Raw genomic sequence first — 136,716 nt, 5'->3', positions numbered from 1 at the left:
GCCCTGTGACCCAGGCGAACTATTAACAGAGGAGAAGCCCATCTTCCAGGGAATCCCCCCATTGTGTGAGAAGCTGGAATAGTGCAGAGAAAACATAGCACTACGAGTGAGAGAGAAAAAATAGGCTGCAGTCAGAGATAAATTAAAACATTCTACCAACAAGTATTGGAAAATAAAAGAAAGACCTCTTCCTATCAACTTGTTGCAGAAGCCACTCCTGTAGATGTCTAGGAAGAGAAATAATAAATCAGTAATTGCCATGAATAACCAAGGCAACAAGACAGCTCAGAAAGAAAGTGAAAAGTCTCCAGAAAAGGAACTTAAAGATATGGAAATATGTGACTTAAATGACAGAGAATTCAAGATAGCAGTTCTGAAAAAACTCAACGAGATGCAAGAAAACACACAAAGGCAGTTTAATGAACTCAGAAACACAATCAAAGAACAACATGAGCATTTTACGAAAGAGATTGAAATTTTAAAAAAGAACCAAATAGAAGAATGAAATAACCAGCTTAGGTAGTAGAGTTGACCAGATGGAGGAAAGAATCAGTGACATCAAAGATAGAAACCTGGAAATTACACAGATGGAAGAAGAAAGAGACTTGAGACTTAAAAGAAATGAAAGAACTCTACAAGAACTTTCTGACTCCATCAGAAAGAGCAATATAAGAATAATGGGGAGGGTGAGGGGATTGGAGGGCAGTCGGTGACCACAGGATGGCCACGGGTTTGAAAATTAATCTGGGGAACGTAATTTGGTGGTTACCAGAGGGTAAGGGGGTTGGGGGGTGGGGGATGAGGGTGAGGGGGATCAAATGTATGGTGATGGAAGGGGAGCTGACTCTGGGTGGTGAACACACAGTGTGATTTATGGATGATGTGATACAGAATTGCACACCTGAAATCTATGTAATTTTACTAACAATTGTCACCCCAATAAATTTAAAAAATAAAATTAAAAAAAAAAAAGAATAACGGGCATAGTAGAAGGAGAAGAAAGAAAGAAGGGAACAGAGAATATATTCAAACAAATTGTCAATGAGAACTTCCCAAACTTGTGGACAGAACTGGATCCTCGAATCCAAGAAGCAAATAGAACACCTAATTACCTCAATCCTAACAGGCCTTCTCCAAGGCACATTGTATTGAAGCTGTCTAAAATCAACGACAAAGAAAGAATCCTCAAGGCAGCCAGGGAAAAGAAGACGGTAACCTACAAAGGAAAGCCCATTAGATTATCATCAGATTTTTCAGCAGAAACTCTACAAGCCAGGAGGGAGTGGAACCAAATATTCAAACTATTGAAAGAGAGAAATTATGAGCCAAGAATAATGTATCCAGCAAAGATATCCTTTAGATATGAAGGAGGAATAAAGACCTTTCCAGACATACAGAAGCTGAGGGAATTTCCTAATACACGACCTGCACTACGAGAAATACTAAAGGAGTGACGTCATAGGAATGGCGGCAGCAGGGTGCACTTTTTGAGTTCTCTCTGGATCTTATAACAAACGGGTCATATAACCCATCAAAGGACTCTGGGATCATCACGCAGAACAGCTAAGTGACTCGTACAAGGATTACTTGCAGGCGGGCAAATTGGGCGAGCAGGGGAAGAGGGAAGGGAGCGGAGGGGAGACGTAGCCTGCATCTGCGGCTGCAGGGACGCGGTCTGCCTCTGCGGCGGGGAGACATGGTCCGCACCTGTGGCTGTGGGGACCCGGCCCACACCTTCGGTTGTGGAGACGCGGCCCGCATCTTCGGCGGTGGAAACACGGCCGGCATATGCAGCTGCAGAGATGCAGGGGATCCCAGGACAGAACAGAGAGCACAGAAGCCAGGAGGTGGGCTCTTTCCCTGTGTCCCACAGCTGATCTCTCCTGCCGAGGGGGCAACATATCCAGCATTTGAGGCAATAACTTCAGCTGGGACCTCCAGTTGGACCCTAGGCCGGACAAAGGACACAAACTCCATACCTGGGCCCCTCTCCCTTCCCCCCCCTTCCGATCCTGCCCCTGCCCTTCCAGAGACTTAAACTGGCCCCTGAACTGAGGGGTAGTGTCAGATTACAGAGGAGCTATAGTGCTCAGGCTCTGGGAAGACTGACAGGCAGCCCTGACCCAGGGAAGAGGCTGGAAGAGTGTGATTTTTTGCTGGGCTAGGAGAGAAGAGACTCCTCTACCCCCAGCCACCACCTTTTCTGGCCTGTGAGAAGAGTGTGACATGACTGGGCTGGGAGAGAGAAGACCCCCTCCATCCCCAGCCCCCACCCTCTCTGCCCTGCCTAGGGTGGGGCAAATACAACTGCAGAGGCATTCCCAGGGATCAGCAGTAAGCAGCAGGCGCAGCTCCCAGCTTTCAGGAGCTCAGAAATCTCCCTCCTGCCACACACACACACACACACACACACACACACACACACACACGGAAGAAGTGCCCTAAGACTCAGGAGAACTGGACACAGGGCTGGTGGTGCTACTCTCAGTGTGCATATGTGCAGTCAAGGGCAGAAACTGCACTGCCTTTGTAAAAACTACCATCCAGACCCCTCAGCCCCACGCATCTGAATCTGCAGTCACAACGTCACTCTGGGCACCAGGTGACTTGCACTGCCTGCACAATACACAGGGGAATCTTTGCTACAGCAGAGGACAACCTGGAGATTACTCAGTGGGCTTAAGCCAAGACTGGCGCTGCTTTTTGTTTTGTTTTGTCTTTATATCTTTGATATCTTTGCCTGTGTTGAGTGGGGGTTGTCAGTTGGTTTTACATGTGAAGGTATTTGATTTTTTCTTTGTTATTGTCGTTGTTGTGCTTGGTGATTTGCTTTGTTCAGAAATTGCCCTACCAGGACCCAGTTTAAGAGGCACAAGATTCAACATATCCAGAGGCCAACTCCAGACCAAACCAGAGTACTACCAGGTGTGACCTACAAGTCACACACCCAGAGGGAATTCTCTGCAGGCACAAGAGCCCATAGAGGCCAAACCACATTTAAGCGGTCAACCCCACGCAGCAGAACACCCTGCGATGGGCAGAGCCAAGTCTCACAACAGGTCAGCCTAGGCGTTAACCCCACCTACTCACAAGTGAAAAGCAATTAAAGATCTTCTTTAACAGGACAATATACATAACGCAAGAGTCACCTTTGGAGCACACGCAGAGGAGAAGAATGAAGTAGTGCAAGTCAAATATAAGGGACACATACTACAGAAGATAACCCAGCAAGAACTAAGAACTCTAGGGGATCTACCTAATACATCAAAGCAAACACAGAGAGTCAGCCAGAATGGGAAAACAAAGAAACATGTCCCAAATAAAAGAACAGAAGAAACTTTCAGAAGTGGAACCAAATGAAACAGAGATAACCAACCTATCAGAGACAGAGTTCAGAACACTGGTGATAAGAATGTTTAAGGAACTTAGAGACAATATAAAGAGGGATCTAGAAATCATAACGAACAACCAGTTAGAACTAAAGAACACAATTACTGAAATTAAGAACTCACTTGAAGGAATTACCAGCAGGTTAGATGAAGCAGAGGATCGAATCAGCGACTTAAAAGACAAGTTATCAGAGATCACCCAAACAGAACAACAGAAAGAAAAAAGAATAAAAAACAATGAGGATGGCTTAAGAGACCTCTGGGATAACATCAAGTGCAACAACATGCGCATCATAGGAATACCAGAAGGTGAAGAGAGGGAGCAAGGGATTAAGAACATATTTGAAGTAATAATGTCCAAAAACTTCCCCAACCTGATGAAGGAAACCAACATACAAGCCCAGGAAGTGCAGAGAGTTCCAACCAGGATAAACCCAAACAGGTCCACACCAAGACACATAGTTAAAATGGCAAAGCTTAAAGACAAAGAGAGAATCCTAAAAGCAGCAAGAGAAAGACAGAGGGTTACATACAAGGGAACTCCCATAAAACTATCAAATGACTTTTCTACAGAAACATTGAAGGCCAGGAGGGAGTGGCAGGAGATACTCAAAGTGATGGAAAACAAAGGCCTACAACCTAGATTGCTTTATCCAGCAAGGCTATCATTTAAAGTTGATGGAGAGATAAAGAGCTTCCCAAAAAAAATAAGCTAAAGGAATTTATTACCACCAAGTCAGCATTGCAAGAAATACTAAAAGGACTTCTGTAAATAGAAGAAAGATCAAAACAATCTAACTACAAATTTAAAAATGGTAATAACTATGTACCTATCAATAATCACTTCAAATGTAAACGGATTAAATGCTCCAATCAAGAGACACAGGGTGGCTGAGTGGATAAGAAAGCAAGACCCTTGTATATGCTGTATACAAGAGACTCACCTCAGATCAAAAGACACACACAGGCTGAAAGTGAAGGGTTGGAGTAACATATTTCATGCAAATGGCAATGAGAAAAAAGCTGGAGTTACAATACTTATATCTGACAAAATAGATTTTAAAATGAAGAACATATTAAAAGACAAAGATGGGCACTATATATAATAAAGGGATCGATCCAACAAGAGGACATAACCCTAGTAAACATCTATGCACCCAACATAGGAGCACCTAAATATATAAAACAGGTACTGACTGACATAAAAACAGAGATCAAAAGTAATACTATCATAGTAGGGGACTTCAACACACCTCTGACCACAAGGGACAGGTCTTCCAGACAGAAAATCAATATGGAAACAACAGCCTTAAATGATACATTGGACCACTGGGATTTAATCGATATTTTCAGAGCATTTCACCCCAGTGCTGCAAAATACACGTTCTTCTCAAGCACACATGGAACATTTTCCAAGATCGACCATATGTTAGGCCACAAAACAAGTCTTGATAAATTTAAGAAAATTGAAATCATACCAATTGTCTTCTCTGACCACAGTGCTATGAAATTAGAAATGAACTACAGAAAAAAAAAAAAAACGGAAGACACACCAATTCATGGAGGCTGAATAACATGTTACTAAATAATGAAAGGGTCAAGCAGAAGATCAAGGAAGAAATCAAAAGACATCTCGAGACAAACGAAAATGAAAACACGACAACCCAAAATCTAGGGGATGCCGCAAAAGCAGTCCTAAGAGGAAAATTCATAGCATTGCAGGCCTACCTAAAGAAACAAGAAACATCACTAATCAACAGTTTATCGTCACACTTAAGGGATCTGGAAAAAGAACAGCAAAATAAGCCCAAAGGGAGCACAAGGAAGGAGATAATAAAGATCAGAGCGGAAATAAGTGAAATAGAAACCAGAAAAACAATACAAAAGATCAATGAATCCAAGAGTTGGTTCTTAGAGAAGATAAAAAAAAATTGACAAACCTTTAGCCAGACTCATTAAAAAAGAGAGAGAGAGGACCCAAATTTATAAAATCAGAAATGAAAGAGGAGAAGTGACAACAAACACCTCAGAAATACAAAAAATTTTAAGAAATTACTATGAGTAACTATATGCCAACAAATTTGACAATCTGGAAGAAATGGACAATTTTCTAGAGGCGTACAACCTTCCAAGGCTAACTCAAGAAGAAACAGAAAACCTGAATAGACTGATTACTACCAGGGAAATTGAATCAGTAATCAACAATCTCCCAACAAACAAAAGCCCTGGGCCAGATGGCTTTACAGGTGAATTTTATAAAACGTTCAAAAAAGAATTATCACCTATTCTCCTCAAGCTCTTTCAAAAAATCCAGAAGGAGGGAAGACTCCCAAACACTTTTTACAAAGCCACTATCACCCTGACCCCAAAATCAGACAGAGACACCACAAAGAAAGAAAACTACAGGCCGATATCGCTAATGAACATAGATGCAAAAATCCTTAACAAAATATTAGCGAACAGAATTCAGCAATACATTAAAAAGATCATACACCATGATCAAGTGGGATTCATCCCTGGTATGTAAGGGTGGTTCAACATCCGCAACTCAATGTGATACACCACATTAACAAAATGAAAAATAAAAATCACATGATCATATCAATAGATGCAGAAAAAACATTTGATAAAATCCAGCCGCCATTTATGACAAAAACCCTTAAGAAAGTGGGAATAGAGGGATCATATCTCAACATAATAAAGGCCATTTATGACAAACCCACAGCTAACATCATACTCAATGGGGAAAAGCTAAAACCATTCCCCCTAAGATCAGGAACAAGGCAAGGTTGCCCACTTTCTCCGCTTCTATTCAACATAGTGCTGGAAGTTCTAGCCACAGCAATCAGACAAGAAAAAGAAATAAAAGACATCCAAATTGGTAAGGAGGAAGTAAAATTGTCATTATATGCAGATGATATGATACTATATATAGAGAACCCTAAAGACTCCACCAAGAAACTATTAGAGCTGATAGATGAATTTAGTAAAGTAACAGAATACAAAATTAATATTCAGAAATCAGTTGCATTTGTATATACCAACAATAAAACACCAGAAGGAGAAATTAAAAAAGAAATCCCACTTACTATTGCTCCAAAGACTATAAAATACCTGGGAATAAATTTAACCAAAGAAGTAAAAGATCTGTACTCAGAAAATTATAAGACACTGAAGAAAGAAATGAAGGAAGATACAAATAGATGGAAACACATACCATGTTCATGGATAGGAAGAATTAATATAGTTAAAATGTCCATACTGCCTAAGGCAATACACATATTCAACGCAATTCCTATCAAACTACCAATGACGTTTTTCACAGGAATAGAACATATAATCCTAAAATTTATATGGGACCATAAAAGACCCTGGATAGCCTCAGCAATCTTGAGAAATAAGAACAAAGTGGGAGGTATAACAATACACGACATCAAATTATACTACAAGGATACAGTAATCAAAACAGCATTGTACTGTCATAAAAACAGACACATAGATCAATGGAACAGAATAGAGAGTCCAGAAATACATCCATGCCTATATGGCCATTTAATCTATAACAATGGAAGCAAGAATGTACGGTGGGGTAAAGACAGTCTATTCAATAAATGGTGCTGGGAAACCTGGACAGACACATGCAAAAAAATGAAGCTGGACCACCTCCTTACACCATATACAAAACTAAATTCAAAATGGCTTAAAGACTTAAATGTAAGATCCGAAACCATAAAATACCTAGAAGAAAATACAGGAAGAAACTTCATAGACATTACTCGGAGTAAGATTTTTACTGATATATCCCCTTGTGCGAGGGAAGTAAGACAAAAAATAAACATGTGGGATTACATCAAACTAAAAAGTTTTTTCACAGTAAAGGAAACCATCAATAAAACAAAAAGGGATCCTACTGAATGGGAAAAGATATTTGCCAATGATATATCTGATAAGGTGTTAATATCACAAATTTATAAAAAACTCACTCAACTCAACTCCAAAGAAACAAACAACCCAATTTAAAAATGGGCAGAGGATATGAAGAGACATTTTTCGAAAAAGGACATATAGATGGCAAACAGACATATGAAGAAATGTTGAACCTCACTAACCATCAGAGAAATGTAAATAAAAACCACAATGAGATACCACCTCACCCCGGTCAAAATGGCTATCATCAACAAATCAACAAACAACAAGTGCTGGCGCAGATGTGGAGAAAAGGGAACGCTTGTGCACTGTTGGTGGGATTGCAGATTGGTGCAGCCACTATGGAAAACAGTATGGAGGTATCTCAAAAATCTGAAAATGGAACTACCTTATGATCCAGCAATTCCACTCCTAGGTATCTATCCAGAGAAATCCAAAACTCCAATTCAAAAATCTTTATGCACTCCTATGTTTATTGCAGCACTATACACAATAGCCAAGACACGGAAACAACCGAAATGCCCATCGGTAGATGACTGGATTAAGAAACTGTGGTACATTTATACAATGGAGTATTATGCAGCCATAAAGAAGAAAGAAATCTTACCATTTGCAACAACATGGATGGACCTAGAGAACATTATGTTAAGTAAAATAAGTCAGACAGAGAAAGACAAATACCATACATATGATCTCACTTATATGTGGAATCTAAAGAAAAGAATAAGTGAATGAACTAATCAGAAACAATTTTGGAGACATAGAGGAAAAACTGAGGGTTGCTAGATGGGCGAGGGGGTGGGGGTAAGGGGGAAGGTGAGGAGATTAGAAAACAGTCGGTAACCACAAGATGGCCACGGGGTCTTGAAAATTAATTTGGGGAACGTAATCAATAATGTTGTAAAGATTTTGTAGGATGTCCGATGGACATATGTCCCATTTGGGAGACCACCTCAGGGATGATGTAGACGCCTGATCACTGCATTGTACACCTGAAGCTGAATAATAATGAATGCCAACTATAATTTTATATATATATGTGTATATATGTATATATACTTACAAGAAGCGGAATACAGCATTAGGAATAGAGACAGTAGAAATGTAATGGCTCTGTGTGATGTCAGAGGGATAGTGGATGGGGAGAGGGGGATTGGCACAGTGTGAGGGATGTAAATGATAGACATCTATGTATTACTTTGTCTTGTGCACCTGAAACTAATTAAATAAATAAATAAATAAATAAATAAATAATTTTTAAAAAACTAATTTTAAAAGGGAGTAACAGAAGTGATGAACAACTTTAAGATTATCGTAATTAAAAAGTTTATACAATTTAAAAAAAAGAAATACTAAAGGAGGCTATTCGACCACCATCAACAGGGACAATTTGTGGCAACCAAAACATAAAAAGGGGGAGAGTAAAGGCCTGAACCGGAATATGGGAATGGAGAAAATAAGCGTGCTGAAGAAAGTGGAATACTCTAAATATCAAACTTTCCTTTACATAAACTTAAGGGTAACCACTCAAAAAAAAAAATCCAGAACTGAAATATATACTGTACTAAAAGAAGAAACAGAGGGAAACATCATAGAACACCGCCACACAGAAATAATAGACAACAACAAAAACGCAAAGAAACAATGGAGACACAGCCTTACCAAAAAACAAAGATAGAATGACAGGAAATCCTCACATATCAATAATCACCCTAAATGTAAATGGACTGAACTCACCAATAAAAAGTCACAGAGTAGCAGATTGGATCAAAAAATTAAACCCAACCATATGCTGTCTCCAAGAGATACATCTCAGCTACAAGGACAAGCATAGACTCAAAGTGAAAGGGTGGAAGTTGACACTCCAAGCAAATGGTACCCAGAGAAAATCAGGTGTAGCCATAATGATATCAGATGAAACAGACTTCAGGGTGAAAAAGATAACAAGAGACAAAGATGGACATTTCATAATGGTAAAGGGGACTATACAACAAGACATAACAGTCATCAATATTTATGCCCCCAATCAGGGAGCACCGAAATATACCAAGCAACTACTCACAGAACTATAGGGAGAAATTGACCAAAACACAATTATACTAGGGGACTTAAATACATCATTGACAGCTATGGATAGATCATCCAAACAGAAAATAAATAACGAAATAGCAGCCCTAAATAACACATTACATGAAATGGACATAACTGACATATATAGAGCACTTCATCCTAAAACATCAGACTATACATTCTTTTCTAGTGTACATGGAACATTCTCAAGGATAGACAATATATTGGGACATAAAATCAGCCTCAGCAAATTTAAGAAGATTGAAATCATACCAAGCATGTTCTCTGATCACAAGGCTTTGAAATTGGATATCAACTGCAAAAAGAAAGCAGGAAAAAACACAAATACATGGAGATTAAACAACGTACTTTTAAAGAACGACTGGGTCAAAAAAGAAATTAGAGGAGAGATCAAAAGATACATAGAAACAAGTGACGATGAAAATACATCCTACCAAAATTTTTGGGATGCAGCGAAAACAGTTTTAAGAGGGAAATTTATATCATTACATGCCTATCTCAAGAAACAAGAAAAATCCCAAATAAATAACCTCATGTTACACCTTAAAGAACTAGAAAAAGAAGAACAAGTGAAACCAAACATCAGCAGAAGAAAGGAAATAACAAAAATCAGAGCAGAACTAAATGAAATAGAGAACAAAAAGACAATAGAAAAAATTAATGTGACAAAGAGCTGGTTCTTTGAAAAGATTAACAAAATTGACAAACCCTTGGCTAGACTCACTAAGATAGAAAGAGAGAAGACACTAATTAACAAAATCAGAATTGAAAAATTGGAAGTTATCACGGACACCACAGAAATACAAAGGATCATCCAAGAATACTCTGAAGGACTATGTGCCACCAAATTCAATAACCTAGAAGAAATGGACAAGTTCTTAGAAACATATAGCCTTCCAAGGCTGAACCATGAAGAACTGGAAAATCTAAACAGACCGATCACCAGTAACGAAATTGAATCAGTCATCCAAAACCTTCCCAAAAGCAAAAGTCCGGGACCAGATGGCTTCACTAGTGAATTCTACCAAACCTTCAAAGAGGATCTAATACCAATCCTGCTCAAACTCTTCCAAAAAATTGTAGAAGAGTCAGTACTCCCTAACTCATTTTATGAGGCCAACATTACCCTGATACCAAAACCTGGTAAGGACAACACAAAAAAAGAAAACTACAGACCAATATCTCTGATGAATACAGATGCAAAAATCCTAAACAAAATTTTAGCAAATCGAATTCAACAATGCATTAAAAAGATCATTCATTACTAACAATTGTCACCCCAATAAATATAAAAAAATAAATAAATAAATAAATAAATAAAATATATATATTACAAAAAAAAAAGATCATTCATCACGACCAAGTGGGGTTCATCCCCGGGGCACAAGGATGGTTCAACATCCGCAAATCCATCAATATGATACATCACATAAACAAAGTAAAGGACAAAAATCATATGATTATATCAATTGATGCAGAAAAAAATTGACAAGATACAACATCCATTTATAATTAAAACAATAAAATATATATAGAAGGAAAATACCTTAACATAATAAAGGCCATATATGACAAACCCTCAGCTAATCTCATAATTAATGGTGAAAAACTGAAGCCCTTTGCTCTACGTTCAGGAACACAACAGGGCTGTCCCCTATCACCTCTGCTTTTCAACATAGTGTTGGAAGTCCTTGCCAGAGCAAGCAGGCAAGAGAAAGAAATAAAAGGCACCCAAATTGGGAATGAAGAAGTTAAATTGTCACTCTTTGCAGATGACATGATGCTATATATAGAAAACCCTAAAGACTCCCCCAAAATGCTATTAGAAACAATCAACGAATACAGTTAAGTTGCTGGCTACAAAATCAACGTACAAAAGTTCATTGCATTCCTATATACTAACAATGAAACCTCAGAAAAAGAAATACAAAAAACAATTCCTTTTGCAATTGCAGCAAAAAGAATAAAATACCTAGGAATAAACTTAACCAAGGATGTGAAGGACCTATATGCTGAAAACTATAAGACATTTTTTAAAGAAATTGAAGAAGACACAAAGACATGGAAAGCATTTCCGTGCTCATGGATTGGAAGAATCAACATAGTTAAAATGGCCATATTACCCAAAGCGATATACAGATTTAATGCAATCCTCATCAAAATCCCAATGGCATTTTTTAAAGAAATAGAACAAAAAATCATCAGATTTGTTTGGAACAACAAAAGGCCCCGAATAGCCAAAGCAATCTTAAGGAAAAAGAACAATACTGGAGGTATCACACCCCCTGACTTTAGCTTGTACTACAGGGCTACAATAATCAAAACAGCATGGTATTGGCAGAAAAACAGACACATAGAACAATGGAATAGGATTGAGAACCCAGAAATAAAACCGCATAAATATGGACAGATAATTTTTGACAAAGAAGCTAAAAACACACAATGGAGGAAAGACAGCCTCTTCAATAAATGGTGCTGGGAGAATTGGATAGCCACGCACAAAGGAATGAAACTGGACTGCTATCTGTCACCATGTACCAAAATTGATTCAAAATGGATCAAAGACTGAAGCATAAGACCTGACACAATAAACTGCATAGAAGAAAACATAGGTACTAAACTTATGGACCTTGGGTTCAAAGAGAATTTATGAATTTGACTCCAAAGGCAATGGAAGTAAAAGCTAAAATAAACGAATGGGACTATATGAAACTTAAAAGCTTCTGCACAGCAAAAGAAACCATCGACAAAATAAAGAGGCAACCAACTGAATGGGAGAAGATTTTTGCTAACTGCCTCCGATAAGGGGCTAATATCCAAAATATACAAGGAACTCATGAAACTCAACAACAAAAAAACAAACAACCCAATTGAAAAATGGGCAGAGGACCTGAAGAGACATTTCTCCAAAGAGGACATACAAATGGTAAATAGACACATGAAAAAATGCTCAACATCACTAATCATCAGAGAAATGCAAATAAAAACCACAATGAGATATCACCTCACCCCAGTCAGAATGGCCATCATCAACAAGACAAACAGTAACAAGTGTTGGAGAGGCTGTGGAGAAAAAGGAATCCTCATACACTGTTGGTGGGAATGCAGACTGGTGCAGCCGTTATGGAAGGAAGTGGAGGTTCCTCAAACAATTGCGAATAGAATTACCATATAATCCAGCAATCCCTCTCCTGGGTATCTACCCAAAAAATCTGAAAACATTTATCCATAAAGACACGTATGCTCCAATGTTCATTGCAGCTTTGTTTACAGTGGCCAAGACATGGAAACAACCAAAATGTCCTTCGATAGATGAATGGATGAAGAAGTTGTGGTATATATACACAATGGAATACTATTCTGTGATAAGAAAAGATGATATAGGAACATTTGTGAAAACACGGAAGGATCTTGAGAGTATGATGCTAAGCGAAATAAGTCAGACAGAAAAAGCAGAGAACCATATGATTTCACTGATATGTGGTATATAAACCAAAAACAACCAAAGAACAAGACAAACAAATGAGAAACAAGAACTCATAGACACAGACAATAGTTTAGTGGTTACCAGAGGATAAGGGGGTGGGGGGTGGGAGATGAGGGTAAGGGGGATCAAATATATGGTGATGGAAGGAGAACTGACTCTGGGTGGTGAACACACAGTGGGATTTATAGATGATGTAATACAGAATTGTACACCTGAAATCCATGTAATTTTACTAACAATTGTCACCCCAATAAATTTTTTAAAAATCATTAAAAATTTTTTTTTTAATTAATCAATTCCTATATTTGATAAGATCTTTAAGATAGTGGAACATGCAAAGATTTCATAATTGGGACAGCAAGAACGCCACACATAAATGTCTGACCTTGCCTTTCCCCACCATCAGCATGTCTGGTGCTCCCTATGTCGGTGCAGACGTCCCTGCATTTCCCCTCACCTGCCCGACTGCCTCCGTTATTGACACATCACCTGAGCTGCCCGCCCAGTTCTCAGACATCTAACCTCAGCTCGGCCTCCTTCTTTCTTTCTGGTAGCTTAACCGACCAGCAGGGGTAGGTGGACAGAACCTGTTTGTTGAGCTTGGTGGTGGAAGCCAGATGTGTACATACAGAAATATTCATCTAGTTGAACGCTTTAGCCTTGTATATTTTACTTAATTTAAGACAGGCTTCAAAAAACAACGAGTAAACAAAAAACTTACTTGAAACAGGTTTAACAAAAAGGAATAGAGGATTCAGATATCATTTGGCGCAAGAAACTCCCACAGACACTACATAGTAAAATTGATTTGTACTTGTATGTTGTATTATTTAATAAAATTTTTATTTACAAGTAAATGTTGGGATATTTTATATAACAATCATTATGAGGTAGGCATCTTTACACCAGGAGGGAGACCTGAGCTCCTGACCCTCCTGTGTATCGATGTCTACGTTGACAGGCGAGTTTGGGAGACCAGAAACTCAGGTGTTAACCAGATAACGTCTGGGCAATGGGAGCATAAGGCCCCAAGTTCATTACCTTCCTGAGCCTGAGGATGGAGAGAGAAGAACTGGAGTGGTGGGGATGAGTGGAGCAGGACCCAAACGGAGACAGAAGGTAATTGAAATGGGAGAGGCACGGGCAGAAACAAGGGGACAGTCATTGGGGGTGTATTGCTTGTTTTTAATTTTCTTATCTTATGATGTTTTGGGAGGGAATGGAAAGAAAGAAGGAAGGGAAAGCAAGGAAGGAAGGAAGGAAGGAAGGAAGGAAGGAAGGAAGGAAGGAAGGAAGGAAGGTAATAGAAAGGAAGGAAGGAAGGAAGATAATAGAAAGGAAGGAAGGAAGGAAGGAAGATAATAGAAAGCAAGGAAGGAAGGAAGGAGGATAATAGAAAGGAAGGAAGGAAGGAAAGAAGATAATAGAAAGCAAGGAAGGAAGGAAGGAAGGAAGGAAGGGAACATAAGGACGGAAGGGAATGTAAGGAAGAAAAATCCTCTTTCAATAGCACTGACTCTCCGTGTAATCACTTGGTCACCTCCACAAATCAAAATCCCATGGGTCCGACTGAGACAAGGTGGGAGTCAAGAGTTTCCAGGGAGCAGCTGACATTGATGCCCCACGTCTGTCCCTCTCGGCTCCGTCTTGAGGAGGAGGGAGGCTCAGTCAGGACCTCGGCCTTGTTCTCTGGGGGCCTCCATACCTGCAGAGTCAACGCAGTCTCAGCGCAGAGAGCCGGCCACTTGAACTCTAATTCCAGGCAGCGAGGGACAGCTCAGGCCCATGAGGAATTCGGGCCAATCGCCAGACATCCCTGTGCAGGGACGGGTCTGCTCACCTGGTATAGTAGATCCAGGTGAGGCCATAGGTAAGGAGGAAGCTAGCTCCCATGAGGGCCCCCCTGATTAGGGTGAGGACCAGGGGCCAGGAGCCCTGTTGCTCCTCAGCCACACATTTGTAAGAACGGGGGCTTCTTGGGGAAGACAAGAGGGGGTGAAGCTGTGTCCCAGCCACACGTGCCCCCCACAGCCCCGATACCAGCAGGCTACCAGCCCCCTGCACCTGTCTTGCAACTCACTCTGCACAGAGAGGCTGAAGGAAACGTTCTGGGAGCCCAGTGGGTGCTGAGCCTGGCAGGTGAACACCCCTCCATCTGCAGCCCCTACGTGGGGCAGCTCCAGAACCCCAGGTGCTGAGCGCTGGGAGGGGCTCAGGGCTTTTCCCTCCTGGGACCAGCTCAGCGTGGCAGGGGGGTTGCTGTCAGCCTCGCAGACCAGGAGCAGGAACTGGCCCTCGAGGACAGACAGTGACATGTGGTTGCTCAGGGTCTTCAGGGCTGGGTGGGAGATGCACAGCAAAGCGGGTTAAGGGGCCATGACCCTGGTGTTGGGTCAGATTACCAGAAAGAAGGGGGTTGAGCTGAGGTAGGTCGGATAAGAGGTGGCCGGGCAGCCTCGTGGAGATGTGTTGAGAACTGAGGGAGGCCGGCAGGCAGGTGGGGGGAAGTGCACCCACGCCTGCAACTTGGCAGGAGCACCGAAGACACCGTAGTGGTGGGAGGGAAGGCAGGGTCAGAAACCTTGGGGTCTCGGAGCCAGGCTGAGGGCAGTGGGGTTTGCTCAGGGGGTTACTGGAGAGCAGTAGGGGCTGTGAGTAGGGGAGACTCAGATTCAGCGCTGAGTCTAGAAAAGCCCTGCTGGGGCCAAGTGTCTGGCTGAGAGGCCTCAGTCAGGAGGCAGGGAGGGCGGGGAGGAGGTGAGGCCCCGTCCAGGGTGGAGGCAAGACTGGAGCTGGCTCTGGAGCCACGGGCAGGAGGAGAGGGAAGTGACTGGAGAAGTGACATTTTCGAGACTCGCTGACGCATGGGCTGCAACTGGTGACAAAAAGAGTCATCTAGAGCGATGTCCAGACCCGGCCTGGGCTACATGGGGGACGTGGGGCCGCTGAGAGGTACCGGCAAGAGGCGGCTACATATGCGGGTCTGTGGCTGGAGATAAAGTGGTGGGAGGCACCAGGACTGGGTCGGGAGAGGGACAGGATTGCAGGTGGCGATGTGGGACGGGGTGGGCGTGCCAGGGACAGTGGGGACACTAAAGCGGCTCCCGGAGGAGCTAAGGGAATGGGAACAGGGACGGGCCTGGGGATGATCAGGGCGGAGATGAAGGAAGGCGCGTATCAGAGGATGTGAGGGCAGATGGGAATTCAAGAGAAGGAAGCAGAACCTGGCGCTGTCAGCGTTACAGAGGCAGAAAGTGGGCAGTGGTTGCCAGGGGCTGCGGGCGTGGGGAGGGTGAGGGGAGCTAGTGTCTGATGGGGAGGGAACTTCCGGTGTGCATGATGGAAAGCTCTCTGCACGTGGTTTCACAGCCTGTAAATGTGTCAACCCTGCTGAGCTGTCCCCTGGAAACTGGTGAAGACAGCAAATTGTACGTTATGTGTGCTTTACCACAATGAAAGATAAACTTAAATCCTAGAGAAAAGAACAGGAGCAGCCAAAGGCATTACTGGGTCCATCAATGTGAGATGTTGGTGAGAAGGAGATGGGGGCAGACCGAGATCCAGGGGGGCTGAGGAGGGAAGAAGGAGGGTCTCCCCGACCCCTGATCTGGCAGAGACCCCGCTGCCCTGACAGCCCCAGAAAAGAGAGGCTCTTCCCTACCTGTGGAGTTTCCTTTGGAAAATCTGACGGTCAACTGTGGAGCATCTGGGAATAGAAGACGTGATGAGGCCCGGGGAGCATTTTCCTCAAGCAGAAGGGAGGGGGCTGCACTTCCCCAATTTCCCCTGGGGAAGGCACCCCAGGACTGGACTTCCTCTGGCCCCTACTACCCACAGGGACCCAGCCACCCCTCCAAACTCACAGGACACATTGAGCAGGATGGTTCTCTCCACCGTATATCCTTCCTGTTTCACCTGACAGGTGAGGTTGGTGCCGTGGTCCCGGGGCCTCAGGGTGAGGTTTAGCACCGAGGAGCGAAGGGCCCGGGGGCCCAGTGAGTCAAGAGCGGCCCCCACCCAGGAGAAGGTCAGAGGTCTTCCTCCTTCGCAGGACCCTGGCAGGTTGCAGGTCAGACGTGTGGGGCGGCCAGACTCCAGAGGCTCCGGAACATGGATGTGGGGTTCCTCTGTGAGGGCTGAGGAGGAGAAGGGCGGTGCCTGGGCCCCAGGGTGTGGGGACCCAGAGTGTGACCCTGAGAGGGACCCATGCCTCGGGGCCTGAGCTCACCCCAGGTCCTGTGTCTCTTCCCACAACAACACCCCCTAGGCCCTGAGAGGGAGCGTTCCAGTGTCCTGTTCCTGTCCTAAGACAGGGGTCCCATGTCCCAGGTCCTCTTCTGGGCCCCGCCATACCTGTCACCTGCAAATGCAGCTTCTTATCTTTGTAAGTATATTTCACATAATATCCTCTCTCCACTCGGAAGAAGTAGCTTCCTGTGTCGCTCCTCCTGGCATTACTGATGCTCAAGGAACAGCTGTTGGCCCTGAGGAGGCGGAATCGGTTGGCAGTCTCAGCCCTCACTGGTTTATATGGGTTGTTTGAGGCCACAGGATAATCGTATGTTATGCTGTCCCCACTCCGGTACCAGTAGATGTGGAGTACACCAGAGGAATACTGCGGATTCCAGGGGTAGGAGAAGGAGCAGGGCACGTGGACACACAGACCCTCCTGTACTGTCACCGATTCCTTCAATCTGAGCTCGTACCCTGGCTTCTCCTGCAGGGACCCTGGGGGGACACAGAGCCTCAGCTGCAGCTGCAGCCCCTCCCCAACCTGTGCTGGCTTCCAGGACCCTGGGCCACTCACCTCCCCACAGCAGGGGCAGCAGCACCAGAGGCACCATGTCTGCATCTGACAGGGCAGAGCTGGGGTCCAGGTCCTCTGTAGGGAAGGAAATGCCTATAGTGTGGGTTGTGGCCTAGAACGCCCCAGCAGGAAGCCGAGGCTCAGAGAGCTGTGGCCACGCCTGGAAGGGAACCTGGGCTCCACAGGCCTGTGGGGTGAGCGGGGGCTGAGAAATCACCCTGTCCTACCCTCTGCCCCCACCCAACCCTGCAGGAGGATATGCCAAGGTCCCCAGAGGTTGAGAAACTTGTCCAGATGTGAATCTGGAAGTGATCACCTTGCACATCATGTTTAAGTCACGAGGGGCGTCACTGAAGGGGGCCGACACGGTTGGAAGAAACAGGGCTGGTCCTGGGGACTCAGGAGGAGCCACCTCCAGCTGAAACCACTGCATGCTCTGGAAAAGGATAATTTTAAAATTTCTGAAGATCGTTCAAGTGCTGGCAAGAAAGAAGGGAATTTAGACTCAAATCCAGTGGACGGTGGAATCCAGGGGAAAGCTGAGCAGCAAAGCCCCTTTGCGCTGCGGCTTTGGGGACGTGGGATGGGCAAGGGTTGGTCTCCATGTGTTTAAGGTCAATGGCACAGATGGAGCAAGGCCTGCCCCAAACGGGACGGGACGTGGAAAGGGAGGCACTCGCCCCGTTCAGCGGGGACTACGAAGGCCAGACCTCAGCACAGAAGCAAATTTGCTGCCTGAAAGCTCAGGAAGCTCCATCTTCAGGGTCCTTCACATGCTTGGTCCCTTTTTCAAAGCCCGACAAGGGCTCAAGTGATAGGAGGAAGTGACCTGTAATCCTACTGCTCTTTTATGAAGGAAACTTGATACACGTTTTCCCAAATGTGACAATGATCTTAAACCTTTTAGACTTCCCAGTAACAAGTTTTGGGATTGAAAGAAAGTTTCTTAAAGCATACAAGAGTAAAAGAAATTTCAATCAATCGTGCTGGAGAAAATATTGAATGCTCTTTCTATTCTCTATATTATATAAACATACTACTTATGACAATAAATAATACTTACTAATATAGTATCAATATTTATTACTATCTGGCAATTATTCTCATAAAAAGAGGCAACCAAAGAGCATCAGCCATAAATGTGGGGAACATGTGTTAGGCAGGAGTGCCAGACAGGTATGCTGTACCACTACTAAACATAGTCTGTCATTTTCTTGGATTGTCTTATATTTTGGTTTTGAGCATTTTGCTTTTCGTGACTTGATGCAATGTGTTTTACCATTTCAGAAAAATTCACATGTGTGCCACATTTTGTATTTTCTTTCTGAAGGAGTGAGCTCCACACGTGAATAAATGTCAGGCTCCACAAAACCTGGGTCTGCCCCTGCCCACGGGGTCCACGTGAACAAGAGGTAACCAGCCCTATTCCCCACCCACCCCTGACTCTGCATGTATTGCAGAGAAGATTGTCTTGTGCAAGCAAAGGACTAAAGAAAGCAGGACCCTGATGCTGTGTCCCCACAATGCACATCACTGAGTGGCCTAGCAAATGTCTAGCTGAGATTATGAAAAAGAGAAGAAACCCCAAGTGTCGGCAAGGATGTGGAGAAAGGGCCGCCCTCTTGCACTGTTGGTGGGAATGTAAACTGGTGCAGCCACTACGCTCCCATATGATCCAGCAATTCCACTTCTGGGTATTTATTTCTGGGTATTTATTCAGAAGAAATTAAAACACTAACTTGAAAAGATACATGCACCCCTCTGTTCATTGCAGTAGTATTTACAATAGCCAAAATATAGAGGCAACCGAGAGTCCATTGACAAATGAATGGATGAAGAACATATGGTACACATACAATAGCATATTTTTTTTATTGTTCAGTCATAAAAAAGGAGGAAATCCACTTGCAACAACATGGGTGGACTGTGAGCGCATTATGCTGAGTGAAATAGTCCGACAGAGAAAGACACATACTGTATGATCTCACTTATATGTGGGAACTTTAAAAAAAAATAGAACTCATACGTATGGAGAACAGATTGGTGGTTGCCAGAGACAGAGGGTAGGCGGTGGGCAAAAAGAACAATCATACAGTTATAAAATAATTATATCATGGGGATATAATGTATAGCTTGATGACTATAATTAATGATATTAGACAATGATAATATTAACTATAACAATATAGTTAATAACACTGTTGTATATTTGAAAATTGGTAAGAGAGTAAATTGCTAAGAGAGAAAACTGTTAAAAGTTCTGATCACAAGAAAAAAATGTGTAACTATCACAGTGCATATGTTATCAAATGTGTAACATATGCAGTGATGGATGTTAACTTGACATATTGTGGTGAGCAGTTCACAATATATACATACATATGTCAAATCATGATGTCGGACACCTGAAGCTAACATAGTGTTACCTGTCAACTATATCTCAACAAAATATATACATAAGAAAACTAATTTAAAACAAAAACAAAGAAAACCTCCATCTGAGCACAGAGAATAGAGTGGTGCAAGACTTCCAGGCTATTCTTCCTTTGTGCTCCATTAGTGTTCAACATCTGCATAACAAATCCCTTTTATTAAATTACCACTGCTGAAATACATGGTGTGGCTTCTATTTTCATGATGGGCCCTTGACAGATTCAATTTCAAGAGATAAAAAAAGTGAGCATTGGGTGATTTCAAATGCCTTCTTCATAAAACTCACCAAGTAGGAATAAAAGAGAATTTCCCTAACAAGATAAAGTGTGTCTTCAGCAAACGTCATACCTAATGCAGTAGCATCAGGTACTAGTCTAGAAAGGTAATAACACCAAGTAAAAGAAATAAAATTGAAAAGAAAACAAAGAGGTCTTTCTTCATAAATGATTATATATTAAAAAAATGCAAAAGTATATACAGATAACATTTGGGGGCTTACTAAGAGAGCAAGATTGCTAGAGACAAAATCGAATTACAAAATCAGACGCGTTTCTGTACCACAGTAATAAACAAAAACGGGATGTGATAAACGGTGCCATTGACAACAGCATCCAACACTGTGATGCACCTGGAACAGGTGTTGTTCTCTAGGATGCACATCACAGAAGGATACTGTGCATGTCCTCAATGGAGGGAATGACAAATCTGTACTGAAGGACAGCAAACATGTAAATAAATGGGAAAACATGCATGTCAATGGGTCTGAAAACAGTATTCTATAAATGTCAATTCTATCCTAATTAATCTGCAGAATAAAGCAAGATGTCTGTCACCCAATCTCACGATTGACTTTTCTGGAACTTGATACGCTGTTGTAAAATTTACATTGAAGTAGAAATTTCCAAGGAAAGCCACTACAATCATGAAGAAGAACACTGTGTGAGGACTGGCTCTGTAAGATATCAAGATGGATTACAACGTTACAGAGAATAAGACAGTGTTGTACTGACACAGGGATAGACCACAGGAACAGAATAGGGGCACCCAAAAATACTGTAGACCTCAACCACAGGAAACATCATGCACGATAGAGGAGGTGATACAAAGAAGTGACAAAAAGATAGACAATTCAATAATATGTGGGCTACTAGGGACCCGAATGCAGTCGGATGAAATTGCACCCCTAGCTCATAAGATGTACTAAACTCAAGGGCGGATGGACTAAAGACCTATTGCTTTCTGTGAGACAAAACAATACAGCTATTAGAAGACAATATGACAGGATAGCTCCATGAACTTAAGGTAGGGAAGGTTTCCTGAACAAGACATAAATAGCACTCTTTATAAAGAGAAACATTGAAAATACGGACTGTGTTAAAATTAAGGACTCTTCATAAAACAGGCCATGGAGAGTGCTCAATCATCTGTATTCTGGTACGAGAAGATGTTTACAACACAATAAGCATCAAAGTGTCAGCCTCCAGAACTGAAGAAGAATTTCTATAAATACATAAGAAAAAGAACATACAGAAAATGGGCTCACTTGAGCAGGCGCCGGCCTCGTAAAGGACAGCATACGACAACCAGTAAACAAGTACAAAGCTGCTCCACACCATCACAACCAGGAAAGTGCACGTGAAAACCATAGCAAGATACTGTTATACTTGCTCCAAGTTGGCAAATATTAAAATGTCTGAAAACACCCAGTGTTAGTGAAAGCGTGGGACAATGGTTGTTGGAATATAAATGTGTACAAGCACGTCAGAGAAAAATAGTGTCATCTAATAAACTGAGGCTGGGCTTATATCACGACCAGCAAAACTGCACCCCTAGACTTTTGTTCTAGAGCAGTGCTGTCCGATGTGCTGGCCAGTCTCCACAGGTGGCGGCTGACCCCTGGAAAGGTGACTATAAGGATGTGGGCTGTAAGGAGCCAGGAGACGTGCTCTGAGGGTAACACACGCCGGACTTAGAAATCTTACTACAAGACAATGATTGAACTATTTATTCTGAGATCAATTTAAATAGGAGTCAGGGGGACGTTTCTCCCACATCCCCAGTAAGCAGCAATGCTTCTCAATTCTGACACTATCTGCCTGGAGACAGTGTCAGATTCCAGGGGTTAAGGGTTCAGTTCTTACCCTGCCTCAGATGTCAGTCACGAGTCCAGGTTGCCTCCTGTGCTTCTGAACAACTGGCTATACATCAGAGGTTCCCAAGACCTCCGCCCTTCGGACTTATTAATTTCTAAGAGCGGCTCACAGAACTCACAGCACGTTTTACTTACCAGGTCACTGGTTTCACTTAAAAGCATGTAATTCGGGAACAGCCAGACAGAAGAGATACACAGGGCCAGGTAGGAAGTAAGGGGCGTGGAGCTTCCGTTGCCTCTGTGAGGTCACCACTCCCCCAGCAACTGGACGCTCTCTGAACCCTGTCGTTGTGGGTTTTATAGAGGCTTCCGTACACAGTCCTGATTAACTAACTCATGGGACGCTGGCGATTGATACAACCTCCAGCCCCTCTCTCCACTCCTGCTCCCCTCTGGCCTTCCTCCCACTGCTACTAGTGACATCTGTGAGGTTGGAGATTCCACATGTTGTTCCAAGGCACCCTCCTTCCCCCAACACCATACTCTATCCTGTCTGTTAGGAGTGAGGAACAGATGCGGCGGGTGAGAGGAGAGGAAGTTGCATCCGGAAGCCATAAGGTATAGACTGAAGGGCAGCAGAGGAAATTGCCCATAACCTGCACCAGGCAGGAGGGGCCCCGAGGGCAGAGAACAGGCCAGGCCCGCCCACCTCCGGAGCGCAGGCCCATCCTAATAAAAAGAAAGTAACCCAGACCAGTGAATTGGGGGAAAGAAGCAACCATTTTCACAGGCAAGAAGGGCTAGTGTTCATCTCATAGTAAGGAGTGTGTGGGGGTGTGTGTGTGTGTGTGTGTGTTTTCAAAACTAATAGTACAACTTTTTGTTGAGGTGAAAGTCACATGACATAAAATTACTACTAATAATTTTGCAGCCTGCCTGATTCTTGGCTCTCACCCTGACCAGCCCTCAGCCCCTGGGTCCCACCCTCATGTGTGGCCATCCACACTCTTTGGGTCTCATTTTTTCCTGTCTGTGTTGGGCTGGAGGGCAAGGACCAGATGCCCTGCCTCTTCCGTGGGTTACTCAAGCATTAGGTTAATAATTCATTCAACAAAAGTTTGTTGAGCGCCGCATCCGTGACCCATGTGTCAGGTGCTAGGACTTCCTCAATGTGCAGTGAACAAAAGACAAAAGCCCCCACCCTTTATGAAGTTCACAGTCTGGGAGAGACAGGCAATAAACAAATAAATCATGTCAAGTAGTGATTAAGGCAACAAATACAAATAAATGGGATATGGAGAGAGGGAAATAGCAAGAGCCAGTTTCCACAGGGGTCAAGGCAAGGCCTCTTTGAGGAGGTGGTGTTTGAGCAGAAACTCGAATAAAGCAAAAGGACAAATCATAAAGCCGTCTTGGGGAAGAGCTTTCCAGGAGTAGGGAACTGCCAGAGGCAGGAATGAGCTTGGCAAATCCAGGGAACAGCGAGGAACTGTGTCCAGAGCAGAGTGGACAGGAATAGCAAGAGATGAGATGAGGTGGTAGCCAAGGCGGGTCGTGCAGAGTCTGTAGAGGGAAGAACGACTTGAATTTATCCGAAGGGTGATGGTAAATCGTTGGAGGGCTTTGGAACGAAGGAGGTCAACATCCGATTTCTCTGTGGTGAGTAGAACGGACTGTAGGGGGCGCAAGATGATCAAAGTCAATTGGGATGACTCGTGTGTGCCAGGCACTGCGGGGCGCTTTTCCCATCTTAGCTCCGAGATGCTATGCCCTGGGCTGTGGTCCCCAGTTTTACAAAGGATAAACTTGTGACTCAGAGAGATGAAGTGCCTTGAAGGCCACACCGCAGCAAATCAGTGAAGGAGCTGGGGCTCTTGATCTTTGTGCTCTGCTGCCTGCTGGAAGCCAGGGACCTGGGTCCTCGTCGCAGGTCAGCCAATTCACCTTATGGCTTTAGGCAAAGGACCGCTTCTCTTCTGGTCAACCGAGTTTCTCCCTCCACACCAGGAGGGGGATGGTTGGTTAGATTTCTGCTGTGGTTTAGAGCAGCACTGTCCAATATAATGTGAGCCACGTATGTAATTTTTAATTTACTAATAGCTGCATTTTTAAAGGGGGGCAAATAGGTGACATTTTGATAGCATTTTATTTGCCCCATTATATCCCAAATATTTTAACATGCAATCAATATTTTTCAAACTTTAATGAGATATTTTACATTCTTTTGGGGGGGGTGGGAGGGGACTAAGTTTTCGAAATCTAGTGTGTGTTACACTTTCAGCCTATCTTGATTCAGCTTCAACCATGGTTCAATCATGTGACATAAGGACTCCACGTGGGAACTAGGGAAGCTGCTCTCAGCCACGGCCACAAGGGGTCGCTGTGCCCACACCTGTGCGTGGGGTGGCCATTGCTGGGAAAGCAAGGTCTCTCCTGCGCTGGGGTCTGGGAGTTCTGTTTTCTTGTTTTCTTTTCTTACCTCTTTCTTTCTTTTTTTTTGTACTTTATTTTCTTATAATTTTATTAAATGTATTGGGGTGACATTGGTTAATAAAATTACATAGGTTCCAAGTGTACAATTCTGTAATACATCGTCCATATATTGCATTATGTGTTCACCACACCAAGTCAAATCTCACGTCACCATATGTTCAACCCCCTTTATCCTTTTCTACCTCTCCCCGTTCCACTTTCCCTCTGGTAACCTCTGTACTGTTATCTATGTCTATGAGTTTTTGTTTATTTGTTGCTTCAATTTTGTATCCTACATGAGTGAAACCATATAGTTCCTGATTTCCATCTTATTTCACTTAGCGTGGCATTCCATGTTGTCACAAATGGCAGTATTTCATCTTTTCTTATCACTGACTAGTATTGCACTGGGAGTTCTGCTTTCTCCTCCCTCCTTCTCCCTGGTTGTCCTGCTGTGAGCCAGCCTCCACGGTCGAGAGACAGTCTGGCAGAAATCTTAAGGCCCCGTATGAACACTGGAAACCTCCCTTGACCCCAAGACCCCTCCCTGTGTTCATTCGTTCTACAAATATTTATTGAGCACTTAGTTTGTGACAGCAGTGAACAAAGCAAAAACTTGCCCTCATGGGAGAAGCCCAAAAAGAAAGGAGAAAAATAAAGTAGAATATATAGTGTAGCAGATGGTGATAAATCAGGGGATAGAAGCACGCCATACGTTTCAGTAAGGGTAGTGTAAATCCTGACCCTTGGGTTTTCTCATTTTTAAAATGTAAGTGCCTGCCGTAAGCTTTGATTGCTGAGTCATCCACTTCAAAGAGGGCTGTCTGGAATAAACACATGGCTAACCACAGGACTACACAAAGAGCCAGTCTGGCCCCTTGTTTTAGAGATCTTGGTTGATTTCAGTAACTGACCATTCGGCTGCTTCTTCTCTCTCTCTCTGTCTCTAGGTCTCTGTCTCGGTCTCTCCCTGTGACCTTGCTGTGTGTGGTCCATGTGCACTGTGTAATTTCTAGGGCTTATAAGTAACAAACTTCTTTTTTCAAAGTTTACTGAGGGTGTCTTGCAATCCTAAAACCCCCAAGTGCTGGTCCAGCCACATTAGTTACTGATAGGCTGAGACCAGCACAAGACAGTGGGATGGATAGGAAAGGCGTCCAGAGAAGGTGCCATTTAGCCAAACACCGATACAAGGTGAGGCCATGAGCTCTGAAGACTTGTGGGAAGGACGTTGCTGGCAGAGGAATAGCAAGTGCAAACTCTGAGGCAGGGGAGTGATGGGGGTTGGTGACTGGAGGAGAGAGGGACCAGGTAGCACAGGCTCAGCTTTGTTTCTGAGACGGGAGCCATGGAGACTTTTAAGCAGAGGAGTGATCATCCCCTCATTCACGCAACAAACATTTGCTGGTGCCTCTCAGGAGCCAGGCCCAGCCCTCAATGGGCTCCAGGGAGACGTCAGCACTGGGGCAGTGGTATGGGGTAGAATGGCCGGGGACAGATGTGAGGGCCCTTTAAGAAGCCGTCACCAAGGGTTGGAAATCCTACTGTAAGCATAAGAGTTCCCACATGAACCCACACGCAGGAGGAGTTTCTCCGAAACAGACTGAACGGAAATAAAGGTGTTTGCCACCTTGGGGGGCGGCCACGGTGAACACTGGAGATTCTTGCTTAGGGAGAAACTCACAGTCAACATGGAAGGCGGGCAGGGGTTGCGAGTCATCAGGAACCGGGGCTTTTGCTGAGGCCTTTGGCCTTGGTGAACTCAGCCCCTCGTAAACTCCAGCAATCCTTTATTCCTGCTGAATGTGACAGTGGGTCTGAAAGGACTAAGACTCATGAGGCAGAAATGCCCTTGCTCTGCGATACCATCCCCTGGAGTGGGAAACACCCTTCCTGTGGGTTTGGAGCCCCATCTCAGAAAGATGGGTACCCCTTCTTCCCCCACACACGCCCTCCCAGGGCTGGACAGCTGGAGGTTACTGCCAGCTCTGGAGAGGTAGAGGCGTAGGGTGCAGAGATTCTGGAGAGAAGGTTCCACTGTTGTCTCACTGCCCCGCCTGCTTCCGTAGAGCCCCTGCAGCATGCAGACATGCAGCAGTGAACATGATACGCAAGGTCCCCGCCCTCATGAAGCCTCGGTTCTAGTAGACAGTCGTTTCTTTGTTCCACGGACATTTACTGAGCACCTACTATGCACCAGGCCACGGAAGCGGAGGACTCGGGCAAAAGTCCTTGTCCTGTCAGAGTTGACTCCATTTGTGGGAGACAAACCACACATAAAGTAAATAAAACATGAGGGACATGAGACGATGATACGAGCCATAGAGAAAAATAACAGCAGGCAAGGAAGTGAACACATAAAGCAAGCATAGACAGGAAACCTCCCAAAGCTGCTGAGATTGAAGCTAAAGGGAAGGTCTGCTCCAGAGAAGGTGATCAGGAGCTGAGCTGTGAAGGACGACCTGGGCAGAGTGGTGGGGAGCACGTCCCGGGCACAGGGAACAGCGACAAAGGCCCTGGCGTGGGAAGGCACCTGCCACGTGGAGAAAACTGAGGGAGTCCAGGGGGCTGAGGCACAGTGCACGACGGAGTAATGAAGTTCGAGAGCCCGACATGAGCCGTACAGTGCCCTGAAGGCATTTAGATTTTATTATAATTGCAGTGGGAAATCATAGGTGGATTGTAAGCAGGTTTGAACATGATACTGTTCTATGTTTTAAGGACACGTTGGCTGCCGAATGGAGAATGGACTTGGGGAGGGGGAGCAGAGGTAGAATGTGGAAGTATCCAATTTGTAAGCTATTGCACCTGTCCAGGCAAGGGGACAAGTAAGGGAGGCTTGGATAAGGTTGAGCGATAGGAGGTAAGGGGGGGAGGTACCACCTATTTGGGACTTAGGTGACAAGAATTGTCAAAGTGGGAGGTGGGAGAGAGGGAGGGATCAAGGACCACTCCCAGCTTTCCGTGGGAGCAACGGGGGAGAGTATGTTGTCATTTAGTAACAAGGGGGAGACTCAGGGGGAAGGTACAGGAGACCGTGGAGCCAAAAGAAATAAAATAAAATAAATAAGTGAGAGATGCTAGAGGTGGAGGCAGGGGAGGCAGAGATGTTTGTTGGCTGTTGACTTGGCATCAGGGGTGCCCAGGTGTACAGACAGAGGCTGCCTGTCACGTAGCAGACACAGGTGCTGACTCACAGCCATCCGAGAGATTACCCAGAGAGAGTTGGGGTAATCAAAGAGACACATGAGCTCAGCAGCAGAGACACATGGGCTGGGGTTCGAATCCCAGCTCCACCACTAGCTCACCATGCGACATTGGGCAACTGACCTCATTTCCCTCAGTTTCCTCATCTGTAGAGCAGGAGTGATTGTGTGCGTCTTGCAGGGTGAATGGAGAAATTCAGCCCCCATCAGGGCACACAGGAGGTACTAGAAAAATTGTCCGCCAAGAGCTGCCAGAAGACAGATGAAGGTCTGTTTGCTCACCCCACAAACGCATTGCACACATTCTCACGCTGGACTGTCCCAGGGTTGGGGATTCGGCAGAGACCCCCTCGCTTTCCCTGACTTGTCATGGTGTTTAACAGCCAGAGGACCTGGACTATGCCACTCGCACAGGCGACTTCTGCTTGAGCCCCAGTTTCCTCACCTGTAATGTGGCACTAATGAGAGTCTCTAACCTCATAAAGCTGTTGTGAGGATTAAATGTGATCCTGTACGTACAGCCCTTGGCAACCTGCCTGGGCTTTACATTTTTATTTTCATTATAAGGAGATAGAGACAGGCACTCACTGACACAGGGAGGCAGGAGCCCTGGGGAGAGAGGACCCCCGGTTTGGCAGTCTTCCGACCTCCACAGGGCTGGAGACCACCTCCCCCGTCACCCATTCCCACGGTCACACCCCGGCCCCTATCTCCATCCGGAAGGGCCCCACCTCTGAAACCACAAAATCCCACATCCCACTCCCTGACCACAGCCTCCCATGCTTCCAGAGCTGTGGGTGGCTCTGCTATACCTGTTCTTCCACCTGAAAGACAGCCTGACCCTCCTCACACAGCCTCCCCACCGAGCCCCTTCTGTCTGCACTTCCTTCACCCCCACAGTCTATCCCTGTGCACCACCCCCCTCCCCACTCCCTTGTCTCAACAGCTCTCCCAGCTCCCTCATCCTCACGCAGCCCTACCCGTGCCTGCACTTTGCTGGAGAAAAAGAAAACAAAACAAAGTCAGCCAAGTGCTCAGATGGCACCGCTTGAAATCCCTGATGGCCTACTTCACCTAGGCACCTTCTCTGCCGTCGTCACCTCCCCAACCCCACCTGCCCAGGTGTCCCTTGAGATGAGCTGGCCTCTGGTCTTCCCAGAGGAAACAGAAGCCACCCTAGTGGCCTCCCTCCACTTCCTGCCACCCAACCGACACCCCACCTGCAACCACACCTGCCCTTTCCTTCTTCCTTCCTGGAACAATGGAAGAGGCGTCTGTGGGACTAATGTCTGGGGCTAATCCCACCCGTGGGGCTGTTGCACCACCTGCCCCCTTTGTTCTTGGGCCTCTGTCTCCCTGTGCTTGATCGCTCTCGGCAGGGGTTCAATTCATGGTGCCACCACTTAGGGTTGTGTAACCTTGGGCGGGCGACTTCACTTCCTCCTCTGCACATTGAGGATAATAAAAGTACCTTTCTCAAGGGGCCTTGGGAAGGGTCCAGTGAGTTAACTTACAAGATATGCATTAAAACAGCGCTGGACACACAAATCAGTGCCCAAATGCAACTGATTTGTCAAACTGCCTCCAGAGACAATAGAAGATTCAGACAGTGGAATGGAGGTTCAGATGGTTCTGGAGTTTGTACGCTTCCTCCTGCACCTACCAGATGGATGACCTTGGACAAGACACTTCCCCTCTCTCAGCTTCAGTTTCTTAGTCTATAAAATGGGTACCAGATAGCACCTCTCTCACGGAGTCCAGACTTTCCATGACTTCACTGCCCTTATTTCCTTCAGCCCCAAACTCACTGGCCTCCCTTCAGGTCCCCAGACACACTAGGCCTCCTCCCACCACAGGGCCTTTGCACTTGCTGCTCCCTCTGTCTGGGACAGTCTTCCCCCAGAGATCCCCAAGACTCACTCCCCAACCACCTCTAGATCATTGCTCAAAGGTCACCGCAGTCAGGATTTCCCTAACCCTACCCTCCTCCCTGCTTTCTTATTTTTCGTAGCAGTCATAACTTGTAATATTATGTATTGTATTTATTTAACTTTCTCTCTCTTGGTTGCCTCTGTTTCCAGAATGTAAGCATCAGTGGGCAGGGATTTCTGTGTATTTGGCTCATTGCTATACCTCCAGTGATTAGAACCATAACTGGTACATAGTAGGCGCTCAATAAATATTTGTTGAATGAAAGGAGGGAGAGTGAAGGAAGGCAGGTAGAGAGAGCAAGGAAGGGATGGAGAGAAGGAGGAAGGAAAGAAGCTAACCCACATAAAGAACTTGCAAACAGAATGGGGCATATCCATAAATTCAGCCTTCAAAGGGAAGGGAATTCTGACATGTGCTGTAACACGGATGAACCTGGCAGACATTGTGCTAAGTGAAGCCAGACACAAAGGACCACATACTGTATGATTCCATTTATGTGAGGCACCTAGAGTCGTCAAACTCATAGAGACAGGAAACAGAACAGTGCTTATCAGGAAGGAGGAGTCATGTTTCATGGGGACAGTTTCAGTATAGGGAAGATGGAAACGTGTTGGAAGGGGATGGTGTTGATGGTTGCACAACCGTGTGGACGCACTTAACGCTACCGAACTGCACACTTAAAAATGGTTAAAACAATAAATTGTATGTGATGTCTATTTTACAATAAAAAAGCAAATTAATTTCTTGTAGGTTTTCAACAGACCAGCTGTGTCCGGTTCCCATGCCACTTCCTCCTTAAGAAGCTACCGGAACTTCTGCAAACCACCCTCTCCTGGTTTCCTTCTAGCTCTTATATCACTCCTTCTCAGTCCCCTGAGCCCCCAGAGTAGCCTCTTCCCACCCCCTAAACTGGAGGCTTTCCTTGGGGTCCCAGGCCAACGCCCTTGGCCTTCTCTATACAGTCTCCTCAGGCAGGTTTCACCAGCTCTGGCTTCCAGTGCCATCTGTGCTGCTAACACCTCACTGCTGTCTCTACCCAGACAGCTCTCCTAAGCTCCAGGCCTAGGTCTCCAATGGGGACCCTAAGGGCTCTTCTCTTCCCTACTGAGGCTCACCATTGGGCCCCTGCTTCTCCTGGCCACGTCTCCCTCCAGCACTCTGACCTTGGTCACCATCCTCCTGTCCTAACGTCTCTACTCAAAGTCACTCACCTCCTTCCCTCCCACCCTCAGTATAATCCATCCAGTTCCCCTAGCGAACTCCTACTCATCCACCGGCCCCAACTTAGAGATCCGGCGCTTCAGGGACCCTTTCCCCACCCCTGGGGCTCCATCAGACCGTCAGAGCACATATCCTGCTGCCCTCTTGGCCTTTCCCACCAGACTGTGAGCTCCGTGAAGGCAAGGACTGTGGTCACATGTTCATGCATTCATTCATTTATTCATTCCTCAGATATTTACGGAACACCCATGTCATGGCAAACAACACTGTACGAAGCTGGTGGGTGGCGTGGGGAGCAGACTCCAGTCTGGTGGGAAGGGGATGAGTAAGCCGGGAGCGTCAGCGCGGGGCTTGGCGGGGGGTGGTCAGCGATGAGGCCGTGGCTGAGCCTTCCCTGTAGCTGCACCCCAGCCGTCTTCTCAGCTGCCACGGCTCGTGAGGACTTCTGTGTGAGCACAGTGCTCTTTTTAGGAAGATGGAGACGTGGTGTTTACTGAGGCCTCCCAGCTCAGTGAAGGATCCCCACTGGAGCTTTCGGTTCAAACAGAGGGGCAGGGGACTTGTGTCTACCAGGCGATTCTGTTTTGTTGTCAACTCTTTATTCTGAAGTTGTTATAGATTCAGTGGGTTCTTAGGAAGTTGCACGAGTAGGTGCACAGCGTCCCCTGTACCCGCCACCCAGCCACTCTGATGGTGACGCCTGCTTCACTGTGGTCCAGCATCAGACCCAGGAAATGGACAAGGCTACCCTGCTGGTAAATAGACTAGACCACAGGTCTTATTCGGAGTCCATTGCTTGCATACGTCTGTTTGCCTCTGTGTGTGTGTGTGTGTGTGTGTGTGTGTGTGTGTGTGTGTGTGTTTCTATGTGATTTTATCCCATGCATAGATCTGGAATCATCCCTCATCCCAGCCCCCTTGAGCCACCCAGCTCTATGTGCTCATAGAATTCTTTCTCTACAGAGGGGGTCCTGGGGCTTAGCATAGCATCTCGCCCTTCTGGGTCCCCAAGGTCTGAGACAAGGCCTTCGGCTCCCCAGCAGAGCCAGCTCACGCGAAGCAGAAAAAGCACAGGGGCCAGGTGGGCATTTGGACTCAGAGGCACAGAGTGAGTCCCCAGGTGCACACAGCCCAGGCAGACAGGGGAGGAAAGTGGTTTGGGAAGCAACCCTGGGCCAGTGAGGCAGGGAGAGTGCAGCCTCCTGAGTCACGGCGTGGTGGTCCTGGGAGGGGTGCTCAGGCCAGAGACAAATTGCAGTCATTAGGGACTTTAAGAGGCTGGGGGAGGGACTGAGGGCACAGGCACTGCCCCAAGTTAGAACGTGTCCCCCAAACCCAGCGCCCCACCTTGGACTTCCTGGCACCCTTCCCCATCTCACCGCTCTCTCTCCTGTTCTCTCTGGGCCCCTCTTCCCCTCTCAGGCTCTTGACCCCTCCCTCTCTAGGTCCCTGTCCCCCTCTCTCTGGGTATCTGTCCCCTTCTGTCTCCCGACCCCTCTGCAAATTCTGAGTTGGGGAGACCAGTTCTCCCCTGCTGGGCCCCTGCTCCCCTACCCTTCAGGACTTTGAGGACCACAAAGTGACAAAGCCTGGGAGACAGGATGCCCAGGACCAGGTGCTTCCTGCTGGTTTCCCACCCCCGGCCCCTTGCCTCTCTCTCTCTCTCTCTGCGGCTGTCACCTTCCATCTCTGCCTCTCCGTCTCTGCATTCATGTCCCCATCCCCTGGCTTTCGTTGGTCGCTCCCTTATCTCCCCACTTTCATCTGGCTTGTCCTAGTCTTCTGTCCTCCTCTCTCATCCAGTGTATCCCCCTTTCCTTCCTTCGGTCATTATTGCTATTATTCTGCTTGTGTATGTTTGGGGTAGGGGGGCACTTCTGTCCCTTTTCTCTGTCTTTTTCTTTGTGTCTGTTTCTCTTCTGTCTTTACCTCCTTCCCTGTTTTTCTGCTCTTCTCTCTGTTTTTCCATACTCATCTCTCCGTGAATTTCTCTGTCTCTGTGCCTCCCGCCCCTGTCTTGTCTTTTTCCACCTGCCTCCTCTGTCCTCCATCTCTCTGTTCTGCCTTTGACACTTCTCTCTGGGCCTGTATTTCTCTTACCCTTTCACTGTCTCTCCACCTTCATATGTTACTTCTCTCACATTTCCAGCTTCTGTCCCTCCCTCTCTCAGCCCCTCCCAGCATCTTCCCCTGAGCCCCTGCCACCCCACCCACCCTGCCCTGGGGTCCCCCTCCTTGGGTCCCTCCCAGATTATAACACCATCCATCCCTGCTGGACGGGTTCTCATTAACTACCGTGGCTGCTTCTCTGGCCAGAGAGGGGAGGGAGGAGATGGTACCGGGGAGGCTTGGAATGGGAACTCAGCAATTTAAAAAAAATGTCAGGAGAAAGGCGGGGGGCAGGGGGAGGCAGGGCCAGCTGCCCAAACCAGGGATAAAAAGCCTCCACAGAGTGACAGGAAAGTAAGACACCAACCCCACTTCCTCCACTCAGGAAGACGTCAGGCCGGAACTGAGCCTTGCTCAGCATCCTCCCTCCAGCCACCAAGGACCCCCAGGCCCTCCCTTTGGCCTCTACTCTGTCCTGTATCCATGTCTCTAAGGGTCTTCGTGTCTGTGTGAGAAGCTCTCGCTGTCTCTGTCCCGACCCCTGGGTCTCTCGCAGCCTCCTTCCTCTGTCTCACTTTCTGTCTGTCTTTGCCAGAACCCGACCCCCAGTCCCCAGAATGTTCCTCCTGCTAACAGCACTTCAGATCCTGGCTGTAGGTAAGATAGCAGTGGGGTCTGTGGTAGGAAGTCCCCTGGAGAGGCTGAGGGGAGACGGGGAAGGACCCTGGGGACTCGGGACGCTTATGGGTGGCCTGGTGAGAGGAGTGGGGGGTACTTTGGGATCATGGCCGAGGAACACGGCTGATGGAGATATTAGGAGCTTGCGAGCGTCGTATGAAACGGGGGGGGGGGGGGGGTCTCAGAGTGCTCCTCAATTGTCTTAGGAAAGAACAAATACAGGGAAAGACACCACGTTGTCGGACATGGTGGTGGGGTGATGATATGGTGGTGGCTCCTGGCAGGAGCGTGGTCGGGAAGATGGAGTGAGTGGGGGTGACACAGTGGATTCTGAGGGGACACACTGAGTGGGAAGTTTGGGAACGGGACAGGGAGCTCCTTGTAGGAGAAGAATGAATTGGGGGAAGTAAGGCATATTATGAAAAGTGAGGATGGAAAGTATTTGTGGGAGAGTGGAGTCTAGGGCAGACGACATAAGAAGACCCTGGGTCAAAATGGAGGGGGGGGTCAGTTAACTCCTTATTGTGGGGGGGGGCAGTAATGGGGGAAACGTTGGGCATATTATACTGGGTGGGGCAGAAAAGTGGTGGTTCAAGGGTTAAGTAAAGAAAAGGGGGGTTGTGGGTCCTGGACATCCTAGATTGCTGGGGGGTGGAGAGCATTTGTTCATCTGCTTCCCCACCCCACCCCACCCCTGCGTGTTCCTAGCCATGGCACAGAGCCAAAGGGAAGAGAACAAGATAATTGGTGGCTATACATGCATCCAGCACTCCCAGCCATGGCAGGTAGCCCTGCTGGCAGGTCCCATGCGTCGTTTCCTCTGTGGAGGGGCCCTGCTGTCAGACCAGTGGGTCATCACCGCTGCTCACTGCGCCCGCCTGTGAGTGACCCCCCTCCCCTTTTCTTATGCCAAGTGAATTCTAATGTGGAGTCCCATAACTCAGCTGAGAACCTGGACCCCTGTGCAGAATCCAAAGTAATAGCTGGGTCCTGGTTTGGTGTATAGATAAGAGCCTAGAACCACAGATGCAGCTCAGAATATGGAATGCAGCCATACATCTTGAACTCAGTTTACATCCTGAAAGCAGATTGACAGTTTAGAACCCATAGCCAGCTTACAGTCCCTCACTGAACCTAGAACCTAAAGGAATAATCTGGAGATCCACCCAGAAGCCAATCTCTACTAAGACTAAGATTGGGAGCCCATTTCAGATTGGTGGTTGAACTTGAGGCACAGCGTAGATGCAGAAACTCAGGACCCCTCTCAGAACACTGCCTAGAATTCAGAGTCTGGTTCAGAACCTACAGTACAGCCATAAATCCAGAACCCCACCTACAACTGGCACATACAGTTTAGTGTGTAGGACAGACTCAGGACCTGGAGCCCATTCTAGATCCAACGGGTAATTCAGAGTGTAGTCTAGAGCACCTCTTCGAGCAGCCTAGAACGCAGACATCAGCCAGTGTCACAATCTCAAAATGCAGACCATAATTTGAAGCCCCATACAGATGCCAAGATTCTAGACCTAAACCTAGAACCCAGGCTATAGGTGAGAGCTCACCCGGAGCCTATAAACCAGATCTAATGCCAAAAACTGAATTTCGATTGAGAACCTAGAGCCTGGAACTCAGCCTAGAGTCTAGATATGAAGCCCAGAATGCAATCCAGGATCTAGATATTTGGATCTAGGAGATCCATCTAGAAGCCAGAGCCCAGCCTGAGGTCAAGCTCAGATCAGAGTCTAGAACCAAGAGCCCAGACTAACCTGTAACCTATTCTGAAACAGAACCCAACCTAGAATCAGGAACTTAGACCAATATTTAGGATCCTAAGCCTAACTGGAATACAGAGCTCAAACCATTGTCTAAAACCCAGGTCACAAACCAGAACTTAAGCAAGAACCCAGAACTCAACCTAGAAACTGAAGCTCTTATCAGTGTCCAGAATCCATAGCTCAGGTTGTCATCGATTGCTCAATATAGCATCCTCGGCCTACCCGAAAATTAAAAGCTCAAATCAATATCTATAACCCAGAGTCAGGCCATAATACAGAGCTCAAAAGGGAACACTCAGCCTACCCTAAAACTGAAAGCTCAAGCCAGTATCTAGAAAGTGTGCCACAATCCAGACTCAATCTAGAATCCAGATCCTAGCTTAGAGTCCAAAGTTCAAAATGTCTAGAACCCAGAGGCCAGGCTGGCCCCAGGATAGAGTCTCCCTGGACCCAATCCAGAACATCAGTTCTGATTTAGAAGTATAGCCCAGAGTCTCAGAACACAGAGCACAGAACCCAGCCCTGGCTCAGAACTCCCAACCATCACCCGACACCCAAGCCAGAAGCCAGAGCACAGCTCAAGAGAAGAGGGGGAAGATGGTGGGACTGGGCCAAGAGAGCATGCCAGGCCATGGGAAAGGGCACAGGAGGCCAGCACCTGCTCAGCCTGCAGTTAGAGGGATGGGGCCGGAGGATGGGGAACGGTCTCCACGTCCGATGGTGAGCAGTACTACTCTTGGGGGTCCTGGGCCAGGATCCTCTGGGCAGCTCTGGGCAAGCACAACCTGAGGAGGCGGGAGGCCACCGAGCAGGTGCTGCGCGTGGCTCGCCAGGTACCGCACCCCCAGTACAACTCCCGGACCCACGATAATGACCTGATGTTGCTGAGGCTGGAGCGGCCTGCTCGGCTGGGGAGGGCAGTGAGGCCCATCACTGTGGCCCAGACTTGTGCCAGCCCAGGGACTTCTTGCCGTGTATCGGGCTGGGGCACCACATCCAGCCCCATCGGTGAGGACACCTGCATCCTGGAAAGGAAGGGGTTGAGGGCCTGGACTCCCGGGTTTGAAGGAGGAGGGGCTGGGGGCCTGGGCTCCTGGGTCTGAGGGAGGAGGGTCCAGGGGCCTGGGCTCCTGGGTCTGAGGGAGGAGGGGCCAGGGGCCTGGGCTCCTGGGTCTGAGGGAGGAGGGGCTGGGTCCCCTCATTCCTGGGTTCTGTTGGAGGGTAGACCCCAATCATGACCCCTCAGTGTCCCCCCAGCCAGGTACCCCAATTCTCTGCAATGTGTGAACATCAGCATCGCCTCTGATCAGCAATGTCAGAAGGCCTATTCTGGAGCCATCACTGACGGCATGGTCTGTGCCGGGGTCCCCCAAGGCGGGAAGGACTCTTGTCAGGTGAGGCCCAGTGTGAGAGCAGGAGGAGAGGGGTTGTTTGGGGCTGAGACTTCAGCACAAAAGAATCTCAGGAGCATAAAAGTCAGTGGGGGTCCCCCAGAGACTGAGAGAGATTGTAATAGCCAGGCTGCCTCCTATCTGTAAGCCCTTGTAATGGACCTAATTCCTCTGTGCCTCAGTTTCTTCATCTGTCAAGCGGAGGTAACACTTCTTAGAGCAGTTGGTGGAATTAGATGAGACACACACAGTTTTCTAAAGACAGAGTTAAAACAAAGAGGGGCTCAGCGAGATCCAGACGCAACAAGAACCAAGGAAGAGGGAAGGAAGTGACCCCAACCGTGGGACTCATACCTGCAGAGTCCACAGCGGGGTTTCCGCCCATGCCCCGCCCCATCTCCACCTCTCAGCTTCTCCACACCCGTGGCTTTGGCCGTCTGTCTGTGGGTGTCTCCATGTGTCTTTCCCCCTCAGGGAGACTCTGGGGGACCCCTGGTGTGCAGAGGACAGCTCCAGGGCCTTGTGTCCTGGGGGATGGAGCACTGTGCCCAGCCCGGCTACCCTGGAGTCTACACCAACCTGTGCAAGTACCACGATTGGATCCTGCAAACCATGCAGTGCAAATGATCGCCGGTGTGACAGAACATCGCCGCCCACGCGCTTCCCCAGACCTGCTCTCTCCACTCGAGACCCAGGGGGCCCGGCCCCCAGCCCCTCCTCCCTCAGGCCCAGGGGGCTCCGCCCCCAGCCCCTCCTCCCTCAGACCCAGGGGGCTCCGCCCCCAACCCCTCCTCCCTCAGACCCAGGGGGCTCCGCCCCAGCGCCTCCTCCCTCAGACCCAGGGGGCTCCGCCCCTAGCCCCTCCTCCCTCAGGCCCGAGTCCAGTTGCCAGCATCCTGATCCTGACCCCTGGCTCAGAACTCCCCTCTCCCACTGCAGTTCCTGCGGGGTTCCTCTCCCAACCGCCGCAGCATCACCGCCATTATTCAAGACCCCTTAGGCACAGAGGACAGGAGCACGAAGGCACTGAACTGGCAAACATATTCCAAAGAAGACAATTCTCAAAACTCTTTAGTGTCTCTAAAAACCAGATAAATAATAATAAAAGTTGAATCATCCTATATTCCTTTCATCTGTTCATTTAATTCACCCAACAGATATGCACACAGTGGCTCTGTCGTGCCCAGCGAAGGGCCATGCCCGACAATGGCAGAGTGGATGCATGTTCCACGGAGGGCTGCCTCCCCCACCCACTGTATCTGGTGTGGAGAAGGAGACCCCTGAGCCTTGCAGTGTGACCCTGAGCAGGACCGCGCCTTCCAGGCCTGCCGTCCAGGTCCTGTGTACAAGGACTGCTGAGGTCCAGGGCAGGGAGGGCAAAGATGTACCTTGTTTCCTGGAATACCGTATGCTAATCAGGTCTCAGGTGAGAAGAGTTGAGTTAATCACTCTGGAGTTCAAGTCCTGGCAGAGCCCTGCTCTCATTATGCTTTCTTTCCACCTGTCATCCCTGGCCTCGGTCTCCTCCCTCCCCACAGGCACTGACACAGATGGCCTCAAATGCCATCCTCCTTGGAAAAGGTGTGTTGTCACATTGTGTTGCTTCTAATTTACACTGAACCATTGTGCTATGAACCCCATTCTTTTTCTTACTTTCATTCATTAATGACTATTTTATTGGGCATCTGCTGTGCACCAGGCTTTGGCATATTTATCAGGCACCTACTAAGAGCCACGCATTGACCTGTTTATTGGGCATCCTCTATACGCCAAGCATTGTTCTATGCAGGTGCGGAAGGGGGAGCTGTGAAGCAGCCAGAGAAAACTAAACGCTTCCCCTCGCAGAGCTTACATTCTAGCAGGAGGTGACAGACAAGAAACAATGAACAGAATTTAAAAGTAGAGTCCTTATGAATAAAAAGGTCAATAAACTGGGGCTGGGCGGCAGGCCCAGGGTGTGTGGCGGAGCCAGTTCATGCCAGCTCAGAAGAGCCTACTGGCAAATTTTCAGGAATTTTGAGAGCAGGTTGCTAAACATAGCCATTATTAAGTATTACATTACATAAACTTACAATTAAACAAGATATATTAAATACAAAGTCAATGAGTACTCAAAAGTCATCAATTCCTAATTGTTTTTTTACTAATATTTATGCCTTGAAGTTATGTACGTCTTTCGCTTTATATCTGTAGTTGTGAGCTTCTGAGCATCTCTTTCCAACTCTGTGTCCAGTGGTAAGCTGATATCAGCCCATGTGGGAGTATTTACACCACAGAAATTGGCAAATGCTACAGATAAGGGTTTTTGTTTGTTTGTTTGTTTTGCTTTGTGTTTTTTTGTTTTTGTTTTTGTTTTTTTATTTGAGAGCTGTTGTTAATCCCTTACCAGCGCACTACTGGACAGGTCTGCCTGGGAACAGCCTGACGATCGTGGTGTCTATCCTATAGTTCTGTGCTTGGGTGCTGCCGAGTTCAGATAGAGTAGAATGCTGTGTGGCCTCACAAGTGTCCATTGGCCGTGTGGTGAGGGGCAGCACAAGATCAGAGAATTCTGAAGTGGCAGGTCTGGGACTTGCATGATGGCAGCAGCTCAAAATATTTCTGGGAAATGGAGGCTGCACGTTCAGTCAAGATGATACAGGCTCACGGTGGCTCTCAGATGTGGCAGCCGTACAAGCTCTGGGGGGAAAGGGAAGAAAAACAGCTGTGTACTTACGCAGCTTCAGGCCCCCAGTGAGATGAAGACACAGCCTAGGCTGTAATTCTTGGTCTGCGTCCTGCTGTAAAGCTAAGGAAAAGTAGTTTAAAGATTACTTTCATCTGATTTCCAACCCACACTCCCAGTTGTGGTGGTTGAGTACGATGTTTTACTGCTTCTCAGATGCACATTTCTCTCATATTTTTAACATTTCTGAAAGTGGGAGTCATCTTCCAACTAACTGACAGTGTCTTAGCATCATGTCATAATTTAAGCGACAGCTCCTTTTTCTTTCTTCCTGGTATACAAAATATTAGTACAAATATAATCCCCGGCATTGTGGACAAAGGGGTTCTCTGGAAAGTAACCTCACAGGGTGACCTGATCCTAAATTCCTAACGGGGGGGTCATGGTGGGTAGTCACCCCCCCAGGCCTGTAGCGTCTTTAGTGAAAGGTTTCTAAGCCAGTCCTGTCCATTGTTCCCTTGCACCTAGGTTAATACACCTTTGAAATGCCAGAGTAATACCCCTCCAGGCACGACCACCCTCAAGAAAACACATAATCTTGTTAACTGTCCTGTGTTCCTATCCCCACCTTACTTTCTCCCAGTTGCATGTCACCTTCCTTAGGTTCCCCCCTTAATTTCATATGTGTAAATGAAACTACACAACTCTTGCTGGGTGAAGCATTTGAAATCTTGCTCCCCAGGATATGTCATCAGTTTGGCTCAAATAAACTGTTATACAAAGTATTTACAGGTTTGGAAGTCTCTTACATCGACAGCGTTTTAGATTAATGAAATAGGGTACAACGGCAAGTGAGTGTGGGTGAGGAGTCAGGTTGCAGTATTAAATGGGTGACCTTATTCCGCATACACGGTGTTAAGCTACCCATTATACAGTTTGCTTATCTAGTTTATTGCTTCTAACTGCCAGAGTCTCTCAGCCTGTGCTGTCTAATGTGGAAGTCACTAGCCACATGTGGTCATTTTAAAATTAAGATTAGCTGAATTTAATACATGTTAAATCTCCGTCCCTTGGTTACACTTGCCACCTGGAACGTATTAGAAGTCAGAGTCTTGGACCCCTACTCTAGACCATCTAAACAAGAATCTGCATTGTAAGAAGATCCCCAGGGGACTCGGTGCATTTTAAAGTTTGAGAAGCACCGCTCCGTTGTATGCTTCCGCCTCCTTTAGTAATGACCCGGTTCCCCAGTGATGGACACCTCGGTTCCCTCCGCTACCCAAGCAATGATGCAATGACTATTTGGGGTCATCAACCATAAACAAAAGTCTACTAGGTATTCTGTCATCAAAATAAGTATTTATTTAGAAAAAAAATAATTGCCATCCAATATGTGTGGCCATAGCGAGCCTCCCTGAAGTTCCTGCCTGGACAAAGACGGAGGAAGTACTTTATAGACGGGGTAAAGGGAGCTAAGGGGAGGGCTGTTAAAACGGAAGAGCTACGTTGTAAACATAGAGTTGGTCCTGTAGGGCTCTCTCAACGACGTGGCGTGTGAGAGCTCCTCCCACAGGCCCTCCCTATTCCTGTCTAGGTGAAGGTCTCTGTCATAAATTTAGATAGGGGCATGTCCCTTATGTACCTATCTATAGAAGACGTCCCTAGAATATGTATAGACCAAAAGCCTACTCTTAATCAATTTCACCAAGTACCTGCAGGTTTTTGTCCAGGTAAGGATTCCTATCCCCCCACACTCCCAACAATTCCTGTAATTTATTCATTCATTCATTCAACAAATATTCATTGAATCCTATTACATGCCAGGTGCTATTCTAGGAACAAAACAGATAAACAGTTTTGCCCTTTGAAGACTCACTTCTAGAGGAGAGTCAGGCAAGAAACAAGTAAGTAAAACATAAAGCATTACAGGTGGGAGTAAGTGCCATGGAGAAAAGTACAGCAGAGTAAGGGGATAGAGGATTACAGAGAAGGTTTGCAATTTTAAGTGGGTGGTTGTGCAATGAAAGGTTAACTCAGCAGGCCTGGGCTGTCCAAGCCCTGCATACTACAAAAAAGGTTTGGCCCTTGCCTGGTTTCTGGGAGATAACAACTAAGCCCCTGGAATATCCTGTCTTTGTTTACCTGGTGGTGTTAGACTCTGCCAAATAGTCTATCCTAATAAGGTGACTTCTGGTGGAGGCCTCAGGGCATGTTGTATCAGTTTGATCTCTGGAGGGGCTGGAAAATAAGGTCAGCCAGGAAAGCAGATAGCTGTGCCTACATGACCAACACCCAATAAAATACCTAGACACCAAAGCTCAGGTGAGCTCCCCTGGTGGGCAATACTCTCTATGTGTTGTCACACATCATTACTGGGAGAATTAAGTACTATCTACATGACTGCTCTGGGAAAGGACAACAGGAAGCTTGCACCTGGTCTCTCCTGGACTCTGTCCTGTGGGCTGCTTTTCCTTTGTTCATGTTAATCTGTATCCTTTCACTGTAATAAACCAAAACCATGAGTATGGCAGCTTTCTGAGTTCTGTGTGTCCTTCTAGTGAGCGAACCTGTCTTGTGAATACCCAACTACAGTAGTCAAGGAAAGCTTCGTGGAGAGGATGGCAAGAGTGGAAGAAACCATGCAGACATCTGGTTTGGAAGAAGGTTCCCATAGCAGGAACAGCAGGTATGGAAGCCCAGAGAGGGGAGTATCCCTGGCATGAGACGGGCAGGAGAAGAGGAGAGGATAGATGACATCAGAGGACTCTTGGGGCCAGATGGTCTAGACCAGGGGTGTCCAAACTTTTTTCAACGTTTTTCACCAAGGGCCCTATGTGGTAAAATACACAAACAGTGGGGCCATTCACTCGAGGTGAAGTACGTATTGCCTCACCTGGTTTATTTAAGTAAACTAAATATATTTTTGGAATTTGCTGCGGACCAATTAACAGTGGATTGTGGGCCGCAGTTGGCCCGCGGGCCGCAGTTTGGACACCCCTGGTTTAGAGCCTTGTAGGCCACCATAAGAAAGTTCCATTTTCACTCTGAGTGAGATGGAAGGCACTGCAAGATTTTGAGAAGAGTGACCTGCCCTGATTTATTTTTTAAAAGGTCACTCTGGCTGCTATGTTGCAAATAGAGTGTAGGCAGACAAGGACAGAAACAGGGAGACCAGATTGGAAACTTGCAATAATCCAGATGAGAGATGCTGGTGGCTGGGAGGGACCAGGGCGGCAAGGAAGGAAGATGTTGAGAAATGGTCGCGTTCTGGATCTATTTTCAAGGTAAAGCTGATGGGGTTTGGTAATGAAATGGATGTGTGGTGTGAGAAAAGGAATTCAAGGGCAAGACTAAGGTTTTGGCTAAGGAATGGAACGATGGCGAGACTATCTACTGAGAAAACCAAGACTGCAAGAGGAGCCTGTTTGGAATGTGAGAAGGGCGGAGGACAGGAGCTTGGTTTAGAACATGGAGATGTTGAGTAGGCAGTTGGATGCTAAGTCTAAAGTTCTAGAGCAAGGTCGGCTGGAGACATAAATTTAGGAGTCACCAGTGTGTGGATGGTATTTAAAGCCACGGGACCAGATGAGATCACCTAGGGAGTAAGTGTAGACAGAGGACAGAAGACCAAGTGCTGCGTCCTGAGAGGTTCCACCATGTAGACATTGGGGAGATGGGGAGCAAACAGCACCAGGCTCCAGACACGGATGAGGAGCACCCAGTGAGTTATGAGGAAGATGAGGAGGGTGTAGTGTCCCAGAAGCCAAGGGAAGAAACCCTTTGAAGGAACAGGGAGTGATCCACTTGTTAAACGCTGCTGATAACTGAAGTAAGATGAAGCCTAAGAAGCTGGCTACGGGCTTAGCAACATGGAAGCTATTGGTGCCCTTAACGGGGGCATAGTTGGTGGAGGAGTGATGGAGAAAACTTCATGGAGTGGGCTCCCAAGAGAACAGGAGGAATTGCGGACAGTGAGTGCAGCCAACTTTTTAGAGAATAGCAGTCAAGGTGAAGAAAAAATGGGCCAGAAGAACATGAAGGCTGAGAGAAGGTTTTGCTTTTTTGTTTTCCTTTAAATGGAACGTAGAAATCGTAGCATGTTTGTATGTTAATGGGACTGCTCACTGGGGGAGAAAAATAATCAATGATGCAGACGAGGGAGCAGAGAACTGCTGGCTGGAACAACATCCTCGAGGAGACATGAGGGGATGAGATACCAGGCACACGTGGAGGCATTTATCTTAAATGGAGGTGCAGACTGTTTGTCTATAGAAATAGAAGAGTGATCAGAGGATGTAGGCACAGATGCAGGTAGGTGGCAAGACTGATCTTTCTAGATTTTGCTGTTCTGATGGGTAACAAGTGGTATGTGGTTGCTGTACGGGAAAGATGACGACTTGGGCTAACATCCTTAATACAGGGGCCCCCCTCTAATGAATTCATGCCTCTTGACTCCTTGTGCATCTTGAGTCTTGTTTTCTCCCCTGGGCAGCTCTCTGTTTATCTCTTAAGTCTTTGTGCCTTTCCCTTGTCCTGTCCCACCCACCCAGTCTGTCTATCTCTGTGTATTTATCCCTTTGTGTCTTTCTCAGTCTCCCTCTCCCTTCATGTTTGTATCAGGGCCTCTCCTCCAGGCCTGGGTGTGGGGCCGACTTTCTAGTCCCAGCCAGCACTTCCAACCAGAACTTCCAGTTCCTGCTTGACAAAGAACCCCGTTTTGAAGCCAAGCTAGGGTGGGGCTTCCAGGAACCTCAGTCTGTCTCTATCTCCAGCTTTACTTATTTAACAAGCACATTTGTGGCCCTAGATCCATATTAGGCTCTTGTCTAAGCACCTTCAAATATCAACTCATTTAACCCTCTTCTATGAGGTAGGTGCTATTCCTTGTGCTACTGTACAGGTGGGGACACTAAGGCACAGAGTGTCCATGTCACTTGAACTCAGCAGTCTAGCTCCAGAGTCTCCGCTGTAAACCACTAGGAACACTGCCTCTTTTTCTAGTCCTTCTTTCTCCAGCCCTGCTCTGAGAAGGGGAAGACCCTGATCTATGAGACAGCACACCTGTACTTGGTCGACCTGGTATGACTTTCAGCAGCTCGCTGTCCTCCATGGGCTTCAATTGCCTTATTGATCAAGTGAGGGGGTGGAACGCACGCAACTCTCGGTGGGTCCGTGACCTCACTTCAAGGAGAGTGAGCCAAACTGAGTCCTGGCCAATCATAAGCTTGAATATCAGTGTTGACCTGGTACTCACCCTTCAGCAAATGCCAAAGCCAGTCACCTTCACTCCAGGTTCCAGCCCTTCCCAAGTGAGAAAGGCTTTTGTGGAAGTGTGGACCCAGGCCACAAGAGGGCACAGGTACCCTGACTTCCCACACAAGCCTGTCACCTCACTTAACCTAGCATCCTCCCTCTTGCCACCTAGCCTGAACCCAACTCTCCTGGAAAAGAGTGAACTCAGTGCCCACTCTGGGTCCAGCCCTGTGAGGTGGGGAAATTCCAAGATGGGGAAGGACAGTGGCTTTTCTGTCACCTTGAGAGAAACTCATGGCTATGACCCAACCCACTCCCCTCAAAACCCTACAGCAACACAGCTGCTCAAGCTCACGTCTGTCCTCATTGTCAACATCAACTCACACCACTCACCCATCTGTGTTTCAACACCTCCCCCATCCAAAACCTCAGTCGTGGCCCCATCGCCAGCCCCAACCCCACAGGACTCTGTCGGGCAACCTTGTCCCCCGACCCCTCCCACCTGCAACCCAATTCTACCCCCCAAACTCACTCCATGTCCATTCTCCTCCCCACACTCACTATCATTCTTAACGCTGGTATCAGACCCATCCCAGACCTGACCACAGACTTTTCTTTTTAGTGTAGGGAAAAATTGTAAAAGACGTTGAGATGGACCCAACAGACATCTTTGATGGAAAACTAGATGGGTGACCTGATTTTAGGGGGCTCTCTTCTTTTACTGTCTCTGAGCTGCTTCCCAGCTCTGTAAATTATAGGTAGCTGATGGCAATGCCAATACTTCTCGTCCATAACTGTGCAAATGAGTTCAGTCGGTGGAAGTACAATTAATGTCCCTCTTACCTCCCATGTAGAATAAGGCAGTTTTGCATCCATTTATGAATTCTTTTCTGCGTTCCTTATAGCCGTGTGGTTCTTTGTAACATCTTGCTAGTTCCATCATTTATTAATGGATCAAAATCAAATCTTAGACATATGTCCATTTCATACGTGTAAGAGACGCACAGTTAGATCCTTCTTAAAAAATTATCTTTTAACACTAGATCTGATCCCTATATCCAAACTTTCACTCGCCCCAGTATGGACCACACCAGTTTTGATGTGAACCCTCACTCCATCCATCTAAACCTCTTATCCTGGGCATGACACCACTGCTCTCTCTTTCCAAACATCATCTGGTCCCCATCCCTGGCTTCTTCCAAATTCTGACCCCACCTCTGTCCTCCCTAATCCCTAATCCTGCGCTCTCCACCCCCTAGGATTAAGTCACAGCCCGACCCAGTCACAGTTCCCGGAGACACCTCCTCGTTCCCAAAACACCTCTTCCTCCTTCCTCTTTCCACTCATCCCAATCCCCTGAACTTTTCCTTCTCCACCTACACGCCCATGGACTCCCTCACCCCATCTGGCCCTGCTCCTAAAAGGCCACTTATCCAAAATATTGCTTCCCAGGCCCGTCCCTGCTCCCAGCCTAGTCCAAGGAGAGTTGACTTTCAATCCACCAATTTGAAGGTTTCCTTTTTGGGCTTGATGGTTGGGGTGGGGGTACGGTGGTGCAGGGGAAATGGTAGAATAAATTTGGGTATCCCTGTGCTTTTCAGAAAGAAAGGGGTTGGAGGTGAACCTGAGAACTGGAATTTAGATGTGTTACATCTGATGTTGAGAGATAAGTGTGAGATAAAGCTGTGGATGGCATTGGTTTTGAGAGGTAGGCTGAGGGTAAGGGGTATGGTTGAAATTAGGCCGGGAGATGGGAATAGGATGGAAAATGGCCTCTGGGGCTGATGTATGTTAAGAATAAGCACTATGCACGAGGTTGGAGTGGTGCTTGGAAAGTGGGATGGAAAATAGGTTTATGTTAGGAGGGAGGGTCTTGGGGATTTAGGGTCGGTCGGAGGAAGGAAACGATAGGCTTTCCCTACCCTCTAGGTGGGTCCCGCTGCCAGAAAGTTCACAGTGGGTTCAACTGGGGCTTGGGTGGGGCCAGATCTGGGTCCCAGCTGGTCCAGAAAGCTCCGCCCCCAAGCGGAGGGCCAAGCCCTGGCTGGGGGGTGCCTGACACAGCCAGCTGAGCCACTGGGGGTGGAGAGGGGTAGGCCAGCAACCGGGAAATGCTGAGAGCTCTGGGGGAGGGAGTTCAGGGGTTAAAAGCCATGGATCTGGGCTGAAGTTGGAGGCAGCAGGCTACAGAAGCTCTTCAGCCAGTCCCCTTACCCAGGTAGGGTCTGCCTGGGGCAGGGGCAGGGGCTGGAGCAGTGGAGGGGAGGAGCGGGGAGAGGAAGGAGAGGAGAGAAGGGTATAGAGGGAGCATAGCTGAGTCAGGGAGTCGGAAAGGAAACCAGAGGCTCAGTTATAGGTAGAAATCTGCAGAGATGGACTGAGGCGCTGGGAGCAGCAAGGAAGATCAGAAGCTCAGCTTGAGACCAGGTGTCTGAACCAACCCTGGGAGAGGTGAAAGGGGAGGGTGAGGGGACAGGGGCTGGAGAGTGCACCAACTGCCTCGCTTGCTGGAGGGCAGGGGGGAGGGGCTGGCCACCTGGGTGGAAGGGCGACGAGCCAGTGCCCGAGGGGAATGCATGTCACGCCCCCCCCTTAACTGTCCCTCAAGGATGAATTTGCGGAGAGGAGTAGATTCCGGGGTCAGGGCTCTCCATAGGAGAGGAGACTCATGACTGGGACGTTCAAGAACAAAGGTGGGGTGTGGTCAGAGATGGGGGGTTCTGTCCAGCTCTTAACACCCCCCTTAACTTCTCAGGCCCCTCCCGCCCTGCCCCCCACCCGGAGCTGCCATGTGGCCCCTGGCCGCAGTGATCGCCTTCCAGACCATGGCCTTGTCAGGCGGTAAGAATGCGAGGGGGTGGAGGTGGGGTGGCCACCCCAGACAATGGTAGGAGGGGTTAGGCCATGGGGAGGGGGAGTGGAACCCGTGCGCTCTGCCGCTGCCCACTGGGAGGTGCTGGGTCCCACAGGGACAAGCACGAGCGCTTCCTGCTTATCCCTGAGTGACCTGGTTTCTTGGCTGGGTTCAGCCCACTGTCCCCACCGACCCCATCTCAGCTCTGATGGACTCTTCCCCAGCAGGCCCCTTCTCTGATTGTCCTACTCAGCCCTGGAAAGCCCACCCCCGGCCCTTCAAATACCCCCACAGCAGCCCCTCCCACATTCGAGGCCTCCTGGCCTTCCTGAGAATTACAGGAGTCAGGCAGACAAGAGATCAAATCCTGACGGTGCCACTGCGCGCAAGTAAATTAGCTTCTTTGCATCTAGGTTGTTCCATCTGTAAAATGGGAACATACAAGTCATTTCCACAAAAGGTTGTTGTGAATATTAAAATGAGGTAACACCTCTCGTGTGCTGAGTGCGAGGCAGTTAAAAGGGATAGAAAGTTATTCCCTACTATTTATTGGTAGTCGTCTCTATCCATTCTCAGCCTCTTCCAGAATCTTCTAGTTCTTCCTTTCGTCCTTGGCGTGACCTCAAACCTATCCGATTCCACCCAGAGTTGGTCCTCTCCTCACGTTTAAGCCCCCTTGCCTGCCTTTGCAGGCAAGTTCTCTGGAAGCCCTATTCATGCATCGTTCACTCAACAACTGCTCTGCATGCCAGGCAGTATGCTGGGTGCTGTGCAAGCAGAGACACATTTCTCTTGTCAGCACCCACAGCTTAGCGGTGACGGCTGCAGACATTCAAACAACTACCAAATAATTAGTTAATAATTAGTTACAACTGTGATAAGAGGTGACCGCTTCAAGGGGCCAAGCCAGGAGCCTAGAGATGTCATAGCGGCTCCCTGCCTGGAAGTCCCCTCCAAAAGACCAACCAGACCCTTGAGCTGAGAGATCTGAAGGAGGGAGGGATCCGCAGGCACCTGGCACCCAGCACCACGCTTGGCCTGGAGGTAGGGTGGCTTCTGTCCTTTGGCGACACTCCCAGGACTCCTGCCAGTGTCTCCAGCCTCTCCTGTGTGCCACGCCCTGCTAGGAGCTCCGCAGGCATTGGCTTGTGGAATCCTCCACAGCCTTAAGAGGTACATGCACTATAATTACTCTAGTTTCGCAGGTGAAAAACCCAAGACTGAGACAGGAGAGTCCTGCCCCAAAGACAGTGGTGGTGTCTGAGTCAGGATCCTGATCCATGCTGCCCGCCCTGCCCCGACACCTAGGACTTCACAGCTTGGCAAACCATCTTCATTATTTTAGACCTAATGGTCTGCTTAGAGCCTATTTTTTTTAATTGAATAGTATTAAAAGTAAAGTTTATATCACTGTCCTAAGTGGAAAACTGCATTCTTTGCTATAAATAAAAGAGAAAAATAAGTAAATCCTGCACAGTGAAACAAAGACAATGTTTATTGGGTTGGACTCTCTGAAATTGCCAATAGTTAAGACTCTTTTTTGACCTCCTCCAAAATAGCAATTACAGATGGTTCGACTTAATAAATTTCAGGTTGCAGGCCGGGGGTTCTGCTCCCTTTTAGGTTTTAAAAAGTGAGCTCAGAGAGGATTGGAGAAGCGTTAAAACCATATCTGCACCATCATGAGACTTTCTCCTTGATAAAATCAGGATTGGAAGAGACCTGGCCGGTGACTGACTTTCTGAGGGTGCCATTCAGTGTTACTCACGTCTCATCCCTGCACCACCTGAAAGGACCTTGTGCCCACAGTGACTCCTGCCTCCAACTTTGAGAACCACTTTGGAAGTGGTCAGCTGGCCTAATCCCACCGTTTATGTAGGTGGGAAAATGATCTGCTGGCCACAGAGCTGGGGACCTCCTATTGCAGTTAATAATTAATAATGACAGTCCCCACTTACTGGGTGCTCTTAGTGTCTTAGATGTAGGATTTTACTGAATCTTACAACTGCCCCATGAGAGATGAAACTGTTTCTTCCTTTACTTTATAGCTGAGAAAACTGAGGCTGGCAATTTTTGGTGGGATCACCCAGCCGGAAAGTGGCACATTCAGGATTCGACTTTCTCTGTCTCATTGCCCACTGCTGTGCCTCCAATGCCAGGCACAGAGCCTAGCACACACAACATTCATTGCCTGAGCACCTACTGTGTGCCAGACACTGGTGGGTCCTGGGGATGGGATGCAGGACTGAATAAAGCAGTTAAGCCACCTGTTGTCAATGGAGCTCACAGGCCGGATGAGGAGATATTAACACATAAACGTAAATAAATATAAAGAGAAATGAATAGTGACGGTAGCTCTGAGAACCAATTAGCGGGGTGTAATAGGGAATGACTGAGGGGCTGCGAGGGCAATAGTAGACCAGGGATCGGGGTGGCCTCCCTGAGGAGGTGACATCTGAGCGGAACTCTCAGAGTCAAGAGGGACCCAGACATGTAACCTTTAGATTCTGAGTGCCAGTCGGTGGAATATTTTTTCTATCTATCTATCCACCTACCTATCTTATATCTGTCTGTCTGTCTGTCTGTCTGTCTGTCTGTCTGTCTATCATATCTCTAGCTCCATCCCATGTCTGCACTGTCGAATATGGTGGCCACTGGCCAGTTAGACTATTGAGCATCTCAAATGTGACTGGTGTGACTGAAGAACTGCATTTTTAATTTCATGTTAATTAAGTTTCAATCGACACATGTGGCTACCGGCTGCCACAGAAAACACTGCAGGTCTCGAGGAAGAGGAAGCAGCAAGTGCAAAGGGTCTGGTTTTTTGAAGAACAGGTTCATGAGGCTGGAACAGAATGAGTGAAGAGGAGAGAGGTGGGAGATGAGGTTGAGCGGGTTAGCAAAGGTCAGGTGATGGAGACCCCGTGAACTGAACTTGGGAGTGGCTACCTATGGATGGTACTAGAAGCCACGGAGGCACCCAGTAAATATGTGTTGAGAGGATGAATGGATGGATGCTGCCTAAGTAGGTGTGTGGGTCCTTCTCACTTCTACTTCCTGAAATCGGTCAGGAAATCTCTCATTCCGTGGTGGAATGAGAGAGAAAATGCAGCTGGGGAGAACGTCAGGTCTCTGCTTATCAGAAGCATCCGTATTCTGTGAACTGTTTTTCCAATCCCCAGTTGAGGGTATGACACGTCTAAGGAAAAGGACGTTGTCATCTCCATTACATAGAAAATGGCAATTCCCGGGGGCCAAGAAACGAATCATCAGTTCCCGGCCACCCAGAGCAAATTCTGACCCTCTCCCTGAGCCCAGGAACCACACCCCAAAGCCTCCTCCTCTCCCTGGACCCCACTTCTCTAACATTTTTTCTTCCTCACCAGGCATCTCTCAGTATCCCAAGATTCTCGTCAGCAATGGAACCAATGGGTTTCTCCCCGGTGGCTGCACCTGCCTCCCCCACTCTCAGCCCTGGCAGGTAGCCCTGCTAGTGCAGGGGCGGCTGCTCTGTGGGGGAGTCCTGGTTGACCCCAGATGGGTCCTCACTGCAGCACACTGTCTGAAGGAGTATGTAGGGGCCAGGGGATCACGGGGTAGGGACAAGAATGGGATTTGGGTGGTAGGTGTGGAGTTGGATTTAAAGACGAGGTTGGAGATAGGGTTGGGATGGAAATGGGTGAGAACAAGGTTTGGGGTGGACATAGGAGATTGGGGGTGGGAATGTGTTAAAGGAGAGGGTCTGGAGGGGACTGGAGTTAAGGGTGTGGCAGGAGATGTGTTTGGACATGAGGAAGGTGGGATGGAGAAGAGGCTGGGGTGGAAATGGGCTCATCCTCTCCTCTAACCGCTCCCTTCCTGCACCCACAGTGGATACAGAGTTTACCTGGGCAAGCACTCCCTGGGGCATGCGGAGGCTGGCGAGCAGGTGAGGGAAGTACTCCGCTCTATCCCCTACCCTCTGTACCAGAGCAGCCCCACTCACCTGAATCATGACCACGACATCATGCTTCTGGAGCTGCAGTCCCCAGTCCAGTTCACGAGACGTATCCGTGCCCTGCCCCTCTCCCATGATGACTGCCTCCCCGCTGGTACCTGCTGTCGGGTGTCTGGCTGGGGCACCACCACCAGCCCCCAGGGTATGCACCCACACAGGTGACCTGAGGTCTCAGTGTCTGGGGAAACTGGGCAGAGATGGGACAGTAGGTTGGAGGACTCCTTTATATGTAAAAATAAATATATATAGTTTATATTATATGATATTTTGCATGTCCTATATAAAGTTATGTCTATCCTTTATATAAATATAAATTTATAAATCTATAGATGTTATATGTATTCTTTATATAAATTTATAGTTATGTATTATATATATATGTTTTAGGTTATATATATCCTTTATATATATTTATAAATATATAGAACTATAGTATATATTATATATGTGCAAATTTATTGAAATATACATCTCTATACATCTGTGTGTAAGTATGCAAATTATAAAAATTAGATTTATTTTCTAAATTATATATTTATAGTGTATATTTAAATAATTACATAAATATATAATTTAGAAAATAAATCTAATTTTATAATATATTTATGTAATTATATTATAATTATATGACATAATATTTTTATAATATATTTATGTGATTATTTAAATATAGTATATACTATATACTATATTTAAATATATACTTATATAAATATACTATATATTATATAGTATATTTAAGTATATACTATATTTAAATAATCACATAAATGTGTAATTTAGAAAATAAGTGCTATATTGATAGGTTTAGCAATACTAGGTACATTGATATATTTAGTAAATATAATAACATACATCCTTTGTGTATAAATCATATGTATGTGAATATAAACTTGACCTCTAGCAAGAGCCCTTTGTATCAACTTTGTGGTCCCTCGCTCCCACAATCTCATTTCCATATCTTTCTGCCCAACGCGCCCCATCTCTCTTTCCACCACTTTCCTGCTCTCCTGCATCTCTTTGCTTCCCTCCTCGTGTTTTCCCCACCTCCAGTTCTGTCTCACCATCTCTGTCTTCCTATTTCTCCAAACTGCCCTTCTTTTCCCATCACTCTTCTCTCCTTATCTACCTCCCCACCTGTATCCCTCCCTTGCCAGTTCCCTGGCCCATCCCTCTCCATTTTTCTCTCCACTCTTATCTTCCCTTCCCCTTCTCATTCCCTATCTCTCCACATTTCTGTCTCTTCCATCACTTTCCCCAGATCCATAGCCAATCTCTTCCTGCATCTTCTTCTTCCCACCTCTATTTTCTACCAACTCTCCTACTTAACTGCCACCCCCTAGCCTGTCTAAGACAGGTATCCTTAGACCTACCTCTCTCTCCTCCCCAGTGAGTTATCCACAAACCTTACAGTGTGCCAACATCCAGCTACGCTCAGATGAGGAGTGTCGTCAGGACTACCCAGGGAAAATCACACCCAACATGCTGTGTGCCGGCACGAAAGAGGGAGGCAAGGACTCCTGTGAGGTGAGGGCTTGGGGTTGGAGGCTGCCACGGGCCAGGACGGGAAGCCAGAATGGAGGTACAGACAGATGCGGGAAGGGAAGGATTTGCTTCTTGCCTTGGGGGAATCAGTCTTTGTAAGGTGAGATATCCCGTAGCATAGAGGGTCAAGAAAAAAGGGAGTACCCGTGGATGGCAAATATAAGTCATCTTAATTTGATCCAGCTTTGACTGACAGTGATTGCTCAGATCCTTGTGCTGACATGCCTAAAGGATAGGACCCTTCTGGTTACAAGTGACAAAAAACCCAGCTCAAACCGCCTCAAGCAAAACACTGACTTTTGTAACTGAAAAGTCCAGGGGCCTGCTTTAGGCATGGATGGATCCAGGTGCACAGAGAATATGGTTAGGACTCTGTCTCCCTTTCACTCTCAGCTCTTCTCTGTGTTGACTTCGTTTTCAATGAAGCTTCTCCATGCGATAACAAGATGGCCCCAGCAGCTTTAGGCTTGCATCCCGCCCGCTAAGCATCCCTGTTGCAAAGAGAGCACCTCTCTTTTCCAAGAGTTTACGTAATCATCTTGGGCATGATTTTTCCTAGGCTGACTTAAGTCATGTGTCTTGGAACCATCACTCTGGCCCGAGCTGTGGGATTCTCTGAGGGACCAAGTCTGAGTCACGTGACTAACTGTGGGGGTTGAAAGGGGCAGGGACAAACTGCACGAATTGAGAGTGGCGGAGGGGACATTCCCCAAATGAAAAACATCGGGAGGCTATTACCAAAATAAGGGATAATGGAAACTACGTGGGCAAAAAAACAACCAACCTGTGTCTAATAGAGAGGACCTCTTAGATTGAGTTTTGGTTCAGTGGGAAAGTGTTTGATAATGGATTAACGATGCGTGCCTTATCAATTAGTAATGCTTGTCCTGGGCCCAGGAGGTGAAGTGGAAATACGTATGTGTACATACTCTACCCACATGTGGATGGCTTAAGGTGGCATGAGGGAACCACAAAGCAGTAGTAGGTTTGGGAGACAGGGAACCAGGTGGGATTTGGTGTAGGGAACTAAGAATGGGTGTGTGAGGTAAGCTGTCACCACTTGAATAAGACTGAGGAACAGAAAAGCGGAGGGAGACACAAAAGTCTCTCTCTCTCTCCTGTCTGTCTCAGTGTCTCTGTCCTCCTTTTCTCTGTCTCTCACTCTCTATCCGTCTGTGTTTGTCTTATCTGTTTCTCACTGTGTTGCTGTCTCACCTTCTCTTCTGTCTCTCTTTATCTCTGCCTCCACGTGGGTCATGGAATGTTGTCATGGCAGAAGATTGTGAGCACAAAAGAATATTTTCAGAATGAAATGTCAGGGGAGTCTAGAACTCCACTCAACTCTAGACTCCACTTTCTCCCCGCAAGTCCCCATCTCTGCCTTTGTTTAGCCCCCGCAAAGACCCCACCTCTCTCTCTCCCCCACTCAGGGTGACTCCGGGGGCCCCCTGATCTGCAAAGGAAAGCTCTATGGCATCGTATCCTGGGGAGACTTCCCATGCGGGCAGCCCAACCGGCCTGGTGTCTACACCCGAGTCTCTCAATATGTTTCATGGATTCAAGAAACAATCCAAAATCAGAAAACCCAGGAGCAGAAATGGACAACGCGCCCACAATAAAAGTTGGATTGACTTTCCCACCTTCTTCCTTCCAATGTGCCCCCCTTACTCAGTTTGCCCGCCCTTCTCTGCCCCGCGCAGAGGTTCCACTTGAACCAGTGATCCCTGTCCTCAAAATGTGTCATCCCAGCTGACATTCCGTGTTTCAAAAGCACTCAGTCACTGCCAGCATCCCTGAAACATCCCAGGCCCACGAACGTCCCAACTCTGAACATAAACCCAAATCACCATGTAAATGTTTTATCTGCAGGACACTCACACCTCTCGCCCGTTCCTGTGAATGGACCCTCCCTGACAACACCCTATTCCGCTTCAGATATTTATTCACTGCCAACTTTCTTATCCTTCTATGTTTTGTACTCAAGATTCTAGACTCCCATGACATTTCATTCTGAAAATATTCTCTTGTGCCCACAATCTTCTGCCATGACAACATTCTGTGCCCATCTGAATGACTGACTCATCACAGCTAATATTGGGTCCTCACAATGGTTCATGCTCACGCAGTTCCGGGCCTCCCAAATGTCCTATCTTTACCTACAGCCCACATTCTGTCAATATCCAGCCTCTGCCAATACTCCCAGGCTTTGAATCCCCATGTCCACTAAAGATCAACAGCACTCCAGAGTCTGCAGTGATGGGGTTCAGTATCCCAAAGGGGGTCTCCACGCCTGGACCGTATTTTCCACCAATATCCTGTCCTATCTCCTCCATGAATACCCATGTTCAGTGCCCCCTTGCTGTTTGCTGTTGTTACATTTTCGCCCATGACCCCAGAATGCAGTGGTCAAACACTCAAGCCCTGATTTAAACAAGTCATAAGTCACCACCTCTTTTCTCATCTGTAAAACAGGGTTCATAATTCTCCCTCAACATTGTCAGGATAAATGTCAAGTGCTTGCCACTATTATTTGCATGGTTCCCTATAAAATACTACCTTAGGATGTCAATAACAACCTTTTTGCTGTGTCCAAAAGGTGTTGCATTCATTTATTTTTCTTGGCAAACATTTATTCAGTGCTGAAATGTGCAGGCACTCTCCTGGGTGTTGCTTAATACAATTTTGTTTATTCAACAAATATTGGTACCAATCATGAGCCAGGCACTACTGTAGATACGGATGATAAACAGTGAATTAAACAGACAAAAACTTGTGCCTTTGTTGAGCTTACTTTATTTTGCAGGGAGACACAATAAAAAAGATGAATAAAGAAATAGACTGTCGGGTGGCAGAAAAAACAGCAGGGTAGAAGGACAGGGAATGTTGGTGTCTGGGAAGTTGCTATTTTAAGTAGGATGGTGCTGGAAAGAAGACACATTGACACACAAAACAATACACAATTTGTTATAACATATCCTAATAAAAAGATATACAACATTGCAAATATACTAAATGCCACTGAACTGTTCACCTTAAATGGTTACTTTTATGATATGAGAATTTCACCTTAATTTTTTTTAAAAAGCTTTGTGATAATACGTACAATAGCAAAAGACAAACAATAACAAAGATAATAGCAAAGGATACACAATAAAAACAGTAGCAAAGATATGCAATAGTAAAAACAAGAGCAAAGGACACGTGATAACAAACAGAATGGCAAAAGATACACAAAGGAAAGACAACAGCTGAAGGGAATGGGGATGAAGGGGAATAAAATAAGGAAAACAGCAGGGGCCTCGTACTTATCACTGATTCAACAACCCTCCATCTGAGCATCGAGAACTAGCTAAACATATTAATGAACTTAAAAAAACAAAACAAAAACCAGCACCTGCTTCAGAGGACTCTTGGGCGGATTAGTAATGTTAATATGTAAAAAGCCTTGGAAAGAACACCTGGTACTGAGTGCTTACTAAGTGGCAGCTGTCATTAGTATTGTTGCTTTTATTGATATAATTATTATGGTGCCATGTCTCCAAGGCCCCAGTGCCAGCGCAAGCTGCCTTGGGTGACAGCTGTAGATTTGGGAGAGTGAGAAGTGAACGCCCAAATCCTTCCTGTGGAACAAAAAATAATGGCATACCTGAGCTGGAGATTCTGACTGCCTACGCCTTAAGCGGGAAGGCGAGCCAGGTGGCCAGGCTCTGAGGCTTCTCAGCCGCCTCCTCTCCCGGGATTTCAAAGTGATCTCTTCCTATTTTTGGCCAGGGGAATGTTAATAAAATGGGGACCTGGGCAGGGAGGAATTTGAAAGCTAGTGGAGGGAGGGGATGGAGAACACGGGAAAGAGACTGAAAAGTAAAGCGGTGTCAAAGGGATGACAATGCTTCTTGACACTGTTCCAGCATATAAAGCCCTTTTTATTCTCCCAAGGTCAGCTCCCCATTTCACAGAAGTATCAACCTAGACTAAGGAAAATTCAAACAGTGAGTTGAACCCATCCGCAGGAGACGCATTCTTCTACTTCTCCCCCAGGACCATTCCCAGGGACTTTTCCCTTCTAGTCTGGAGGATCCAGGCTAAGCTAAGCCACCACCAGCCCCCAGCTGTGGACTTTGGATAAGGGACTAGGCCAGACTTTCCAGGCTTATGCGGATAATTGGCTTCTGCACCCAATTCCAATGTGTGCGGTGGGGGTGGAGGTTCCCCCAGACCAAGCAATTCTCGGACACCAGTGGGTGTCCTACAACTGAAACTAAATTCTGAAACTATTTACCTGGAGATGGTCAGATCCTACAGTTTACGAGCTCAGTCCCCAAGACTGCCTCCCCAGCTCCACCCCACTTCAGATGCTTCTCACCACCCGCTATAGATCGGAGGTTTCCGTAACCCTCTCCTTGAGTTTGATTAATTTGCTGCAGCAGCTCACAGAACTCAGAGAAACATTTCACTTCATAGATCGCCAGTTTATTATAAAAGGATCTAACTCAGGAACAGCCAGATGGAAGAGATGTGCAGAAAAAGAGGCGCCAAGGCACGAGGAAAGCGACTTGGAGCTGCCACGCCTCTCCAGGTGCCATTCTCCCCAGATCGCCAAGTGTTCACCAACTCCAACGCTCTCCAAATCCCATCTTTTTGAATTTTTAATGCAGGTTTTATTGCACAGGCATGGTTGATTAAATCATTGGGCACTGACGATTGATTTAACCTCCAGCTCCTGTCCCCTCCCCAGAGGTCCAGGGTGGGACTGAAAGTTCTAACCCTCTAATCATGTGGTTGGTTCCTTTGGTGACCAACCCCCTTCCTTAGGTGCTTTGCAAAAGTCACCTCAATAACATAACAAGACACCTTTATCATCACCTTCATTTAGGAAATACTAAGGGTTTTAGGAGCTCTGTGCCCAAATTGGGATGAAGACCAAATATATCTTTCTTATTATAAATCACAATATCACAGGGGTCAAAGGGCTTTTAAGCCCAAGCTTCCATTCTAACAGGTTCAATGACAAGATGAGGGAAGCAGACAGGTTGTGGGAGGGTTGAGAAGGCAGGAGACCCCGGTTAGGTGTTTTGGAGGAAGGGATAATGGAGAACAATGCTATATCCATTCCCCCGAAAGAAGACAGACTCGCAGAGCTCAGGAGACAGATTTCAGAGATAGGGAGCAGATAGCGATTAAGGAAGTCTTGGGAGCAGATGGGACATCTCAGAAGAAAGAAAGGAAAACGTGTTGGTCTCCCAAGTGTCTGGACAAGGGGACTGGATGGATGGTGGGGCCACCACACGGACGGAGAGTGGGGTCTGAGAATAGTTCGATGGGGACAGATGGTAAGCTCAGTTTGGGTCCTTCAGGAGGCTGTTGGAGGCACAGGTCTGAAGCTGGGGAGAGGCCTGAGAACCAACCTGCCCCAGGTGACATGTGACAGATAAATCTCAGGTGTACATAGTGCACAAGACACGGCTTAGGACTGGGCCCTGGGAACACCCTTGTTTGTACAGATACCTGTGGAAGAAAAAAAGGCCTATTCATGAAGGAGAACAGGAAGAAGAGCCAACAAAGTAGGAGGAAAACCAGAAATGCATGGCGTCCGGAAGCTGGGAGAGGAGCGGCTGGCATGTGGAATGCTGCGGGAAGGTTGAGTAAGAAAAGGACAGATGGGTGACCACTGGGTTGCTCAACATGGAAGTCTCTGGAACCCCCAAAAGAGCATGTCTGCAGGGTGCAAGCAGTGAGTAGCTCTCCATGGAGAAGTTTTGCTGGGAAGGATGATAGAAAAAAGGGGCTGGGCCGGCCCAGTGGCTCAGGTGGTTGGAGCGCCGTGCTCCTAAGGCTGAGGTCGCGGGTTCGATTCCCACATGGGCCAGTGAGTTGCGCCCTCTACAGCTAAGATTGTGAGCAGCCAGAGGTTGGCGGGAGCTGCCGCAGGCTGCTGTGTGCTGCCGGGGGCTACCGTGTGCCATGAGCGGCTGGTGGCCAGTGTGAGTGGCCAGCAGCCATCGTGAGCAGCCAGCAGCCAGAGAGAGCTGCTGTGATTGGCCGACCGACGACCAGTGACCAACTGCCTCAGCCAGGGGTTGGGGGTGTGCAAGGCTCATAACACCAGCATGGGCCAGGGAGCTGTGTCCTACACGACCAGACCGAGAAACAATGGCTTGAACCGGAGTGGGGGGTAGGTGGAGAGGAGGTGGAAAAAAGGGGGGGGAAGGAAAAAAGAAAGAATAACGGGGTTGTGGGGCTGGTTCTGATTAACTCTGTGGTCTCAGCATCACCCAGCAGTGTCAGGCACACAAGGCATCTCAAAATATTTGTTGAGTGAATGAATGAGTGAGTGAATGAATGAATGAGCAGAAGAATAGAATGAGAGAGAGGTGTAAGGATAGCCGAAAGAGAAAGAAGTTGCAGCTCCAAGTTGTAGCTGCTATTTCTTCACATCTGAGGAAAAAAGAAGATTCTGTTATCTAAGTCAGATTTGAAAATTCCTTTCTAAGAAAATAAACGGATAAGGGTGATTTTGATAGTGGCTACACTTTACCTACCTGATATCCCTACCCATGTTTGTTGCCATGTTTGATGATCCCAAGAGGAACACGTGTGTAGATATTTAGCTTACTTCCACCCCACTTTTCAGACTGACAAACTGAGGTTAGGATAAGCGAGTGGCTCAATGGCCCCCAGTGAGTCATGGAAGGAACTGTGGGTTCAACCCAGTCTGGATAATTTCAAAAGATATCCTCTTTTTTTGAAATCCGTAGCATTCCTACGTTCATCTATTTCAGTTTGTCATTCGTTTGTTCCTTCATTATTTGGATGATGATTAACAAAGAATACAGGCTCTGGAGACAGCTTGCCTGGGTTCAAACTCTGGTTCTGCCACTTACTAGCTATGTGTGTAACTCTGGGCAAGTGACTTTATTTAGTGATGCCTCAGTTTCCACATCTATGCCCAAGTGTTGGGGTGACTGAGTTCTCTCGAGGCAATGGGCTTTCGTTTTGGGCTTATGCTGATGCCCAAGAGTGAGCCGGAGGCACGGGAACTTGAGAGCTCTGGGGGTTCTCTGGGAAAAGTGACTTCAGAGCGTTCTCTGAAAACAGAAGGTGTGTGACTGCGAGCCAATCCCTGCCTTCTGAGCCTCAAGCTACAAAAAGAAGGGATTGGTTTTAGCCGGAAGCCACAAGGTACAAATCTGTGCATCAAAGAGAACCGCTAAGTAGTCAGTCCCCATTACCCACTCCCCCCAGCTCCAGCAACCACTAATCTGCATCCTGTCTCTGCATTTGCCTATTCTGGACATTTCTTACAAATGCAATCCTACAATACATATGTTTGTGTCTGGCTTCTTTCACTCAGCATCATGTTTTCGAGGTTCACCCGCATTGCAGTGTGGGTCAGTGCTTCATTCTTTTGTTTATCCGTTCACTGGTTGATGGACCTCAGCTTAACGGGTATGGGATCTCTTGCGGGTGATGAAAATGCTCTGAAATTAGATTGTGGTGACAGTTGCACAACACTGAATAAATGCGGATTTTAAAATGGTTCAAGTGCGGAATTTTAAGTTATGTGAATCTTACTTCAAAAAATGATCAAGGCAGGGATGGCCAGATGGCTCAGTTGGTTAGAGCAACTGAGTTCTGAGCAACGGGGTTGCCGGTTCAATTAGCACATAGGATGGTGGGCTGCGCCCCCTGCAACTAAAGATTGAAAACGGCAACACCCTCCACTACTAGACTGAAGGACAACGACTTGGAGCCGATGGGCCCGGGGGAAACACACTGTTCCCCAATATTCCCCAATAAAAGTTTAAAAAGAAAAAGACAAAGGCAGAGAAAGAGTGAGAGGAGAGAGAGATCTGTGTTGGATCCATAGCTGTGTGTTTTGTTGTTTTGTTTTGTTTGGTGGGAGGGGGTTGTTGGCCAATATTTAAAGTCAGGAAATGTCCCAACATAAATCTGAATTGCCAGCATTTCTTGAAAAGTCAGAGGATTTGGCAATGCTGGGCTCACGTTCTAGCTCTCCACAGAAGCTGAAGGGTGCATTTTATTACATGTAAATTTCATCTCAATAAACCAGGTGTGCCCTCCACCCCCAATCCACAGAAAGAGAGAGGTTGAGTTAGGGGGTGTAGCAGCACAAATCAAAAGTAGAAGTTTTGGGATTCTGATTTCAGAGCAAGAAAGAGACCCAAGACCCCCCAAAAAAGATAGGAATGGAGTGGGGGACCTCTCGTGTTTTTTGTGCTGTCTCTCTTCCTCACCCCCAGCCCCTTCTCAGTGGAAACCTATGCAAAAAAAAGCTTTCATGGAATTAGATAAATTGAACGCACATATATAAGAAGACTTGTACTTCCTGAAGCAAGGAACAGAGTTGACTGTGCATATTTAGGCAATTCTGTTAGTTTGTGCAGTGATCCCCCCGATTAGTCTAGTACCCACCTGGCACTATACATAGTTATTGCAACATTACTGACTATATTCTCTATACTGTACTTTACAGCCCTGTGTGTGGCTATTTTCTAACTACCGATTTCTACCTTTTAATCCCTTCATCTTGTTCACCCAGCTCCCCAACCCCCCTCTCCTTTGGCAACCGTCGATTTGTCCTCTGTATCTATGAGTCTGTTTCTGTTTTGTTTGTTCATTTATTTTGTTCTTCAGATTCCACATATAAGTAACTTCATATGGTATTTTTCTTTCTCTGTCTGACTTATTTCACTTAGCATAATATTCTTTAGGTCCATTTAACTGCTCTTTGGGGAATCATTGTAAGATAATGTTCTTTGAATCTCTGCACAGACCTAGCTCAAATAAAAGACTGAGATTTAGCAAAACAAAAAAAGTAATAATAAATGAGTGAATAAATAATAAATGATTGAATCCTGCTTCCGTGGAACCCAGTTTGGCACCTCTTTGGAAATCTCTTCCTTCTCCTTTTCTCTTTCTCAGGCTCTCTCTGCCCTTGGTTTTCCTGCTTCTCACTTCCACCCTCCTGCCCTCTTGCCTCTCCACCCCCCTGCACTGCATGGGGAGGGGCCCCAGGTGTCTATGCACCCCACCCTCCCGGAGCCTGCACCACTGGAGTTGGGATTAGAACCCAGCTTCCAGATCATCTGAGTCATCAGCCAGGGGGCTGCCGGCTGGTTTGGAGAAGAGGGGAGGAGTGGAGCCGGGTCTTCCCCCCACACCATCCTGGGCCCCTTCCCCACTTCCTGTCCATTTAGCTGAGCTTAATTAAGGGTCATTAGCCAAGAAGAGTTTGTATGAGATTAGAGGGTGCCCCACCCTGTGTTTTCCTTATCCCCTTCCCTCAACCAGGAAATTGAATGGGCCGGGACAAAGAGACTTAAAAGCTGTGTCAGCTGCTGGTCTGGGACAGACAGACAGACCGAAGGAACAAGACAGGTAGTGCAGCATGACAGGTGGCTGAGAAGCCAGCCAGGTGAACAGTGGGCGCGTTGACTGGCAGTGGCCGGCAGATGACAAGCCAGGCAGGTAGGTGGGCAGACAGATAACAGACAGACAGGCTGAATGTGCGACAGCCACATGGAGGAGACAGCAGGCAGACACCCAAGGTGAGAAGGGGGCAGACAGTCACTGGTGAGGGGGTGACAGCAGATGACTGGCAGGGAGAGGGAAGGGCGGGCCGTCCCCTTCTTGTGAAGTGGATGATGGGAAGGACGGGAAGGGAGGGGCACGTTGGCAAGGACAGAGCCAGCTCTGACAGTCCCCCACACTTCCCCCCAGAACCTGGAGGTGGCCTGCCACGGGCTCCAGCACCCTTTTGCTCCTGTGTGTTATTGGTGAGTTCCCTGGGAGGAAGGAGAATCCCTGCCTCCACCCTGTGGGGACCCCATCTCCCGATCTCAGCTCTGGTCCCCAGCACGGCATTGAGGAGAGGAGTGGGGCTGGCTCTGTGCCTCTATTCACCTCCAGCTCCCCAGGTCCTGTGCACCTCGCTCCCTGTATCTTATCTTTTGATTCATCTCCCCTCTGTCTCTCCTTGTCATATTCTCTCTCTCTCTCTCTCTCTCTCTCTCTCTCTCTCTCTCTCTCTCTCAATCTCTGCCTCTCTATTTCCCCTCTATCTTCAGTCATCTCTCTCTCTGTTTCCCTCTTTCCATTCCTCTCTGTATATCTTGGGTCTTTTACTAGGTCTTTTTCTATACATCACTAGGTCTGTCTCCCTGTGTCTGTCTCAGGGTGACTGTCTTTCTCTTGCCTTTTTCTCTCTGTGTCTCTCCATCCCTGTATCTCTCTTCCTATCTCTGGTCCACAATCTCTAGGTGTCTGACCCCATCTCTCTGGCCCATACTCCCGTCCTCAGGGCTCAGCCACGCATCCAAAGAGAAGATTTATAACGGCACGGAATGTGTTCCTCACTCACAGCCTTGGCAGGTGGGGCTGTTCGAGGGTGCCAACCTGCGTTGTGGGGGGGTCCTCATTGATCGGAGATGGGTCCTCACAGCAGCTCACTGCAGCGGCAGGTAAGCCTCCTGTCTGGGTCCCTTCCTGGAGTGGGCAAAGGAAGGTGACAGGGAGGAGAGCACCAGAGGCAGGGGCTCATGGGAAGGGATGTCAAGGAGTGAGGAGACGGTGCTGCCACAAAAACAGTCTGAGGTTAGACAAGGAGTAGGACTTCAGCAACACTGGGCCTGGGGTGGGGCTGGGTGGGGTGCAGTGAGATGAAGGGCAGCGGAGGTCCTGGAGCCTGCCCACCGACCCCCTCCCATTCCCCCCTGCACCACTGCCTTCTTACGTGGTATCTGACACCAGCTCAGCCATTGCCTGACCCCGGCTGGGCCCTGGGCCCATGTCTGACACAAACTCTTTGCACCACCTCAGTGGTTCCTTCTGTACAAGACAGGATTGGGCTTTCAAGGTCTGACAATATGGGTTTTTTGGGAAAGGGAAGTTTCAGACACAAAGAGATGAAGAGATTCAAGGACAGGGAGAGACAGGCGCAAGCAGGACAGAAAGTGTTCATTTATTCGACAGGGTTGACAGCCCAGGCAGTGTCCTAGGTGGTGGGGACAGAGCAGTGAACAAGACTGACGGATGTCCCTGCCTCTGTGGGCTTCACCAGCTAAAAATGACAGATGCACTGGCGAACTGGGGCAATGGAGAAAGAGACCCAGAGGCTGAGAGAGAGAGAGAGAGAGAGAGAGAGAGAGAGGGAGAGAGAGAGAGAGAGACAGAGACAGAGAGAGAAACAGAGAGAGAGCAAGCAAATGCATGAGGGAGCGAGAGGCCAGACACGAGGTGCAGAGCTGCAGAGAAAGGCAGGAGGGCCTGGGAGCCTGGGGACAGCCCACCCAGCATGCGCTGAGCCACTGCACCCCCAGCAGGTACTGGGTGCGCCTGGGGGAGCACAGCCTCAGCAAGCTGGACTGGACGGAGCAGATCCGGCGCAGTGGCTTCTCCATGACCCACCCCGACTACCAGGGAACCCTGAAGACCCATGACCACGACCTGAGACTTCTGCGACTGGGCACCCCGGTCCTCTTGACCCGCAGTGTCCAGCCCCTGGCCCTGCCCACAACCTGTGCAGAGGGTGGCACTCAGTGTCACATCTCGGGCTGGGGCACCACCAACCGACCGTGGAGTAAGGAGGCCCCAGGATCAGGGGTCAGGACGGGCAAAAATCTGGGGTGTAGGGTGAGAGGTCAGGAGTCGTGCCGTTCAGAGGAAGGATGGGTAAAGGGCCAAACATCAGAATGGTGGTTTGCGGGCAGAGATCATGGTAGGTCAGGTCTTGAGCGTCAGAGTGGTTGGGGGTTGAGAATGGAGTCAGCAGTCGTAGTCAGGGAGGTGGTTAGAGGTCAGAGTGCTGTCAGGGGTCAGCAGGCCGGAGCAAAATGCATACATACATAGGATCATGGGGTCACGGGTCATGGACTCTGGAGGTCAAGGTCATTGAAGAGTTGAGGTCATGGGATCCAGAGGGTGCACAAGCTGGCCACAATCTAAGGATGGAAATTGGGGATCACTGGTCTGCGACTGGAAGTCATAGGGTTTGGGGTATGGAGCTAGAGGTTAGAGGTCATGGGGTCAGGGGTCAAATAAACCATGATCACAGGTCATTTTGGAGTTGGGAATCAGTGAGTGAGAGGATGAAGAACTGAGGTTGGAACTTAAGGTGAAAGAAAACAAGGGACGTGGGGTCAGGAGACAGGAGGTCAAATTTGGATCAAAGGATGATAAGATTGAAGGTCAAAGGTCACAATAGCTGAGATTGAAGAAAAAGGTCAGGTCTGGATTCACTTTATCTGAGGTTGGAGGGTCTAGAGTATGGCACTCAAAGTCATAGGTAAAGGTCAAGGGGACTGGGCCCACACGCTAGGGTCAAGAGTCACTACAAAATCAAGTCATAAATCTTAAATTTAGAGGTTTGAGGATTGCAGTGGAGGTCACAGGGAGGGGGTGGGGCATAGACTTCGACTGAGCTTTCTTGAGAGGAGAGATATGGTCCCAGAGTGGGGAGTTTTGGGGGACCTTGCAGCATCCATCTTCCACCCCTAGACCCCTTCCCGGACCGGCTCCAGTGCCTCAACATCTCCATTGTCTCCAGTTCCACCTGCCAAGCTGTGTTCCCTGGGAGAATCACAGACAACATGGTGTGTGCAGGTGGCATCACTGGGGAGGATGCCTGCCAGGTGAGTGAATGCGGAGACGCATAGTCACCCAGGACAGAGAAGGGGAGAAATGGGGGAGCGTAAGTCAGGGGAAGGGGATAGGGGAGAAAGATAAAGTCAGAAAAAAGGGAAGGCACAAAATAACGGAGGGAGACAGAATAGGAGGGAGAGACAGGGAGTGGAGGACAGAGAGAGAGAGAGAGAGGGTGGGCAGAGAGAAGAGAGGGAGAAGAAGAGACAAAGAGAGAAACTGGGGGAAGACAAAGAACCAGCCGGCATTTGGAACTCAGGCAGGTAAACGGCTGCTTCTCCAGTTCTGAGTCTTCCCCATACCATCCTCCAGTTGATGCTGGCCTGGGTGAGAGTGAGAGATTCCAGGATGGATGCAGGAAAGGGGGATGGAGGACTCTTTCATCCTCAAATTCTGCTACCTTAAGCTCTTGCTTGGGTCCTCCAGAGAGGAGGCTGCCCCACCCTACCGGCCAGGGTTCCAGCCATCATCCTTCAGAGAACTCTTATGGAGACGTGTCCCCCTTTGCTGGGATTGGTTACTGATGTCCGTGTTCTCCTCCTTCATTGATCAGGGCCCCAGCCATTGTCCTTGAGAAAAGGAATCCTGTCTACCCTTTGTGGAGTCCCGCCCTCCTTCCCTGGGATTGGTTCCTAGGAACGTTGTGTTCTTCTCTATTGGTCAGCCATTGAGGTTGACCTTGGGGAATCTGGCTGTGTTCTTTGATGACTAGGCTTGGCGCCACTGTCATCAAAGCCCAGGATGGGCTGGGGAGAGGAAAGCTGGAACAGGAATTCTGCCATATTCAGGCTGTGCTCCTTCCCCTTCTTCCTTCCAGGGTGACTCTGGGGGCCCCCTGGTGTGCGGAGGAGTTCTTCAGGGTCTGGTGTCCTGGGGGTCTGTGGGGCCTTGTGGGCAAAAAGGCATCCCAGGAGTCTACACCTATATTTGCAAATATGTGGACTGGATCCGGGAGGTCATGAAGAACAACTGACCTGCTCCTTCTGCCTCAGCTTGGGGGCTACTCCGACCTCCAATCTCTCCTCCATCATCATCCCCAGCTCTCACTCTTCTTGGTCTGGGGATCTTCTTCCCAGAACTCCAACTCCAGCCAGCCTTTGTAAGACCCGTGGTTCGGGGAGGAAGGAGTGATTATTTGGAATAAATATATATAACTTGAGGAGGGGAGATGTCTGTCTATTTGGTGTCCCCGAGCTGGTTGAGAATGGAGGGAAGGCTTATCATTTCCCCTACCTACAGGTGTAGAAATAGAGAACAGAGAGGGTGAGGTTTTCCCTCGGGTCACACAGGAATGGAGTAGAAAAAGGTACTCATAACAGTAAAAATGAGGGCCATTTTTCTCCACCTGACACAATAGGAACTGTACCCAGAGCTTATAAGCTTTTCAAGGGCCCCCAGGGACTCAAAGGGGGAAAAATTACTGGTTTCAAAATACCAAAGGAAAACCATGAAATCGAAATCCACTACCATTTAATTAAATGTCTATAAAATGTAACATTCCTTCAACTAGCCACTGGCAACTTGGCTCTGCTGGAGTTGAGCATACGTTACATTTCATGTGGGATGTGGGTTCATTTTCATGCCTGCAATGATGGAGGGTGGAGTGCAGCCTTGGAAAGCAAGAGGACCCAACCTGTTTTAAAATAGCCCTGCCCACCCCCTTGGGTTCTGTCTTCACCACCTCTCCTGGAGATAGAAAAAGAACTCCCCATGAACGGCAGGAGAATGAGAGATGGAAGAGGGTGCGGAGGTGATCGTGACAGCCCTGCAAGCATTTGCTGAGCGCCTACTGTCCTTAGCTCTCCTGAAGTCCTCATCCCAACCTCCCAAGGCAGGGCTGTCACCCCCATGTCACAGATGAAGAAACTGAGCCTCACTGGGGTGGAGTCGTTCGTCCCACGTCGTCACTATTGGAGGAAGAGGCAGAGCTGGGGTTTGGGGACAGGGCTGGCTGTTGTCAGAAGCCAGGTCTGCCTGGCAGTCTTGCTCCACATCTGGTTAGGGAAGAGAGGAAGGCAGGACAGGGAGGCGATCGAACAGATAACAAACAAGCCAGTTTACGTAGGGATTGTCACTCGAGTTTTGCAGACGAGGAAATTGAGGTGGCTCAGATTTGGGAAGTCATCGGACCCAGGTCACACAGCAAGTAAGTGTCAAGGCTGGAATCCGAGGACCCTGGGGTTTCTGGCAGACTGGGAGGTGGGAAGAGGGCGCGGAGGGTCAGCAGAGGAGCCCTGATTCCCCTTTCTTGCGCCCTGACTCCCACAGGCCCTGACCTGCTTCCCCCACCCTCCTGTCCTGCTCCTTCGCCCAGTGGCAGCCCCACCTCTGTGACGCCCCAGTTCCCCCCCCCTGCTTGGAATGGAGAAGGGAGGGGCCCAAAGGAGGCCAGGGGCCCACCTGGGCTCAGGCTGTGGGGAGGGAGTGGTACGGACAGGAGGAGAGACAGAGAGACTGGGGGATGAGGTGGAAGAAGAGGGGTTCAGAGACAGAGGGAGAGAGAGAAAGTGAGAGATGGAGGGAGGGAGGCAGGCAGAGAGGCACAAGGAAAGATCAAGAATGAGAGACCCACAGAGCGCGACTGGGAGAGCAAAGCAGAGATAGACAATGACAGAAAGGCACAGGGACAGAAAGAGAAGAACGAGACACACGCAGAATTACAGAAAGGCAGTGAATAAATGACAGAGAGATTCGGAGTGACAGGGCAGGATGTAGACAGACGGAGGGACACAAAATTGAGGAGAAACTGAGAAAATCAGAGAGAAGGGGAGCTTGAAGAGGTGACAGAGGCAGGCAGGCCGCAGCACCGAGGCCCAGGGCCGGTCATGGGAGGGCCCCCACACACACCCCGCCCCCAGGGCGATAAGGCAGGGCTAGGAGGCCCAGTCATACTGGGCCACCCTTCTCCTGTCTGCCTGCCTGGTGCCATACACGCAGACCCAGCCTGCCCCAGCCTGCTGCAGCTGCCACCACCACCACCACCTTGGGCCCCGGGAGCCCCAGCCCGAGCTTGTGAGTCTGGGAGGGAAGGGAAGAGCCCCCTCCAAGCGACCGCACTGGAGCATACCAGGCTGCCCCGGGTCTCAGCACCATTTCTCCCTCTGGTCTGTCCTTCTGGGCTTGCATGGGGGCTCTCTGCCTCTCTCTGCCTCTCCATCCAGCTGCCCCCAACCTCAGTGACCTCTGACCCCAGCTCTGTCACTGAGTCCAGCCCTCCACCTCCACACCCACTAGCGCGGGCAGCTGAGGGCACTGGCTCTTCCTGACAACAACCCACCCCGCTGTCCTTCCAAGGGGCAGGGTTCATTAGGACTGGGGCCAGAATACCCACAGGCTAAGCCCCCTATGCAACCCAAGCCGCCCACAAAGGGCCCATATCATCCTGGCTGGTTGCTGAATGGTGCCGGTTCCCTTTATCCGCCCACCCCAAGTTGCTGGGGCTTGGCCAGGTCTCAGGTGGGCAAGAAGAAAAGTATTCTCCAAAATGAACCTTGGAGGTCCCGGGGCTGACTTAAAACAGGGCCAGACCATTACCTGCCCAGGGAAAAGCCTCCCCCAGCCACCTCCACATCCTCCTTGGAAACCGGAAGCTTCTAGCTGAGATCAGGCCCCTCCAAATTCACCCTTCATACCAAAGATTCATTTTAAGGTTTTGGAGTTTGGGATGCTGTGAAAACAAGGGAATTCTTCAAGTCCTGTTGTTTCTCCCTGGGGGCAGCTGGAGCAGGCAAGGGAGAGAGAAGAGGGCACGAACCAGCCCCTGGTCTCCCCATAAAGTGATCTGGCCCCTTGTCCTTCCTTGCTCCCAGAAGAACCTGGGGCCTGCCCTCCCGGACTCCAGGCAATGAGGATTCTACTATTAATGATGCTTGCTCTGGTGACAGGTAAGGCGGGCAGTGGGGAAGGGGCGGGGCTTCCCTCCTGAATCTCTCATAGTCCCCCAACCCTCCATGTCTGGACATTGACAGAGCTGATATTCAAACTCTAGCCCGGGAGGCATCTGAATGGATATATGAGCCATAATGAGGTCCTGGAGGCCTCTTGCTGTATCGGATACAATCCTTTTAGATGCTAAAATGGGGAGAGGTCAACGAGGGTCCCAGGGAGGGGCCAGAGCAGCCAGGGTGGTATGGGGGACACTCAGAGAGCTCAGGATTGTGGCTCCTGACCAGCCAGTGTGAGAGGATTTCAATCATTTAACACGAGTGCTGGCCCACCCATACAGGGCGTCCCAGCGGGTCACCGGCCAGCACCCAGGTTCCCTCCCTCTTCCTCTCCTCCCTACCCCCATTCCTGGGAGTCTCTCGTGCCTGAGTCCCCTCTTCTGCCCCCACTCCCTCCAGGGCATGTACGGGGAGAGACCAGGATCATCAAGGGTTACGAGTGCTCTCCTCATTCCCAGCCCTGGCAGGCGGCTCTCTTCCAGAAGACACGGCTGCTCTGTGGGGCAACCCTTGTCGCCCCCAAATGGCTCCTGACAGCAGCCCACTGCCGCAAGCCGTGGGTGCGGGGGCTGGGGCGGGGCTGGGTGGGGGCTGGAGATGGAATGATGGGTGGACAGGGGCTTGGGGACGGGGAGAATGTGTGCGGGGGGAGAACGGTGGGCTTGGAGACGGGCACGGGGTGAGGAGTGGCGTTAGCACCGATGATGGGGCTCCAGTTGGTACTGAAGACGGGGTGGAAGATGCTGGAACCGGGATGGGCACGTGGTGTGGGAGATGGGGCTTCGTTGGGAGATGGGGCTGAGGCTGGAAGCGGGGCTGTGGTCCTTCATTCTGTCGGGCGCACTCATGTCTCCCCGCCCCCACGCCTTTCGCCCACCTCCTGTCTCCCCCCACCCTTCCATCTCTGACCACCATGTCTCCCACCTCAGCCGATACGTAGTTCACCTGGGGGAGCACAACCTCCAGCGACAGGATGGCTATGAGCAGACCCGAATAGCGACCGAGTCCTTCCCCCACCCAGACTTCAATGACAGCATCCCCAACAAAGACCACCGCAACGACATCATGCTGGTGAAGATGGTGGCACCAGCCTTCATCACCCGGGCCGTGCGGCCCCTCACCCTCTCATCATGCTGTGTCACTCCTGGCACCCGCTGCCTCATTTCCGGCTGGGGCACCACCTCCAGCCCCCAGTGTAAGGGCTCCACAGGGGGACACGGAGGGGAAAGGGTGGTCATGGTTGTGGAAGGACACAGGAAACCAAAAGACCCTTCAAAGATGAGAGTCATAGTGAAACAAGAGGGGGCGACCTGGGGGTGTCGGTGGGATAAGGTGACAGGAAGAGTGAAAAAGTAAGGGCTGGGGAGGCTGGAGACCAGCGTTGGGGCCTTGGAGTCAGACAGATGTGATGTGCAGGCCCAGATCCACAGCTGCTAGTTGTAGGGACTTGGGCAAGTGGCTTCACCTCACTCAACCTTGGTGTTCTTCTCTATAAAATGAGAATAATCACACCCACCTACCAGGGCTGGATTAGAGATAATGTACGGATGGCAATGAAGGATTTGCTCAATAGCTATTGTTACGAGCAGAGAGGTGAGTTGGCTGTAAGCAAGAAGGACAGGGACTGGATTCAGAGCAAGGTCCTTGGGTTTGGAGAACCCAGGTGCTGGGTTCAGAACAAGCCCTGAAGTGAGGGGAAGTGAGCCGGGAGGCTCTCGTTTTCCATACCCTTCCCGCTGTTTCCACAGTGCACCTGCCCCACACCTTGCGGTGTGCCAAGATCACCATCATGGATCACAAGGAGTGCGAGGACGCCTACCCTGGCAACATCACAGACACCATGGTGTGTGCCAATGTTCGGGAAGAGGGCAAGGACTCCTGCCAGGTCAGAGGGCAGGGCCTGGGTCTCCAACCACGTCCTCCTTCGCGTCTTCATCTATATTCACAATCTCATCCCAACCCTAACCCCGTCCCCTGCACCCCCAAATCCAGGTCCACCCCTATTTCCCACCCAACCTTCCCCAACTCCATTTTCAGCCCTAACCCCATCTTCGTCCGACCCATAACTCCAACCCGGCCCTCAATTCCCCCCCACTCCCAGTGCCATCCCCCTCTCCTCCCTAATACCGTGCCCAACGCCTCCCCCTCGCCCTTGGCCTCCCCTCCTCTCTGACTGGTTCTCTCTCTCCCCATCCCCAGGGTGACTCTGGGGGCCCTCTGGTCTGTAATGGGTCTCTTCAAGGCATTATCTCCTGGGGTCAGGATCCATGTGCTGTCACCAGAAAGCCCGGTGTCTACACAAAGGTCTGTAAATATGTGGACTGGATCGAGGAGACTATGAAGAACAATTAGCCAGGACCAACTCACCACGGCCCAGCCCCCTCATCCTTACCTGGTGATGTGGCTCCTGTCCACTCTGTTAATAATCAACCCTGAGCCAGGATCCCTTTACAGACTTCCTTTGGGTCTCCTTGACCAGAGAGATGCTGGAGCTTAATAATCAACTTGGAGTTTGGAATTAGTGAGACCTGGGTTCGAATCCTGTCACATACTAACTTGTGACTCCAGGAGTGATTATTAATAGCTATTTGGTTTACTGGTGTATCCCCAGCCTCAAAGACAATTCCTGGCCCTCACCAAGATTTAATAAATTTACTAAATAAACTAATAAGTCTTTTGAGTGCTTACTGTGTGCCAGTCCCTGGCTTCAAGGGCTTTTAAATGTATCAACTATCTTAATCTTCAGAGAACTCTATGAGGCCGGTGCTACTATTATACCCGTTTTGCAGATGAGGAAACTGAAGCATACAGATATGAAGTCACTTGCTCATGGTCACCAGCCAGTAAGTAGAAGAGCAAGGAGTCTGAAGCAGGGTGAGCGTCCTGCTTTGAAACTCAGTTTCCTTACCTGTCAAGTAGTGCATGGAGAAAGTACAGTTAGCACTCAGTCTGCCTGCACGGAGGGAAGACTTAACAAAAGGGAACTATCATCGTTTTGTTTCCATCCAGTGCCAGGCCTATACAGTAGCCACTCATCACAGGTGATTATTTAAATTAAAATTACATAAAATCAGAACTGTCATTATTCAGTCGCACGCAACACATGTCAAATGCGCTACAGCCGCTGTGGCTGGTGGTTGCTGTGTCGGATAGCACATACAGTTGTTGCAGAAGTGCAATTGGACAGCGCTGAGCTGGACAGCCTCTGGAATTAACCAGTTTCTCACTGGAGAAGGTGCCTGGCAAATAGTCCAGCACTCAGGCTCTTTTCTGACATTCTGCTCCCCTTGTAGGGGAGGCAGCTGGCGTGAGGCGTAAGAGCCCACAGCTGGAACTGGGGCCTCCAGGTTTTTAGGTGGACTTGCTGTGTGACCTCTTGTGAGTTACTGCCCTCTCTGAGCCTCCCATTCCTCACCTGAAGTGAGGGAGTTGGCCCAGATGATGTTCATGCCCCCTTGCAGCCTCCGGTGATTCATGGGCCTGTGGGTCACCTGGAGACATGCGATGGCAGGGAGGATGTGAAGTGACCACACATTGGGATGACACAAGCTCCCTGTCCCCCAACCCCAAACACACAAGGGCCTAGTCACTGGAACACACACTGAGCCCACTGTTCAGGCTGGGGGGTTGGGCTAAATCACAGAGCATCCAGCGGCTCTATGTCTCCGCCTTCTTTGCTCAATCTCCCCATTTTCCTTTTTCTGTTTCTGTGTGTCTCACTCTGTCGCTCCTACTCTTTCCTTTAATCTGTCTTATCTCTCTGCCTTCCTCTCTCCTTGGCAGCCTTTTGGTTTTTCTCACTTTGTCACTCCAGTCATGCATATCACTGTTTCTGTTTCTCTCTCTCAAAACCACACTATCTTCAACATCATCAACACCTTCTATGGGACCCCCAGGCTCCCTAGAGACGGGTCACCCTGTCTCCCCATCTGGGAAGACTTGGGACAGGTGACCTAGGGAAATCCCCCACGGAATTCAGCTCCAAAAAGGGTGTTTCTGGCACTGAGAGAAGTCTGGGCCCTTCCCAGAGCAGGAATCTGGGGCCCAGGTTGGATGCCAGCCGCACCCACGATATAATTAGGGAGAGGGAAAGCCCCTGCGGGGAGGGTGGGGAAGTTTCCGGACTCTTCAGGGTTAAAAGCGGAGGCCTGGCCAGGGGTCCCAGGGCAGAAGATCACAGCGGCCCACACGGCAGGGCAGAGGCACTTCTGGGTCTCCTCTTCTTCCCTTCGGCGACTCCCAGGTGAGGCGGGATGCACCTCACCCTAACTGGGGACCCTCGGATCGCCAGCAGGAGCCCTGCTTGAGCTAGGTTTCCCTTCAGACCCCCACCCTACCTGTGAAGGAGGGCGAAACCTCACGCGCTGAGAGGCTGGCAGCGGGGGCAGCCCCGGCCGGGAGGGCGCTCCCCTAGCGCGCTGGGAGGGCAGGAGGACGCAGCCAGGGGCGTCATTAGGCTAATTGAGCTTATTACCGCAGTTCCGGCCGGAATCGCCCGCCCGCCCCTGAGGTTGTCGGTCGCAGGTCAAACGGGTCCCAGGCTCCTGGAGTGGTCCAGGCTGGGCGGACAGGCACGGCGGGATGAGGGTCTCTGACAGGGCATCTGTTTTAACCCGCCCCCGCCCCCCGCCCTCAAGTCTAGGTCCAGGCCATGAGACCCTCGCACCTCCACCTCTCCGCCGCCTCTGGTGCCCGGGCCGGGGCGAAGCTGCTACTGGCGCTGCTGGTGGCGCAACTCTGGGGTGAGGCGGGGGACAGGGCTTGGAGGAAGGCGCCCGGGCCGAGGGCGATGGGAGAGCGAGCTCTTACCACCAACCCCCGCGCATTGCTCTTGCTCTTGCCCTTGCCCTTGGGACCCCAGCGCCCACCTACGAGTCGGAAGCTGGCCTGGCCCTGAAGCCAGCCCCGCCCCCTCTTTTAGCTCCGCCCCAGATGCCCCTCCCCCACTCACTCCGCTCCATTCTGTCCCCGCCCCTCCTCACTCCGCCCTATTTTATCCTAAGTCTAACATTCTCGCTTTTTGCCTTTGTCCTCTTTTCCAGCCGGCGGCGTTATTCCCACACCTACTCCTCTTCCACGGTGCGCAGCGTTGTGTCCCCGCCCCCTTGTCGCTCCGCTGCCTTCTACTCCTGCACTCCGCACGCGCTGTACATTCTGTCCCTGCCCCTCCAGACCCACCCAACTGGCGGCGCCCTAAGCCCCAGCTCCTTGCGCTCGGACCCCAAACTCAGCCCTTGCCCCGCCCTGCCTGCTCTAATCTCCATCTCCTTTCTCCAGCCGCAGAGGCGGTGTTCCCCAGAAACGACACGGATTGGGACCCCGAGGCCTCTGGCGCCGCGTGCGCGCGAGGCTCGCAGCCCTGGCAGGTCTCCCTCTTCAATGGCCTCTCGTTTCACTGCGCGGGTGTCCTGGTGGACAAGAGTTGGGTGCTCACGGCCGCGCACTGCGGGAACAACAAGTAGGGGGAGCTCCTCGGGGATGCCAGGGAGGGGCTATGGAGGCAGGCCCCAGGGAGGGGCGGGAAGGGCTGGGGCACTTGAGGGTTTGGAACTCACCCAACACGGTATGGGGTCAGCCCTGGAGGGCTTCCTGTAGGAGGAGAGATGGGGCTGCGCTGTGGCCGCCGGAGGGCGGTATAGTCCTTCTCAGAGTTTCAAGGCCCATCTAGCACCTCTGTCCAGCTGATTCGCCTTGGGTTCCATTAGATGTAAATAGTTGAGTGTAACAGGCAGAAGTCAGTGTAGTTAGGAATTTAGAGCTAAAAGAAATTGTTCACCTCGTGAGTCCCTACTGAGGGAGGAAGGAAAGGGTAGGCTTACCCAGGTAGACCCCCAGCAGAACACATGGACCCAAACACCTGATTGTTTTTCCCATGTCCCAAGAATTCAGGTCCCCAGCTCTCTTCTCCCCCACCCACTCCTTTAGTAGTCTGGGCCCCAGCCCCTCCTCCCTCAGACCCAGGAATCCAGGCCCCCAACCCCTCCTTCCTCAGTCCCAGGAGTCCTAACCCCCTCCTCTGCCAGAACCCTGGTGTCTACCCCCACCCCACTGCCTGTACCTTCCTTCCCAGGGACTCAGAGTCCAGTCCCAGCCCCTATAAAGCCTTTACCTCCAGATGCTTCTTCCCTCCCCAGGCAGCTGTGGGCTCGAGTTGGGGATGACCACCTGCTGCTTCTCCAAGGCGAGCAGCTCCGCCGGACCACTCGTGCTATTATGCACCCCAAATATCATCATGGCTCAGGCCCCATCCTGCCGAGGCGGACAGATGAGCATGACCTCATGCTGCTGAAACTGGCCAGGCCCGCTGTGCTGGGACCTCGCATCCAGTCCCTGCGCCTGCCCTACACCTGTGCTCAGCCGGGAGACCAGTGCCAGGTTGCTGGCTGGGGCACCACGGCCGCCCGAAGAGGCAAGACTTGGGGGCCCTGTACCTCGGGCAAGAGGGACAGGGGCACTGGGGCTTCTGGGTCTGAGGGAGGTGGGGGCTAGAGCCTGGGGCCTGGGATGGGAACAGTCTGGGTCCTGGAGGACTGGGGCTGGAGCTTGGAATAACCTGGCATTTTCTCCCATTAGTGAAGTACAACAAGGGCCTGAGCTGCTCCAGGGTCACTCTCCTGAGCTCCAAAGAGTGTGAGGTATTCTACCCCGGCGTGATCACCAACGGCATGATGTGTGCAGGACTGGACCAGGGCCAGGACCCCTGCCAGGTAGGGACTGGTCAGGGAGGGTCTCTGACTTATGGGCTGGAGCATACGGTGGTTACAGGAAAGCAAAAGCTCCACCCTTGTCCCCAACCTCATAACCACTCCAGCCAACGTCATTCCCGTGTCCAGCACTGTCCTATCCCGACCCCAATGTCATCCCTGTCAGCAAAAGAACATCCAAACCTATATAAAAATTTTATAAGAGTTTGAGCCAAAATATTGAGGACATGCCTGGAAGCAAGTGCTCAACGGACTGGAAAATTCTCCAGAGAAAAGCAGTTTTGTGGTTTATTTTATACATTAGAATCAAAGGAAAGAAGTAAAAAAGGTTCCATGAAATCCATTGGTGGTAGATTGAGGAAGCAGGAGGAAGAAAAGCAGGGAAATCTCTAGAAATGGATACAAAGTAACATGGAGAGATACATATTCTTTACATCGATGGTACCGGATAGTTAACATTTCACATTTACGGTGGATGGTACAGAGATGGTATGCAGGCTACAAGATAATGAGGAGTTGTGTGGTCTGGTGCCCGCAGAAAAGATTACTCTCACATTTCAAAGGCATGTTATCTTAGACGCATAAGAATGGACAGGGTTGGATTAAGGTGAAAACTGACCTTTGCTAAGGAAGCTTATAGGCCTGGGATGAGATTACCTGCTGTTACCTACTCAGTTAGGAAGTTGTGATCAGACCATCCTGTGTGGTTACTTCCGTGTTTCCCCAAAAATAAGACGTAGCCGGTCAGTCAGCTCTAATGTGTCTTTTGGAGCAAAAATTAATGTAAAATCAGGTCTTATTTTACTGTAATATGAGACTGGGTCTATATAATATAATTAATATAATATAATTAATATAATATAATACTGAATCTTATGTTAATTTTTGCTCCAAAAGACTCATTAGAGCTGATTGTCCAACTAGGTCTTATTTTCAGGGAAACACGGTTTCAGTCTCTGAGCTTGGCAGGCCTGCCATGTAGCCCCCTGAGCTTGTCAGGTTTATTATATAGTGTCTTTCTCATTCACATTCCCATGTCCAACTTTGCCTTCTTGGGTCCATTTTCCCATGCTTCTCCCTTCCCCCGCCATCCTGGACCTCATTACATCCTCAAGCCACCCTTAAGTCTCTGCCCCGTCCCTATTTCTAGACGTAGCTCCTGTCAGGAGCTAGAATCCCAGCTCCATCACACGTCCATTCTCATTGCCCGATCCCACACCCATAACCCAAGTCCAACTCCACCCCAACTTCATCTTTATCCCACCCCCTTCCTTCCCCATCAATACCCCAGACCCCAAAGTGGCAGCCCTCGCTCGCATTGGTGTATTTATTCGCTCTCTCTTTCCTCCCACCCCCAGAGTGACTCCGGTGGTCCTCTGGTCTGTGATGAGACCCTTCAAGGCATCCTTTCCTGGGGCATTTACCCCTGTGGCTCTGCTCAGCATCCAGCAGTCTACACGCAGATCTGCAAGTACACCTCCTGGATAGAGAAAACCATTCGCTCCAACTGACTCAGAGGTCCTGCGAGTCCTTCACCATCTGCCACCCCCCTGCCCCATTTAAACCTCTGCTGCTCATCCACACCTGCTAACATCTCTCCTCTTCCCTCACCCCCCTGCCCACTGCTGTTCTCTGCCCACGTTAAACCTGGAGTACAGAAAACTGGGGCAAAGTTTTGTGCAAGACAGGCAAGGAAGCTGGTGATCACTCAGTCTCTGAGAGAAGTTATCAGTCACCCAACCTGGCTTCCTCTACCACCCCTGCTGTGCAAACTTAGGCAAGTCAAGTACCGTCGCTGGGCCTCAGTTTCCTCACTTGGAAAATGGGAACAAACAAGTGCCTACCTTATAGACATGTTGTGAAGAGACTATGAAATACTGTGTGTACATAGATCATTATTGCTCAGTAAAGCATTAGCACAGTGGGTGGTGAGCTCATGACCAAATGTTACCTGTTGTCATGATGTGTGAACAGGTCCTGGTAATAACTTGTGCGATTCTCTGTCCTGGGGAGAAAAACACAGGGGTAGCCCCCAATCCTACCCCCTACCTCATCCCCATCCCCATCTCTCATGGGTGAGCTGATGGGAGAATCGCATTCTCCACCCTCCTCTTAAGTTCCATGAAGCACCTATTAACCACTTCCTTTTTCCCTCCCACTGTTTCCCATATCTGGGTCCACCCAACACCAGTATCTCCTGTCCCAGCAGGAGCTGGGCCAGCTCTGAGTCATCGGGTACCTTTTCTGGCTTCCTGGGGCCACTGGAACCCAAGGGACCTCACCCTGCTTCCATCCCAGCCTCTAAGACCAGAGGAACTCTCCCCGCCTCAGTTGCTCACACAAAGAAGCCCTCTGAAATTTAGGGGAAATGTTTCGGTTTGTTTGTTAGCTCCATCACCAACCGACAGCTCACCAACCGACAGCTGCAATCCCAGCTCCACCAGGGCTCCATTTTCATCCCCCATCCAGTGCCCGTAACTCAAGTCCAACTTCATTCCCACCCTCATCCCAAATTGGCTTTGAGATTTTGCTCTAAAAATTCGGGAGGAGGGGTTCTTTTCCTCTCTCTGAAACTGTCTCCGTGTAAATATTCCTGTGCTGGGGGTAGGGGGAGGGCAGTTATACACAGAATTCAGTTATACACAGCTAAGAAATGGTCTGGCATCTCCACTTAGCCTGGACTTCGGAGTAGTAACATAAGCTGAACGTATGCACGACAGACATTTTCTATCCAGCTCAGATTGTTTTTGTTTCTCTTTCAAACACCAATTTATTGAGCATCTATTGTATGACAGGCCTGATGCTGGGCTGGGAATATAGTTGTGACCACAAGGTCCCTGCCCTCACAGACCACAGAAGACTGGTGCACAAGTCCCCACCACTGACTCTTCCCCTGCTCCCATTAGCACATTCAGGAAACATCAATCAGGCATATCACCTGAGTTTGTTATGCAATGATCAGAAGTGAAGTAGGTGGAAACTTGAAAACTTGATTCATTTTTAAAGGCATTTCACCCATTCCTTTAGTCATGCCACAAGTGTTTGTTGAACCCTGTCCTACACCAGTTCCTGGAGATGAATCAGCCTGGGCCCTACCCTCAAGGAGCTGCTAGTCAAGTCAGGGAGACAGACAAGCCTTACATTCTTGCCATTCAGGAATTCACTCAAAGGTCACCTCCTCAAGGAGGCCTTCAGGATTACCCTGGCTAAAGGGGTTTCCACCATCCCCGTAAGTCACCAATCCATTGCTTTGTTTCTTTCTTTTACAGTACGTGTTATAACTGAAATGATCTCATTCATTTGTTTACTCCATAATGATCTGTCTTCTCCCTCCTCCTACCCAGTTCATGAGGGCAGGGACTGATTTATTCATTGTGGTTTTCTAAGCACCTAGTGCAGTGCCTGGCACACAAAGCTACTCAATACATTGTTGAATTAACAAATAACACAAATTGATTAATGCTGTAAAAGAAAGAAGTACATGGTGCCCCAAGGAGGGGCCAAGAACTCTTCCCAAAGGAATCAGGAAAGTTTTCTCAGATGAGGCGACATTTGTATGAGGTTTTAAAGGATACATAGGAGTTCACCAGGTATAGAAAGAAATGTTTTTCTATCACTTACTGTGTGAATTGATCTAATTATTTGAGTGCTCTACCTCAATTTCCTCCTCTGTAAAAATAGGGATTGAATAAACACGTGTGAGATGAAAATGAGATAATGTACATGAAATGCTTACCTGTCAGGCACAGAATAAACAATCAATAAAAGTAGCTATTGAGATGTTCTTAAAAGCAATTAGTATGGCACTTAGCACATAATGGATATTCAGTCCTCAACTCTCAAGACCTCCCTGTCTGGAAAGGGAATAAGATAACTCCAGTCATGGGTGATATTTATTATGATGGAGGCAGCGCAGGGCTCTGTAAGAGATGGACAAACGTTATATTTATTGAATGCTTACTATGTGCCAGGCACTGTTGTCAGTGCTTCATATGTGTGAATTCACTTAATCCCCTTACAACCCTGGTTATTATCACTGCTCAATAAATGGAGAAACTGAGAAAGGTCCGGTGACCTGCCCTAAGTCACACACCTAGTAATCACCAGCATTGAGATTTGGATCCAGGTAGTTCAGTTCCAGAGTCCATGCTCCAAACCACTATACAGTTGTGAGGATGCATTCAAAGGAGCCCAGACCCAGCTTCGTAATCAGGTTTGTGGCAAGTGGAAGAGGTTGTGAGTGCTCAGGGAAGGAGAGATGGACTCTACCTGGAGAAATCAGAGGAGGCTTCCTGAAGGAGGGGGCATTTAGGTTGGGTCTTGAAGGATGAGTAGGAGTTCACCAGGAAAAGAAGGATCTTGAGAAAGACATTCACTCATTTAATTAACGTATTTGGAAACCTCCCATGAGCCCAGCCTGAACTGGGTGATTCTAGGGACATAGATGAGTCAGACCTGGGTTTGGTCCTTCCAGGGCTACCCACCTGATGAGGAAGGATGGGAGAGAGGCAGGGAGGATGGGGTGATGGAAAGGACAATGGAGGGGAGGAGATGGGTGAGAAAAAAACAAGAGCATGTTCTTAGGACTTAGCCAAGTTCTGGTAGTATTAAGAGAAAGGGAAAAGTGCTTAGTTCCAGGCAGGTTGGGCACCTGGGTCCTTGCAGTGTTGAGGATGTGAAGAAGGGATTAAGTTATGAGAAGAGTGGGTTAATCCAGTTGGGGCCATATTTCTCAAACACCTTTGTGGTCTCTGCCTCTCTCAGTCTGAATCTCTCTCTCTCTCTCTCTCTCTCTCTCTCTCTCCCCCCCCCCCCACCCCGCTCCCCATCTCTCTCTGTCTCTCCTCCGGGATTTTTCTGTGTGTCTATCTCCTTCTGTCTTTCATTTCTTTCCTTTTCCCCACCTCACTCCCATCCTGTCTGGCTGCGTGGCTTCCTCCCTCTGAGTCCTGGTTCTTTCTCCCACCTCTAGCCTGATTTCTGGGTGGTCCTCATGTACATTGGTCAGTCCCAGCTTACCACGGCTTCATTCCAGATAAACTTACTTCTACTTCTGGACCCCACCTTAGCAATCTGCCTCCTCTTCCTCTTCCTCCTCCAGGCCACAGACTATCCTGTATCCAGATCCTGCATCCAGAGGTCATGGGGAATGAGGGCTCCCCCTCTCTGGAGACCCCACATCCCAGCCCCTCTCCCCCATTCATTCAAGCCCATACCAGCAGGCAGCCAGCTCAATCTGACAGGGGGTCCCCCTGCACTGCCTCCCTTCTCAGTGCCTCCAGTCAAGCCTCAGGGCTTCTCCCTCCCCCTGTGACATTTCTCAACCTGGATTAATCACAGGGGTGGCCCCAGGGAGGAGGAAGGAGATGGCATGGCTTACCATAAAGAAGCACAGATGCCAGAGCCAGGCTCCAGGACCCAGGCACCCAGAGGTCATGAAGCTGGGATTCATCTGTGGTCTTCTTTCTCTCCTGGCAGGTGAGGCTCCCGCCACCCATCCGTACCCCTCCATGGCCCCAGCCGCCCCTCCACATTGCCCTTCGCACCCCCAGACTTCTGCTCCTGCCCTCTAGGCATCTCAGCATCTCTCCCCAGCCCTCCCACCTTGCTCTTCATTGACCTCTCTGCCTCCCACCCGCCCCCAGGGAACAGCTGGGCAGACACCAGAGCCATCGGGGCTCAGGAATGCCAGCCCAACTCGCAGCCTTGGCAGGCCGGCCTCTTCTACCACACTCGCCTCTTCTGCGGAGCGTCCCTCATAAGTGACCGATGGCTGCTCACGGCTGCCCACTGCTACAAGCGGTGAGTGACCACTCTGGGGAGGGGACTGGGGTTAAGGAAAGGGGCAGGGGGCAATGGCCTCTGGTAGAGGAGGGAGGGAGATGTAAGCAGGAAGGACTGAGCCTCTATTTCAATAGTTTCTAAAAGTACAAAACTCTCAGAATTACAAAGAGTCGACTCTAAGATTCTAAGAATCTAAGGTTTGAAATTTACTTTCTTAGAATCCTAGACTCTAACCCAGAGAAATCTAGAATCACAGACTTCTAAAATCTTGGATCCAAAAGATTCTACATTAGCCTCAGAGAATTCTGGAATCCATAGATTCAGAAACTACTAGAATCTTAGAAGTCCAGAGCAGCACTGTCCGATGGAACTATAACCTCAGCCACATATGTAAGTTTGACTATTCCAGTAAACATGTTAAAAAAGTAAAAACAAAGAAATGAGAACATTTTGTTTTAATAATAGATTTAATTTGATATACTTACAATAATATTATTTCAACATGTAATCAATGTTTAAATACCTATGAATAACATAGTTTACTCTCTTTTGTGTAAGCCTTTGAAATCGGACATGTATTTTACACATAGGACACACTTCAGTTTGGACTAGTCCCATTTCAAGTGCTTACTAGTTGGACAGGACCGCACTGTACTAGAGTCTTGGATTCAGAGTATTCTGGCTATAGGTTCATTGAATATACATACTCACAGTCCTGGAATCTTTGATTCACAGTATCCTAGAATACTGTGTTTTCAGAATTCTAGAATCTGGAACCAAGGAAATTCTAGAAGCTTATATTCATAAATGTCTAGAATCTGGTGGATTTAATACCCAGAATGTTGTTGTTCCAGATTCTTAAAATCCCCAAATGTTTAATTCGGAGAATTGTAGTGCCTCAAACTATTTGAATCCTAGATTCTTCAATTTTCAAAATCATAGATTTATAGAATTCTAGAACAGTGGCATTCTACACTTCCTTTCCCAGAGTATTAGAATTCTAGGCTCTTTAAGTCCTAGATTTAATTCAGATAATTTTAAAATCCTAGAATTTTTGATCCAGAGAAATCTAGAACATTAAAATCTTGGATTCATAACATTCTAGAACTCGAGTCTCATAGAATCCTAGAATCGTGGATTCCTAGGGTATTAGAATTCTAGAGTACCAGAATCTTAGATTCTGAACATTCTAATAGAATCCTAGAATCTATCTGATGCAGAAATCCTTTCTCCATATGTCTGGAAAGGGGCTGTTCATCCTGTTTTGATACTCTTTCCAGGCATGAAGCTCAGGTGCTGGTACAGGATGCTATGTGGAAATTTCCCATCATGCATTGCTCCATGATGGGGCCTCTTTCTAGCTCAGGTCTTTATATCAGGCTAGGAGAACAGTGTTCAGATTTCATCCAAAGACAAAGAAGGAGAAAAGCAGAGATAGGGAAGTAGAAGAGATCCGGGGGCAGGGACGAGTTGGGGTTGGGGAGGCTGGTTTCCCAGACACAGAGCCAAGGCAGAGGTGACAGAGAGGCACAGAGATAGAATTAACACTTCATACTGCTCAAACCCTGAGTTCTCTGGTCCCTAATGCTAGAAATCAGAGGCTGGAGGTGGGGTGGGGGGGTGGACATGTAGACCCCCAAAGCGTCCCCAGCTGTCCAGGGCATGGACCTAGGGCAGAAAAACTGGACTAGAACTGCAGTGAGAGGGCTTGAGTTTAGAGCTCAGGAAGAAATGCGTTGACGGGTAAGGGATACGACAGACAGGAAAAACCTGAGGCCACAGATGACCCCCAACTTAGGGAATTTTCCATACCCCATCCCCCTCCATACATACACACTAGAACATACACAGAGCCACTCCCCACAGAAGCTACCAGACCTGTGAGAGCAGGAGGTGGGGCTGTTGTTGTGTTGTAGGTGGAGCCCCCCTACAGGGTTCCAGGGGACCCAGGTCACCACCAAGGCTCCAAGTGGGGCAAGTAGGAAGGTGGCTCACTTGGCATGGACTCAGGAAAGGGTGTGAGCTTTGGGGGGAGTGCTACAAAAGCAGAGGTGAAGAGATGGAGTGGGGAGCAGAGGCCCAGAGAGGGTGTGTGCCTTGCTTAAAATCACACAGCCCTCTTGGGTCATACATAGATAATGGGGGCCAAGAGAGGATAAATGAGTCGTGGAGAGTCACACAGTACGCTGGTGGACATTCAGCTTGACCTATGAGGCATGTCCCAGCAGGTACCTGTGGGTCCGCCTTGGGGAACATCACCTCTGGAAATGGGAAGGTCCAGAGCAGCTTATCCGGGTCACGGACTTCTTCCCCCACCCTGGGTTCAACAAAGACCTCAGCGCCCAAGACCACAATGATGACATCATGCTGATCCGTCTGCCCAGGCAGACATACCTGGGATCTGCTGTGCAGCCCCTCAACCTCAGCCAGACCTGCGTCTCCCCAGGCACCCAGTGCCTCATCTCTGGCTGGGGGGCCGTGTCCAGCCCCAAGGGTACAGCCTTGCCCATGACACACTCCCTAAGTCTCATGCAGAGGATCTAAATCCTCCCTCTGTCTCTGTCTCTGCCTTTTCATCTCTGTCCTCTATCTGTCTATCTATCTATCCACCCACCCACATATTCCATCAAATCTAAGATGTTATATATTGTAAGATGCATCATTATTTCACAACCCACTATGAATGGGAGCAAAAGAAGGTCTCATTGATACTGGTGTGGCACCATTTACTGGAAGACACATTCTGATTTCAGGGATGTTTACATGTTAAAATATATGCATCTTAAAATCGAAATAAGGCCCTGGTCTCTCAGAGTCACAAATCAACAACCAAGTTTGGCTTCCCACATTAGTACTGCTTTTCAAAATCTCTTGGGGGAAAAAAAGTGTGTATTTGTTGCCGCCAGCATCTAAAACCTGGGAGTTTTTACATACAAGTCAAGTTTCTGGATTTGCTTGAAAAACTCCAAGAAGTGACAACGCTGGGCCCACATTACCAAAATAGCCACCATTGTTGGATGGAGGCAGTGGAAGTCACCCTCTGCAGACAAGACCCGTAGGGTTCATCCCACTGGCTGTGATCCCCCTGCACAGTCCCCTCCTCCCACGTCTATTTACCATCAGGCTCCTGGATGCATCTGAGTTTGAATCCGTACATTATATACCTGGATATATGTATATCTGTATCCATAGCTATCTCTATATGTTGTATCTCCTTTTAGCTTTACCTAGTATCTCTAAATCTTTATTTCTGTCTCTATCAATAACCATCTCCCTATAAATTAGTCTCCTTTCCTTTACCCAGCTGCCTTCTCACTGTATATCACAGGGCCTGTTTCTCCCTATTTCTTCATGGCCTCCTCTGAGAATCTCTTTCCCCTTAAGAGGTCTCTCTCTCTCTCTCCATGGTCTCATTTTTCTGTGTGAATTAAATATGTATCTCTTCTTGCCTCTTGGTTCTCTGCATCCTCTCTCTCTCCCCCTGCCCTCCTTCTCCATGTATATCTGTTTCTCTTTCACACTATGATTTTCTCTCTTTGTCACTATCTCGTTTCCATCTTGGGGAATCTTATGCTGTGGCTCCATGGATCCTCCTTAAGAAAGTGGGGGGTGCTGCTGAGTGTGATGGGGACAGCTGCTGATCCTCTATGACCTCCTTCCTCACCAGTGCAGTACCCACTCACGCTGCAGTGTGCCAACATCAGCATCCTGGATTCTAAACTCTGCCATCGGGCATATCCAGGCCACATCTCCAAAAAGATGCTCTGTGCCGGCTTGTGGGAAGGTGGCCGGGGCTCCTGCCAGGTGAGATCTACTCTGAGGAGGAGGAGGATGGGATTCTTGGGTCCTGGGAGAGAAGGGACTTGGAGTCCCAGACTTCCTGAATCAAAGCAAGGAGGGAGCTGGGTCAGCTGGGTCCTGGGGGGCGATGGGGCGAGGTCCAGGACTGCTGGATCTAAGGAAGGATGGGACTAGGAGTCCGACTCTAAGTCCTGGGGGAAGAGAGTGCTGGCGCCCAGAATTCTAGGTCCAGGGGCGAGGTGGAGACTATGAGATTTTACTCCTGGGTCTGAGGGAGGAGGGACTGGAGAGCTGGACTCCAGTGTTGGGGGAATTAGAAACTAGGGGTCCCTGGGAGGGAGGACGTGCTCTGTGTAATGTCATGAATAGTCCAGCCTAATAGTTTCTCTGTTTTCCTCCCACACACAGGGTGACTCTGGAGGCCCCCTGGTTTGCCACGGGACCCTGGCGGGTGTGGTGTCTGGGGGAGCAGAACCCTGCTCCAGACCTCAGCGCCCCGCTGTCTATACTAGCGTATGCCACTACGTGGACTGGATCAGGAAGACCATGGAGGACAACTGAGCCCTCGTGCCTTGGAGCCCTCTGCCTTGGACGACCAAGGAGGAGGGTGGGCACAGGGCAGGGGGGAACTGCAGGGCTCCAGCCTCAATGGTCTCCAGCCTTGACCTCAGGTGTCCTGGAGAAGCCTTCTGGATTTTAGGCTCCACCCCCTTCGGAATGGAGCAGGGAGGCACCTCCACCCAAGTAGCCAGGTCTCTATGACGTCACCAAGAACTGTTACCACCTCAAGTGGAACATCATCACCTGGTGGCTCGGCCCTAGGTGGGAACTTTGGCCAATGAGACTTCCCCTGTGGACTCCGCCCTGTGTGGCCCCGCCCCCGTGACGTCGGGGGCGCGATGGCTTCTCCCACTGGAATGCGGGCAGGGTCTGGCTCCGCCCCTCACGGCGGAGCCAGGGTTTGAAACCTGGCGGTACCTGTCTGGGAGAAATTGAGGGGAGGGTCTCGCTTTCTTCAGATCCAATGGATGATTTTACAATAAATGAGCGGAGCTGTGCCTTCTGCCTGCTTTATGGGATGGAGGAAGGGCAACAGGTGGGTCGTGGAAGGTAGAGAACCGCCACAGCGTTACCATTTCCCTTGAGCCCTTAGTCTGTCTTGCCTGAAGTCTGTCTCTATCAGCCCTATTGCATCAAGCATACTGGATTCTGCTCGGGCTGGTCCTGTCGCCCCCAGGAAAAGGGGAAACCAGGTCACGGTGCCTCCCAAACCTGCCTTCCCAGATCCCAAATCTCTCAAAGGAGAGATGACCGGACCGATCCGCCCTCAGATGTCGGAACCAAGAACACTGGTCTTTCTTCCATTCGGGGTTACTTGTAGCAGCCCCCTCCACCGTCAGACCCAGGAGTCTAGGATCCCAGCTTCCTCCTCTTCTTAACCCAGGAGTCCAGGCCCCCAGCCCTCCTCCACCAGACCCAGAAGTCCAGGCCTAGAGTCCTCCTCTCAGACCCAGGAGTCCAGGCCTAGAGTCTTCCTCTCAGACCCAGGAGCCCAGGCCCCCAGCCTCCTCCCTCAGACCCAGGAGTCCAGGGCCCCAGCCCCTCCTCCACCAGACCCAGGAGTCCTGCCCCCCAGCCCCTCCTCCCTCAGACCCAGGAGCCCAGGCCCCCAGCCTCCTCCCTCAGACCCAGAAGTCCAGGCCCCCAACCCCCTCCTTCCTCAGACGCAGGAGCCCAGGCCCCCAACCCCCTCCTTCCTCAGACCCAGAAGTCCTGGATCCCAGGTCCTGCCTCCCCCAGACCCAGATGTCTGGGCCCCCAGTCCTTTCTATTTCAGACCCAGGAATCACAGCAGTGAGTTCCTCTCCCTGGCCTCGGGGAGCATGCGATTCCAGCCCCTCCTTCCTAAGATTTTCCTTTCAGGCCCTAAGCCCCTCCTCACTCAGATAATAGGATGCTCTGACAGCTCCAGAGCAGGAGGAGGCGGAACAGGAGGCGGGGATTCCTAGTTAAAAGGTTCCAGAATCCTGTACCAGGCAGAAAGCTCAAGTACTGGGGCCTCTTCCTCCGGGTCCCAATCAGTCAGTGACCCCGCCCCCGGACTCTGGCCTCGGGGCCCCTCCTACTTCGGGCCCAGGACTCCAACCTCAGATCCCTTCCTCCTTCAAGACCAGGGAATCTGAGCTTCCTCTGCCTTAAAACTCAGGAGGTGTCTGGGACCCTTAATTCCCTCCTCGCTGGGAACGTAAGAATCCAGCCCCCACAGCGCCCTCTATCTTCAGACCCAAGAATCTAGGTCCCAGCCCCTTCCTCCTGCAGGACCCTGAAGAACAGCTCAGATGCTCTGCTCCCTCCCCAATCTCAAGATCCCACTAGAATTTTGGGTTCCTCCCTCCTCATCTCTCAGCCCTGCGCTCTCCCTCCCCCAGACTCCACCATGGGACGCCCACCACCTGCCACAGTGTGGACCTGGATGTTCCTGCTCTTGCTGTTGAAAGCCTGCACAGGTGAGGAGGTGTTATATGTGAGCCTATGGGCATGCTATAGTGGGTATGTGGGTGCCTGTGGTGGGGTATGGGGGGGTGTGAGTATGGGATTGCTTGTGGGGGGCTTCTGTGGGCTTGCTTTCCTGAGGGCGGTGGAGGCATCGCACTCCAGGCAGCAGGGAGGAGTGTCGAGTTTGCATGAGCGCACCAAGTCTGTGGGGCTGCTCGCTGAGGAACGCAGGTACACACAGGAGCGTTAGGGGCGTGTGAATGCAAGTGGGAGCATGTGCAAGCATGTTCGGGTGTGTGACTCTGTGTGATGATTCATGGGCTTCAGTGAGTGTCGAGTATATCCGTGTGGTGGCAAGTACAAGCCAGAGGCCCCACATGTGAGGGTGTGTGGCAGGTGGAGAACGTGGGGTGTGTCCTTTGAACCCACAGTGGTTTTCCTGCCACCCTCCCTCCCACACTGCCCCAGGAGTGGCAATCCAACCCTCTCCCTTCGGCTGCAGGACACTGGAGAGCACAGAAGCCCAAGGTGCTAGGGGGCCAAGAGTGCAAGGCCCATTCACAGCCTTGGCAGACGGCCTTGTTCCAGGGCGTCCAGCTGCTATGTGGGGGTGTCCTCATAGATGACAGCTGGGTCCTCACAGCAGCCCACTGTAAAAAACCGTGAGTGGATGCCTGGGGCAGAGATGGGCTGGGCCTGGAGAAAAAGAAGGTTGGGGACAGGGCCTCTGTGAGAGGAAGTCTGAGAGAAGATGGACTGAGGGGCCTGGCCTCCTGGGTCTGAGAGAGGAGGGGGCTGGGGGCCTGGACCCTGGGATATGAAAGGGCTGGGGTTTCTGACTCCCGCCTGGGTCCAAAACTACCCCCCATCATTTCAGGAATTACACAGTACGCCTGGGAGATCACAGCCTGCAGAAAAATGAAGGGACAGAGCAAGAAAAGGCTGTGGGTCAGTCCATCCCACACCCCTGCTACAACAGCAACGGCAATGACAACAACCATGATCTGATGCTCATTCAGCTACGTGACCCTGCGTCCCTAGGGTCCCACGTGAAGCCCATCAACCTGACAGAGCACTGCCCTCAAGTTGGCCAGAAGTGCACCATCTCGGGGTGGGGCACTGTTACCAGTCCCCAAGGTACTGAGAGTGAGAGGAGGAGCTGGTTGGCCTGGTGGACCTCAAGCCATTGGCAAAGCTTTACCCCTAGAAGGAGATAAAGAAGGGAAAGTGACTGTGAGGTTGAGATTCACAAGTGGCCCACGTGAGACACCTTGAAGGCCAGAGTATTAACATAGAAGTGGTGGAGAAAGAAAGCAAACTAACACCTTGTTAAGGAGGGCTCAAAAATATGGAGCGGTGAATGAATGGATAAATGAATGCATCCCTCCTTGACGGTGGAGAATACCATATTATGAGACCTTTTGTTGTACAGGATTTTGTGTCATCTCATTAGCAGACTTGAGATACACAGGATCCATAGTGGTCCGAGAAAACAGACTTTTTTTTTTTTTTAATTGGGGTGACAATTGTTAGTAAAATTACATAGATTTCAGGTGTACAATTCTGTATTACATCATCTATAAATCCCATTATGTGTTCACCACCCAGAGTCAGTTCTCCTTCCATCACCATATATTTGATCCCCTTTACCCTCATCTCCTACCCCCCCACCCCCCTTACCCTCTGGTAACCACTAAACTATTGTCTGTGTCTATGAAAAACAGACTTCTAAGCACCTTCTTCCTCTTGAACTCAAGGTTCCTGACGCCAGTCCCCTTCTCCCTCAAGCCCATGAGTCTAGGCCCTTCTTTCTCTAGGACCCAAGTCTAGGTCACCAGCTCACTCCTCATTCTGGACTGAAAACTCTGGACCTCCATTAAGCTCCTCCTTTTGGGACACTGGAGTCTAGGTAGGCCCTCACCCTGTTTCACAGTGAAGAAATTGGGGCTCAGCTCAGAGAGGCCATGTGATTCACCAGGAAGCAACAAAGCCAGGACTCAAGTCCCTGCCCGTCTGACTCTCACTTCTAGGGAGACAGTGGGATGACGTGGAAACCCACCTGCTCATGGATCAGGCAGATCCATGCAAACCATGGCTCTGTCCCCTTTCTCTGGGCAAGTCCTTTCCCATCTCTCAGCCTCTCTTTCCCCATCTGCAAAATGGGGATAACTAACCAATAGATTTTAAAGCTCCATAAGGGCTCAACTCATACCGTGTTTCCCCAAAAGTAAGACCTGGCCGAACCATCAGCTCTAATGCGTCTTTTGGAACAAAAATCAATATAAGACCTAGTATTATATTATATTATATTATATTATATTATATTATATTATAGACCCGGTCTTATTATAGTAAAATAAGACTGGGTCTTATATTAATTTTTGCTCCAAAAGACGCATTAGAGCTGATGGTCCACCTAGGTCTTATTTTCGGGGAAACACAGTATCTGTTTTCTTCACTGTGTGTTTCTAGTGCTCAGGATGGTGCTTAATAAATATTTGTTGAATGTTTACATGGATGAGTGGACGATGGAATGAATGAATGTACCCCTCCTTCCAAAAGCTGTTGTGAAGATTAAATGAGATGTGAGCACAGAGCTTCTGGCACAAAGGAGTGCTGTACTGTATGAGTCTCTATCCTTATGGAGTCGCATTCCAAGTGGGGGAAATAGACAATGAACAAATATATATAAAATGAAATATGAAGAAAAGTGCTATAATGAAATATGGAGAATACGAGGATAGGGAGTGATAGAGGGGGGGTGTTTTATTAGAATGGTCAGGGAAGACTTCTAGGAGGAGGTGACATTTGGAAGAAGTAGGATTTAGCTGAGATTGAGAACCTGGTGGTCTGGGAAGATTGGGGAGAGACGGTCACGGTTGTCACAAGCTGGTACCTCCAAGTCTTCCAGTCCCCTGATCCTTATTTTGAAAATAACTCAGAGCAAGAAACAAAAGGTAGGGTCCAATGTTCCCACTACAACTGGAGAAAAGGAAAAGCAGGTGCCATGTCTTTGTTTAATGTGGTGAGAAGTGAGGTGCCCTGTAAAATGTGTCAGAAAACTCAGCTATGGATGCACAGAAGGGAGGTGAGGTCCAGACAGGGATTAAGGAAAAGGTTTGCTCTCTCTGGGAACTAAAAGCTGCTGCCTTCCTCAGAGAATTTTCCGGATACTCTCAACTGTGCAGAAGTAGAAATATTTCCCCAGAAGGTGTGTGAGGATGCCTACCCTCAGAAAGTCTCAGAGGGTATGATCTGTGCAGGCGACAGCAATGGGGCTGACTCATGCCAGGTGAGTGACTTCTGAAGTAACCAATCTGAAACCTCTTTCTTTCCTCCTCTTTTACCCCATGTAGAAACTGGAGGCTTAGCAACGGGGTGACCCCAAAGGGTTAGCACCCAGAGAGGTCACCCCTGTCTCTACAGAGGGAGAAGATTCAGTGAAAGCCACACTCTCCCTGCAGGTCGTCACACAGCACAGGGATCAGGAGCATTGAATTGTCACTGTCATTTTCCTGGGAACCCTTGCCTGCAGGATGTGGTTCAGGGAGGGGAAGAAGCTAAAAGGGGTGAGAGAAGATGTCCATGAAGGAGAGAGTCTGAGGCTAGAGGGTATGCAACCTCCCTGCTTCCTTTCTCAGTGTTAGCCCCTGACATTTGTGCTGACTCTGCCACTGACCAGGTAATCAGCCACTTTTGCTTGGTCCCTGACTGGGTTCCCTAACACAGCTGCCTTCTCCTCCGATTGGTTCCTTGGGGAGCAATGCTGTCTTCCCAAGTGGCCAGGGAATGGCACCACTGACTTCAGTGCTTCCTCAGTGACTCCGCATCCTCAAAATGACAACTCTTGAGATTTGGCACAGATACAACACTCTCTTTCGCATTGGCTGCCACTCCAGTCCTCAGGACTCTCCCTGACTTTCTCCCCTTCATGGAAGCCCCAACCACCTCAGGAACTATTGGTCCCTGAAGACAGTGCTCCAACACTTTCTGCCCCATTGGCCAGGAATGTAGTCATTTCCATCGGTGGTCCTGCCATGAGATCCGAAATCCAGTCTCTCTGGATGGTTCAGAGATATTGGTCTCTTCCCACAGAGCCATTGTTGTGTGTGTGTGTGTGTGTGTGTGTGTGTGTGTCCACAAGGACCCTGCTCCTTTCTCCTGTTTGGTAACTGGATTCAATGATCTCTTCCGGGAGGCCATGAAGGAAGAGACACCAGCTCAGTCCCCCCACCCCCACTCCCGTCTTCTCTCTGGATTGGACCCTTGAGGGCATTCTCTTCTCTCATTTGTTGGGATTTCCCTCAGACATTCTGCCTGTGTCCCCGTGCATGGAAGGCCTCACACCTCTCTCAAGCTCTCTAGCCAATTGTTGGTCCCAGGGGACAATGATTTTATTCCCAGTGGCTGGAGTCCACCAATCATGGTAGAGAACTGGTACTAAATGCTGGGTACAGGAGGGCATCTTAGGTGAAACTCATCTCCTACTCCCCTCTCTAGGGCGATTCTGGAGGCCCCCTGGTGTGTGGTGGCGTTCTCCAGGGTATCACATCCTGGGGATCGGAACCCTGTGGGCAGCCCCAGAGACCTGGCATCTACACCAACCTCTGCCGCTACCTGGACTGGATTAAGAAGACGATAAGCAGCCAGAGCTGATTCTAGGATGAGATCTGGAGTCCCTCAATAAATTCATTCAAATGGCCTGGCTCCTTGCCTGTCTGTGCTTTGGCCCTGCTGGGAGCGGAGGAAGGACAGGGTCTGTTCCCTGGAGGGAGTCTTGACAGGAAACCTAGAGAGACCAGAATCCCCACGGCCACTCTGCCATCACCAAGGCATGAAGAGATCCCCTTTTTCCTGAAAGGACTTGGAGGAAGGGGAGGTTAATTTTAGGGCAGGGAAGACTTATAAGAGTTTTCTGATACCCAGTGAGCTGTCCTGTGAAAGACACACTCGAAAGGGTCTTTGTTTGCTTTTCCTGAGCAGCTAACGTGTTTTTAAGCAGTGAGGGGAGATTCGCCTCCCCCGCTGTTAAAATTGTGAGATATGCAGAGAAGGGTGCAGAAAATACATACACAGCTCAAATATGCACTCGTGCACACTTTTGACACCACCATCCTGGTGAAAAAGTAGAACATTGACAGCCCCCAAATGTCTCAGGGACAGTTCTGATTTTCTCAAGAGAAATGTCAGTCTTTCTCACAGTTTAGAGCCGTCAGGGATGACTGCTGTGGTAGAAAGAAGTGAAGGACGTCATTGCTGGTGTCCAAATTGAAGTGTGGACAAAAGGACATTCGGGGCAGTTTTCATTAGAGCAAAGGCTTAATGTAAGTTGTCTTGGGAAAGACGTGTGTGGAGTGGGTAGTTTTTATACGGATATAAACAAATTGCAACAGGACAGGCACCGGCTCCCCTCTATGTCTATTTCACGTCTCTTCCAGGATGCCATGGCTTTCTTGCCACCAACCAGCTAACTCATCTGTTTGACTCTGTAACTCCTTCCTCTACTCTACCTTCTGCATTTTCAGAGTGTCAACTCCCTCATGCCCTCCTCCACCTCTCTACTTCACAACCTTTGAATTTCACCTTCAGGGACTACCACCAACTGCTCCACTCTCCCAGGGTTTCTCAGATTTAGATTCTCATGAAGGAAAATTCAATTGGTCCAGATCAACTTTTCTCCTTCAGCCACATCAAAGGTCACTAAATGGTTTGACTACATTCTGGTCACGTGACCAGAATCCAATCAGCGGCTATTTGGAGTCATGTGATATGACCTATAGCCACCCAGGGCTGTGGATGGGCGGTCCTCCATGAGGGGTGCAGATGTGTGAGATGCCTTGCATACCTCAGCCTCCCTGATCCTTCACGGAAGTCCCCCAATACCAGAAATCCTGAGGAAGTCTTTCATGCCTGACGCTAAACTCCTAGTGCCAGGGATGTGTTTCTGCTATCCAAGGGTCATCTCAATCTAAAGAATCATCACCTGATTTTTATGATGGAAAATGTATTATTCCATACAATAGAATAATTTGATGAACCTTCATACATTACCATCCAACTTAAGAATGAACAATGCAAAACCAGTTCTTGTTTCACTCATACTGCCACACACTTCCCTAACACTGGAATAATTTGAAGCAAAGCTTGGCCTTCATTTTCTTCTTAAATATTTCAGAACGTATTTCTGAAAAAGGAGTTGGAAAGCCAGGGCTGGTAGGCCAAATTTCAAGAGCTAAAAATAAATTATAGTATTTGTTTTGATGACAGAGAACATAAACTTAGAACCTTCACTAAGCAAAATATTACCCCCCAAAAAAAGTGATTCTTCTCATTAAAAGACCCCAACAATAAAATAAAATAAAATAAAAGACCTATATAATAAAACTTGTACTAAATAATTACTAATATATTTTGAGATATGTCACTTAAAAATGTATGGAAATTTATTTTCTCTTCTACATAGTGTCCTTGGTTTTGTCTCTTGATCCACAACCTTCAAATATTTACTATTTTGCCCTTATGGAAAAAGTTTGGCAACCCCTTCTCTAAAATAACGATGATTTTTAAACATAACCAGTTTATATTATCACACCACACAGAGTTAATAATTCCTTCAGATCAGCCAATATCCAGGTGATATTTAAATGTCCCTAATGACAGATAAACCAGACAGGACTTAAAGATTGATTTCTTAAGGAGGTGGGTGGCTGAGGTCAAGGAGGAAAAGGAACTGGTCCAAAGTCTATCAGGAATTAAAGAACAGAATTGTGGACTGTGCAGGCTGGCGGCGCATCAGAGCACCAGGCAGGGACAAAAGCTGCAACGACCTCCGTAGACAAGGAGCTTATTTCGGCCTTAGTCAGGGAGCTTTTGGATACCAAGTGTCAGAGCCCCAATTCAAACTGGCTTAAGAATAAGAGGATATTGGTTCACTTAGGTGGCTAAGAAAGCTGTGGGAATCGCTGCGAGGTCAGAGGAAGAGACGTGGGTGCCAGAGTTTCAAGTTCTTGAAATGGTGGCTTAAGCCACTCAGCTCTCTTTCTGTCTGTCTGGGACTTTCTTTCTCTGTCGTTCTGACCGCCTCTCCCTGTCTCTGTTTCTCTCTCCCACATGTGTGACCTGTTTCCCATATCTTGTCTCTTTCCTTCTCCTGTGGATCTCGTTCGAGCCTGTGTACACATGGAGGCAACATAGCAGCTACAGACAGACCCAAGTAAGCAAACCAAACAGAAACAAAGACCTCTTTTCTCCTGGCGTCTTATAGCAGCCCCAGGGAAGAACTCTGATTGGTCCAGCTTGACCACAGCCCACCCCTTGGATCATCAGTATTTCTAGGAAGGAAGCAGTGCTCTTGTTGGATTAGCCTGGGTCATGCGTCCGTCCCAGTGGGTTGGAGGTGTGGACAAGTATGTTTGCCAGTTTCACCAGAACGCTATGAGGGGACAGCTTCCCAAAAGACGTGGGAAGCTGCTCTTGAAGGAGGGGTAAGTGAATCCAGGAAGTCAGAAACAATTGGCCTTCAGAACCCAAGGGGCTGAATGAGGAAGTTGCAGGACCACAGTGTCCAGGATCCCCCAGGGCAAGGCACAGCTGGCATGACAGTGCTCAGGTGAGATAATGAACAAGAGGAGTCATCAGGCAAAGGTTCAGGACATACTCGTAGCCCTGAAGGTGAGGGAGGCATGAGGCGGTGTGTTGGGGTGGGATTTAGGAACAGGCGCTGGGACCAAACCCAAGGGCACCTGAGGGCTGGGCTCCAGGGCTCTCGCCAACGTGGAGGCATGCGTCGTTAATGGACCCATGAGGCTCTGAATCTGTTTTCCACCATAGGAGACTCCGAGGGTTTGTCAGGGTGTCCCAGGGAAATTTCCTTCTCAGAGTATGGGTTTGTGCAATGGGGATACCACGAGAAGCCCCAGCTTTCGAATTCTGCCCCTCTGACTCCTGAGCCGAATGACTCTGTTCAAGTTACCTAACCTCCTACAATCCTCCCTTTTCTCATCTGTGGAAACAGGGAGCACAATCCTCGCGTGGACCTGTGCAGGAATAGCGACCAGGTCTGAGAAGTGCCCGACATGTCACACAGTAGGTACGACGAGAACTAGGACCTTCCTCATTCCCTGGGTGGTGGGGTAAGGCAGCTAAGATGGATTCAGTGCCTACAGCGCCCTGAATTCATTCCTCTTTCATCATTTGACTTCATCCTCCCATTCACCTTGAGAAGCAGGTTTGGTAATGTAGCTTGAATATATTTAGTCAATATATGGGATCGACGTTAGTATGTTGTTAGTTGGTCGACTTTGTTTTAGAATTTTGATGAAAGGAATAGTCACAGTTACATGGAGAGCTGATGAAGGGATTGGGGAGAAAAGTTGGACATGGAAATGAGGAAGGGATGGCAGGTAAACTTGGGTTGGGAATGAGGAGAGGGCTGGGGTCAGAGTGTTAGGATTGATGTCAGCTGTGACTTGGGGATGGGTTCGTGGGTAGGAGGATGTCAATGTGAAATTCCTGGAAAATGACAGGGATGGGGACTAACGTCTGATTGTGAGTTGGGTCAGATTTGAGACTGAGGCTATGGTGACATCTAGTGTTTGGGTCAAGGATGAGTTTGCCTTCTAGTTAGAGGTTCAGGGTTCAAGTCAAGAGACTGGACGAAGGCTGAGTGAAGTGTAAGTTGTAGCTTGAGTTGATATTTGAAGTCAAGAGCTTGGTCCAGAAGTAGGTACCATGTTGAGGTAAATTGGAGATAATGAAAGATAAACCAATACTGAGGGTTAGGATTATGTAAAACTTCAGGTTTCAGGTTAATACTTGGGCTTGTGTTGCAGCATAGGGAATACAGTGAACAATATTGTAATAACTATGTACAGTGCCAAGTGGGTACTAGACTAATTGGGGTGATCACTTCGTAAATTATATACATGTCTAACCACTATGTTACACACCCGAAACTAATATAAAATAACATTAAATGTCAACTGTTACCAAAAGAGAAGAAAAGAAGACTGTGGTTGTGTTGAGATTGATGTTGAGAGTTGTGCCAAAATAAAGATTGGAGTTAGAATTATGCTGGAAATCAGGTACTGAAGTCTTTCTCATTCCCTCGTTAGCTCTTTATGATATCTGACCGTGCCTTCTCAATGAATGGTACCAAGTCCATCAACAAGAAACCTTGAAGTCCTACCACCTCCATGTCTTTCACCACAACCTCCATTCAATCTATTGCCATGACCTGTTGATTTTCTCTCCTAAATACATCTTGAATCCATCACCTTTTCCTCTTCCCAAAGGGCCTTATCCAAGTCACCATCATCTCTCATTTGGACAACACCCACGGCCTCCTCATGTCTCCACATATCCTTCAAATCCAAACTGATATTTTGAAAATGCAAATCTTGTTATTTCACTCCCCTGACTAATGTCCAAGTGGTTCACCATCGTCCACAAGACAAAGTCAAACCCACCATGACCTGCAGGGTCCTTCATCGTTGTCTGGTTCCAGCCAGCCTCTCTTCCCTGAGTTCCACCTGTGTTCCCCTTCCATCTGAGGACCTTTGCACAGGCTGTTTCCTGTACATGATACCCTCTCCAGGCCCCTTCCATTTTCTTTTGGTTCATGCTTCCTGTTCTTTCCACTGTCAGCTTATTGTCACTTCCTGAGTCCAAACTCCCTGGAAGTGCTTTCATAACACTGCGCCTTTACTTCAGAGCACACATTGTAGTTGCAATTTTTCACTTGTTTATCAATGATTGATTATTTTTTTCTTTTACATTTGCCTATCAGTTTCTTGAAGAAAGGAACTCTGTCCAGGCTTGTTGTGTCCCTCTATATCCTCAGCACCGAGCCCAGCCTGGCATGTAGCTGGTGCTCAGTATGTATTTCTTAAGTATATAAAGGGTTGGTTCTGAGGGAGGATGTGGGAGGAGGGCTGGAGAAGGAGGTAGCACTGGGGGTAGGGTTGGGTGTGTTGGTTAATGTGGTTTCCAGATAGAGATTCAAATTAGGATTGGATTTGGATTCATGGTTTGGGATCAGATTTGGGATCTGACTTGAGATTTGGACTCAAGTTTGATGTCTTCATAAGGAAGATTTTGTCTGTGGGAAACAAAAAATCTCCAGACCAGAGAGGAAACCTGAAGATGTCACTAGATTAAGAAGGTCCATGGAGGGTTAATTCACCAGTTCAGCGACCTCATCAAGGACCCCAGTTACCTCCATCTCTCTGTTTGGCCATCTGCAGTGTTTTCACTTGGTCCACCAGCCACTTCCCTCCATGGTCCCAGGAGGGCTGCCCCACTTCCCGAATTTCCATCCAGAAATTGGAAGGGACACCACCTAACACACTAAAAGAGAATTTGTCTCGCTTTGGAAAAATCTCGCTTTGGATCATTTCCCAGAAGTGGTCCAGGGTTTTCCCCTCACTCTTCTCTGTCCCAGACTGCATCACATGTCCGTGTCTAAGCCAATCACTGGCAAACAACATACAGCTCTCATGCTTGGTGCTGTAAAGCTTATTTGTGGTCACCATGAAAATACAAGATTATGCAAACAAAACTGTGGTTCTGATAGAAAGGCAGAGGCAGTGAATGCTTGGGTAGGTAACAATGATTTCTATGATGCATCAAATTCTGGGACAAAGGTAGAATTGTGTTAGGGGTCAGCATGGAGGTAACATCGGGGCTCAGAGCTGAGGAATGAATCATATTTTGGAGTCTGATTTAGAAGTTGGGCCCGATCCCACATTTATGAATTTGCCATCAGGGAAAGATCAGACAATGGTTTTCCATCTTACTCAGAGTGAAAGCCAAAGTCCAACATTGGTCCTCAGGTCCCTGTGTCATTCAAGCCCTGTTATGTCTTTGACCTCCTTGCCCACTTGTCTCCCCTTTGCTCATTCAGCTCCAATCAAAAAGATTTTCCTGCTGGAGCATTCTAGGTCTACTCACCTGCCTGTTTACTCTGCCTGGAATTCACTGCCCCCAAATAGATACATGAATCCTTCCACCACCTCCTTCAAGATCTTGTTCAAATGTCATCTGCATATGAAGTCTTTCCAACCATCTTTCCTAATATTATAAGCCAGAGGTCCTTGAAGGTGGAGGGAATCAATAATTCCCCATCCCTCTTCCTTGGTCTTATTTTTATCCATAGCACTTACTGCCACCTAATAAATTATGTATTTTATGTACTTATTTTTCTTTTTAAAAAATGTTTTTAATTTATGTATAATGAGTATAAAATCTTATATTGTTTATATTAGTTTCAGATGTATAGTACAGTGATTCAAAATTTTTATACCTTACAATGTGATCACCTCACCAGGTCTAGTAACCACCATGCAAAGTTATCACAATATTATTGACCATATTCACCTTTCCTCATTCACGCATGCCCCCATCCTTTTGGTAGCCCTCCCTTTGTTCTCTGTTTTTATGAGTCTGTTTTTGTTTTGTTTCGTTTGTTTCAGATTCCACATACAAATGAAATCATATGGTATTTGTCTTTCTCTGCCTGACTTATTTCACTTAACATAATACCCTCTAGGTCCATCCATGTTGTAAATGGCATGATTTTATCTTTTTTCACCGCTGCATAATATTTCATTGTATATATGTACCACATCTTCTTTATCCATTTATCTATCAATGGACACCTAGGTTGCTTCCATATCTCGGCTACTGTAAACAATGCTGCAATGAACCTGAGGTGCATATGTCTTTTCGTTTAGTGTTTTCCTTTTCTTTGGGTAAATACCCAGAAGTGGAATTGCTGTGTTGTAACAAGAACCCAAAGTGACCCACACCAAGACATATTCTAATTAAAATGGTGAATGTTAAGGATAAAGAGTCATCTTAAAGAGGGCAAAAATGAAAAAAGAAGTCACATACAAAAGAAACCCCATAAGGCTATTGGCTGATTTCTCAGGAGAACTTCACAAGCCAGAAGGGTGTGGTAGGAGATATTTAAAGTGCTCAAAGAAAGCAATCTACAACACAGAATACTTTGTGCAACAAGGTTATCATTTAGAGCTGAACACGAAATAGTTTCCCAGACAAACAAAAACTAAAGGAGTTCACCACCAGTAAACTGGCCTTACAGGAAATGTTAACAGATCTTCTTTATGTAGAAAAGAAAAGGCCATAACCAGAAATAAGAAAATATAGGAAAGGAAAAAAAAATCTCACTCTAAAGGCAAATATACAATAATCACTGTGAATCAACCATTTAAAAAGTGAATAGGCAGGTCAAAGACAATAGTAGCAAAATTAACTATAACTACAAAAAGTAATGAGGAGATACACAAAACAAAAAGATATGAAACCTGACATCAAAAACATAAAAGAGTGGAGGGGGGAGTAAAAATGTAGTGCTTTTAGAATGCAATTAAACTAAATACCTAGATGGTAACCATAAACCAAAACCATACGAAAAATACCCAAAAAATGAAGACAAAGGAATCCAAACACAACATTATGTACTTATTTTTCTATTCAAAGTCTCCACCCACTAGAACAAGAGCCTCTGGAAAGGAATTTTTAATGTTTCATTGGTGTTGTGTCTCCAGTAGTCAGAGGAGCAAAGATGGATATACGAAGAAATTCATCTCATCATTATTATAATGAAAACTATCCAATTGTTCTTCAGTTTGAAACATGATTGTATGCAAACAATCTGTTAACATAAATCAGAATAAAGCTATAGTATGGAATATTTTGTAAGTTATAAAGGAAGGAGAAATGATCTAAATGCACTAAGAGGAAAAATTGTCCAAGATATTTTATAGAGTAAATAAAAGGTTATATTAAATAAAGTTTAGTACAGACAATTTGTTATAAACACGTAATATATATAGAAATCGATGTATAACATGAGAACGGACTAAGTGATAAAGGCAAGCATTTAGTGGGTGGAGGAAAGCCTTCTCTTTTGCATTTATATCCTATATTAGGATAGCGGTTGTGTTCAGGCTCAAAGACACGCATGGGATTCAGCCTGGACAAGTTCCCACCGGCCGGTCAGAGTTGGGGTGTATGGTCTAAGCCACCCATGAGAGGGGGTGAGGGCAAGAAAAAGGGCCACAGAGGCGGACCCAGGCCAAAGCCATTCTCTCAGCTCTGCTGTTCCTTGACTCCTGCTCCTTCCCCTCAGAGCCAGCATCTCGTCCCTGTCTGGGTAGCTGCCACCAGGCATGGTGGGGCCAGAATATGCTGGGGGCAAAACAGCTAGTCACTGCCTTAATCCAGCTTCAGGAGGGAGGGTAGAGACAGTGCGTGCGGGGCAATTATTTCAGCTGCCTCAGGGGTTCCAGATAAGAGCAAATGCAGGAAGGGGGCGACCTAGAGCCGGCTCAACCTGCAACCAGGTGATGGGGGTAGGGTGCTATAAGAGATCCACGCTACACAGGGCTGCACACAACTGTCTCCCAGACTAGTCTGGAGCCCAGATCAGATCCGGCCCTCCGCAGCTGAGAAGGGGCCTCGTTTTGGCCAGAGGTGAGGTGGGCTGGACAGCTGACTCCTGTTCCTGAGAGAGGTGTGGGGTGCCTGGACTCCTCCTTCTGAGATGAGAGACTGGCAGTCTGCAATTTTACATCTTAGGAGAAAAGGAACCAGAGATAAAGTCTTATGGATGGGGAGGGGTGGGAGGCCAGTTTCCTGTGTCCCTGGGGGAAGGGAGTCTGGGGGCCTGGACTTCTGAGTCTGAGGGAGAAGGGGGTTGGGGGACTGGGCTCCTGGGTTGAGTGGGGAGGGGCATGGGGACCAGGACTTCTGCTTCCGGAACTCTGTCTTTCCAGCCCCAACAGGACAGGCCCTTTCTCCACCTGGCTGCCCCAGACGCTCAGAGAGGCCACATGGCAGGTTCCCTCCTCACGCCCCTGCTGATCCTACTGTTGTCCTTAGCCCTGGGATCTGCAGACAGAGAAGGTGAGGGCCCTCTGGGAGGTCTGACCTTGCCCCGGGGCCTCACGGTGTCCCCACCTGTCCCCTCCAGGGCCCCCTCTCTACCAGGACTCCCTGAGTCAGGACCCCTCCCCATGCAGCAGCTTCCTCCCTTGAAGATAAGACTCTTCTGCCTGTGCCCCCTTTCTTGCTGCTTCCTTCTGACTCCGGGGTCTGTGTGCCCTCCAGGCCTTTTCCTGCACTCAGTGTCCCTCCCATCGGCTGCTGGGGTTGCCTCCAGACCAGATGCTCCCCTGTGTTTCTGAGCGGGCTCCCTGTGTCTCTCTCCATGCCGCTTTCTCTGCACCATTGTCCGTTTCTGCCCTGCCCTTCTCCGTGCCTGTCTGTCTGTCTCTCTCCGTCTGTCTCTGCAAATCCCTCTGCTGATGCCTCAGCTTTGCCCAGGTGCTTGCTACCATGTTTTTCTCCATGTCTCCATCCAGCCCAGGATACCGGGGAAAGGATAATTAATGGAGTTCCATGTCCAAAGGGCTCCCGTCCCTGGCAGGTGGCCCTGTCCAGGGGCAGTCATTTCCACTGTGGAGGCGTGCTGGTCACCGAGACGTGGGTACTCACCGCTGCCCACTGCAAGATGAAGTACGTGGCAAGGGGTGCTGCAGGGACTCCAGCTCTCTGTCTGGGTCTCTGTTCCTCCCTCTATTGGTCCCATCCCCATCTCTGGGACCCTGTTCCCCTTCTCAGGGTCTCTGCCCCTTTTCTCTGGGTCCCCTCTCTCTGGACCCCTGTTCCCCCTCTGTAGGTCTCCATCACTCCTCTCTCGGTCTTTCTCTCCTTCTCTTTCTGGGTCTCTGTCTCCCTTTCCCTAGATCCCATCTCCTGTCTCTAGGTCTCAGTTCCCCTCTTTCTGGGTCTCCATTCTCCTGTCTCTGGGTTCCTGTACCCCATTATGGGTTACTGTTCTTCTCTTTCTGTGGGTGTCTGTCCCTTCTCTCGGTCGCAGTACCTCCCTCTGAATGTCGCCCTCTTCCCCCAGTGAGTACAACGTGCACATGGGCAGTGATCGGCTGAGCGATAGGAGAGCCCAGAAGATCAGGGCCACAAGGTCATTCGTGCACCCCAACTACTCCTCGCAGGCCCAAGTTAATGACATCATGCTTGTGAAGCTAAGTCGCCCGGCCAGGCTGTCATCAAACGTGAGGAAAGTCAACCTGCCGTCCCGCTGTGAACCCCCTGGGACCACATGTACTGTTTCTGGCTGGGGCACCACCACCAGCCCTGACGGTGAGGCTGCCTCTATGATCCACAAGCCCTAGCCCCTTTGCCCACTGACCCAGGAGCCCTGGTCCCTAAGGCCTCCTCCCTCAGACCCAAAGGACCAGCACTAAGGTTCCTCTACATGACCATAGTGTTGAGTCCCCAGCGCTTTCTCATTCAAGGCCCAGGACACCCATTCTGTCCCCATTAGCACTCAAGGGTCCACAGGCTTAGGCATCTGACTGGCTCCTCTTCCCTCCCACATCCAGTGACCCTTCCATCTCAGCTCATGTGCACGGATGTCAACCTCATCTCCTTCCAAGACTGCAGGGAAGTTTACAAGGATCAGCTGAAAAAGTCCATGCTGTGTGCTGGCCTCCCAAACTCCAACAGTGATTCCTGCAAAGTGAGACCCCCACCCGCACCCCCACCCCACCCCGCCCCAGCCCTGGGACCTGCTTCCTCTCAGCACAGAGCCCTGTCCTGGAGGGGGGAAAATGAAGCTGAGACTCGGGGAAGGGAGTCAGACACTGGTCACAAACCCAAACTTTAAGGAGCACAAAAAACTCAGTGACCAAGATAAATCGTATTCTAATGCATTATTATTATTTTTAAATGATCCATGCAAAAAGTCCACGATGAACAAAATATCAGAATTTTCAAAAAAGAGCTATAAGTTTTAACTGAATTTTTCATTAGTCTCGGGCTCCCATTTGGTTCGGCCCAGCATGGTAGTGATTCCATCTTTATCTAAAATGGGGATACTGCGTTTGTCATTAACTTTTTCATATTAAATTTGATTCTCAAGGTATTGCCTTAAAATACTATTTTGTGTGATCACTAAGATTTCATGCCTGAAGGTAAGGTCTCATGCACCTCACCTGGGTCCTGGTGCTGGGAGAAGAAGGAGTCCCCTTCCTCTCTGTTCCCTGTGCTCATCTCTGTCACCCCCTCTCTGTCTCTAAACATCTTCCCGTATCTCTCCCTACACTTAGTTTCATTTCCTTGTTCTCCTCTGTAATCTCTCTCTCTCTCTCTCTCTCTCTCTCTCTCTCTCTCTCTCTCTCTCCCCCCCCTTCCATCCCTACTCCCCCCCCTTTTTATTTGCCTCCAACTCTTCCTTTTTCCTCACTCTATATTTCTGTTTCTCTCTCCCCTCCTCCATCCCCGTTGCTCTCTCCATCCTTCTCTTTACCTCTCTCTTCTCCTTTTCTTTGACCCTGTCCCTCTCTGTACCCCCACTCTCTTTGTTCACATCTGAACCCTCACTTTCAGGTACTGCGGGGTAGTGTGTGTTAGGGAGAGGGGTAATGGAACAGGACTCTGAGTCCTACAGAATGGGGGGAGTTCCCTTGCCCCTAGTGAGGACCTGCTTCATGAACAAAGAAGCTGTTTAGGGACATGGAGCCCCACACTCGGGACAGTCCCACACTTACTTTAACGCACTCCTACTGCTATCTTAAAATTCATAATTTTTGACAAGGGGGCCTGCTTTTTTATTTTGCACTGAGCCCTGTGATTAGGTCATTCGTCCTGCCCCTGGTTTCCGAGATTGCTCTGTCTTCCTTCCCTGGCTAAGAGGCATGTATCCATTGCCTGGGGATAATGCCCCTTCTCTGATTGGCTGGACCCAATCTGAGTCCATGATGAAGGAAAATAAATGGGGCTCTGCCTTCCAGAAGCCCCGCCCCCTTCCTGTGATTGGTCCGTAAGGATGGGGCTCCAGCCAATGTCTTAAGAGAACCTGGTTTGTCCTCTCCATGATAGTATTAACCTGCTCTCCCATTGGTCTACAGAGACAATGACTCTCTTCCCATTGGCCAGGGTGGTATGGCAGGACAAGGACCTGATAACTGTGGGGTGTATGAGACCTCAGTGCTGGTTGGTGTGAAGACAAAGTTAATCTGCTCTCTCCCTCCCAGGGTGACTCAGGGGGACCACTGACGTGCAACGGCACCCTGCAAGGCCTGGTGTCCTGGGGAACTTTCCCTTGTGGCCAACCCAACGACCCAGGTGTCTATACCCAGGTCTGCACTTTTGTCGACTGGATAAAGGAGACTATGAGAAACCATCGCTAAACTCTCCAAACTCCCATCTCTCCATTGGTACGTGCAAAACAGGAAATTCACAGAAATAACAACGTCTGTGACCTATAGTCGTATTTGACTTTGCCTTTCCTCAAAAGCTCATTGAAACCGCAACAATATACCATATGTGTAATCCAATCAAATCAGCACAAATCTAAAACAATATAAAAAACAAAATCTCACTGTTGGTAAAGATGCAGTGAGACCAGCAGTCTCAACGACTGGAACTATATACTGATACAATTCTTATGGAAGTCTACTGCACAAGGTGAATGGAGACCCTTTTTCACCACCTGTGACCCAGTAATTCTAGTAAATCCAAAAAGTAAAGCAAGGTTTGAACTCAACACATTATTTGTCACAGTAAAGCAATGGAAACACTGAGCATTTCCCCAATTCATGGATTTTTTTATGTAAGTCATAACCCGATTTGTGACAAGAATATTGATGAGCTGTTCAGGATAATAATTATGCAGAGTCGTTCATGCCATGGGGAATGTTGGCGCTATCTGCTGTTAAGTGACGAGAGGAAGATCCAAAAATGTATATGCATGTGTACCTCGCCATGTAAATGAAATATTCACAGAATAAAACCTGAAAGAGCATGTACCAAACTGCATGTGGTGGTATTTATGGGGTGCCTCCTTCCTTCCATGTCCCTTCCTGTGACTGTGCACTTTTATAACCTGGAAAATACAGGTGGAATTTCTGAGGAGCTAAAGTTGGGGAGAGGAGACCCTCACAGAGGGAGACAGGAAAGAAAAATGCATCTGATTTTTAGGCCTCACCCTGCCCTTCCCCCTGACCAGTGTGTTTTCCTATCCATTTCCCAGGTCTCAGGTGTCCCCACCCATAAAACAAGGAGGAGAGAGGAGGGAGAGAAGGGGAGAGGAGGAGAAGGAGGGGGAGAGAGAGAGAGAGAGAGAGAGAGAGAGAGAGAGAGAGAGAGAGAGAGAGAGAAACTGAAGGTAAAGAGGGATGAAGGGAGAGAGTAGAGAAATGACTACTTTTTCAGGGTGAGAAGCGATGTGAAGTTGTTCTGAGCATTTCACAAGTGACAAACTGGGAGAGAGGGAGGCTTGCAAGAAAGGTAGGGCTGGCAGGCAGAGGGGACCCGAGGGTCCCACAAAGTCCAGCCAAAATGAGCACCCAGAGTGACTAGTGCGAGAGGAAGATGGGGTGGAAACCCAGGTAGGTGGGCTCCTATTCTCAAAGAAGGCAGGGAACAGCCTCTGGAAGGGAGGAGGGAAAAGGAAGGAGGGAGGCGTCCCTGTGACTCAGAGCCTGACCCACTGACCAGACTGCTGCTCTCAGAGGCTCCCTGGACAGTCACACCTCAGACTCTGCTGATAGAGGGATCTTCTCCAGCCCAGGACTCCCCACTCCTACCTGTCTTTCCAGTTTCTTCCAAGAATTCCCTTCTGGCCAACATGCTCCAGATCGTTCCTCAGCTCATCTTATCTCCATCTTGAGTCTCCCTGGTCCCCACTCCCCACCTTTCCTCACATTGCAGACATTCTGCAGCCATTGCTTTCCTGCACAGAAGAGGCTGGGAGCACTTCTCTCACAGAAAGTAGGAAGTGAGGCCCTCAGACCCCTTCTGTGGGACCCAGGAAGCCAGTCACCAAGCCCACTCCTCCCGCAGACCCCAAGGAACATTTATGATGTCAGAGGAAGAGACGTGGGTGCCAGAGTTTCAAGTTCTTGAAATGGTGGCTTAAGCCACTCAGCTCTCTTTCTGTCTGTCTGGGACTTTCTTTCTCTGTCGTTCTGACCGCCTCTCCCTGTCTCTGTTTCTCTCTCCCACATGTGTGACCTGTTTCCCATATCTTGTCTCTTTCCTTCTCCTGTGGATCTCGTTCGAGCCTGTGTACACATGGAGGCAACATAGCAGCTACAGACAGACCCAAGTAAGCAAACCAAATAGAAACAAAGACCTCTTTTCTCCTGGCGTCTTATAGCAGCCCCAGGGAAGAACTCTGATTGGTCCAGCTTGACCACAGCCCACCCCTTGGATCATCAGTATTTCTAGGAAGGAAGCAGTGCTCTTGTTGGATTAGCCTGGGTCACGCATCCGTCCCAGTGGGTTGGAGGTGTGGACAAGTATGTTTGCCAGTTTCACCAGAATGCTATGAGGGGACAGCTTCCCAAAAGACGTGGGAAGCTGCTCTTGAAGGAGGAGTAAGTGAATCCAGGAAGTCAGAAACAATTGGCCTTCAGAACCCAAGGGGCTGAATGAGGAAGTTGCAGGACCACAGTGTCCAGGATCCCCCAGGGCAAGGCACAGCTGGCATGCAGTGCTCAGGTGAGATAATGAGCAAGAGGAGTCATCAGGCAAAGGTTCAGGACATACTCGTAGCCCTGAAGGTGAGGGAGGCATGAGGCGGTGTGTTGGGGTGGGATTTAGGAACAGGCGCTGGGACCAAACCCAAGGGCACACGAGGGCTGGGCTCCAGGGCTCTCGCCAACATGGAGGCATGCGTCATTCATGGACCCATGAGGCTCTGAATCTGTTTTCCACCATAGGAGACTCCGAGGGTTTGTCAGGGTGTCCCAGGGAAATTTCCTTCTCAGAGTATGGGTTTGTGCAATGGGGATACCACGAGAATCCCCAGCGTTCGAATTCTGCCCCTCTGACTCCTGAGCCAAATGACTCTGTTCAAGTTACCTAACCTCCTACAATCCTCCCTTTTCTCATCTGTGGAAACAGGGAGCACAATCCTCGCGTGGACCTGTGCAGGAATAGCAACCAGGTCTGAGAAGTGCCCGACATGTCACACAGTAGGTACGACGAGAACTAGGACCTTCCTCATTCCCTGGGTGGTGGGGTAAGGCAGCTAAGATGGATTCAGTGCCTACAGCGCCCTGAATTCATTACTCTTTCATCATTTGACTTCATCCTCCCATTCACCTTGAGAGGCAGGTTTGCTCTCCCCCACTTCAGAAAGCATGGGGCAAAGTGAGGCTCCTAAAAATTAAGTCATTTGCCTGAAATCACAGGGAAGGTACATAAGATTCACACCTGAATTATTCTGGCTTGTGAGGTCAAGTTCTTCTATCACTCCCTTTGCGATGTGGCTCAGGGATCGAGGAAGGATTGAGTCTAACCTTGGCAGATCTGTGGATGGCAGAGATTTGCAGACTAGTAGTTATTTAAATGTGTCCTATGCTCCCTGGTCTTGGCTAGGTGTGAAAGAAAATACCAATGTACATCAGACATATTCCCTCTGTGTGAAAACCAGGCTTTAGCAACAAAGTCAGATTAAATAATTAAAAACACTGACAATGTGCAAAGTACAGCAGAAGAGGAGTTTTGGTGATTTAGGAATGAATAACAGGGCTTCAGAGAAATGAGGCTCCTTTCGTCTTTCTAACAGAATGCTGAGCAAAGCATCCCCTTATCACCCTCACCCCTCCCAAAGGGCCCTACCAAGTCACCATCATCTCTCATTTGGACAACAATGGCCTCCTCGTGTCTCCACATATCCTTCAAATCCATCCTTCCTACAACAGCCAGACTGATATTTTCAAAACACCAATCTTGTTATTTCACTCCCCTGACTAATGTCCAAGTGGTTCACCATCGTTCACAAGACAAAGTCAAACCCACCGTGACCTGCAGGGTCCTTCATTGTTGTCTGGTTCCAGCCAGCCTCTCTTCCCTGAGTTCCACCTGTGTTCCCCTTCCATCTGAGGACCTTTGCACAGGCTGTTTCCTGTACATGATACCCTCTCCAGGCCCCTTCCATTTTCTTTTGGTTCAGGCTTCCTGTTCTTTCCACTGTCCGCTTATTGTCACTTCCTGGGTCCAAACTCCCTGGAAGTGCTTTCATAACACTGCGCCTTTACTTCAGAGCACACATTGTAGTTGCAATTTTTCACTTGTTTATCAATGATTGATTATTTTTTTCTTTTACATTTGACTATCAGTTTCTTGAAGAAAAGGACTCTGCCCAGGCTTGTTGTGTCCCTCTATATCCTCAGCACCGAGCCCAGCCTGGCATGTAGCTGGTGCTCAGTATGTATTTCTTAAGTATATAAAGGGTTGGGTCTGAGGGAGGATGTGGGAGGAGGGCTGGAGAAGGAGGTAGCACTGGGGTAGGGTTGGGTGTGTTGGTTAATGTGGTTTCCAGATACAGATTCAAATTAGGATTGGATTTGGATTCATGGTTTGGGATCAGATTTGGGATCTGACCTGAGACTAAGTAGCTACGTAAATCCATCCACCACCTCCTTCAAGTACTTGTTCCAATGTTGTCTGCACAGGAAGTCTTTCCAACCATCTTTCTAATGTTATAACCCAGGGCTCCTGAGGGCGGAGGAAACCAATACTTCCCTTTCTCTCTTTTCTGTTCTTATTTCCCCCTTAGCCCTTATCACCAGCTAACAAACTATGTATTTTATGTACTTAGTTTTATTTTTTTAATTTTTATTTATTTTTCAATTACTGTTGACATCCAACATTATTTTATGTTAGTTTCAGGTGTACAGCACACTGGTTAGACATTTATATAATTTATGAAGTGACCCCCGATTAGTCTAGTCCCCACCTGGCACTGTACACAGTTATTACCATATTGTTGACTATATTCCCTATGCTTTACTTTACATCCCCTTGACTATTTCAGTTACCAATTTGTACTTTTTAATCTCTTCACCTTTTTCACCCAGCTCCCCATGTACTTATTTTTCTATTCCAAGTCTCCACCCATTGAACGAGAGCTGCTATGAAGAAGTTTTTGCTCTATTATTGATGCTGGATCCCCAGGAACCAGAATAGTTTCTGGCACAGATTAAATGCTCAGTGGATACTTCTTGGATGAAATCAATGAGCAAAGATGGATACACACAACATAAAATTTATCTCACCACTTTTGTAATGAAAACTATCCAAATGTATTTCAATTTGAAACAGATTACAGCAATCAGAATAGAACTATACTATGAAATATGCAACAGTTATAAAGGAAGGAGAAATGATCCAGATGTACTAAGAGGAAAAATTGTTCAAGATATTTTATGGAGTACATAAAAGGTTACATTACAAAATGTTTAGTACACTGTTGTTTATAAACCATAATATATATAGAAATCTATGTATAACATGAGAACGGACTAAGTGATAATGGCAAGCATTTAGTGGGTGGAGGAAAGCCTTCTCTTTTTCATTCATACCCTTGTATTAGGGTTGGGGTTGAGTTCAGGCTCCAAGACACGCATGGGATTCAGCCTGGACAAGTTCCCACAGGCTGGTCAGAGTTGGGGTGTATGATCTAGGCCACCCCTGAGAGGGGGTGAGGGCAAGAAAAAGGGCCACAGAGGAGGACCCAGGCCAAAGCCATTTACTCAGCTCTGCTGTTCCTTGACTCCTGCTTCTGTCCTCAGAGCCAGGATCTGGTCCCTCCCTGGGTAGCTGCCACCAGGGTCAGAATGTGTGGGGGCGAACCGGCTGGGTGCCGCCCCCACCTGGCCTCAGGAGGGAGGGTGGAGGTAGTGTGCTGGCCTATTGCTTTAGCTGCCTCAGGGGTTCCAGATAACCACAAATGTAGGAAGGGGGTGTCTCAGAGCCGGATCCACCTGCACCCCAGGCTGCTGGGGGTGGAAGCATGTGTGCTATAAGAGGGCCGCCCTGCACAGGGCTGGACATACTTGGCTCCCAACCTAATCTGGATCCCAGATTAGACCAGACCCTCCCCAGGTGAGAAGGGGCCTCATTTGGGGTAGGGAGTGGTGCTGGCTGGACAGGGGGCTATAGCTCCTGAGGAGACGGGTAGGGGGTTCTCAATTCCTTATTCTGAGATGAGGGGCCAGAGGCCTGGAATTTTGGGTTTCTTAAGGGAAAGGAACTGGGGATACAGACTAATGGATGGGAAGAGATGGAAGGCCAGATTCCTGGGTCACCAGGGGAAGGACTATGGGGACCTGAACTCCCAAGACAGTGGACCAGGACTTCTGCTTCCGGAACTCTTTGTCTTTCCAGCCCCAACAGGACAGGCCCTTCCTCCACCTGGCTGCCCCAGACGCTCAGAGAGGCCACATGGCAGGTTCCCTTCTCACGCCCCTGCTGATCCTACTGTTGTCCTTAGCCCTGGGATCTGCAGATAGACAAGGTGAGGGCCCTCTGGGAGGTCTGACCTTGCCCCGGGGCCTCACAGCGTCCCCACCTGTCCTCTCCAGGGCCCCCTCTCTACCAGGAGTCCCTGAGTCAGGACCCCTCCCCATGCAGCAGCTTCCTCCCATGGAGATAAGACTCTTCTGCCTGTGCCCCCTTTCTTGCTGCTTCCTTCTGACTCCGGGGTCTGGGTGCCCTCCAGGCCTTTTCCTGCACTCAGTGTCCCTCCCATCGGCTGCTGGGGTTGCCTCCAGACCAGATGCTCCCCTGGGTTTCTGAGCGGGCTCCCTGTCTCTCTCTCCATGCAGCTTTCTCTGCACCGTTGTCCATTTCTGTCCTGCCCTTCTCCATGCCTGTCTGTCTGTCTCTGCAAATCCCTCTGCTGATGCCTGAGCTTTGCCCCGTTGCTTGCTACCCACGTTTTTCTCCATGTCTCCATCCAGCCCAGGATGAAGGTAATAGGATTATTGAAGGGGTTCCATGTCCAAGAGACTCTCATCCCTGGCAGGTGGCTCTGCTCAGGGGCAGTGAGCTCCACTGTGGAGGCGTGCTGGTCAACAGGATGTGGGTGCTCACCGCCGCCCACTGCAAGATGAAGTACGTGGCAGTGGGTGCCACAAGGCTCAGCTCTCCCTCTGGGTCTCTATCCCCCTTCTAGGGGTCTCTGTGCCCCTCTATCTAGGTCTTTGTGCCCCCTCTGTGTGTCTGTCCTCCTGTCTCTGGGTTCCTGTACCCCATTATGGGTTACTGCTCCTCTCTTTCTGTGGGTCTCTGTCCCTTCCCTCGGTCGCAGTACCTCCCTCTGAATGTCGCCCTCTTCCCCCAGTGAGTACAACGTGCACATGGGCAGTGATCGGCTGAGCGATAGGAGATCCCAGAAGATCAGGGCCACAAGGTCATTCGTGCACCCCAGCTACTCCACGCAGACAAACGTTAATGACATCATGCTTGTGAAGCTAAGTCGCCCGGCCAGGCTGTCATCAAACGTGAGGAAAGTCAACCTGCCGTCCCGCTGCGAACCCCCTGGGACCACATGTACTGTTTCTGGCTGGGGCACCACCACCAGCCCTGACGGTGAGGCTGCTCAGTGACCCTGGGCATTGGCCCTGGCCCCTCCTCCCTCAGACCAGGGGTCCAGGCCCTCAGACCCGGGGGTCCAGGCCCCCAGCCCCCTCCTCCCTCAGACCCTGGGGTCCAGGCCCCCGGCCCCTCCTCCCTCAGACCCTGGGGTCCAGACCCCCAGCCCCCTCCTCCCTCAGACCCGGGGGTCCAGGCCCCCGGCCCCTCCTCCCTCGGACCCGGGAGTCCAGGCCCCCGGCCCCTCCTCCCTCGGACCGGGAGTCCAGGCCCCCGGCCCCTCCTCCCTCAGACCCGGGGGTCCAGGCCCCCGGCCCCTCCTCCCTCGGACCCGGGAGTCCAGGCCCCCGGCCCCTCCTCCCTCGGACCGGGAGCCCAGGCCCCCGGCCCCTCCTCCCTCGGACCCGGAGCCCAGGTCCCCGGCCCCTCCTCCCTCGGACCCGGAGCCCAGGCCCCCGGCCCCTCCTCCCTCGGACCCGGAGCCCAGGCCCCCGGCCACTCCTCCCTCGGACCCAGGGGTCCAGGCCCCCGGCCCCTCCTCCCTCGGACCGGGGGCCCAGGAGCTAGGCCCCTTTGGATGACCATAGTGTTGAGCCCCACACCCCCTCTTCCTTCAAGGCCCAGGGCCCACATCCTCTCACCATTAGCACCCAGAATTTCTAGGCCCAGGCCTCTGACTGACCTGTACCCTTCTCCAGTGACCTATCCAACGCAGCTCATGTGCACAGATGTCAGGCTCATCTCCTACCAGGAGTGCAAGAAAGTTTACAAGGACCTGCTGGGCAAATCCATGCTGTGTGCTGGCATTCCCAACTCCAAGACCAACGCCTGCAATGTGAGACCTCCCCCACCCCCCCACGTCCTGCTTCCTCTCGGCACAGAGTCCTGTCCTCCCTCCATCCAGAGTCTGAGGGTCTGACCCTGGTGCTGAGCCTTCCCTGGCACCCCACCCCCCAGGCCCACTTGCCTGGCTCTTTCTACCCGGTCCTCTGCCTGAGTCAGAGTGGGAGCCCATGGGGCTGGTGTGACCGTGGGATGGGCTCACAGCTGAAGGGGAGGGGCTGGAGGGGGAAAATGAGGCTGGGACTGGGGGAAGTGAGTGAGGCAATCAATGGCCATAAGCCCAAACTTTGAGGAAACTGAGGACCAAAAACGCAGTGGCCACAATGACTCAAATTCTAACACAGTATTTTTAAAAATCCCTGCAAAATATCCACAATTAGCAAAATATCAGAATTTTCAATAAAGAGCGATTAGTTTTACCTAATTTTTCCATTAGTCTCGGGCTCTCATATGGTTCAGCCCAGAATCGTAGTGACCCAGTCTTTATCTAAAATTGGGATACTGTGCTTGTTGTGGAATTTTTTCATATTAAATTTGATTCTCAAGGTATTGCATTAAAATACTATTTTGTGTGATCACTAAGATTTCATGCCTGAAGGTAAGGTCTCACGCACCTCACCTGGGTCCTGGTGCTGGGAGAAGAAGGAGTCCCCTTCCTCTCTGTTCCCTGTGCTCATCTCTGTCACCCCCTCTCTGTCCCTGAATATCTTCCCACATCTCTCTTTACACATCTCTCTTTACAAGAAAATTTCATTTTCTTGTTCCCCTCTGTTCTCTCTCTCCCCTCCACATCTCTCTCTCTCTCTCTCTCTCTCTCTCTCTCTCAGCAGTCTGCCTATGTCACTCTTTTTATTTGCCTCCATCTCTGCCTCTGTCCCCACTCCCTCCTCCATCCCCATTGCTCTCCTCATCCCTCTCTCTACCTCTCTCTTCTCCTTCTCTTTGACCCTGTCCCTCTCTGTACCCCCACTCTCTTTGCTCACATCTGAACCCTCACTTTCAGGCACTGCGGGGTGGTGTGTGTTAGGGAGAGGGGTGATGGGACAGGACTCTGTGTCCTAGAGAATGGGGGGAGTTCCTTTGTCCCCTAGTGAGGACCTGCTTCATGAATGTACAAGCTGTGCAGAGACATGGAGCCCCTCACTCAGGACAGTCCCACATTTGGTTTAATGCACTCTGTCTTGAAATTCATAATTTTTAAGCAAGGGGGCCTGCTTTTTTATTTTGCACTGGGCCCTGTGAAGTAGGTTATTGGTCCTGTCCCTGGTTTGCAGCACTGGCCCTGTCTCCCTTCCCTGGCTAAGGGGCATGTCTCCCTTCCCTGGGGATAATGCTCCTTCTCCCATTGGCCTGACCCTGAGTCCTTCATGAGGGAAAATAAATGGGGCTCTGACTTCCAGAAGCTCCATCCCTTCCCGGTGATTGGTCCCATTGCCTGGGGCTTCAGCCAATGTCTTAAGGGAACCCTGTTTGTCTTTTCCATGATAGCATTAGTTTCTGTTCTTCCATTGGTCTACAGAGACAATGAGTCTCCTCCCATTGGCCAGGATGGAAGACTTTGGTCTGGCAGGACAAAGACTTGATAACTGTAGGGTGTATGACACCCCAGTGCTGGTTGGTGTGAAGCCAAAGCTAATCTGTTCTCTTTCCTTCAGGGTGACTCGGGAGGACCACTGGTTTGCAACAACACCCTTCAAGGCTTGGTGTCCTGGGGAACTTTCCCTTGTGGTCAACCCAACGACCCAGGTGTATATACCCAAGTCTGCAAGTACACTGACTGGATAAATCAGACCATGAGACAGCATCGCTAATCTATCGAAACTCCCATCTCTCCATGAGATCGCCTTGAACAGGAAATTCACAGAAATAATGACATCGATGACCTAGAGTCATATTTGATTTTACCTTTCCTCAAAGGCTCATCAAAACCTCGACAATATGACATGTGTGTAAACCAATTAAATTAGAAAAAAAAAAAGAACCTCATACCCACCAAAGCAAGAAACACAAATACCTCAGTTCTGGTAAAGATGCAGTGAGACCAGCAGTCTCAACCACTGGACTTTTATATTGATACAATTTGTACCGAAGGCAGTTGAGCAAGGTGAATCTAGACACTTACTCACCACATTTGACCTAGTAATTCTAGTAACTCCAAAACATGGAGCAAGGTGTGAATTCATCACATTATTTGTCATAGTAAAACAGTGGAAACTGAGTATGTCCCCAATTCGTGGCTTGTTTATGTAAGTCATAACCCGATTTGTGACAAGAATATTGATGAGCTGTTCAGGATAATAATTATGCAGAGTCGTTCGTGCCATGGGGAATGTTGACGCTATCTGCTGTTAAGTGACGAGAGGAAGATCCAAAAATGTATATGCATGTGTACCTCGCCATGTAAATGAAATATTCACAGAATAAAACCTGAAAGAGCATGTACCAAACTGCATGTGGTGCTATTCATGGGGTGCCTCCTTCCTTCCCTGTCCCTTCCTGTGACTGTGCACTTTTATAACCTGGAAAATACAGGTGGAATTTCTGAGGAGCTAAAGTTGGGGAGAGGAGACCCTCACAGAGGGAGACAGGAAAGAAAAATGCATCTGATTTTGAGCCCTCAACCTGCCAGTCCCCTTCCCACACCCCCACCCAGGTCCTCTCCATTCTCTAGATCTCAGTTGTCCCCATTTATAAAACGAGAGAGAGACAGAGAGAGAGAGAGAGAGAGAGAGAGAGAGAGAGAGAGAGAGAAACTGAATGTAAAGAGGGATGAAGGGAGGGAGAAGAGAAATGCCTACTTCAACAGGGTGAGAAGCGATGTGAAGTTGTTCTGAGCACTCACAAATGACAAACTAGGGAAAGGGAGGAGGTTTTCAGGAAAGGTAGGGCTGGCAGGTTTAGGGGCACCGGGGTCCCACAACGGGCAGCCAAAATGAGCACCCAGCATGCCTAGTGGGAGAGGAAGATGGGGTGGGAACCAGGGTAGGTGGGCTCCTATTCTCAAAGAATGCAGGGGACAGCCTCTGGAAGGGAGGAAGGAGGAGGGTGGAGTCCCTGTGACTCAGAGTCTGGCCACGGGCCATGGGCTCCTGCTCCAGAAGCAGTCACAGCTCAGACTGCTGACAGAGGGATCTTCTCCTGTCCAGGACACCTCTCTCATCACTACATGGGGCTGGAGATGCCGGGCCCTGCCTCTCTTTCCAGCTCCTTTGTACATGTCTCGGGGTGGGTGGGTTGGTTTGCAATAACTTGATGTAGTCCTCTTGTTGAATTTTTTAAAATAACTTTATGGGTGGGGAAAGTGGGGAGGCATATAGGGCAGCATAGTAGCTAAAGGCACTAATTCTAGAAACTGGGCTTCATGGGTTCCAATCCCAGTTCTAGCACCTGTAAGCTATTTGCCTTTGAGTACATTAGCTCCCAACCCCTGTTCCTTCATCTTTTATTTTTTTAAAAATAAATTTTATTGGGGAATATTGGGGAACAGTGTGTTTCTCCAGGGCCCATCAGCTCCAAGGCGTTGTCCTTCCATCTAGTTGTGGAGGGCGCAGCTCAGCTCCAAGTCCAGCCATGGTTTTCAGTCTTTAGGTGCAGGGGGTGCAGCCCACCATCCCATGCGGGAATTGAACTGGCGACCTTGCTGAGAGCTCGCGCTCTAACCAACCGAGCCATCCGGCCGCCCCTCCGGAAGCTCAGCGGCAGCTCGTTGTCTTCAATCTAGTTGTGGAGGCCGCAGCTCACTGGCCCATGTGGGAATCGAACCAGCAACCCTGTCGTTCAGAGCTCGCGCTGTAACCAACTGAGCCATCTGACCGCCCTTCATCTTTGAAATGAGAGAAGTAGCACCTATTTTCCAAGGCTGTTATGAAGGTTAAATAAGTATAATATTCAGAAAGTGGTAGAACATTGTCTAACACCGAATAAGCCTCAGGGAATGTTGGCTTTTAATTGTTTGTGACCTCTGTCACTTTTTCCTGATTATTCTCTCATAAAGTTTTCTTTGCAGAGCACGTCCATTGGGAGAAAAACCTCCCATAAGTAAACACGTATGGCATGTGGGGAGACAAAGCCAGGAAGGCCACTGGTGCGTGCCTGGAGTTGGGGACTTCATTCTCTCTCTTAGAGGTTCCTCCACTCCCCACCACCTACCACGTCCCTCCTTTCCCACATGGCTCTCAACATCCCTCCCAGATCTAGTCATGCCATACTCTCCTAAGGTAGACCCAGTGGGGGCGCCAAGAGATGGGTCATGTCCACTGCCAGGTTGGAAGCTGAGCTCCAGTTCAGGCTCCATCATTTCCCAGGTGTTTGATGTTGAGCAATTAAGGTGCTCTCTTGGAGCCTCAGTTTTCTTATCTGCAAAATGGGAGTGGGTGTAATGAAGTCATTTAGTCATTTGGTCGACATTTCCTAAGGCTTCTTCTGGGCAAAGTCCTGTGCTGTTGCTTGGGACACAGGGGTGAGTCAGGCTCAGTGCCTGCCCTCAAGGAGCTCACGGTCTAGTGGGGGAGACGGATGTGAATCCAGATGGTTTTATGGTGCAGGGTGACTTGAGGGAGGCACCTACCTTATGGGAACCTAGATGAGAGAGTGACTAAACCAACCACAACAGGTGGAAATTGGGTGGTGTTCAGGGAAAGCTTCCTGAAGGAGGTGATGTCTAAGCAAAGACTTGAAGGACAAGTTGTTGCCAGGATAAGATGAGAGGAGCATTCTAGGTGAATGCCTAGAGGTCAGAGGGCATGCCATAATTCAGGGAAACTTCAGATAATCTCCAGGGCTGGACCACAACGAGAGAAGTGGGCAGAGCTGTGCCATGCAATATGGCAGCCACTCGCCACGGTGGCTCCCGATTGCTTGAAATGTGGCAGGTTCCAACTGAGATGTGCTGTTGACGTGTAAATGACACATTGGATTCCAAACTCTAATTGTGCAAAAAAATAAGATGGCAAACTATCTCTTTAAAGTTTTCTTATTTTGATTTCATGTTGGAGTGACTATTTTGGACATATTGAGTTAAATGAGATATTAAAACGAACTCCTTCAGTTTCTCTTTACTTTTAAAAAAAAACTGTGGCTACTAGAAACTTGAAAAGTGCATGTGTACCTGGCATTATATTTCCACTGGCCAGCACTGGTCTGAGTACTAAAGGTCTTTAGACACTAGGCTGAGTGGTTGAAACTTTGTCCCCAGGATGATGGGGGACCCAGGGCAGAGCTGTGAGCAAGAGAGGGCAGCGTCAGCTCTGGGTGCACGAAGAACGGGGGAAGAGCCTGGGGTGGTGGTCCCGGTGGGAGAGGAGCAGCTCTGAGCTGAGGCGGGGGTCATGGGGATGGAGAGGAGGGAACCACACAGAGAGGGGAGGCCATGTGGCAGGGCTTGGGGTCCAACAGTTTGTGAGAGGTCCAGCCTGGTGTCTGGGAGGATGCTGGGTTCTCAGTTCAGTGGGCACGTAACGTGAAGGACCTGGGGGAAGCCGGGGGCCCGGGGGCACAGCTCCAAAGAGTACATTGAATGCTGAATGGTTTTCGTTCTGGGAGAGATGGGGCCCAGCAAAAGTGGTGACAAATAGATTTAATGCAAAAAAGAAATGGAGTACCAGGCCCAAGCTGGTGCAGAGGTGGACATTATTTAGATCAGTCGTGCTTCTTACCCAATGACTTTCCTGAAAGCCCCCGTTTTTCTTCTCACGCCCTGCAGTTGCCGGTCCCTGTGACCGCCACACCCACCTCATTTCCCTGCTCTCAGTCACACACACCCTCGCTCCTCCAGCCCACACCTGCCTTTCTCATACACACTGAGCCTTCTCACCTCCTCAAATCCTCCTAGATTTCCTCCGTCGCTTCTGGTGCCCCCCTTCCACACTCCCACGTTGCTCTCAAATTTTCTTGCATTCCTACTTATTTCCATGTCCCTCCCTGCAAGTTGACTTTCATCAAGTCCCCAAATCCTTCCGTGTCCCATTACTTTCCCCACCGCCCCTCATGTCATTCCTTCCAGCTCCCCAGCAACTAACCCCCACGGTGCACATGCTTCTCTTCAAAATGCAGGGGGACACAATGTAATTTATAGATGATGTGATACAGAATTGCACATCTGAATCTATGTAATCTAATCCTGAAATCTATGTAATTTTACTAATTGTCACCCCAATAAATAAAATAAAAAATAAAAAAAATGCAGGGGAACCTAAGGGAAGATAAGCAGAGAGATTAGAGAGTGTCAAAGAAGATTTGGAGAAGAAAGGGGCAAGACAGACACAGAGAAAAAGATGGAGAAAGAAGCAGAGGGATAGAGAGACCCAGGCAGAGGCTGAGATGGACAGAGAGAGTAAAAGAGAGACAGACATGAAGACATGCCGCCGTAGTCAGGGAGAGAGACAGAGCTCAGAGGTGGGCAGACTTGGAGGAAGGCGGCCCAGGAGTGTCAGAAGTCCTGATATCTGGGCAGAGATGGGGGACAATCAAAAGACAGCAAGAGGACTGTCAGACAAGGACAGAGAGAAGCTATTGACACAGCCACCTGCCTGGAAGAGAGATTGAGAAATGGAGCTGCCAGGAGCATGGCACTGGGTGCTGGGGCGGACAAAGCCTGACTGTTCCGGGCCCTTTCCCCATAGTGCCTGGGCCTGCGCCCCAGCCCGGGGCAGGGTCGGGTGCCAGCTTGGTGACACATGCTTTCTCACTAGTTGGCTCACTCTCTCGCGGGGACAAGGAGGTCGTCAGCACCCACAGAGGGACTTACAGCAGGTGGGTGAATCATCCCAACCCCACTGAACCCATGCAGCCTGGTTCCCAGGGCCCGGGGACCTGCAGGTCCCGAGCACCGACAGACAGGTGGTGGGGTTCCTGGAGGCCAGGACCACTCTTTGCTTACCTGGGAAGCCCATATTTGGGTCCTTAGACACTTTCTTGCTCAGGAAACTAAAAGTCTAGGGACTGAGGAGGGCAAGCTCCCATCTTTCCCTCCCTCAGACCCAGGAGTCCAGACTCCCCAGTACTTCCTCCTCCCTCAGACCAGGAGTCCAGGCCCCCAGCCCCTCCTCCCTCAGACCCCCAGTGCACTTATGGACCAGTGCTCCCCTCTCTGGAATAACTGGGGTCAGGGGTCATGAGGAGCAGATCTGTGGGAGCAGGAGGAATGTGTGTGGGAGGTCTGAGTGAGGAGGAAAAGGGTGGGGCAACCTCCTGCCTCAGGGACCTGGGGAGCATGGGTTAAAAGGAAGAACCAGGAGCATCTGGGGACAGGACTAGCCTCTTCTAGGGAGGCCAGGAGGCCTGGGGTGTGTGTCAGGCAGACCTTGAAGCCCTGGGCCTTGCAGCCCTGACATTGTCTGCTCTCTCTCTCTGCCTCTCTCTCTCTTTCATCTGCAGAAGTCCTCTCTCCTTTCTGAATCCCTTTTCTCCCCTCAGCTCCCTGTGTTTCTGACTCTCTGCCTCCTTGTCTGTCTGCCTGTGACACGTGCTGTCCCTGCCCCCAACCTAAGAACCCCTGGGCCAGTAGGCAGTGGCCCTCCCACAGGTAAGACCATACTGCACCCCAGAACCTACAGGTGTGGGGGATGAGTGGACAGGTGAGCCCAGAGCCAAGGTGCTGAGGAACACGCACTGGGAGACAAGAATGTCGGAGGCCACCCTGGCCAACCCTTCCTGTTACTAGGCAGCCAAACTAGAGCTGAGAGGAGTAGAAGGATTTAATGAGAATGGCGCTGTGAGCAGCACCTGGGACCAGCAGATGTGCTCCTGGCTTCTCACTGACCCCTGCCTTCATGGGACCCTCAGATATGGGAGACAGGGGTGTAGGAGACAAGATATCAGGAGGCCTAATGAAGGACAGAAGCCAAGGATCTGAGAGCATGGCAAGCCAGGAAGGAGGGCATGGAGAGGACGCAGAAGGGGGAGGGCGTGGTGGCATCTGAGACAGGGACTGATGGAGCGTTTGGCTTCCCCTCCCAGGAATGGCCATGAAGACCCTGACTGCAGTACTGGTTCTGATTGCTGCAGGTGGGAAGACAAGGAACGGATGGGGAGGTTTGGGGGCAGGTGGGGGTTGCTGCTGGGACACAGACTGGGAATGGGGGTGGGGCTCCAAACGAGTGTGGAGGTGGAGTGGTTTGGAACGAGGAAGAAGTGGGTGCTGGGTGAGAAATGGGGGGTGCAGACAGGGAAGGGGGTGGGAGGTGAGTGTGAAGATGGCAAAGAGCTCGAGGGTGGGGCTGGCTTTGGGATGGGATGGATAAGTTTGGGCGTAGGGACGGAGATGATGTTGATGACTGAGACAGAACTGGGATCAGCCCGGGGACGCACCTGTTGTCTGCAGACCTCCTTTCTGACCCTGATGCTCCCTCCCACAGTCGGGGCAGAACAGAAGGAAAAGGTGCTGCACGGCGGACCCTGCGAGCTGCTGTCTCACCCCTACCAAGCTGCCCTCTACACCTCAGGCCACTTACTCTGCGGAGGGGTCCTCATTCACCCACAGTGGGTCCTCACTGCTGCCCACTGCAAAAAACCGTGAGTTTCCACACCGTGAACGGGGGCTGGTTGCAATTTGACCCTGCCAGTGTCTTGCAGACTCCAGGCATGAAGTGACACACGCAGCCCCCCTGTCCCAGTGTGAGGACATCTAATAACCAGGTTCATCTGGCCAATATTTAATTGAGTACTAAATATGTACCAGGCTCTGTTTGGAGCCCTGGGGATCCAGCAGTGAAAACAGGCGCAATTGCTACTTTCAGGAACTGAACTTCTCATTGGGGAATCAGATTGCACAAGGCCCTGTAGGGAGAGATGGAGCAATGGATTTAATTCTAAGTGCAGTGGGAAGCCACTGGAGAGTTTTAATGTGGGAAGCCGCAAGATCTGATTTGCATTTTTAAGAGCACTGCAGCTACCATGTGGAAAGTGGCCTGGGCGAGAGGAGATGAAGGGATGCATGTGGACGCTGTCGCCATCAGCCGGTGCCAAAAAAGGATGGTTTGGTCCAGGATGTTGGCAGTGGGGATGTATGGAAGTTAAAAACCTTGGGAGGTATTTTGAGACTGAGCCAGCAGGACGTGGTGACATGGGTAGGAGGGAAAAAGAGCAAGCAGGGCTGACCTCCAAGTATTTGACTTGAACAACTGGGTGTTTGGTTGTGTCTTTCTCTGAGTCAGAGGAGAGGGAAAGAGAAGCAGTTTGCATAAGGGCAGGTGTAGGGACAGAGCCAGGAGTGCAGTTTCCAGGCTCTCACGCTCACGTGGAAAGGTGCTCACTCGGGTAGTAAATAGCCATCAGCTGTGATTGGATGGCCATCAGCTGTGGCTAGTTGGCCGTCAGCTATAACCAGTGAGCCATTGGCCACTAATATAACTGCTGTGGCTATGCTAGCAGAAAATGGGGGCTAGCAAGATGGTAGCTGGCAAGCGTGGATTGCAGTTAGCAAGGGGTGGGTTGGTTGGCAGAGAAGTGGACGGCAGGTTGCAGATCGTGTGGCTCCTGCTTCCTGTGTCTCCAACCCAGCTGCCAGCGAGACTATAGTGGTATGACTCCCCTATCTATGGCTCCCTGGGTGCTCCTCTTTGGCCTCACCATATCCTGTGTTCTTATGTGGGGAGCAGGAGCTGAGAACCCGCATGCCACCCTGCATGACAGCAGGGGAGCGTTAGACATTTGGCTTTAGCCGAGGTGAGTTTGAGGTACCTGGGAGATATCCAAGAAGGATGCCAGGTTGGCCGCTGGTGCTCGGGGGAGAGGTCAGAGCTGGAGGTAAACATTACAGCGCCATCTGCAAGCAGGTAGTATTTAAAGCCACAGGACGGGATGAGATCACCAAAAAGCAGGCATAGCTAGAGGAATGTAGAGGGCCCAGAACGAATCCTCACGGCACTAATAATCAGCAGTAAGATTAACAAGAGCTATTCAATGCTAACTACAGGCCTGGTGCCATGTGAAGCAGTTTATATACCTTTCCTGGAATTTCCACAATACGGGGCCTCTTGACTCCATTTTGCAGATGAGGAAACTGAGGCTCAGAGAAGTAGCAACTCAAGTGCTTAGAAAGCAACAGGTGGCGTGCCTCACTGTAGGGGAGGGGTCTTATGATGTGGGTCCGTGGACTCGAGACCCCTAGGTGGTCGCCCCCATTCTCAGGGAGACCTGGCATCACTCCCACGATCCCCATCCATTCATTCTGTGCCCATTGATTGAAAGCACCCACTAAGGGTCAGATTTGAGTAGGACAGTGGGGATTCAGGAGTGGGTGAGAGAGGTACATGGAGTCCCTGCCCTTGGGAACATAGGGGCAGAAACATAGTGACTTAACAAACAAACTCTCGAAAAACCATACAATTGTAAATTACCCTTAGTCCAATGAAGAAGAACAGATGTGGCTCCTAGAGAGAAAAGAGCGGAGGTAGCTACTTTAGGTGGAAGAATTGTGTCAGGAAGGACTTTCTGATAAGATGAAATTCAAGCTGAGATATGGAAAACGAGAAAGGGTGGCCAAGGGAAGCTGGGGAAAGAGCATTCAGGGCAGAGGATGGTGGGATGAGGCACTTGGGCTTTATTCTGAGGGCAATAGGGAGCCATGAGAGGCTTTTGAGCAAGGGAGTGACTCTGGTCCACTTCACAAATATTTACTGAATACCTATCATGTTCCAGACATGGGTCTAGGCACTGAGGATGCTATATCTGAACAAAACAAAAATCCCATCTTGGTATTCGGGAGCTGTGCCACCCGCCAAATGTGGCTAACTAAATTTACATTAATAAGAATGAAATGAAATTGCAAATCCGCAAGCCACATTTCAAGTGCTCAGTAGCTGCCTGTGGCTAGTGGCCACTGTATCAAACAGCACAGATAGCGAATATTTCCGTTATTGCTGAGAGTTTTATTGGGCACTGATGCTACAGTAGGAGGAGAGGCAATAAAACAAGTAAATATTTAACAACACATATGTCATATATAAAACAATGATGATAGGTTCTCTCGTGGAAATAAAAGCAGGAGAGGGAGATCGGAAATGCCTGTTGGGGTGAATTTTTGCATTTTCATGGGGTTGCCAGGGAAGGGCTCACTGAGACGGTGACAGTTGAAGGAGGTGAGGGAGTGAGCCATGCAGATATCTGGAGGCAAGAGTCGCTGGCATTGTGGGAAGTGTTCCAGTAAAGGTAGTTTTCAGGATCCAGAGCATGGAGACTCACTCGCATAGGGGCTTCAGGGGACTTGAGGATGAGTCAGAGTTTGCGTGGTGGAGAAGACATGGGACGGGTTCCATCAGAGGGACGATCAGGAGCAAAGGCTCAGACGTATGGAAGTGCACAGAGCATGTAGGAAATAGCGGCTGTGTTCTAAATCATGGCGTAGGGAAGAGGGACCGGAAATGAGGTGGGAAAGTTGACTGGGGTCAGATTTCACGGGGCCTTGAAATGCTTCCTACTCCATCCTTCAGTCAATGGCAAGCTATTCGGGTCCACAGGCAAGGAACGCCTTCCCCAGGTCTGGGTTTTGGAAAGACAACTCTGAAATCAGTGTAGAGAATAGATTGGAGAAGGAGACCCTTCAGACTGACCCTTCTGAGAATAGAGGCTGGGACCATGGCAGTGACAGTGGCAACAGGAGGAGAGAGCGGACTGTGGACTATTTCAGAAGTATTATCCGTATGCAAACTCCAGGGCCTCTTACTGCACGACCGGCTGGACAATACTGTGTTTTAATGTCCATAAGGAATAAAAGAGAAATAGAGTTGTTTAAAAAACAAACAAACAAACAAACAGTAGAATAGAGTTGTTTTTAAAAAAAGAATAGAGTTGTTTTTTTAAAAATTAAAAGTTGCTGGCAGAGTTGTTTTTTTTAAAAAAAAAAAAAAAGTTCCTGGCAGAGGAAACAGCCAGTGCAAAGGCCCTGGGGTGAGAGGATGACTATTGTGTTCAAGGAAAGGCAGGGAAACCAGTGGGACTGGAGCAGAAGGAGAGAGGAAAAGAGTGGGAGGAGATGTCTCAGAGGTAATGGGCAGGACCTTGTGGTCCATAGTGAACGCTTTGGCTTTTACTCTGAGAGAGAGGAGAGTCATGGGGGAATTCTGAGCAGAGGAAGAACAGGACTGACTTATGTGGTCAAAATATCTCCGGCTGCTTTGTGGAGGATGCACTATAGAGAGCCAAAGGCACAAGCAAGGAGTCCAGAGAGGTGGCTCAGACCAAGATGGTAGCAAAGGGGAAGGTGAGAGGTGGTCAGATTCTGGATATACATTAGAGAGACAAAAGGATTTCTGGACAGCTTAGATATGAGGCATGAAATAAAAAGTGAAGAATAGGTCCAAAGTTATTCTGGAAGGATGGACTTGTCATTGACTGAGCTGGGAAGACTGAAGGACACAGGCCAAATGGTTTGTGGTTCACCAGGCTACCCCACCTCCCACCACAGCCATATATAGAGTCTCAGCTGCAGCCCAAGGGCTACAAATGAGACCCAGCCCTCCTCTTTCACAGGAATCTTCAGGTCTACTTGGGGAAGCACAAGATTAAAGAAAGAGAGAGTTCCCAGGAAGAGAATTCTGTTGCGCAAGCTGTGGCCCACCCTGGCTACAATGCTGCCACCCATGACAATGACATCATGTTATTGCGCCTGAAGCAGCCAGCCAGACTCTCCGAATATATCCAGCCCTTGAGACTGGAGAGAGACTGCTCGGCAAACCGCACCAACTGCCGCATCCTAGGCTGGGGCAAGACAGCAAACGGTCAGTAGGACAAGGACAATGGGGGAGCAGGCCAATGGGTGATGGGTCATGGGGAAGGTGGATCAAAGGGTGAAGGGTCAAAGATGGAAGTGGTCCAATGGTGAGGACTAATGGGGCAATGGATGAAAGTTCATTGGAGAGGGAAGACAAATATGGGAGTTGGGCCCATGAGTGAAAGTAGACCAGTGGGTGAATGGTATGGGAGGATGGGCCAGAAGACGAAGGGTCAGTGAGGAGGAAGGGTCAATGGGAGATACTAATCAGGAAGGAGGCCAGTTGTCAAAAAGGACCAATCAGGATGCACTACGATCAAAAAGGGATGAAAGGAGGAGGGTCTAATGAAAGAAGAGAGATCAGTAAAGCAAGGGAGGCAACTGAAGGATGTGAATTGAGAGAGTGAATGGATAGAGAGAGCTAATAGGGGAGGGACCATTGGGGAAGAATGGATCATCAACAGAAGTCACTAGAGGAAAGACCAGAGGAAGAAACGAGTCTGATAGACCAGTAAGAACCATTGAACATGGGCCTGTAAGTGAAGGGCAAAAAGGAAAAAAAAAAAGGCAGACCATTGGCTGAAAGGCCAATGAAAGGGTAGGGCCAGTGGGGGGAGAGCGGCAGCCTTTAGGAAAGGGGACGTGGGCCATTGGATGAAGGGCCAATGAGAAGGGAAAGCCAATGGGGAAAGAAGGGACCAGTTAGGAAAGGACTAATGATCAAGTCAGGATGAACCAATGGGCGAGAATGGTCCAATGAAGGAAGAAGGGGGATAATAGAGGAGGTCACTAATGGGAGAGAGTCTAGAAGCCAGCTGGAACTACTGGAGAAGGCGGGGCCAATGGAAGAGAGACATGTGGAGGCAGGACCTAGGAGAAAGGAAAAACCAACAGGAAGCGAAGACTCATGGAGAAGGGATGACTAATGAGGAAAACAAGCCAATGGGAGGAAAGAATGACGTAAAGAGGGACCAGTCAGGAGTCAGGGCCAATGGAAATGGGTTTTAAGAATGTGCGACAAATAGGAAGAAGGAGATCAGGGAGGGAAAACTTTTGGGGGTTGGAGGATCGCTGGGGAGGACGTGGGCAGGGCAGGTTGTGCAGTGAGCCTGATCCCTCTCTGTCGTCAGGTGCTTTTCCCAATACCCTGCAGTGTGCCTACATTCACCTGGTGCCTCAGGAGGAGTGTGAGCGTGCCTACCCTGGCCAGATCACCCAAAACATGGTGTGCGCTGGAGATGAGAAGTACGGGAAAGATTCCTGCCAGGTGAGGACAATTACGGGACCCGTCAGTTACATAGCCAAGGACAGAGACACGAAAACACAGACAGAAACAGGAAGAGAGAGACACAAACAGACCAAAACAGAGCTGTACAGAGATAGGCTGGGACAGAAACCAAGACATGAAAAGGTGAGAGACTCAGTTTGACACAGAGACACAGTCGTTTACTGATAGAGATACAAGAACAGCCAACGGAGACAGGAAATGCAGTCAAGGATGGAGATGGAGACATCAAGAATCTGGGACACAGTGGGAGGCAAATGGTGTGAGGGGACTGTCCTTCAAATAGAGCCCCCACAAGTCCTGCTTGGACATTGCCAAGCCATAGAGGAGGGGACCCTAGATGGAGAGAGAGGGAGCTCCATCCCCACTCCCAAATACCTTTCACTTGGGTTTCCTCCACCATCGTCCATTGGGTCTCTCCAGCGTATGCCAAAATTTACCCACAGTGCATTAAAGGACCTGCAGAGACTAGCCAAGAGGGAAAAGGAGACCAAGATAGAGAAAGGGATGCACAGTGAGCTGGATCAAAAGGAAGGGCATACAGATCCCCCTCTGTCTCTCCACACCTCGCAGTCTCTGCTCTGTTCTTAACCTTTATCCTTTTCTTTCTATTTTTCTCTCTATGCCTCTCTGGAGCTTGGTGTTCTCTCTGTTTCTCTATGTTTCTGAGTCTCCCTCAGTCTCTCTCCAGTACCCTGTCTGTGACTTTTTGTCTGTCTGTCTGCCTCTCTCTCCGTCCCTGAGTATTTCTCTCCATCTCTACATGTCTCTCTTTCCTTCTCTACATGTCTCTGTGTCTCCTTCTGTTTCTCTGTCTTTCTCTCCCTGTGTTTCTGTATATGACTCTCTCCCTCTTTCCACAGGGCGATTCTGGGGGTCCTCTGGTGTGTGGAGACCGTCTCCGAGGCCTTGTATCTTGGGGTAACGTCCCCTGTGGATCCAAAGAGAAGCCAGGAGTCTATACCAACGTCTGTAGATATGGCCCATGGATCCGAAAAATCATTCAGAACTACTACTAACTCTGACATGTGACATCTAACTCTTGACCTCGGTCCCCATTTGCTGGCTCTAGAATACATCTCACCCAGACCTTCCCTTCCCCGCACCTGCCCAGATCCAACACTTAATGCTTAATAAACGCCATGACACAACAGCACAAATTCTCCCTGATTTTACCCCAGCCTCATCCTTACATTATTGGGGGGGTGAGTGGGAAGTGGGTTGAGGTCTTACCCGAGGTCTTACCCCACCACTAAGAGAATACAGGAAAATCCCTTCCAAGCGTCCCTCCTTCCTTGATTATTCCAGGGTCTTGGTGTCTTCCTACAGAGGCATGGCAACAAATCTGGAGAAACCTGAGTTGGAACCCTAGCTCTGACTCCTGCTACCCCTGTACCGCTGGGAAGTGCTTTCCTTCCCTGTGTAGATTCCCGTCTTATAAGGAAAATAAGAGTATATTCTTCACAAGGCAGTGCCTGCTGTTGGATAGATTCAAGGTTTCGAACATGTGGAACACCCGTAATCATGCTCAATCATACACGTGTAAATGTTTGTTCAATAAAGCATGAATTTCACTGCTGGTAGTGCTTTTTGCTTTTCTGCCTCTCCGAAACCCAGATATTCTTAGTTCCCCTTAACAGCCCATTTTGATTTCTCCTCCCCTCCAGGAAGACATCCTGGACCCTTCCACCTTGTGCTAGCCCTCAAAGGTGGCTCTCTCCCCTAAACTCCCCCTGTAGTGACAAAAGCAGGGAGGTGAGAGGGTCGGGAGACCACGGCGTGTGGGTAGGAGTGATGGGAAAGGATAGCCAGGACCAGATTGACCTCAGACCCCAGGTTGGGAGGCTGGGACCTTCTCCTGAGGGCAATGGGGAGCCACGGAAAGGTTGGGGGCAGGAGTAGCACTGGGACCATGTGCAGGATCGGCCAGAGGGGAGAGCCTAGAGGTCAGGAGAAGGCTGAAGTGACGCTGCAGGGAGAAAAGATGAGGGCTGAGCTGAGGCTGGGAGGGCTGGAGAAGGGAGGCTGAAGGTGAGTTTACCGCATGGATAAGTTTGGGTGGATGGCATTCTCATAAAGGGAATGACCTGCAGAAAAGCTGGAGGTGTGAGAACACGTGGTGTGCCCCAGAGATGGCAAATCACTCACTCAGGGTGGTGGGGGCTGGGCTTTGAGGCGGCACAAGTGGGCCACGTGGCTAGAAATGTAGGTCAATGGAAAATTGTGCTGGGCCTTGAATGCCAGGCAAAAGAAAATGGCCTTGATCCCGAGGGCCTTGACAAAAGGAAGGACAGGGCCAGATCTGGGTCTTAGAAAGGTCTTGCTGGGGTCCATTGGAGGTGGGGGAATGGGCAGCGAGGAGGTGAGACTAGAGGCCGCCAAAGAAATGAGGGGAGTGGACAGGCAGAGTTGGGTAAGGACCCAGGCTTCTGCATGCTTTCTGGGGTTGTCCCACTAACCTGCACCATGCATGACCCAAAATCGATGTGCACCCCTCTATCCCCAAACCCCAAGCCTGTCCTCAGAGAGGGCTTTCCCTCTTACAACCCCCACAGTACCATCTCTGAGGAAGACAAAATGAGACTAGTGGGACAGGGAGTGGCTCCCCAGAGGGAAGGAATAGAGGGCCACCCAGGGGGGCTGGGGTTAGGAGTGGAGAAATATTTAGGAAGAGAGGGAGGACCAGAGACCATAATCTATTTGTTCCACTAATATTTATTGCAATCTTATTTTGATCAGGGTGGAGTAGAATGAAATTGGACGTTATTAACAGGGCGACTGCACCACAACAGATAGTCAAAGTCAATCCTCTGTCATTTTATGACGGAAGAGTGAAGTGGTCCCCAGACAGAGGGAGTGTTTGAAAAGAACAGAGGCCCTCGGTTCCAAAGATCTTTAGAGTTGGAGAAAAATCACACTTTCATGTCTAAAGAACCAAGGAAATATGAACTTTTATCAAAGGGATGTGATGGGAGGGAGTGGGTGACTTCTTTTTTTTTAATTGTTATTGTTATTTTATTTATTTATTTAACTTATTGGTTGACTTCTTTGAGTACAGGGAAATATTGAGTCATGTGAATGGACTGGGTTCGCCTTGACCAACTCCTTCTAGAAGTTACAAGAGAGAAACAGAGCCAAGCAATGCCCAGGATCACCAAGAGGAACCCAACCAGTGATTGTCCAGACCAAAATCAACAGTTAATTGAGAGGGAATCGTGGTCTTTAACGGACGAGGATGATGAAAATGACAAACCGCACATGCAAGGCACTGTTCTAAGGGCTTTGCATATTATTTAATCCTCGTAGCAAGCCTGTGAGCGAGGTACAATTTTTGTTTCCTAATTACAGATAAGGAAACTGAGGCACAGAGCAGATCCATAGTTTGCCCAGAGGCTCACAGATAGTAGGTGACCAAATCCGAATTTGAAGGCCAGGGGACTGGTGCCAGAGTTGGGGTTCCTCACTGCTCTGCTATGTGAAAGTCTCCTTTCAATTCTGATATGTTTCAAATTGAGCATAGAAATATTTAAAGGCCCAATCCTTATCGTGAATATTTTCTGAAGCAGAATCTTTGCACATTTGGTATTTAACGTGCTTGTATGTCTAAGAGAATTTTACTTATTAGCAGGACAGCCTTGTCACTTCAGCTTGAAATGTGTCGTTGATCTGTGATTTTTAAGTTGGAGTCATACCAAGTTTCTATCCAGCATTAGGGATCTTAAAAGAGTGTAACATTGATCATAGTTGTAAGTGTGATACAGAGAGATGTACAGATGTGTTTAAATGCTGGGAGGTTTATCTAAAAATTGAAGGATTTCCAGAAGAGATTGAATGTGTTGGTTTTAGAACTGCAGTTTCAGATGTTTGAAGATAATTAACTTACTTTGAAAATTAGACCAAACATTATTGTAAAGAATCTATAAAAGTGACTGACAGTGAGTGAAGACATACCTAGAATGAGAAGGTTTGTAAGCTAAACCTAAAATACTAAGAAAGTACTAGGTTGCTGAATTTCTCACTTTAATGCATGAAATATTCATTGCAATAATCAAAATAAACCTCAGAATTTTATTTTTTAAGGTTTTCCCCCCTGGGCACTAAAACCAGCCTCAAGGGCTCTAAAACCTTCATTCAACAGGTGCTGGGTGACAGACGTGAGCAGGACAGCTCAGGGTCTGCCTTCAAGGAACGGGGGCCCCCACAAGGACACATCCTCAGGCATTTGTCCGTTTTGTTCACTCAGAACGTGCTCAGACAATAGCTGTTAGATGGCGGGCGGAGGGGATGGCTCTTATATCCTAGTGGGGACAGAGACCTGCAGTCACAGTTAGAGACAGATGCAGAGAGTTGGAGGCAGACAGAAGGAACAGGGGGGATGGAGAAGAGGTCAGGGGAGGCAGACCCAGATGGCCCAGGACCAAGGAGGGGGAAGTCAGCTTTTGGATTCCCCACCCAGCGCCCCATTTCCCAAAGGGCCAGGAGCCACCCACCCCCTATCCTGCCTGGCCTCTTGGCCTCTTTTCTTATCCACAGGTGGCCCTGCCCAACTCTTTCACCCACGCCTGGCTGTGCAGCCAGGCGCAGCACCTCCGGGGGGGCCCCAGACAGGATCCCTGCCTGTTTCTGCTTCGTGGCCCCCGCCCCAGGAGAGGCAGGAGAAGAGGCTCGGGTGTCCCTTGGCAAAGTGGCCTGAGACTTCTCCACCCAAAGTGCAGGGTGAGGGAGATAGAGGGACAGAAAGACACTGAGATACAGATGCTCAGAGCCAGTGAGAGGGGGCTGAGTGGGGGGAGAATGATACAGAGACAGAAATACAGAGAGTGTGAGGTTGAGAAGGACAGTCACAGAGAAAAGAGAGATAACAGAGAAGGAAAGCTACAGATACCCAGAGGTGTCGAAAAAGATTGAATTGAGAATCACAGAGACACATAGAGGGGCACAAAGAAATTTTGGGGTTAATGGATATGCTCACTATCTGAACTGTGGTGATGGCTGGACATGTGTGTGTCAAATTGTGCACGTTAACTATGCACAGCTTATTGTACCGCAGTTATGCCTCAATAAAGCTGTTTTTAAAAATAAAGCAGAAAGGAATTAAGAAAAATAAAAGACTTGAGAATTCCAAGGTATATTTGACATACAAAGTATTCAGAACCATTTAAAAGAGAGAGGAATAAGGAGACTCAGATAAAGAGCAAGATGTAGAGACACAGAAAGACAGAGAGGGAGGGACAGAGACACAGAGAGACAGGGATCCTTACGTGGGGGAGGGGGAGGAGAGAGAGAGGGAGAGAGACCTAAAAAGAAATATTCAGTCGCGCCTTGTACAGAAAGACACTTGGACAGTTTCAGAGGGAAGCAAAAACAGAGGGAAGGAAGGAAGGGTAGGAGTTTCGAAAAACAGACGCAAAGGATGGAACGACGATAAGGAGGGGGACGAAAGAGGCGGAATGAATGAAGGCACCGAGAAGAAAGAAAAACCCTTGCGCCAAGAAGCGCGCCCCAGAGCGGAGACCCCTCCCCATGCCCGGGCCAGGCAGGCAGGGTGTGGCCTTTGGCACTGGGTGGGGGGTGCTCTGGGGGCGGAGGTGGGGGGAGGCAGGAGGAGTGATTGCTAAGGCAGACAGGGCGCCTCACTACCCGGGAATGCGCCCCAGGGAGCAGTGGGTGGTTATAACCCAGGCCGGGCGCCCGGAGCCGAGGAGGAGGTGGCGGCAGGACAGCGCAGGCCTGAGAAGTCTGCGGCTGAGCTGGGAGCTGGCTCCCCACCCCCTACCTGGGGGACGTGTGCAGGTGAGACCAGGGGAAGGGGAGAAGGAGGGAGAGGTGTCTCCGTGTCTGGCTCTGGTCTCTGACGCAGCCCTCTCTCTCTCTGTCCTCCCTCCTCAGTCCAACTGGAGGGCGTCGGATGTCGACTCCCCTGAACTCCATAGTCCCTAGGTACAACTTGACGCTGATGGTCCTCTCTGCCCTGGGAATCCGGTAAGGGAGGAAGTGGGGGGAAGGGTTCCCAGAATCACTTGAGACTGTCCACCCTCTGCCCTCCCCTGCCAGGTGCAGTGGCCATGGCTACAGCAGGACCCTCTTGGAAGTGGATGGTCTGTGCCCTGATCACAGTCCTGATTCTGGGGGTGACAGGTAATCAGAACCCTGTGTATGCATGACAGCTAACCGTGCATGGTGCTGTGGGTGACTGTGTGGCACTGGAGTCCCTGTCCCAGGGGGACAGTGTGCCTGGCTCCAGGACTGGGGGACTGTGAGTCCATGTCTGTGTTTGTGACTGTGTGATTGTGGCTGGGTGTGAGACTTCGTGTGGCTGGATCTGTGATCGTGTGACTGCTTGAGGCCCTACACTCAGGTGACTGCATAGTATGTGACCGCTTGTTTGTGGAGGGTTGTGTGTGTGACAGTGCAGCTGTGTGTGGTGTGTCTGTCGCTGCGTCAATGGACTGAGTGTGCAGAAGTGGCTGTGCCTATGAGACAGTGGCTGTGTGAACGTGGATGACGATGCTACGCCACTTGCACTGTGCCGTGCTGGGTCTACTAGGTGTAATCTTGTCCCCGTGCCAACTTGCCTGTGTGCAGAAATGTAGGTGGCAGTCTCCACATGCATGCATATGAGGTAGCAGGCACGTCTCTGTGATACTGTGCACGGCTGGGTGACATCAGGTAAGGCCACACCTGAGTGTGTATACCTGGGAAGTGTGGGTACCATGAGACAGCGCTGAGCACGTAGCCCCTTTGGAGACAATGCATGTGTCTCTGTGTGTGCTTGTCTGTGACAGCGGTTGTGTGCGTGTTTCTTGGAGCGTGTACATAAAGTTTCTCTTCTCTGGGTCATTAGCAAGAATATGAACGAGTGAACAAACTATGGGGGGAACTGGTGATGGAGTGGAGTATCTGTGTCTGTGTGTAGGTTTGTGTGGGGGAGGAGAGTATTGGCAGGACATTCGGGAGGCACACTTGTGTTTGAGAATGCAGAAAAGCAGCTCTCCCCTGTCTTTCCACTGGGCCCCTTAAGCAGAGCACCCTTCTTCGTTCTGCTCCCCACAACTCTCATTCCACCCATGAGCTCTGACTCCGTCCCTTTTCCTCAATCACACTCAAGCCCAGACTACATCTACAGTCAGGGACCTCTGGGCTTGGCCCATACCAGTCAAGCGCAGTCCCTGTGATGCTCCCCCTTTGAACCAGGCTCCAACTGTCCTGTCCTCAACTCCTGGAGCGCAGCCCCCACCTCCTCTCGCAAATTAGGGCCTCCTTATGAGATGAGCCACACGTGACCCTGGCCTTGGCCCCACCCAAGCGATTCCAAGCCCCTCCCACATCTCAGGCTCTGCCACCTCCTGAAGCCCTGCTACCAGGCCCATCTAGTCCCTTGGTCCCTTCACCCCCTGAGCCTTGGCTCCGCCCCCGATGTTGTCCAATTTTACCCTCCCAGGTCCCACTCAAACCACTCCCACGATCTGAAAGTCCAGTCAGAGTTCAGTCTCCCCGCCTGAGGCTGAACTCTGCCCTTGAGTTCTAAGCCTCGCTCGCTCTCAGCGGTTCCACACATATTCTCCGAGTTCTTCTTCTAGTCCCTTGGCCCCGCCCCAAAATCATTGGTCCCGCCCCCTCAACATAAGCACTCTTCAGAAATCAGACCGGCTGGTCTAAGACCCACCTCCGAGTCCAAGTTGCACAGCCAAGCCCCTTCCTGACCGTTTTTTGCACCCAGCGTCGGTTCTTGCAAATGATGATTCCTGCAACAACCCCTCTACCACCGGGACCTCCGGGAGCACCCAGGACCTTGGAGCTGAGGCCACCGACGACACCCGGGCGAATGACAGCAGCGGCAGCCGCATCATCAATGGGTCCGACTGCCAGATTAAGGATGAGCCTTGGCAGGGCGCGCTGCTGCTGAAGCCCAACCAGCTGTACTGCGGGGCCGTGCTGGTGAACCCGCAGTGGCTGCTCACCGCCGCCCACTGCTGGAAGAAGTGAGTGGGGGCTCCAGGAGGAGAGCTGCACAGGGCTAGGGGAAGGGTCCTACGTAAAGGACCTGTGTGAACATAAACTTTAGGCACAGGAAGGGTGCGTGGGGAGGGGGCAGAGAGGTGAGGGCCTGGCGCAGATGGTGTGAGCATGAGGGAGCAGGAGGCAGTAGAGCTGGGGATGGGATTGAGGACGGAGCTGGGGAGGAGAGCGGGGGTTGATTCGTCGGGCAGAGGGTTGCCGCAGGGGGGTGGCTTTGGGGTTAGGAACACATACGTTGATGAGTTGGGGGCGAGCAAGGGATTCCGGATGGGGATAGAGTCGGGTTTGAGGTTGCGGGTGGGCCTGTACACGCTGATGGTTTGGGATGGAGATAGAACTAGGGTTTGCTGTAGAGTTGGAGACAGGTGGAGACTGGGAAGGATGGAGATGAAGCTGGAGCTGGGACAGAGGTGATATTGGGGATAGATACAGGATTGAGGATGGGGTCAGGATTAGGGTTACGGGCGGGGTTGGAGGCGGTCAGATTTGATGTTGAGGATGGTGAGCTCCAGCCTTAGGAATGCACATGTTGGTGTTTCCTGTGTGCGGAAAAGATTCAGGTTGGGGCTGGGAGTGGGATGCAGATGGGTTTGAATTGTGACTGGGGTTAGGACAGGGGTGGGGTTGGAGACAAAGATGGTGTCAGGGCTGGGGTGGAGCGGGGTTAGGCCTAGGTTTGTGGCTGCCGTTGGCATTGGCTATCGGGTAGAGG

At 49.1% G+C, this 136,716-nt stretch overlaps 12 protein-coding genes across 26 annotated transcripts in view; 11 read left to right on the top strand and 1 right to left on the bottom strand.

Annotated features, from left to right (window-relative positions):
• Positions 1-14,333: 14,333 nt before the first annotated feature.
• Positions 14,334-17,776, bottom strand: LOC117035640 (sialic acid-binding Ig-like lectin 14). The gene is made up of 7 exons (XM_033129657.1): positions 17,702-17,776; positions 17,248-17,622; positions 16,758-17,030; positions 16,556-16,600; positions 14,971-15,232; positions 14,735-14,866; positions 14,334-14,599 (listed from the first exon to the last, which is right to left on the bottom strand). Exons 1-7 carry the CDS (start codon positions 17,736-17,738, stop codon positions 14,563-14,565), a joined length of 1,161 nt encoding a protein of 386 aa, XP_032985548.1. The 5' UTR covers positions 17,739-17,776; the 3' UTR covers positions 14,334-14,562.
• A 15,765-nt stretch (positions 17,777-33,541) lies between these two features.
• On the top strand, positions 33,542-37,637 carry KLK14 (kallikrein related peptidase 14). 2 transcript variants are annotated; one of them, XM_033129644.1, is made up of 6 exons: positions 33,542-33,673; positions 33,762-33,823; positions 34,553-34,724; positions 36,374-36,627; positions 36,877-37,013; positions 37,485-37,637. In XM_033129644.1, the coding sequence occupies exons 2-6, from the start codon at positions 33,784-33,786 to the stop codon at positions 37,635-37,637; spliced, it is 756 nt and encodes a 251-aa protein (XP_032985535.1). In that variant the 5' UTR covers positions 33,542-33,673; positions 33,762-33,783. The 2 variants fall into 2 exon arrangements, with proteins under 2 accessions (XP_032985535.1, XP_032985536.1); XM_033129645.1 differs by lacking the exon at positions 33,542-33,673 and having other exon boundaries at positions 33,709-33,823.
• A 9,554-nt stretch (positions 37,638-47,191) lies between these two features.
• KLK13 (kallikrein related peptidase 13) lies at positions 47,192-55,909 on the top strand. The gene is made up of 6 exons (XM_033129658.1): positions 47,192-47,355; positions 47,684-47,769; positions 51,169-51,352; positions 51,653-51,921; positions 53,170-53,306; positions 54,755-55,909. Exons 2-6 carry the CDS (start codon positions 47,718-47,720, stop codon positions 54,941-54,943), a joined length of 831 nt encoding a protein of 276 aa, XP_032985549.1. The 5' UTR covers positions 47,192-47,355; positions 47,684-47,717; the 3' UTR covers positions 54,944-55,909.
• Positions 55,910-59,031: 3,122 nt separating this feature from the next.
• KLK12 (kallikrein related peptidase 12) lies at positions 59,032-67,104 on the top strand. Of its 4 annotated transcripts, XM_033129626.1 has the most exons (7): positions 59,032-59,055; positions 62,637-62,893; positions 63,066-63,121; positions 63,646-63,805; positions 64,664-64,946; positions 65,841-65,974; positions 66,802-67,100. In XM_033129626.1, the coding sequence occupies exons 2-7, from the start codon at positions 62,850-62,852 to the stop codon at positions 66,944-66,946; spliced, it is 822 nt and encodes a 273-aa protein (XP_032985517.1). In that variant the 5' UTR covers positions 59,032-59,055; positions 62,637-62,849; the 3' UTR covers positions 66,947-67,100. The 4 variants fall into 4 exon arrangements, with proteins under 4 accessions (XP_032985517.1, XP_032985518.1, XP_032985516.1 ...); XM_033129627.1 differs by lacking the exon at positions 59,032-59,055 and having other exon boundaries at positions 62,480-62,893; positions 64,667-64,946; positions 66,802-67,104; XM_033129625.1 differs by lacking the exon at positions 59,032-59,055 and having other exon boundaries at positions 62,494-62,893.
• An 896-nt stretch (positions 67,105-68,000) lies between these two features.
• Positions 68,001-72,551, top strand: KLK11 (kallikrein related peptidase 11). 3 transcript variants are annotated; one of them, XM_033129643.1, is made up of 6 exons: positions 68,001-68,130; positions 69,794-69,868; positions 70,328-70,484; positions 70,858-71,123; positions 71,677-71,813; positions 72,128-72,551. In XM_033129643.1, the coding sequence occupies exons 2-6, from the start codon at positions 69,829-69,831 to the stop codon at positions 72,278-72,280; spliced, it is 753 nt and encodes a 250-aa protein (XP_032985534.1). In that variant the 5' UTR covers positions 68,001-68,130; positions 69,794-69,828; the 3' UTR covers positions 72,281-72,551. The 3 variants fall into 3 exon arrangements, with proteins under 3 accessions (XP_032985534.1, XP_032985531.1, XP_032985533.1); XM_033129640.1 differs by having other exon boundaries at positions 68,003-68,130; positions 69,703-69,868; XM_033129642.1 differs by lacking the exon at positions 68,001-68,130 and adding an exon at positions 68,399-68,996.
• Positions 72,552-74,039: 1,488 nt separating this feature from the next.
• KLK10 (kallikrein related peptidase 10) lies at positions 74,040-78,175 on the top strand. Its single transcript, XM_033129623.1, has 6 exons — positions 74,040-74,171; positions 74,566-74,670; positions 75,206-75,386; positions 76,063-76,337; positions 76,502-76,635; positions 77,991-78,175. The coding sequence occupies exons 2-6, from the start codon at positions 74,580-74,582 to the stop codon at positions 78,141-78,143; spliced, it is 834 nt and encodes a 277-aa protein (XP_032985514.1). The 5' UTR covers positions 74,040-74,171; positions 74,566-74,579; the 3' UTR covers positions 78,144-78,175.
• A 3,810-nt stretch (positions 78,176-81,985) lies between these two features.
• Positions 81,986-87,182, top strand: KLK9 (kallikrein related peptidase 9). The gene is made up of 5 exons (XM_033129624.1): positions 81,986-82,110; positions 82,278-82,434; positions 84,645-84,910; positions 86,084-86,220; positions 86,626-87,182. The coding sequence occupies exons 1-5, from the start codon at positions 81,999-82,001 to the stop codon at positions 86,776-86,778; spliced, it is 825 nt and encodes a 274-aa protein (XP_032985515.1). The 5' UTR covers positions 81,986-81,998; the 3' UTR covers positions 86,779-87,182.
• A 1,081-nt stretch (positions 87,183-88,263) lies between these two features.
• KLK8 (kallikrein related peptidase 8) lies at positions 88,264-93,381 on the top strand. Its single transcript, XM_033129635.1, has 6 exons — positions 88,264-88,462; positions 88,647-88,724; positions 89,216-89,375; positions 89,591-89,850; positions 91,872-92,005; positions 93,214-93,381. Exons 2-6 carry the CDS (start codon positions 88,655-88,657, stop codon positions 93,367-93,369), a joined length of 780 nt encoding a protein of 259 aa, XP_032985526.1. The 5' UTR covers positions 88,264-88,462; positions 88,647-88,654; the 3' UTR covers positions 93,370-93,381.
• Positions 93,382-102,514: 9,133 nt separating this feature from the next.
• On the top strand, positions 102,515-105,950 carry LOC117035632 (kallikrein-7-like). 3 transcript variants are annotated; one of them, XM_033129647.1, is made up of 5 exons: positions 102,515-102,642; positions 103,101-103,254; positions 103,652-103,899; positions 104,142-104,278; positions 105,795-105,950. In XM_033129647.1, the coding sequence occupies exons 1-5, from the start codon at positions 102,570-102,572 to the stop codon at positions 105,948-105,950; spliced, it is 768 nt and encodes a 255-aa protein (XP_032985538.1). In that variant the 5' UTR covers positions 102,515-102,569. The 3 variants fall into 3 exon arrangements, with proteins under 3 accessions (XP_032985538.1, XP_032985537.1, XP_032985539.1); XM_033129646.1 differs by having other exon boundaries at positions 102,515-102,648; XM_033129648.1 differs by lacking the exon at positions 103,101-103,254.
• On the top strand, positions 102,549-116,209 carry LOC117035628 (kallikrein-7-like). 4 transcript variants are annotated; one of them, XM_033129636.1, is made up of 6 exons: positions 111,544-111,657; positions 111,940-112,069; positions 112,515-112,668; positions 112,898-113,145; positions 113,847-113,983; positions 115,647-116,209. In XM_033129636.1, exons 2-6 carry the CDS (start codon positions 111,997-111,999, stop codon positions 115,800-115,802), a joined length of 768 nt encoding a protein of 255 aa, XP_032985527.1. In that variant the 5' UTR covers positions 111,544-111,657; positions 111,940-111,996; the 3' UTR covers positions 115,803-116,209. The 4 variants fall into 4 exon arrangements, with proteins under 4 accessions (XP_032985529.1, XP_032985527.1, XP_032985528.1 ...); XM_033129638.1 differs by lacking the exons at positions 111,544-111,657; positions 111,940-112,069 and adding an exon at positions 102,549-102,642 and having other exon boundaries at positions 112,580-112,668; XM_033129637.1 differs by lacking the exon at positions 111,544-111,657 and having other exon boundaries at positions 111,936-112,069; positions 112,580-112,668.
• A 4,321-nt stretch (positions 116,210-120,530) lies between these two features.
• On the top strand, positions 120,531-129,216 carry KLK6 (kallikrein related peptidase 6). 3 transcript variants are annotated; one of them, XM_033129608.1, is made up of 7 exons: positions 120,531-120,741; positions 121,405-121,513; positions 121,948-121,995; positions 122,346-122,502; positions 126,460-126,707; positions 127,831-127,967; positions 128,849-129,216. In XM_033129608.1, exons 1-7 carry the CDS (start codon positions 120,538-120,540, stop codon positions 129,002-129,004), a joined length of 1,059 nt encoding a protein of 352 aa, XP_032985499.1. In that variant the 5' UTR covers positions 120,531-120,537; the 3' UTR covers positions 129,005-129,216. The 3 variants fall into 3 exon arrangements, with proteins under 3 accessions (XP_032985499.1, XP_032985498.1, XP_032985500.1); XM_033129607.1 differs by having other exon boundaries at positions 121,366-121,513; XM_033129609.1 differs by lacking the exon at positions 121,405-121,513 and having other exon boundaries at positions 120,635-120,741.
• A 4,425-nt stretch (positions 129,217-133,641) lies between these two features.
• KLK5 (kallikrein related peptidase 5) overlaps positions 133,642-136,716 on the top strand; it is a 7,512-nt gene continuing 4,437 nt past the window's right edge. The window contains exons 1-4 of one of the 2 annotated variants that reach the window (XM_033129616.1): positions 133,646-133,778; positions 133,875-133,925; positions 134,040-134,123; positions 135,706-135,967. In XM_033129616.1, coding sequence (XP_032985507.1) covers positions 134,051-134,123; positions 135,706-135,967 — 335 coding nt within the window. In that variant the 5' untranslated portion in view covers positions 133,646-133,778; positions 133,875-133,925; positions 134,040-134,050. Of the gene's footprint in view, positions 133,779-133,874; positions 133,926-134,039; positions 134,124-135,705; positions 135,968-136,716 lie in introns of both variants that reach the window. The other variant, XM_033129617.1, reaches the window with a different exon arrangement.

Source organism: Rhinolophus ferrumequinum, chromosome 15, assembly GCF_004115265.2.
Source record: "Rhinolophus ferrumequinum isolate MPI-CBG mRhiFer1 chromosome 15, mRhiFer1_v1.p, whole genome shotgun sequence".
NCBI classification, from domain to species: domain Eukaryota; kingdom Metazoa; phylum Chordata; class Mammalia; order Chiroptera; family Rhinolophidae; genus Rhinolophus; species Rhinolophus ferrumequinum.
The sequence above is the reverse complement of the archived record's forward strand: the minus strand, read 5'-3'. Positions and strand labels throughout refer to the sequence as shown.

Excerpts from the sequence above, each read along its gene's own strand:
- LOC117035640 (XM_033129657.1), bottom strand. The coding sequence starts at position 17,738 with ATGGTGCCTCTGGTGCTGCTGCCCCTGCTGTGGGGAG. Across the intron at positions 17,623-17,701 it reads GCTGCCCCTGCTGTGGGGAG|GGTCCCTGCAGGAGAAGCCA; the intron begins GTGAGTGGCCCA and ends GTGTCCCCCCAG. Across the intron at positions 15,233-16,555 it reads TTCCAAAGGAAACTCCACAG|CCCTGAAGACCCTGAGCAAC; the intron begins GTAGGGAAGAGC and ends TCTCCCACCCAG.
- KLK14 (XM_033129644.1), top strand. The coding sequence starts at position 33,784 with ATGTTCCTCCTGCTAACAGCACTTCAGATCCTGGCTGTAG. Across the intron at positions 34,725-36,373 it reads GCTGCTCACTGCGCCCGCCT|GATCCTCTGGGCAGCTCTGG; the intron begins GTGAGTGACCCC and ends GTCCTGGGCCAG. Across the intron at positions 36,628-36,876 it reads CACCACATCCAGCCCCATCG|CCAGGTACCCCAATTCTCTG; the intron begins GTGAGGACACCT and ends GTGTCCCCCCAG.
- KLK13 (XM_033129658.1), top strand. The coding sequence starts at position 47,718 with ATGTGGCCCCTGGCCGCAGTGATCGCCTTCCAGACCATGGCCTTGTCA. Across the intron at positions 51,353-51,652 it reads GCAGCACACTGTCTGAAGGA|TGGATACAGAGTTTACCTGG; the intron begins GTATGTAGGGGC and ends CTGCACCCACAG. Across the intron at positions 51,922-53,169 it reads CACCACCACCAGCCCCCAGG|TGAGTTATCCACAAACCTTA; the intron begins GTATGCACCCAC and ends TCTCCTCCCCAG.
- KLK12 (XM_033129626.1), top strand. The coding sequence starts at position 62,850 with ATGTGCGACAGCCACATGGAGGAGACAGCAGGCAGACACCCAAG. Across the intron at positions 63,806-64,663 it reads GCAGCTCACTGCAGCGGCAG|CAGGTACTGGGTGCGCCTGG; the intron begins GTAAGCCTCCTG and ends CTGCACCCCCAG. Across the intron at positions 64,947-65,840 it reads AGGAGGCCCCAGGATCAGGG|ACCCCTTCCCGGACCGGCTC; the intron begins GTCAGGACGGGC and ends TTCCACCCCTAG.
- KLK11 (XM_033129643.1), top strand. The coding sequence starts at position 69,829 with ATGAGGATTCTACTATTAATGATGCTTGCTCTGGTGACAG. Across the intron at positions 69,869-70,327 it reads GATGCTTGCTCTGGTGACAG|GGCATGTACGGGGAGAGACC; the intron begins GTAAGGCGGGCA and ends CACTCCCTCCAG. Across the intron at positions 71,814-72,127 it reads AGGGCAAGGACTCCTGCCAG|GGTGACTCTGGGGGCCCTCT; the intron begins GTCAGAGGGCAG and ends CCCCATCCCCAG.
- KLK10 (XM_033129623.1), top strand. The coding sequence starts at position 74,580 with ATGAGACCCTCGCACCTCCACCTCTCCGCCGCCTCTGGTGCCCGGGCC. Across the intron at positions 74,671-75,205 it reads GCTGGTGGCGCAACTCTGGG|CCGCAGAGGCGGTGTTCCCC; the intron begins GTGAGGCGGGGG and ends TCCTTTCTCCAG. Across the intron at positions 76,338-76,501 it reads CACCACGGCCGCCCGAAGAG|TGAAGTACAACAAGGGCCTG; the intron begins GCAAGACTTGGG and ends TTCTCCCATTAG.
- KLK9 (XM_033129624.1), top strand. The coding sequence starts at position 81,999 with ATGGCATGGCTTACCATAAAGAAGCACAGATGCCAGAGCCAGGCTCCA. Across the intron at positions 82,111-82,277 it reads TCTTCTTTCTCTCCTGGCAG|GGAACAGCTGGGCAGACACC; the intron begins GTGAGGCTCCCG and ends ACCCGCCCCCAG. Across the intron at positions 86,221-86,625 it reads GTGGCCGGGGCTCCTGCCAG|GGTGACTCTGGAGGCCCCCT; the intron begins GTGAGATCTACT and ends TCCCACACACAG.
- KLK8 (XM_033129635.1), top strand. The coding sequence starts at position 88,655 with ATGGGACGCCCACCACCTGCCACAGTGTGGACCTGGATGTTCCTGCTC. Across the intron at positions 89,376-89,590 it reads GCAGCCCACTGTAAAAAACC|GAATTACACAGTACGCCTGG; the intron begins GTGAGTGGATGC and ends CCATCATTTCAG. Across the intron at positions 92,006-93,213 it reads ATGGGGCTGACTCATGCCAG|GGCGATTCTGGAGGCCCCCT; the intron begins GTGAGTGACTTC and ends TCCCCTCTCTAG.
- LOC117035632 (XM_033129646.1), top strand. The coding sequence starts at position 102,570 with ATGGCAGGTTCCCTCCTCACGCCCCTGCTGATCCTACTGTTGTCCTTA. Across the intron at positions 103,255-103,651 it reads GCTGCCCACTGCAAGATGAA|TGAGTACAACGTGCACATGG; the intron begins GTACGTGGCAAG and ends CTCTTCCCCCAG. Across the intron at positions 104,279-105,794 it reads CCAACAGTGATTCCTGCAAA|GGTGACTCAGGGGGACCACT; the intron begins GTGAGACCCCCA and ends TCTCCCTCCCAG.
- LOC117035628 (XM_033129636.1), top strand. The coding sequence starts at position 111,997 with ATGGCAGGTTCCCTTCTCACGCCCCTGCTGATCCTACTGTTGTCCTTA. Across the intron at positions 112,669-112,897 it reads GCCGCCCACTGCAAGATGAA|TGAGTACAACGTGCACATGG; the intron begins GTACGTGGCAGT and ends CTCTTCCCCCAG. Across the intron at positions 113,984-115,646 it reads CCAAGACCAACGCCTGCAAT|GGTGACTCGGGAGGACCACT; the intron begins GTGAGACCTCCC and ends TCTTTCCTTCAG.
- KLK6 (XM_033129607.1), top strand. The coding sequence starts at position 120,538 with ATGGAGCTGCCAGGAGCATGGCACTGGGTGCTGGGGCGGACAAAGCCT. Across the intron at positions 121,996-122,345 it reads ACTGGTTCTGATTGCTGCAG|TCGGGGCAGAACAGAAGGAA; the intron begins GTGGGAAGACAA and ends TCCCTCCCACAG. Across the intron at positions 127,968-128,848 it reads ACGGGAAAGATTCCTGCCAG|GGCGATTCTGGGGGTCCTCT; the intron begins GTGAGGACAATT and ends CTCTTTCCACAG.